This window comes from Falco punctatus (assembly GCF_963210335.1).
Source record: "Falco punctatus genome assembly, chromosome: 4".
Taxonomy (NCBI): Eukaryota; Metazoa; Chordata; class Aves; order Falconiformes; family Falconidae; genus Falco; species Falco punctatus.
The window spans coordinates 47,324,619-47,435,444 of record NC_137583.1 but is presented as its reverse complement, the minus strand read 5'-3'; the positions used below and the strand labels follow the sequence as shown (position 1 = coordinate 47,435,444).

Here is a 110,826-nt window from a genome sequence, read left to right as displayed (position 1 = left end):
CTGTCCCTGCTGCAGGGGACACTGGTTGTGTTCAAGGCTAAGGGGTGGCAGCCCTTGTTGTGGTGTGTGTCCGGTCCCCCCCTCAGCCCCCAGGTCTGCCCTTGTCCCGGGGGTTCTGTGCCACTTTCTGTGTGGGGCCGTGTCCATGGGTCCTGCAGGGACCTGTCTGTCGTAGCTCTCCCCAGAGGGCTGCTTCCCCTGGGGAGGGGGACAGGGGAGTGGTCTTCTGGCAGGGGCTTGGCCCTGTGGGGGGGTGGGGGGGTGGTCTCGATGCCCTTTGGGGCTCCCTGGTTCTGACCTGGGGCTTCTGCACCTCTTGGGTGCCATTTCCCCGTGTTCCCTCCCACACAGGCACGGAGCGGGATGGAGAAACAACATTTAATGGAAAACAATAAGACTTGCCAAAACATCAAACTTGCTAAATCCCCCCCAGTACAGAGCACTCTTTGCTCCCACTCCCCCCAGTACAGAACATTCCTCCCCTGATTCCCCCCCTCCCCATCCCTCATATGGATTTAATCTCCCCAGGTGCTGGCTCTGCCCTTGCTGGGGGGCAGGAGCCAGGTGTTCTGCCTCTTGCCCTGCTGCTATGGCGCTGCAGGTGGGGACGGTGACAGGTCCCAGTCCATGTCCCCCCACAGCTCCTGGGGCTCCATCTCAATGGTGTTGAACACCTCCAGGCTCGCCAGGGTGTCCGTCATCTCGGAGACGCTGTAATCGCCATCGAACAGGTCTTCAGGCAGGGCGAGGGAGCTCAAGTCACAGCAGGGCACAGCTGGGCTGGTGTCCCCAGGGGTGGGGACGCTGCTGGGACCCTCCTGGATGTGCCCTGCCGTGTCCGAGGATAAACCAAAGAGCCTCAGGGCCTCCTGAAGAAGCACCTCTTCGGACACATCATAGCTGTCTTCTAGGTCCCCAACCACTTGGTTGTGGGGGGCAGCAGAGGGGCTGGGGGGGACATGGCTGCCTGGGGGTGCCCCCGCAGGGGTGGCCGTGCTGCAGATGGTCTCTTCGGGCTGGCCCTGGATGAGCTGGGAGCCAGCGATGGACGTTGGCAGCACCAGGGGCGCCGGGGCCACGGCTCCCCCCTTCTGTGCGTCAGGCACAAGGTGTGGCAGTTGGCCCCGGGGGGTCCCGGAGCCCCCCCGGGCACCCCCCAGCAGAGAGGTGCTGCTGTAGTTGGCTATGGCGGTGACTGGTGGAGGCAGGATGCTGCTGGTCCACTGAAGATGGAAGAAGCGGGGATCAAAGTAGCATCCGCACGGAGCCCTCTGCAGCCCTGCGTGGGTGAGCGGGAGCCGTGCTGAGCTGGGGGGACCCTCCAGGGCCACCCCCCCACCCAGCCGGCCCCCATCGCTGACATCCCCCAGCCCTGCACCGGGTGCGTGGGGAGCTCCCCGTGGGGTGAGCAGCTGTGCCGGGGGGACAGGGTCGCAAATTGCGGGTGGGGCGTGAGCCTCGGGGAATTCTCTGGAAATGGGATTTCCTGGGCACACAGCAGCAGGCGAGGGCAGACACACTGGTGCAGGCTGCTGAACCCCCGCCCCGTGCGGAAACTGCCAGGGAAGGGGGGGGGGGTGTGTGTGTGTGCCGAGGGGACAGGGGTGCCAGAGGGGACAGGAGTCTCCGTACCTGCTGGGGGCTCCAGGGGGACCTCGGGTGCCCAGGCTGCAGGGGGGGGCTGCTCCTGCTTGGCCGGCTGGGACGGGCTGGCGGAGCCTGGAAGAGAGACAGGAGCGGTGGCCGGGGGTCGCCTCCACCGGTGCCCCCGGGAGCGTCCCCGGGCTGGGGGGCTGGGTCGGTTCCTACCTTGGGGGCAGAAGGATTTGGGGAGCTCAAAGTTGGGAAGCAGCTGGAGCATCGGGGGGCCCCAGGGGCTGCACCCCGAGAGCTGCAGAGGTGGGAGCTGCAGCGGGGGCCGCACCATGGTCCCTCCGGCCTCGGCTGCCAAGGACTCTCGGCCGTAACCAGGGTGCGATGTTGGGGCGCCCCGTGCTCCAACGGCCGCGGCGGCCCCGCCCCCCGGCAGGGAAGGGGTTAAGGGGCTGCAGGCGGCTCTCGGGGTGGGGGCAGGTGCCTTCGGCTGGAAGCCTCGGTCCCCTCCCCGAGCTGGGACACCCTGGGGATCAGCGGGACGGGGAAGGAGCCCCAGCGGGGGCGCTGGGCCGGCGGGGGGGGCTGTGCGGGGGGCCGTGGGGCGGCAGGTGTTGCACCGGGGGGCGGCGGAGGTTTGAGCTCCAGCCCTCGCAGTGGCTGGGAGCCTCGGGGGGAGGAGGAGGCCGGTGGGGAGCGAGGCGGTTGTGTGTGTCCCGGTGGCAATTCGCAGAAATCCCTGGATGGGGTCGGGAGCCCTTGTCCTGACGGCAGTTTCCACCTGCCGGACACCAGCTGGGAAGAGCCTGTGGCTGTACCGAGCTGGGAAATTCCTAAAACCGGTGGGAGATGGGACCTTCTTGTGGCAAGGACTCAGGGCGCCAACCACAAAAGGTGCCCGCCTGGTCCTGCTCGTTGGCAACGGCTCGTGGGAGGGGGGATGGTCCCGGCCTCCGTGGAGCTGCCCAACAGCAGCCCTCTGCTCAGGGGATGCAGGTAAGGCTTGGAGCATCTCAACACTTGGAGAAACAGGGATCGTCAACAGAAAAACCCTGACAGCTCTTTTCCTTTCCGACTTCTGCCTCTGACAGGCAGAGACAGCAACCGTCCCCTGCTCTTTGGACCACTGATTTGCCTTCTCGCTCAAGTCTAGCGCTCATAAATGCACGGGGAGCTCTGGGTCAGACTGGCAGGAGCAGATCAGGTAGCAGGGGATGAGGCAAGAGACAAGCATCTACTGAAGGAAGCAAAACACGCCGCAGAACATCTTCTTACCTTCTTTTAGACCAAATCAATGGGACAGCCAACATTGATGTCTACAAAGCCACTTCAATTGTCTGGTTCAGGAGCTCTGCACACTTGGTCATCGTGTCTGGGAACGCTCCCTCCAGCTACCAAAGGGTTGCACGGGTTCAAGAAGCAACTTTTCTGCTCGGAAGTGGGTTATCATTTGGTTATCAAGATGATAGCACTCACGTGCACCCCAAAACTCTCTTCGGTACGATGCTGTTTGAGGGGAGCCTGCTCAGAGGACTGGCCCTGGGGCAGGTTTGTACACACAGCCATCGCTTCAGAGGTGCGCTTGCATATCCTTCGAAAAGGAAGGTTACTGCAATGGAAGAAGCAGCAGAGAGATGGTTTGTCAGGAGATTTGCTCTTTCCAAAGGTGGCAACGGCACGTTTTGACAAAAGGATGGAATCATTTAACTCCCATGGCCAGTGGAGCCAAGCAGAGCTTGCCTTGATTTTCCAGGTGGAAAGCAGTAAGGATGGAGGAGCATGTTAGCAGAGCTTAACCAGCAGTGGTTAAGCAGGAGGATATTCCACTCAGCAATTTTATCATTTGCATTTGGTAAAATGCAGTGGGAAAGCCAGGCGTCCTGGATTCATCTGGGATAATGTTAACTATCTTCTAGTAGCTGCTACAGTGCTGTGTTTTGAATGTAGTGGGAAAATAACGTTGATAACACACTGATGGTTTAGTTGCAGCTGAGTTGTGCGTACCCTACATCAAGGACTCTTCAGCTCCCCGTGCTCTGCCAGTGAGCAGGTGCACAAGGAGCCAGGAGGGAGCAGGGCCAGGAGAGCTGACCTGAAGTAGCCAAAGGGATATTCCATCCAAAGGGATATTCCATACCATGGAGCGTCACGGTCAGTATATAACCCAGGGGGAGCTGGCTGGGAGGGGGCGATCGCTGCTCAGGGGCTGGCTGGGCACAGGGTTGAGCAACTGTATTGTGCATCACTTGGTTTTCTTGGGTTTTTTTCCTCTCTTTTTGTTAGCTCCCCTTTCATTACTATTATTAGTAGTAGTATATTTGATTTTTATTTCAATTATTACACTGTTCTTATCTCAGCCCATGGGTTTTACCTTTTCCCCCAATTCTCCTCTGCATCCCACTGCAGGGGGGCACTGAGCGAGGCTGCCTCGGGGGTTAAACCCCACCCCACCCCCAGTCCTTTTTGGTACCCAACGTGGAGCTCAATGGGTTGTGATAACAACAAATCTGACTAGAATGGATCTCTCACAAGTATTTATTATAGAAGTTTAAATAGTCGCTTGTCACAAGGTTGATTTATTGGCTCTCAGAGCTGGTGTGTTTGGCCTTAAAGCCGCGTCATGCATTGCCTTGCTCACAGTGGTTGTCCCCTGTGGTGCTGTTCATCACCCGTGGGAACTGGACTCAGGTTATCACGTTGTTGGACTTCATGATACTGGTTTACGGTACGATAGAATAGCAGATTAATCTGGTGTTGGTGCTGCGCATTGCTGTCACCACCGTGCTTTGGGAGCCATCTCTTGGAAACTATTAATAATTACAGCTTTAACCTCTTCCTTTTGGAGAGGCAGCCCATGGCGGGGGAGACCTCTTCCCCACCCCTGCCAGTAGCGGTTGAGAGTAATGAATATTTGGAATATTCTTGGGATGTTAAAACCAGCGTGGTCCTGTTGCTAGGAACCATCATGTTGCTGAACGTTTTCCAGGTCTTGCTTAGGGTTAAACAGCTCTTCAAGAACATCACCACAGATCTGTGCCTTGCAGGGGTGGCCAGTACACCTGGAATTGGTGTCCCCAGAGGTGGGAACACAGCCCTACTATTTGGCATGGACCGATCAGACTGCCCCAGAACAGGGAGAAGCTCTGGAACACCTGCAATACATGGATGATACCATTGTGTGGGGCAGGAGTTTGTGAGAAAAGGAAGGAAATAATCCAAATCCTTCTAAAATCCAGTTTTGTCATAAAACAAAGTAAGGTCAAGCAGGAGATCCAGTTTTTAGGAATGAGGTGGCAAGCAGAGATTGTCACATCCCATTGGATGTGATCAGCACAATGCCAGCAGCATCTCCACCAGCTAGTAGGGAAGAAGCACAGGCTTGCTTCAGCATTGTGGATTTTTGGAGAATGTACATTGCAAATTACGGTCTGCTTTTAACCCCCTCCTTCAGGTGACCTGGAAGAAGAATGATTTCAAACGGGACCCTGAGCAACAACAACAGGAGAGAGTTCACCCAGGTGGCAGCAGAGCTGAGGACATCATCCCCCATGTCCCCAACTTGACCCCCTACCTCCACCACCTCCCTGACCTCTCCGAGCATGGGGCAGAGGGCATCATTCCTGGTGAGCGAGCGGCTGTGGCAGGTGGGTGCTGTGGACATGACCCCAGATGGGTTTGCAGGCATTGTGTCCTGGGGGGTGTCCAGGTGGGACAAGGGGGGCCCAAGCACCCTGTGCCAGCTGGCACCCCCAGTATAGAAGAGACCCCTCTGCAAGTGGAAGGTAAAATTGTCCCGCCTGCTCCTCCAGCCCCATTAGGGCAAAACTAATTGAGGAGCTGCCAGCCCTTGGGCGGGGGGTTCCCACGACCCATCCCAAGTGCCCAAACCTTTTGGGATAAATAGTAGTGATAATCTTTGCATACTGTGGTAAACGACAGCTGTTCTCTCTCTTCTCACACTGGCACAAGAGCCCAGGTATTGATGATTAAAGCTAGGAATGAAGCTGCGTTAATCCAGAAAGCCTTGAGAAAGGGTCTGTCCATCAGGGATCACTGGGAAAAGCTCAGTTCCCAGTAGCCAGGACAGGGTTGGACTCAATAATCTTTAAAGGTCCCTTCTAATCCAAACCATTCTATGATTCTAGTAAAGCTCGGCAATGGCTCCGGGGCTCTCAGGAGGGCAGCAGGGACCTGCGTCCATCAAATCTGGTTTTTTGGAAGAATGTTTTGGGAGACTGTGCCAAAAGCCTTCCAGAAGCCCAGGTAGGTGATACTTGTAGCTCTTTCCTTGCCCACTGGTGCAGTCACCCCACTGTGGAAGAGCACCAGGTGGGTGAGGGGTGCATTCACCCTCATCGAGGCCATGTTGGCAGCCCCTGATCCCCCCCTGCCCTCTCAGGAGAAGTCTTGTCCCAGTTCCATTTAACCCCTGTTCTGCAGCTCTTGGCTTTGCAAAGGGTGGGTGCACCGAAGAGCAGCCCTCAAGGAGGCTGAGCACCCCCAAAGCTGCTGCAGCATCCCTGGGCTGTTTATCCTTGGTGATAACCTGAAAGGTGCAAGTGCTACACTGGGGTGGGAGTGGTGATGAAGACCCCCCTGGGTGCCTGCCCTCCCACCCCTTCGCCCCCAAAAGCCACAATGAAGGGTGTGCTTTTTAATGTCAGTTATAATAAAATATTTTTACAGAGCCCAAAAAATTCAAAATAGTGCAAAACATCTCACTGTCATGCATCCATGGTAGCCGCCGCTGGCGGTGCCGCACGGGGTGGTACAGACACACAGGCATCGGTGACACGTGTGCTACAGGAGCAGAATTGGTCGGTTCAATCACATGCCAAACAGGACAGTTTGGGGAGGGGGCACAGGGCCAGGGACACCACGGTCGGGGGGTGCAGGGCTGCACCCCAACCTGGCCGGGTGGGAGCAGCGGTTAGAAAAGGGGTGTAAACATTGAACAGAAATGAGAGAGGAAAGCTAAACCCTTTGGTCCCAGACAAGCCCCATAGAAAAAGGACCACGGGGGCCAGTTGGGGTACCCTGTTTTGGGATGGGGAGTGGGCTGAGAGAGCTATATTGACTTGTGGGGTCATCAGGCCTCTGTCTTCCCCAGTACTTAGGGCAAACTGGCCAGCTGGGGTGGCCACCCCTGACACCACACATCCTGGCCTCCTGGACACTTGCACGAGACACGCACACCACTAATCACGCAGAAATGGTGGTTAATGGGAACTCGGGGTGGGGGGAGGTCCTGTGGGCTGGGGGTAGGAAGGGTTTTGCTTGCACCAAGGAGGTCTCACGGGTGCTGCTGCACTGCACAGGGATGGCTGGTCCCCACTGGCCAGAGCAAAGGGAGATGGGTCCCTCCGCTCCAGTGCCCCCAGCCCTTGCCCCCAAGCCCTGGCACCCTGGGGGCAGCAGTGGGGCAGCCCACGGTGGCGGCATGGCAGGGAAGACAGGATAGGGGCCGGGGGCTGCTCCCTGCCGCTCCCGGCCCCAGTGATACTGCTGCCAGCCAGGGAGGGGACACTGCAGGGCAGGTGGGGGCTGCACCCCCCACCCCAACAGCCCCAATAGCCCTTCCGGGTGCAGGACACAGCCTCATCATCCGGCTGCCCCCTGTATGTACAGCTATTTACATATGTACAGGGTGCTCAGCAGGTGGGAGCCTCCCTGTCCCTCAGGGTGCCCGATGATGCTCGAGGGATGGGGACAAGGGGCCATGGTGCCTTCCAGCCACTCACCAACACCCCGGGTGGGATGAGACACTCCCCCAGCCCTTTCTTTATGTCACTCGTGGAGGGTTGGGGCTGGGTAGGACAGGGTGGGGGCAGGGATGGGCCATTGGGGTTCCTCCACCTCAGGCAGGCTGGCAAGGGGCACATCTGCCCCATCGCCCAGGCTGGGGTCCAGCCCTTCCCTGCAGCCCCACCAGCCCCAGCACCTTCCCATGGGGGTGGGACGGGGGCACGGCCGTGCTCTGCCCCACTGTCACCCAGCCAGTTTGGCCAAGGGAGGGACAGGGTGGGTCTGTCACTGGAGCCACATCCCCCCCTCACCCACACCAGGGCTGGGAAGGAGACTCCTCTCGTGGCCGCACTTATGGCTTATACATGGCTGGAGGATGCTGTAGAAAAGGTGCCAGGAGTGGGGGGAGAGGGCTGGGGGGGCGAGAGGGGGTTTAACTGCTGCCCTCCTCAGCTGAGCGCGTGTCCGACTTGAGCTTGACGAACTCCTTGGCCACCTCGTCGTTGTTGCGCTGGGAGAGGATGCGGAGGACGGTGAGGCCGGTGTCATCCATGTGGATGCGGCGGCCCAGGGGCAGCCAGCAGGCACAGCCGGGGCGCTGCAGGATGTCCCGGAGCTGCAGGACAGCGATGCCCACGGTCCGGTCCTCCCGGGCGAAGCAGTAATCCTTCACACACACCTGCAGCTCGTAACACTCGGGGCCTGTCTCCGTCCCCAGCGTGCTGCAGGGGAGAGGCAGTGTTGGCATGGGGAGTCACACTCCCAAGCCCCCTGGCTTTGCAACAGCACCTCACACGGGTGCTGCCTCCCCCTCCCCCTTAAAAAAGCAGGCTTTTTCTGCTTTTTCAATCCCTGCTTTTATCAATTAGAAAATAGCTAAAACATCCCCTGGGGGATGAGCATCACTGGCAGACCCCGGGAGAAGGGGGTCCCCACATCATGGGGACACATCCCCCAGCCCGCTGACACCCCCCCCAGCCCCATGGTGCCACTCACAACTGGAAGCTCTCGTTGTACTTGGGGGCCCAGCTGTTGTTCTTGGATTTGGTGGCAAATTTCCTCTTCTTGTCGCTAAGGTGGGGCCCGATGATGTTGACCTCGATGAAGGGTCGGAAGATGCCCGACGTCTGCCATTTGAGGTCATTCGCAGCCACCACTGCAAGGAGGGGACACGTGAGGCTCCTGGGGCGCTGCCACCTGCCACAGCCTGCACCCCGTCCAGCAGTACCCACCTTTGACGGTGACTTTGTGTTCGCCAGTGCCGGGGTGGGTGAAGAGCTCCACATGGATGGACACCTCCCCGACCGGGTCATCCACACCGGAGCCTGCGTGGCAAAGGTAGGAGACATGAGTGCCCGTTTCCGCGGTGTCCCCAATGTCCCCTGCCCACCACCAACCCCACTGGAGGAGGCAGGTCACCCACCACGAGGCGGGAGGGGGTGGGCAGTAGGAATTGGCCCAATGTGGCCTCTGCCAGGGTTCTGGGGACAGCAGCATGGGTGCAGCAGCTGTCTCGGACCACCGGAGCTGGCACAAGTCTGGGGCACGGCAGGACATTGCCAGCGCCAGGCTGACTCTCTGTCATCCCACCCTATGTTGGCCAGGCCCTGTGAGCCCCCCCTTGCCCAGGGGCTGAGGTGCCCCGGTGGGATGGGGCAGGGGGTGGTGGCCCAGCTCCCCCTGCTACGGGCATGGCGGGGGGGGCACACAGCTGTGAGCGAGGGCACAGCACTGGGCAGGAGGGACCCGACCTGCCCCCTCCTGTATCCCCTCAGGGACCACATCAAGCCCTGGGGTCCCCGAGCCAGGGGAATTTGGGTGACCTGCAACCAACAGCCCGGCCCTCCCCCTCCCCCCCCAAGAGCTGTGCATGCACCCATGGGTGAAGGAGGGGGCGCAAGGCAGAGGAAGGGGCTCTGTGGGTCAGATGGGGCCAAGGAGACCAAACCCAGCTCAGCGGAAAGCTCCCAGGGTGGAAATGGCAGTGTGAAGGAGGACATGTCCCCACGGGTCACTGCACGGCCCCCAGCACGAGGGTGCCAGGAGGCTGGTGATGGCAGCCCCTCTTCTCCATCCACCTCCATCCCCTTCCCCCCGGGCACCCGCCACCCAGGCAGCGCCGCATGCTGAGCCGGAATGGAGGCGATGGCGGGTGAGGAGGGGGTGTCGGGGTACGGGAGGCCAAGCAGGGGGTGCAGTCCTGGCCCCTCGGCGGGGTGCAATGGAGACCAAGCGGGGCCGGTGGAGCTGGGCGCATTCCTTGCACCCTGGGGCAGGTGGACTGAGCTCACCGGAGCAAGGCTAGTAAAGGTCCTTCTGGCAGCAGGGTGGGTGGGAGGGGGCATGGACACGGTCCTGGCCCCCCCCAGGGCCACATGTCCCAAGGGGACCGCTCCCTGGCTTGCAGGGAGGTCGTGGCAGGCGCCCACCCCCCAGCAGCAGCACCAGGGACAACGTGGGGGTGCCCAGAGCCTGCAAGCAAAGGCAGGCACCCCTATCCCCACGGGGCACAGCCCCCCACCCTGGGCTGGGGGGGTGGTCAACACAGCTGAGCACAGTTCCTCCAAATTCAGCCCAAAGCAGCCCTGGGAGCGCGAGTCTGTGGGCAGGGGGCTCCCAGCCCTGCTCACACCGGGGGTCCCCCCAGCCGGCAATGCTGGGATGGGGCTCCTGGCCCCCCGGCCCGCAGTGCCGGGACTGTTACTAGCCCAGGCCGACGGCAGCAGGCAGGCGCAGGGGTGGGCGAGCGGCACACGTACCCTTCTCAGGATAAATTTCTTCACTAAGGGTAAACCTAATACCTTTCCCACCATGAACTAGTGGGAAGGAGAGAGAGAGAGAGACAGAGACACAGCACGGAGCAGACGGAGAGAGGAGGAAGGAGACGACGTGCATGGGGGACGGGAATGGTGAAAGAAAGGGGAGAAAACAGAGAGAGAAAGAGAGATCAGATCTCACAGACAGGACGGCCGAGCATCCGGACAACACTGCAGCGACACGGGAGCACCGGGCATCACCCAGCTCGGAGCCCACCGGGTCCCGGGGCTGGAGAGCACCCAGGGGTGCTGGCACCCCCCAGACCCAACCCCACGCCCCTGACACGGCTGGCACAGGAGGCACAGACAGGACAGATGTCCTTGGCAGGAGACGCACAGACAGCAAATACACGTCCTACCCCCCCAGGACACAGACAAGCCTGGCTGGGGCAATACGCCATGCCCCATGACCGCCACCAAGCATCTCTGTCCCCTCCTTGAGCAGCCAAGGGACAAAATAAAGGTCAGCATTTAGAACCTAGGGGTAGTTCTGCCCTGGACATTGCCCAGCACCCTGCACCGCACCCAGCACCCTGGACTGATCCACATCACGGGGTATGTGGGCACCCAGCACCCAGGACAAGCCCTGGCACAGCATCTGGCTCCAGCCGATCCTGCGGGAGGTCCAAGCCCCCCAGCTGGAAGGCAGTGCTGGACCAGAGGTGTCTGTGCTGGGGGCTGGGCCAGCCAGAGGGGACAAATACTGTGACAGATGGTCAGAGGGTGCCCTTCTCCCCCACCCACGGGCCCCATTTCTATGCCAGCCCAGCCATGCCCTGGAACCGGGGACACGCTCTTCTTGCTGGTGGGGGACTTGGGGGTGCCAGGCTGCCTCTGGGCACCCATGGCCCCTCCTCAACTGCAAACCATGGGAGGAAAAAGCCCTCCCCACCCATCCCTCTCACCCCTCTGCAAGCCTGGCTGGGACCCCCAACCCCACCACGATGGAGGCAGGGTGTGGGGCAGCCGAGCCCATGGTGGGGGATAGGGGGGCCTGGCTGGGGGGCCAGGGCCGTGCAGCCTACCCTGCGAAGCCTGTGTCTGCACGAAGGTTTTGATGAGGAGGTCGGTGGCCTGGGTGTAGAGGGACAGGGCGTAGCGCAGCGACTGCAGGTCGGGGCTCTTCTCCAGGAACGTCTTCTTCAGCCCCACACCACCAGCATGGAAGTATTGCTGGAGGGGGGAAGATGACCACAGGGTCCTCAGCGGCTCTGCTGGACCCACCCCCACCCCGGTGACCCCTCAGGTCTGTGCCTCAATGCCAGAGCCCTTGGGGACACCCCTTTGCACCCCAGCGCGCCCTCACCTTGATGGTGTCCAGCGCCAGCTCCACCACGGCACATTGCTTTGGGGTCAGGCTCTTGGCTTCCTCCCGCACCATGTGGTCCTGCGGGGCACAAATCCTGCTCTCAGCACGGGACCAGGGCCCCGCTCCCCTCGCCCCAGCTGTGCCAGCAAACAAGCACTGGTGCAATCCGTGCAATAGCACCAGTGCCAGCCTGCACCATGCCACCCACCCCAGCACAGAGAGGAGCTCGGACTGCCTGCCCCCCCCCCCCTACAACCCACCCCCCAGCCCTCACCTTCAGCTTGGAGAGCTGCCCCAGCTCCTTGGCTGCGTTGAAAATCATCTGCGTGCCCTGCAGAGAGCAAAGGGACAGGAAGGGCCCCAGTGAGCGGCCGGGATGGGGGTGCCATGGTCAGGCTGGGCACGTGGTGCCAGGAGCTTGCTGCAGCTCCGGGGGCTCCCCCAGCCCCCCCAGGCTCCAGGGGGCCAGAGGGATGCTCCTCAGAGAGCCCCAGGGACCACCAGCCATGCCAGGTATGGTAATGCAAGTGTGGGGCTGGCAGCCCCCCGTCCCAGCCCCTGAATTCTCAGCACAGTTGTGTGGTTGGGGGCTTGGGGACCCCTGGGCAGGACATCAGGGACCTCACAGTCTGCTCAGCACAGGCAGCTTGGCCCAAGGGTCCCATCCTGTTCCCTGTCGTGCCCAAGCACCCGCTTCTGTGCCCAGCAGAGCCTGGCACGGCACATCAGTGGCACCGCATGGACAATCATACGACATTGGGGCAGGGGAGCAGAGACAGAGTGCAGGGGGACAGCGGGCATGAGGAGGATGCGGCGCAGTCCCCCTGTACCCCACGGTGCTGGCAGCCTAGCCAAACACCCTCCTGCCACCCAGACCCCTGCCCAGTCCCAGCCCCAGAGAGGTTTCTGGCCCCTTTGCACCCCAGGATGGGAGCCCCCACTGGCCTTCACCCGTGCCATGCCACCCCGATGGGCAAGGGCCACGAAGCCAGCCCGTGGGACCCACCGGCACGGCTCCTGGGGGCGCAGCCCCATGGCGTGGGCACATCCCGCTCATCTCTCAGGTTTGGCACCCACTTACCAGGCTGAGTGCGAGCTCCCCTTCACAAGCCCTCCAGTGTGCAACATACTAAACTGGGGCCCAGTGGGGCAGAGCCAGCAATTCCCACCTCCCTCCCCACCCCTCCCCCGGCACCAGTAGCTCCAGTCCCTCCCAACAAAGAGAAACCCCAGCATCTAGCCCACTAATCGTTACCTTCTGGCGCCCTGTGCCCTCATTTTGTACCCCCCCACTAACTCTCTCACCTGCCCACCCACCCCCAGTTCTGTCCCATTAATCCTCCCCTTGCTGCCCCTGTCTCCTCCCACCGCTGAACAGGTTGGGAGCTGGGGACACTGGTGTCACCCAAACAGAGCACTACAGGACACTGTACTGAGCTGGGACCCCCCCCACCCCACAGCACACAGGACAAGGGATGGGGAGGAGGCGAGAGGAAGGGGGACCAGAGCCAAGTGGGGAGCAGAAGAGCCGTGTCCTTACTTCAGTGTGACTGGGCAGCTTCACCCTGCTCTGGAAGAGAACAGCAAGGGACAGTTACTGGTGGCCCCAGCAGTGGCCAGTCGCGGGTCCGGGCCCCCCACATCCCCTGGTTGTGCAGCCTCTGGCCCTGTACACTCCTCTGGCTGCACCCAGTTCTCTGCTGGTGCCACTGGTTGGGCACCAGTTCACACCTGCAAAGGTTCAGCCCCGTGCGTTTGCTGCTGAGCCTGCGGCCAGCACGCCGGGGCTCCCCCTGCGCGGGGGCAGGATCGCTCCCACCTCCTCTGGGACTGGGAAAAGAGCAGCAGGCGGCGGAAAGCAGCTCACCCAGCACGCTCCGCAAACTGGGGCAGGACCCAGCGTTCCCTGGGAGAGGAGGGGGGAGCCGCGGGCATTGCCCAGATGGATGCCAGCACTTTCCGAGAGCCAGGTTTTGGCTGGGCCCCCAGCCTGGTGATGGGGAGCCCCCAGATAGAGGGGAGCCCACGTGCCTGGAGAAAGCCCTTTTGGCAAGTTTTGGGGCTCAGTGAGCCTTGCTGAGGCCCCCAAGCATCAGGGGGAAGCGGGCTCAGAGGTCCAGGGGACCTCAGCAGCCCCGTGGCCCAATGCCCTGAGGGTCACCTCTTCCCGAGCCCCCAGCAGCGGGATGGATTTGTGCTGGGGATCTCCCACGCTTGGGCACCCCGTCCCCACGTTGTCCCAGCCCTGGCACCTGGAGGGGTGCCGAGAGCTGCGGGGCAGCATCCCCCCCATCCCTGCCTGGGGGTGAGCAACAACCCCCCCACACCCCCACCCACCCACAGGGGCTACAGGTGACACGACACCCACTCCCTGCCCCGGGGCGACACACAGAAACAGGTGACTGTCCCCATCCTGCCCCCAGACAACACGGCACACCCCAACAGGACACCACGCCACGCAGGCAACGGCACATCCAGACAGCACGACAGAGGCAGCACGGACAAGCCTGGCCCTCCACAGCAGGCGGGTGTGGGGCCACGAGTGTGGCCACGGGGCGATGACACACATGGAGCCCACAGCTATTTACCTTCTCTGTCCCCTTGCCATGTTTTCTCAAGAGCGTGCCCTGTAGAAGCAATGTCAGAGGTTGAGTGGTGGGGTGGGGGCACAGCACGGGATGGGACATGGGGGGGGGGGGGGGCGCAGGGCAAGGGTGGGCACACGGGGTGGCCGCAAGCTGGCGGCAAAGACAGCACAGAGCTCCTAAAGGACAGCCAGGGCCAAAGGGGGACTGGTCCCCACTGGGATACTGGGTTAGTGGGGGACTGGTCCCCACAGGGATGCTGGGTCAGTGGGGGACTGCTGTCTTTGGGATGCTGGGCCAACTGGTCCCCCCTGGAACGCAGGCTATTGCACTGATGGGGAACTGGTTCCCATACTGGGATGTTGGGCTTATGGGTAGCTGGTCCCTGCTGGGATGCAGGGACGCTGAGGCCATGGGGGACTGGTCCCTGCTGGGATACAGGGATGCTGAGGCCATGGGGGACTGGTCCCCACTGGGATACAGGGAGGCGGCAGCCAGCTGGCTCTGCATGTGGGCATCCTCTGGTGCCCCCATATCCCCCCCCAGCTCTGGCAGCTGCTTACAGCGCTGGGGGGGAGCGGGGGCAGCAGCACTTGGGTTTTGCACACAGAGTTCTGGTCCATGCAGTGCCAGGCCCAGTGACAACCCCACTCTGACCCAGGCCCAGCGGTGGCAGAAGAAACAGAGTAAAGTGGGGCAGCAGTACCAAGTGGGGGGGGGGGTCCTAACCAGGCTCGGGGAGCAGGGGGGGGCTGGGGTACGTCTGAATCAGGAGGAGGCAGCAGGGGGGTCAGCTGGCAGGGAAGCCTGCAAGAGGGACAAGCAGCACAATTAGGGCCAAGCGGGGCCACCAGAAGGGTTTCTTGCCCTGGAGGGAAACTGAGGCACGGGGTGAGGGGTGAAAAAGAGGACTCTGTACCCCACAGAGCTGACACACCCCCCCCACACGCCCCCGGTCCCCTGGCAGCCCCCACAAGGCTGGGACACTGGGTCCCCAGGAGGTCTGGGGGGAGGCTCAGCCCGAGTCTCTCCAAACACTGCTGTTGGAAACAAAAGATGTTGGGGGACAGGGGACGGGTGTTTGTCCCTGCAGGAATCAGCACCCAGCACCCACCCACCAGCACCCACACCACTGCTCCTCCTTGCAAAGGCACCTGTGGCCGAAACAGGGGTATGGGCAGGACTGGGGGTGGATGTGGCTCGTCCCTTGCCCCACAGGGCATAAGCCCACGGCCACAGACTGAGCCGAAAAGGACAAAAGGCAATGGCTCAGTCAAAGCCATGCAAGGACCCGGCAGCAACACCGAGAAGGGAACCCAGGAGCCCAGGCTCCCAGGGCCGCATCCTGACCAGGGAAAAAGCCTCACAACTCGTGCCAGCAAGCTGCCCCACTGATGAGCGACCGGGCCAGGGACTGTTGTGTCCCAGCGAGACGCTCCTCTCCGCCGGCAGGGAAAGCCTCTGCCCTCAACCCCCACCATAGCCACACTCCAGCCAGGGCCTCAAGGGGAAACTGAGGCACAAGGGGTCAGGAAGAGCAGCCCTGACTGCCCAGCACACACCGCTCCCCCTGCTCAGGTCTCCAGTGGTGCTCCACATGGAGCAAGAAGATGGGATCAGCCTGGGTTTGGCTGCCCTGGTTACATGGCACTGCTCCACTGCCATCCCCCCCCGCCCCCACTCCATCACCAGCCCTTGCGCCTCCCTGCATCCAGGCACCGCAGACCCGCTCAGGACCTTCCCACCCCCCGAACCCAGGTAGGGCCACGGGCAAACGGCCGCCAGGAGCCAGTGCCAAGCGGGCAGCATGAGGATGGGGACCACAGAGGTGGACCAAGTCGGGAGCCAGAGGAGGGTGTGGGCAGGACACGGGCAGCCACACAAGACAAAAACCGGCGAGGCCAGGACCGACACACAGCGGACAGACAGACAGACAGACAGGGGGCTGCCGTACTTACAATCATCTGCCATTGAGAAGCGAGCAGAGCAATTGGAGAGAACAACCGTGACATGAGTGTCCACCCCCTCCTCCATCCTCCCCAGCCCCAGCTGCCCCAGGCTGGGTCCCAGCCTTGGCCACCCTCCCACCGCCACCAGCCTGGAGGGAGGGCAGAGGCAGGGGTGTCCCCTGTCTGACGTGCCACAGCACTCGGTGTTGCTGCCCTGCCACCGGCACCGCAGGTCTCTACAACCCCAAACTGGCCCCATCCCAGCCTGCCCAGTCCTTCCTCAGCGGCAGGGGGCTCTGCCCCAGAGGGGCTCAGCTCCAGGAAGCCAGCGGACCCCATTCAATGTTTGGCTCCGACACGGAGCCCCACGCTGCCCACCTGGCCCAGCCAGCCCCAGGCTGGAGCCCAGAGCCACCCTGGGCCAGTTGCCCGTGCCACAGGGAGCAGCCCCAGCGCAGCCCCCTCCGAGGGCTGCCCCCACTCGGGAAAACCACCCAACGGACCCACATGCCCATGCCACCTCCTCCACCCTCAGCACAGGGCTTGCTGCCTCCAGAACACGCCACATATGGCTGGGAACGGACAGGGACAGGGAGTGGGATGGAAACTGGGACCCAGTGGCACCAGCTCCCCTGCTAGATTTGGCCACCTTTGGCCAAGGGTGTGCGAGCCTGGCCTGGAGTGATGCAGGGCTGACCTGAGCCAGGCTCTGGGCTGTGACAAGGTGCCAGTGAGGTGGCACCACTGAGGGCTGACCAGTCACCAGTGTCCTGTCCCCTACAGACACAGCATGAGGAGCCCCGCAGCCCCAGAAAGGTGACACAGCAGCCAGCGGCTCCAGAGACTCCAAGTAAGAGCCTGAGCCCAGCTTTGTGACAGTGACAAAAGCCACTAAGAGTGACAGGGACAGATATATGGCTGGCTCAGAGCCCTTGGTGTCACCCTTCCCTGCCTGAGCCCAGGGAACAGCCGCCTTGGAAAGCTTTGGGATGCATGGCTACGCGCGGGGAGGGCAGACACAGCGATGCGATACGGAGCCTCGAGCCTGCAGGCAACCTCCCTCTGAGGAGAGACCATTCCCAGGCTTTGCTCTGCTCCCCCAGAACCTGTTCAGCTCACGAGCAAGGAAGAGTTCAGTCCTGTCCCCCCAGCCCCACAGAGCCAGTCCCCACTCCCCAGCCCCACAGCAAGGCCAACGTGGTGGCTCCCCGCAGACCCCAAGCCTCCTGCTGAGCCTCCTGGTGGGGACCCTGCCCACAGCCGGTGCTGGTGAGCGTGGCATAGGGTGCTGCCCCAGCTCGGAGGGAAGGGTGGAGAGGAAAGGACCAATGCTCCCTCCTGGTGCCACGATGGAGATGCCAGGAAGGTCCTTTGGCAAAGCCAGCCAGGAGGGTGCTGGGCTGCACCGAGCTGCAGTGATGACCTTTCCCTCCTCCATCCCTTCCCTGGCCGTGAGCTGGGGGCAGGTTTGGGGAGGCCGACGAAGTTCCCACCATCTCAGCAGCCATGAGGGCACCTGGCCAGCAATGTCCCACACTGGCCCAAATCAGTCACCTGTGTCTCAGCTCCAGGGTCCCCTGTCCCCGGTCCCCCTCCCCGTCACTCACCGTCTGGTCAGTGAGTGGGGGCAAGACGATAGTCTTCTCCATCGTGTTCATCACCAGCTTCCAGAGCTCCTTCAGCACCCGCTTCAGCACCGTCTTCTCACAGATCTTGGCAAAGAGTGTCAGGCTGCAAAGAGGGGACAGGGCTGAAGGTGCACAGCACCCCTGATGCCACCCCTTGCCCAGCCACCCTGACCCTGCAGGTCCCCCACATTGTCAGGGCGGGCCAGGGCAGGGTGGGGGTCCCCGTTCCCCCACATACTCACTTGCTGTCCAGGAGGTCCATGATGGGCTGCAGGACATTGTCAGCATCCTGTGCGACGCTGCTGCAGGTGCTGGCAGGGACATTGCCAGTGCCCTTCACCTGGCCCAGGATGTCACCCATCTGCTTCACGCATTCCTCAATGTGTGGCTGGAAACTGGGGACCACAACACCCAGGCAGCTCAGCATCCCCCCCAGCCATGCCCAGGACTCACTTGGCCAAGCAGAGCCCCCTGCCTGGCCTCAGCCGCAGCTCCTGGACCCCCAAACCTCTCCTCGGCCCACCGCCCGCACCCTCTCCCCCAGGTGTACCTGGTGGCAAAGACTCGGCTCAGCTCATCCAGGACATTGTTGAGTTTCACCTGCAGTTCCTTGAGGATATCACTGGCTTCTGTGTCCAGCTGGAGGAGGGACAGGTTGGAGAAGCCATCAGGGTCCCTGGCCCAGCCCTGGGAGGGTGTCTCTGCACCCCATAAGCACCCCTGGGCAGGGTGAAGCCCATCCATCACCCAGTGTGGTGGGAGAGCAGGGTGCCATAGGGGGGGACAGCGTGTTCCCGTACAGGAGTGAGGAACTGGGGTCTGCTCCCAGCACTGCGGGGCCAGGGAAGGGGCAGCCTTTGGGGAGAAGGGACTGATCCAGCTCCTCCACAGGCCTCCCTCCTGGAGACCCCCTTGATACACACCTCCTTCCCACCCATGGCTTCAAACATCTTCTCGAGCTGGACACGGAGCTGCTGGATGTTGTTCATCAGGATGCAGGGCTGGAGGGATGGCACGGAGAAGGGGGTCAGGACCACCAAATGTGGCTGGAACAGCTGCCCACCGCCCCAGGTCCCTCCCACCCTGCACTGGGGGGCACAAGGACAGTCCCAGCATGGAGCTCTGCCTGGCAGCAATTCAGGGACTGCCACAGGACAGAGCCCGAGGGCGGGACCCGCGCCATGGGGACCAGCTCTGGAGCTGGGGTGATGGCTGGGGTCACCGCATGGGGACAGTCGTGCCTGGCAGCACGAGGCAGGTTGCAAGCAGAAGGGAGATACGTCACCACTTTCTCTTTCTCCTTGGAGCAGTAGGAGGCGAAATCCTTGGAGATGATCTCAGCGTACTGGAGTAGCACGTTGCTGATGGTCTGCAGCCAACCAAGGGCAGCAACGGACACCCGGGCAGCAGCAGAGGGGAGGAAGGAAGAAGAAGACCATGAGTTGCAGAGCAATGGAACATCCCAACACCTGGGTGCACCCTCAGACCCCTAGGCTCTCTGGCCCCACGGGTGCACCAGCAGCTGCACAGGCACAGCCGCTGGAAGCCAGCTCCGGCACGGCTGGTCTGCACGGGCAGCTCCAGCACAGCTCTGAAGGCATCACCGAGCCTGCCTGCAACTCCCACACTGCAGCAAGGCAGTGGCATTTAATTAATCTAGATTAATCTAACAAGACTAATTAACTAAATAACTCATTAATTAGCTAATCTGCTGTGCTAGCAAAGCCCGGAGACCCACAGGGTCCGTGGTGGCGTGTTTGCTTGAGCGCTGCTGTTCGAGGTGGTGCAATCCGTGCCCTGCGGCTGAGTGGGAGGCAGCAGAGCCCAGAAGCCCTGGTGGGACCAGGGTCCCAGGGGTGCTGCCAGCTCAGCGGCCCCCACCCCAGCAGCTGCCCACCTTGGCAAACCTTCGCATGTAGTGCCCAACAATCTGGGGGTCGGGGCATTCAAGCTTCTTGATGATCTCGAAGCTCTGGTTGAGCTGGGAGAAGACATCCACCACAGAGCAAGAGAAGAGTGCGTGCTCCGACGTCTGCTGGAACTGGGGGAGGAAGAGGCAGCGTCAGCGGGGGCAGGGAGGGAAACTTTGGCCCCAGTTGGGATACGCTGGGCATCGAGGGACAAGCCCCTCGCACACCCCCAGCTCCTGCGCCCGCTGACAGTCCTGCTCATACCCCATCCTTCTTGTCCCGCTCCAGTGCTCCGTGCAGGAAATCCCGCGACACCTCTTCGTTCTCATCCAGCCACTGGATAACGAAGGGCTCAAACCAGCTGGAAGACAGACCCGTTCCCAGTGAGGCCAGCCAGCCCCCGGTGGGGGCAAGCACCCCCTCCCCTGCCCCCCAGGGCTGTACTCACGCCGGGTACTCAGGCACACGGCTCTTGAAGGAGGGCAGCTCAGTGACGTACTCGTTGTAGAGCCACTTCACCTTGAAGTGCAGGTTCATGTAGTCCGCGCTCTTGCACAGGCGGTGCTTGTCGTGCTCTGCACGGGGAAGGTGAGGGCAGGGGGGGTTGCTTCAAGCCCCAAACCTGGGGAGGTGGCTGCCCCGAGGATGCTCCGGGGATGCCAGGGTGATGGGGTAAGGTGGAAGCGCTTATTCGGTGGGATTTAAGCCGGGCGTTGTGTTGATGAGGGGAGAAATGGGTTTACCCAGGGAACAGAGGAGGTGGGAGCAGAGTGCGGCTCCTGCCTGGTTTCCCTGGGGCTACGGGCAGCGCGGTGGGACTCACCCTCCATAGCGTACTTCATGTCTTGAGCGAAGAGGTTCCACATCACCTCGGCGCTGATCTTCCCCACGTTCAGCTCCTGGGGGAACCTGGGGCAAGGGGAAAGCACGGACACGGGGTGGACCAGCCCTCCACTCAGAGATACATCCCCTGCACACCCCCCGCCTGCCTCAGTTTCCCCATCTGTACAATGGACATTACAGCCCAGTTCCAAAGGACTAAAGCTACCAAGGCCACCATGTGAACATCCCCCCGGTGCAAAGCAGGGTCCCCTTTCCCAGCACCTACTCACTGGTTCAGGCAGGGCGTGTAGGAATTCTTGTCCTCCTCGATAATGGAGACTATCAGGGTGATGAGCTTGGACCAGAAGTCCAGGTTTTTGATGCTGGGGCCCTGCTCCTCAGGGGGCACCTCGCCTTTCTTAGTCTGGAGTGATGGGGACACAGCGGAGGCTCCAGTCACCCTACCTGCAGGGCTTGATTTCATGGCAGGGCTAACAAGGTGGCAGGAGGGCTCTGGGAACACCCTGGAGGCCCCCACACAGCCCCCCCTTGTCTGACCCCAGTCTCAACCCTGCAGCAGTGGGGTCAAACCTTGCCCAAAGCTTAGGGCTCATTCTGCACGGGGCTGAGCGCTCCAGAGAGGGAGCAGGAGCATCACACGAAGGAGAAGGGCAGGGGATGGGGAAGGGCAGCGAGGTCCCCCCGCAGCGACTGGCACCCCAGTGCATCCCAGCTCCCCCCGGCCCACGCACCGGGTCCGTCTGGTACTCGCGACTGTACAGCTCGTGACAGTTGTTGAAGATGTACTCGTAGGTGGAGTTGAGGCAGGCTTTCACGCAGTCCTTCACCACCTGGCTGGCTCGAGGGGGGCTCTGCAGCTCCTGGACCTGGGGGTGTGGGGAGGGAGTGGTGGGGGCAGCCCCATCAGCCACCCGGGGGCTACCACCAGGCCAGCACAACCCCAACCATGCAAAGAACCAGGGCTGGCAAGGGTCAGGCCCCCCACCAGAGGGATGGGGCGAGCGGGGCCCCAGTAGTACCTTCATCCGAAAGAAGGTGATGCTGGTCAGTAAATCCACTGTGGACTTGAGATCCTGCAGCCGTTCCGGACTGCTGGCAGGGAAGTTGTTCTGCCAAAGGGGAATAAAAGAGTGGAATTGCACACAAAACTCTCACAGGGGCAAGCAAAGGAGGAGAAAAACAGCCACCTGCTGTTCCAGACCTTATTAGAAAGGTGGGGAAACTGAGGCACAGCAGGGCTCCTTACCCGGTACATGGAGAGGTCGATCCGCAGCGAGTTGTGCAGCTGGTCGAGGAGTTTGACAAACCGTTCCTTCTGTGGAGAAATGCCCCGGAGCCGGGTAAACGGGGGAAAGGCGGCAGGGACCGTCCCCCCTCCCTGCTGCCCCTGGCTCATTCTGTCCCCAGCCCCACCTGCACTGCCCCCGGCTCATCCCCCTCCTTCCTGCTGGCCTGCTGGCCCTCCTGCCCTCCTTCCTCCATCAGAGCCCTGCGGGCAGGCACAGGATGCCCGCGGAGATGGGAGACAAGCGTGTCCTCGCTGGTGGCTGGGGCTCGGTGGCAGCTGTTGACAGCTCCATGGCACATGTGGCTGTGCCGGGTGTGGGACAGGATCAAGAGGCAGCACCGTGGCACGAGTGGCTGTGCCAGGCACGGGACAGGATCGAGAGGCAGCAACACGGCACGAGTGGCTGTGCCAGGCGTGGGACGGGATTGAGAGGCAGCACTGTGGCACGAGTGGCTGTGCCGGGTGTGGGACAGGATCGAGAGGCAGCACCGTGGCACAAGTGGCTGTGCCAGGCGTGGGACAGGATCGAGAGGCAGCACCGTGGCACGAGTGGCTGTGCCAGGCATGGGACAGGATCGAGAGGCAGCAACGCGGCACGAGTGGCTGTGCCAGGCGTGGGACAGGATCGAGAGGCAGCACCGTGGCACGAGTGGCTGTGCCAGGCGTGGGACAGGATCGAGAGGCAGCACCGTGGCACAAGTGGCTGTGCCAGGCGTGGGACAGGATCGAGAGGCAGCACCGTGGCACGAGTGGCTGTGCCAGGCATGGGACAGGATCGAGAGGCAGCAACGCGGCACGAGTGGCTGTGCCAGGCGTGGGACAGGATCGAGAGGCAGCAACGCGGCACGAGTGGCTGTGCCAGGCGTGGGACAGGATCGAGAGGCAGCACCGTGGCACGAGTGGCTGTGCCAGGCGTGGGACAGGATCGAGAGGCAGCACCGTGGCACGAGTGGCTGTGCCAGGTGTGGGACGGGATCGAGAGGCAGCACCGTGTGTCCCCTTTGTGTGCGCACGGCTGGTGCCGCAGGGAGACAGGCTGCCCTCCCTACCTGCCCTGCCTGCTTGGACACCTCCAAGCCTGGGCTCGGGGCAGAAGGAGGGAGAGGGCGCACAGGATCGCGCCCCCTGGATTAAAGCTTTCAAAGAGCTCAGGAAAAAAGGGCAGGCAAAAAGCAGCTGGGCTCTTGCAGCGCTCACCCATCTCTGGGGCTGAGCTGCCTCAGGACAAGGCCAGGATAGACCCCGGGAGCTGGATGCCTCTGCGGGCTCCTCGCTCACTCAGCAGGGCTGCGCAGGGGGATGTGGGCAGGAATCGCCCAGGGTAGAGGGGCTTCACTGGGGCCGAGAGGCTTCAAGTCAGCTCAGCCCAGCTCCCACCTAGGAAGCGCAGGATGCAAATCCCGCGTTGAGCTGTGGATCGGGGGTCAGAGCTGAGGGCAAAGCAACCGACCTGCCCCAAAACGCTGTCGGGAGGCATTTCATTTTGCATCTCTGCTTGGAGGGGGGGTGGTACTTTGGACAACCCCATGGGCTTCCCATGAGGCTGTACCGGGTCAGGGCTGCCCCACAGGGCTCCAGAGAGCCCAGAGCAGCTCCCTGAGTCCTGGGCAGGGAGGACAAGGGGACGGGACGGGGCAGCAAGTCCCATGCCTGCCTGGCCGCGGCTCATGCCAGCCGGCAGCCTGCACTGGCGACCGCAAACCTTCGCCCGCCGGAGACGGCAAAGCCAGGCTCTGGGCCGAGACCGTGTGTCCCCGCCACCAAACGGCTGCAGCACTTTAAAACTGGACACGGCGGGAACTCGGGGATAAAGCGACATGGCCGGGCACTTTAGGACCCGACCTTAGGCTCTCTAAAAAAAGAGAAAGAAACAAGTTTTTAAAACCCTCCACGTTAGAGAAAAGGTGCTTTTTTTTTTTGCTTTTTTGCTTTTTTACAGTTTCCTCCTCTTGCGTGACCCAGAGGCACAGCTCGCTTGGCTCTAGCTGCCCCCTGCAACGGGAACGGGGAGGTGAGCCAAAGCAGCTGCTGCCCGGAGCTGCGCTCAGCCCTGGCTGCATCCCTGGCTACCCACTTGGCCTGACCTGGGGCTGGGCACTGATCCTGGCTCGTCCTGTGCACACCCAGAGCACCCACCTGCTGCCTCTGGGCTGACACGGGGGGAGCCGGGGCGAGAACTCAGCCCCTCCTCACCCACATCCCCCAGGGCGCACCTGGACCCGGCACAAACTCACCCAGCTCACTGCAAGTGAGGGCACCCAGCCGGCACCCATGGGTGCTGGCACAGCCAGGTGAGTTTGCAGCGGTCCCGGGGTGCGCCCAAAGCTCACAGGGCCGTGCAAAACTCCCAGTGAGCTGCCGGGGTGGCTCCTTGCCACCTGCTTGTGATTTTGCCACCAAGGCTTCCCCCTCCTGCCACACCACCACGGAGCATCCCAGCCTGCTCGGACTCCAGTCGCAGTTTTACCATAATAATCTGGGGAGCAAATTTAGACCTTCTCCCAGGAAGGTGGTGGCTCTTTTCCTTCCTGAAAAACGGGAGCAGGATGAATTTTGGTGCAAGCAAGGCCTGACCCCCTGCTGCCCAGCTGCAGTTTGGAGCGGGGTGTTTTGCACAGCCTTTTTTCGCCCTCTGAGCCCCCCACCCCCTCCCAAGACAAGAGAGAGAAGAAGGAAGGAAGGCTTACGCACCATCGGACTTACCCCGAAATTGGAAGCAGCAAAGCGGTCAGAGGCTGAGACGTTGGTGGAAGCCGTGGTGTGGGCATAGTAGGCGTTGATGTTGGCTAGCAGGGTACTCATCACCGCCGGCACCCCCGGGCACATGTATTTGGAGGAAAGGCAGGCAAAATGCCTGCAGAGGGAGGCGGAAGGTGAGGGCGTGGGGCCACGGGAGGGGGTACCTGTAGGAAGGGGCGCGGGGTTTGGGGTGCACGCACGGAGAAGGGGAGGGAGGGGTGCAGGGGTGTGTGGCGAGCTAGGGGAGCACGTCTGCACCCACGGTGGGTGCAAAGGGCGGCAAGGGAGGAAGACACCAACAGCGATGCCCCCAACCCAGGGCTGGCACAGCCCCTTTGAGCGGGGCAGGGGGGAAGGGACTCACGTCATGGCCTGGTAGATGGACTCCACCCCATAGCGCATGGCAAACTCATCCACAATCTCCTGGGCTGTCTCATCGAAGTACACCTTCCAGGCGTCATCCCCCTTGGCGTCGGGGATCTTCACCACCCCGTTGTTTTGCAAATCCGTCACGAAGTGGAAGAGGTTCTGGAGGTACAAATGAGTCCTGTCAGGTCCCCGGGGCCAGCGGTGGCACAGTGGCATGGCTGGGGTGGGGGCCATGCCCCCCTGTGCCTGCCCGGGCTGCTCACCTCGTGCAGGCAGGTGTACTGTACGTGGTAGGGAGCCACCTTCTCCTCGCCTTTGATCTCCACGCTGATGTGCAGCCGGATGGCTCCTGACACGGCCGACTTGTCTGTCCGCTTGTCTGCGGGGATACAGGGAGGGGAACGAGACGTGAGGCTTCCCCGGAGCAGCTCCACTCACTCCTGGCCCAAAAAAGGGGGAGATGGCTCCAGCGTGGAGGGGCTCTCAGGGCTGGGGGGGGGTCACGAGGCATTGCAGAGACGGGTTTGGCCATATCCCCAGGCACTACAGAGACGTGGCCTCTTTGTGCCTCAGTTTCCCCTCTGCAGAGGGCTGGTGGTCCAGACCTCCTGGGCAAAGGGTTTTGAGGATGACCCTGGCAAAGCACTTCCATCCTAGTGGCTTTCAGTATTAGGTGTTCAACAGCAGACCCTATGCTAAGATGCTGAAACAGTTTTCACGCCAGGGCTGGCGGCACACCCCCCAGGCGCAGAGGGCCGGGGGTCCCAGCCCGAGCCGACCGTGCTGGGGCAGCTGGTTACCGAGGTTGTACCAGACGTCCATCTCCCCGCTCAGGGTCCGGACCTCAATGATTGTCTGGCCCAGGAAGTCGTCAGACTCCCTCTTGAAGCGCTGCTTGACACGGGACTTGATATCATCATCTTCGTCCCAGACGCGGACCTTGATGCGGTCGGAGGAGTTATGGCACTCGCTGCAGGGGTGAGAAGGGACAAGCCCTCGCATGAGCAGGGAAACCTTTCCAGCCTCTCCCCAGCTTCTGTTTCCCTAAACAAGAGGGACCACCCCAGCACTGGGCAGGAACTGGGGAAGAGAGCTGATGTGGGGGCCCCAGCCCTCCCCGGCGGGCTCAGCACCATGCTCAGGCAGCTGCAACGCAGCCTGGATCAGCCCCCATCACCGGGAACCAAACCCTCCATGGCACAAATTCGGCACTCCCAGCAGCACCCTTCCACCCTCAACTGGGGCAGGATGAGGCCCCAGCTGCCTCCCTCCCAACTCGCCAGGACACGCTGACAGCCCAGCATGACCACGAGTGGCCAGGAAGGCGCCAGGGGTGAACTTACAAATGGAAATTCTCCTCCCAGACCGGGTTGAGATTGCCGTAGATCGTTTTAGTCCTTTTTTTTGTCTTTCCAACCTGGACAGTGACATATGGGTCACTGGAACCCGTCTTATCCTTTGCTTGCAGACCCTGGGCACAAACAACTGCAGCACGGCCACACACACCCAGCCACGCCAGGCACACGCGTGGCACATGCAGAGGAGAGAACAGAGAGAGAGAGGAGTCAGTGCCACGGTCACAGAGATCCCTGCAACAGGCACCTTGTGTCCCCTGGCAGAGCTTCAGGGGCTGGAGCTGGTTTGCAGGACGAGGGGCAGGAGGGGGGTTGGAGCACGCAGCATCCCTGTGCAAGGGGACAGCCACACGGTCCCCCAGCACACACAGTGCCAGGCGCAGCCAGTGCCTACCCGTGATGCTGATCTTGGCTGACCATTTGGAGGTGCCATCCAGGACACTCTGCTTCACTGCCTTCATCTGCTGCGTGTGCGTGGTCTTGGTGACCCCAAACACCTCCTGGATCAGCTCAAATATCTCCGGCTTGTTGCGCTCCCGGATCTTCATGCGGTCCTTGAGCACCATGATGATATTCTGGGTCCGGTCCTCTGCCCCATGCTTGGAGCTTTTCTCTGCCGCCCCTGGGAGAGGACAGCCATGGGTGAGATGGTGGAGGTGGGGGGGGTGGGCAGCACCTAGGAGACAGCCAAAAGCTCCCCAAGCCCACCACCACATATGAATGAACTCAAACCTGGAGGGGTCTACACCCTGCCCAGGACAGATCTGCCCTCCTCACTGCTTCCTGCATGCCTACAGCAGCTCCCTCCAGGCTGCTCCCTCCTCTCTCTCCAAAGGGATGGGATGAGGGGGGATGAGGCTGCAGGCAAGGGCTCCTTACTCTGCAGGCAGTCAGCATTGAGCAGGTCCTGGCACTTCTCGTGACACTTGACGCCGCACTCGGCACAGCGCATGCCCTGCCGGGCGATGCCCCAGAGCAGCCCCTCACACTCGTAGCAGTAGGTGGGGGTGGTGGCTGTCCACACCTCAAAGTTGTGGGGCGTCGTGCAGGAGATGGGGTACACTAAGGCTTGCAGGGTCTTCTTGTAAACATGGTTTTTCTGTGCAAGGACAGGAGAGAGAGGGGGAGAAAAACTCAGGCACCGCACCGCAGCTGAGCCATGCGGCAGGGTGCAGGGACCCATCCATGGGTGCTGGGCCACGTGCAGCGTCACCGCCGGGCATGGCCGAGCAGGGCAGAGGACAAATACCACCACCCTCAGATGCAGCCGTGAGCATCCTGGCTGCTTTGGCATCGCTGCAGGAGGATGCTGGCGTGGCACAGACCCCGCAGCACCACTGCTGGCATGGCCGGCCGGAGCTCAGCCCCCCTGCCACGACCACCCCGCGCCCAGCCAGCCCCACCACCTACCAGCTCTTCGTTGTTCAAGGTGCTCGAGGCCAGCGCGGACGTGATTCCCGCTTTCCTGGACTGGACCAGGGACTGTGGGAAAGAAAAACGGTTCCCAGATCTGGCAGAGCACTGGGTGTCCCTCCCACACTCTTTTGGGGTCCCAGGGGCCATAAAACATGTGGGATGGATCCCCACCCCAGACAGGGGTGGGTGTGGGCTGCATGGGCTGGCAGCAGGGACAGCCCAGTGCCCAGCGATACCGGTGCTGCAAAGTGCCACCCTGTTGTACAGCGGGACTGGAACCAGTTCAGCAGCCCACAGCGTTCCCAGTTCAGGCTCAATGAGGCAAAGCCTCTCGATGTGTGTCTGAGACCCCGGGGGGAGACTGGGGTGGGGGGCACTTACCATTGCCTACGGGCAGCCAGGGCCGGCGAGGGGGGAATAAAAGGTCGTTAGTGCAAGTCACCCCCCAGCAGGGCAAGTCTGCCCCCCCTCCCCGCCAGAACGAGTAGGAATGGGGACAACACCAGCCCCTCACCCAGCGCTGGGGCCTGGGGGGGTTGCCACCCCAGCCACAGCACTGGCTGCCAAATCCCAGCAGGGAAAGGCAGAGGCACCACCGGACACCCGCCCCCTGCCCACCCCATCACAACCCACCACCCCAAAACCCCGACACTGACACAGCACAGTGCAGAAGCATCAGCAGCTGCCCGAGCGGGCTGGGGGGCACTGGGGTGCAGCAGGATGAGAGAGGGCAGGCAAGTTGGGGACAGCGTGGAGGCACCCTGGGGAGGGCACAAAGTGGAGGCGGTGAGGTGTAAAGAGGGGGACGGAGGTGAAGGGCACCTAATCATGGGTCCAAAGGGTGTCTGGTTTCCATAACCACTGTCTCTTGTCACCAAGGGGGTGACAGCAGAGTATCCCTGGGCAATACAGCCCAGGGCTGGATGGCACCCCAGCATGGGGACGGGGCTGTAGCAGTGCAGTGACCATGGTGGGGACAGAAGCATAGGGTCTGCACAACTCAGGAAAGCCAGCACCACCCCTGCGCTGGTACATGGGTCCATCTGGCCAGCACCAGCGCAGCCGGAGCCGTGGGGAGCCTGTGGCACCTAGGATGGGAAAGGACCGGGGACACAGCACCGGTCAAACGAACGGGAAACCGGCTGCAGCCCCGGGAAGCCTTGGGCTGATGCTTGGTGTAGGGACAGGGCCCTGGAGCTCCATTAAAGAGAAGCACCCCCAGATAGGGAGGGTCCAGCTGTGCCATCCTCCAGGTAGGGAGGGTCCAGCTGTGCCATCCTCACAGCTGCCCACCGGGAGGGCCAGGGCCAGGAGGCCCCCAAAACAGCCTGGGACACCCCCACCCCGTGCTGGTGGGGCTGGAGGAGGCTGGGCAGGGCTGGCCAGCAGCACCCAAGGGTGCTCTCTCTTTAACCCCTCGGACCGCGCTCACCAGATCGCTGACTAGAGGGAGAGATTTGCGTCCAGGCTTAATGTCGGGCATGCTGTTAATGCAGCGCAGAAACCTTACTGCTGCCCCACTGCCATCAGGGACAGGCAAGCCAGGCCGGAAAAAAAAGAAAACAGAAAACACAAGCGATGTTAGAGGCAGCTGGGGAGCCGGGCACCCAAGCACCGGCCGGGACGGGCGGGCGGCACAGTCTAGCGGGGCGCAGCAGGAGCGAAGCTGGCAGCTGTGTGGTGCAAGGCGTTAGGAGGAACCTCACCAAATCGCTAACTAGGGGGATGGGTTTTCGCTTGCGTATGTCCGGCATGCTGTCTATAATGATCAACCCGCCTCCAGGCCTGCAAGAGAGATGAGAGTCAGCGGGGAAGGGGAAACTGAGGCAGGAAGGGACCCCCCTGCTATTGCCCTGTGTTCACTTGGGACTTGGCAGACTGGACTGCAGAGCAACCCCCAGGTGGGCTCAGACCCACTGTGGGACCCCCATCCACACCACTGCCCCAGCCAGGGCAGGGATCACTGGGTTGAAAACAAGCGGGGAAGGGGATTCTGGCAGCAAATTGTGGTTTTCCCCCTGTGAAGGTGTTTTGCTTCAGTGGCGTGAGAGTGAAACGCAAGGGGGAAAACAGCCCCTTTGGCTCAGTTAGCTTTGGCTTTGCAGCATGAAGCGGGAGAGCCGGGGTTTCCCTCCGGGACACCGAAGGTGACCACCAAGCTGTTCTGCTGCAAGAGAAACTGGGGCAGCACGGCTTCCAGCCCTGTCCACAAGAAAAACATGGCACGTTCTGGTGGGTCCTCAAGGAAACCTGCCAGGTTCTGCCTGCAGGGCCGCCTGTGAGGCAGACATGGGGGCGAGAGCCACAGCCCATCCAGGTGAGGGGCTCGGGGTTCCCCGTGGCACCCCTCAAGCCCCAGATTATGGGAGAGAAGTGGGAGCTGCCACCCCAGCTTGGTCCCATCTCAGCCCACTCACCTCCTCACTGTCCCCTTCAGCAGTGGCTCGCAGGGACACGGAGCAGTGGCATCTCTGCTAGCTCCTCCAAAAGCACTAAGTGACCAGCGTTCAGACCAAACATCTGCCCCCCTGCCATGCCCACAGCTCAGCAACGCTTCCCCACACCCATCCCCTGACAAGCTCGTTAATCACATCCTAACGAGGAAGGCAGAGCAGCCTGCGAGACCCCAGGGGGGGCAGAAAGTACCAGCTTCCCCCCATACTCACCCGCCTTTGAACCACAGGGATTTAGCTTCTCCATCACCTTCCCCGCGAGCCTGCAAGACAAGGGGTGACCGTCACGGGCGCAGCACCGAGCCCCCCACACGTGACAGCCCCCCCAGGGCTCGGCGCTGCTGGCAGCACAGCACCCAGCCAGCACCCACAGTGCTGGGCAAGTACGGAAAGGGTTTGGAGGGTGGATGGAGAAAAGCATGTTCCTAAACCGCTGGGGCTCTTCCCAGCGAAGAGCTGGCACCCGGAATAAAGTATCTGCAAGAGGCCGAGTGGGACAAGGGAGGGGCAGGCACCAGCAAAGGGGCTGGGGATGGCAAAGCAGCAGGGATGGCTGCACGGTGCAAAAATTCAGGGCTGGGGGATGGGAGAAGCGTGGTTGGAAGGCTCAGCAGGTCCGCACGGACCCGCAGCCAGTTGGGGAGAAGTGCGGGGGAAAAACCAGAGCAGAGCGGGGAGCGGGGGTGTGCAGGGACCCTCCTGCAGTGCCACACACAGACACACAGACACCCGCACACGATGCCAGGTTGCTCCTGTTGGACATGCTTACCTGCAGGCAGGCTACACCCCTTCCCTGCAGGAAGGGGAGACGCGGGTGCAAGGGCCATGGTGGTGGACAACTGAAAAGAGAAGCGGTGGGGAGGGGGATCGAAGCCCCAGGGGGTGAATCCAGAGCCAAAACAAAAAGAAAAGATGGAGGATGGAGTCTAAAAACAGAACAAAAAATTGTCAACTCAATACAGGGGAGAAGGCGGAGGGGCTCACACCAGCACACCGCATGCAGCACACACCGGGGGAAGGGTCCTCAGCGCTCCCTGCCCCCTGTGGGGTCCCACCTGGCATGAACGGGGGTGTGGGGCCACGACTATTGGGGCCCCCCGGGGTCCCCACTGCCCTCAGGGGGTGGGATGTCCATGGGGTCAGGGAGCAGATGTGTCTAGAAGATGCCCGAGCACGGGAAGGGGCCGTGCCCCCAGCCCAGCAGGCAGCCGGTGCTGGGACCCGGCGGTGGGCGGCCACAGGGTTGCTCACCTCCTGCAGCTGCATGCAGACCTTGTTGAAGGCTCTCAGCCAGTTGGCTTTGGCTCGGGCTTTGGGGTCCTGCACCTCCACTTCTGCCTCCTCCCTGCAAGCACACACACCTTGCTCACCCCCCAGCACAGCACCGGGGAGGGTGGGACTCAGCCCCCCACACCCCAGGCAGGACTGAGGCTGCAATTAGGGATCCTGATGGGCTTTGAGGCAGCGTGGCCACGGCAAAAACACCCTCTGGCTGCCACAAAGGACTCTAAAAAGGCAGCAAGTCTCACTGCGAAGGGCAGCGCAGCCAAGCAGCGTGGCAGGGAGAAGCCAGGAATTCCCTCTCCCTTTGAAGACTCTGCCCTGGGCACCAAGGAGACACGGAGGGATCCCTCCAGGAGCAAGGGTCAGGGGACCACTGGTGACGCAAGCACGTGGATTAAACACCCTTCACCCCTCATCTCCCCAGCAGGACATCCTCTGCTGCTTCCCACAATGCTGGGACATCCTGGGATTAAGAGCTCTGGACACTCCAGTGGCTCCAAGCCCAGGGGAACCTGCCAGCCTGGAAATTGTGAGGGTTTTTCTCCTCTTTTGCAAAATCAAGATACGGAGGAAAAGAAAATAAATCCTCCAAACATACCAGCCTCCTGGAGAGCCTGGTGTGATGTGACACTGGTGATGGGTGCCCACAACCAGGCTGGGACAAGGCCATGGGGAGCTCAGGAGATGAACCTGCCCAAACCAGTCCTATGGGGTCTTGCTTGTGCTAATCTGTGGTCCCCAGCGCTCATCTGGAGTCCTCAGCACTCATCTGGGGTTCCCAGCACGGGACCCCCCAAGTCCCCTGCCCCGAGAACAGGCACCACAAGCAGACATGAACTAAGGCCACTTTCACCAGGGCTCTAGGTAGCACTTGGGGCTAAATATGTATTTTTTGAAAAAAGCTCATTACATATTCTTTTAAATTAGAGACTCCCCTGCTCCGGTCTATAATTTAAACTAACTAGAAGACCGAAAAAGCCCATCACATTTTCCCCTCTGTGCAGAGCAGCAGTGCTCACCGAGCCATGAAAAAACGGATGTGTTCAATAATTAAAGGCAGAGATTGACATATGAATTATTCACATGCTGTACCAGGGACCTGGCCACCAAATTATTCATCTGTATAGCACAGGAGGCCATGGGCGAGCTTTCACCAGTGGTCTAGGGAGAGGATTGACTCCTGTGATGGAAATTTCTTCCTCCGACCATGCCGAGCTCCAGGGAGCCAGCAGCTTGAGCCAGAGGGGAGGAATCGCAGCCCCAAGCCCCCACTTCTGCCACCCCCAGCTTTGTCCCAGGTTATAATATACACACCTGCGCCCTTGGTAGCCCTGGCAGGATCTCAGACACCTTAAGCTCTGCCCCTGCTTAGTGCAGCACTGCTGGCTGGGCCAGGGCAGCGTGCCCGAGGGGTCTGACCCACGCCAGGGTGACACAAGGTGGTCTCCCACCCTAGTGCCCCAGGCACCTGGAAAAGCCCCAGACACTGCAGGTCCCTGGAGCTGCCTCTTGGCACTGCAGCACCAGCACCAGACCTGGCCACCTCCAGCGCACCCTCAGTGTCACCAGGTACAGTGCCATCCCAAGGATGCTACAGGTCAGCATCTCCCTCCTACCTCTCAGCTGGTTTCAGGGGCTCAGGCTCAGGGGCCACCTCTGGCAGGGGAGCTTCATCTGCTCCCCGCTCGGCCTGGGGGGCCTCTGGGGTTTCCTGGGGGGCAGAGGTGTCCTTCTCCTCCTTCCTCTCCTCTTTCCTCTCCTCCTTCCTCTCCTGCTGCTGCGGCTTCAGCTGTGGGACCAGCTGGGGTTGCTGGGGTTGCTGCTGCTGCTGCTGTGGGACCTGTTGCTGCTGCCCCGGGGGTTTCTGCGGTGGAGGGTAGGCATCACGCTCAGGGGTTTCATAGGTGTCCTGCTCCTGCAGGTCCTCCTCCTCCTCCTCCTTGGGGTAGCCTTCCTCGTTCTCGCTGTAGTCCTCATTGAACTCTTCCTCTTCCTCTTCCTCCTCCTCCAAATAGAGATCCTCATCATCCTCCTCCTCCTCTTCCCAGCGGGGCGAGTCCTTGCGGTAGCTGACGGAGCTGTGGCAGGAGTGGTAGGAGTCGCCGTCCCGCTCATCCAGCTCCGAGTCCCGCAGGCTCTCGTTCTCGAAGTCCTCGCTCAGCTGGGAGCTGCCCTGGCTCAGCTCGGCCGACGAGGCGTAGCGGCTGCTCCCCGTGGGGCTGCGGGCACGAGGAGAGACAAGGACAGGGCTCCCGTGGGTCCGTGCCACAGCCCTGCCTGCCCCGTGTCACCCCAGCCAGAGCCCCGTGGTCCCTGCCCAGGTGAGCTCCAGGCTCCTCATCCTGGGAATCCAAGGCACAGACCCAGGAGACTCCGTGGGCTGGGACGAGCCCCCCAGGCTGGGGCACTCGCAGGCGTCCGACGTTCCTGCCTACGCCTGGGCTGAGCGTGGGGACATGGGGGACACGGTGTCTGTCCCCTCGGCTCACCCTTGCCAGGGGTGGGGGCAGGGCACAGCCGGGCAGCACCCCCAGCCAGATCCTGGCCAAAGACCCCATCTTGTCCCCAACCCACAGACCTGCCACCCAGCCTCTACCCTGACATCCCAGCGCTCCCTGCGGACCTCCTGGGCACCCCCTCTCCAAGAACACCCCCTCAACCCCGTCACTCCCATTAACCACATCATCCCTACCTGGGGGTCCCCTCTCTACTTTTCCTGCCAGGCCAGACCCCTTCCCAACCTCCCCATCTGCCCCCTTGGTCCCCGGCCCCTCCAGCATCCCCCTCTCACAGCCGCCTGCACCTGGGGCACCAGCGGCGCAGAGGGGGTCCCTGCGTCCCGGGGGGCTGCCGGGAACGGGCCGGCCGGCCGCGGGGCTCCGTGGGGAGAGGCTCACATAAGCAAACATGCAGACAGGACAGGGACATGCCTAGGAAGAGGCCGACACCACGTCTCCAGCACCGGCAGCCAGGGCTCAGGGTGGGGGCAAGGGGGAAGGGGACAAGGGGACGGGATGGCTCGAGGTGGCCAGGCCAGGTGGTGGGGAGCCAAGGGACAGAGCAGTGAGGAAGGTGCTGGGGGATGCCCAGGCTGGTCCCAGCAGGGAGGGCTACTGGCATCATCCAGGTACCTTGGGAAGGGGGACTGGGGGCACAGGAGACACAGCTCACACCTGGAAACTCCTCACCTCCCCAGCCCAAGCCTGGGCAGAGCTGGGAGAGGGGCCCTTGGCACATCACGAGGGTCCCAAATCACCCTGCAAGGCTTTTGCCCAGCCAGGTGCTCCCTGGGAGGTGACCAGAAACAGAGGGTGGCATCTGAGTCCCCGAGGCCCCAGGTCCCACACCCGCTGGCATGACAAGGAACAGGCAGCAGTGCTGCCAGACAGTCACTGTGCCGGCGAGTGGGAGCGGGATGCTGGGGCATCACCACCGTGAACCGGGATGCAGCAGCAAGAAGGGGACCACCACGGGGCCAAGAGATGCCTGGAGCATCCCAACGCCGCTCCTCTCTGCAAGGCGATCCCGGGGCGGGGAGAGGGGGACCCTGCAGTGGCACGAGGCCACCCTTGCCGGGACTGGTGTTGGCCTCACCACGGCTGCAAGGACCGACCACAGCACTCTGCGACGGCACACGGCACGCGACGAGGTAGCGACCCACCTATCCGATAGGTCTAGGGACCGCCTGCTCTCAAGGGAAGGCTGGCGGCTGGTCCGCCTGCTCGACTCGGAAGCGGACTCAGCGTCGCTGCGTCCGTTTGCGGCAGAGTCTACGCTACCATAGCGTCTGCCGGGGAGGAGAGGAAGATCATCAGCAAGGTTCCAGTGCCACGCCGCCGCCGCCTGTTGCGCCCCAGCATCCCGGGCTGCCGTGGGGATGCCGGCAGGGAGGCTCTGTCCTGCTGGACGGGGCTGGCACCTTGGGCTGGATGCTGGTGAGGAACTGGGTCGTGCTGCGACCGCGGGGACAAAGTGCCGGGCAGGCATCTCTTCCTGCGGCTCTGCCTACAGCCACCTCTGCGTCCCCAGCCAGGCCACAACCCACCAGCTCTGCTCCCAGCAAGGACAGCTGGGGCTTGGGCGTCCCGAAGCCCAGTGAGGACAGAAGAGGGCAGTGACCCAAAAGAGCCTGAAAACTTTCCAGTGAGAAGGAAAGGCTTGGAGCCAGCACCATCCCCCTCTTCCTCACCTCAGCATCCTTCCCCCTGTCACCCACCGCCCTGGGAGCGCCGTCCCTGGCATCGCCCCGGGGACCCACTGGCCTTGGCCACCTGTTGGGGCGGGGATTGAGAGAGCAGGTCCCAGGGGGGAGCTGGCTGCGCCGACACTACCTGATGGGACGCTGGTCTGAGTAGTCCATCTCGTAGCTCTGCATGGAGTCGGTGTAGGAGTCGCGGGAGCTCTGCTGCTGGTGCCTCATGGGGTACTGGTGGACGGAGGCGTTGGGCTGGGAGGTGGTGTAGTACGGTGGCGGGATACTGTTGCTGGTCTCGCTGCGATAATCGCTGTCCCGGTCATCCACTGTGCTGTCAGGGTCATCGTCTGCAAGGGGCCACAGTGAGCAGGACAGGGGACAGCCCCGTGGCTGTTGCAGACAGGGATGCCCCAAATCTGCCCTGTGCCCAGCACAGCCCCGCTACTGCCACCACCGTGTCCCCACCACCGTGGGACCATGCTGGGGAGATGGACCCGGGAAGGGGTGAGGGGCAAGCTGCACGTGCTCCCCTCTGCAGAAGGGGGTTTGGGGGGATGAGGGGAGGGTGGGAGGGGAAAATGGAATATACAGAAGCGGGGGAGAGGAGGACGGAGTGTGGGGACCCTCCCTCTGCTCGGTGATGTCCCACCACAGAGGCAAAGTCTGAGCTGCTCATGGCCACCAGGGCACCCTGAGGGCACCGAGCCTCCTAGTGCCATGTCCCCCCCAGTCTGCGGAGACAGCCCTGTCCGGGACAGGGTGCTCAGTGCCTCTGTCCTCAGCCAGCACAGAGCCACGGTGACAGGCTGGACCTGAGCTCCAGGTCCCCTGCACTCCGGGCCAGGCTACGGCACAGCAAAGGGGGACACGCTGGGGACCGCCAGGCTGGGAGGAGAGGAGAGGACAGGATACTTACTCTGCTGTTCTCCCCAGCCAAAATAATTCCAGTTGCCTACAAAAAAAAAGGGGCAGAGGCAATAAGGGTGGAGGCAGCTCTGGGGCAGCAGCAGGAGCTGGCTGGCAGTTACCAGCGTCTCCCAGCCATGGTGGCACCAACCCAGGCTAGGGACAGTGCTATGGCTACACATGGTGGCACTGAACTGCACAGGGGACAGGTCCCTGGGCTGGGCACAGAGGCACTGAGCTGTGCTTGGGACAGTGCCAGGCTCTGGGTGGCCCTGGCATGATTACAGAAGGAGAAACTGAGGCACAGGTTGGGACAAACCGAGCTGCCACCCCAAATACCCCAGACTCCTCTGCCAGTGCCCACACCAAACAGCTTCGCTGCCCCTTGCCCAGCCTCCCTGGGGGACCGTCCTTACCAGCCCCATTGCCTTGCCCCCCGCAAAGCCCCCCTCCCCTACAACTTAGCCCCACGGGAGGGCTCACACACTGTGGGGCAGGGAGACAGCAAAGAAACACCAGCAGACACAGGAGAAAGGGTGAGAACAGGGACGGGTGAGGGTGTGGGTGAGGTTGAGCCCCACTTGGGTTGGGGTCCCATGCCCCAAGGTGGGCACAGACCCTGCTCCTGCGCATCACTGATGTGGGGAGCTGGGGAGACGGGGCAGTGGGGGGGTCCCGCAGCAGGGCAGGGACAGGGTAGCACTTACAGCACTGGGAGCTGTGAACAGGCAGAGGCTTTTCCTGCTCCTCCTGGAAGGCATACTGGGAAGAGACAGGCCACTGAGGGCTGCCTGCTCGCAGCACCGCTGCTCCCTGGCCAGCCCTCGCCCCAGGTCTGACTGCACTGACTTACATCGTCCTGGTCCCGCATGGCATTGAGCTGCTCCAGTTTCTTGGCCCAATACCTGGCCTCCTCCTCGGGGATATCTGCAAGGGCAAAGACCCCAACTGATACACAGACACATGCACTCATGAACAGCCCCCACACACAGCTTTTGGGGCTACAGGATGAGACCCCCGAAGCCCATGAGCATCGCTGGGGCTCAGGTAAGGAAGGATGCACCTTGGTTCTGGGTGCCCAGAGATGGTACCCACCCAGCGGCAGCTCGAAGCGAGTGTCAAGGAGGATTCGGTGGAAAGTGGGGTCCTTGGTGCCTGAAATCTCATTGTCGGTCATGATGACCTGGGAGTCAAGTGTGAGCCATTCCCCAGGGCCCTCCTGTGGGGGGGGAAAGGGGGGTGAGGAGAGCTGCCAGGGACCCACTTTGATCTGGCCCAAAGCAGGGTCCTCTCCAAGCAGGGATGGGGAAGCTCGGCCCCTGCTGACGGACAGCCGGGGGGGGGCTACATGCCCCTCAGGGTCCAGCGGAGGTGGACGTGCCTGGCTCCCTACCTCATTGGACTGCCGGATGGTCCGGAGGGGGATCCACACTGTCCCCACCATGGTGTCCCAGATGAGCCCCTTGTTCCACACCTCCACCGTCAGGCCCAGGTCGAGCCGGTTGATCTCACTGAGGAGGGGGAAAAGGTGCCAGGTCACCCCCTCCCCAGCAGCCCCCTGGGGCCACCCCAGCCTCTGCCTGCCCCTCAGCCCCAGGACTCCGGTGAGCCCCCCCAGGCTGGGTCCAGGGGAAGCACTGGCAGTAGGGGACCTCCCCCTGATGGGGGGTAGGGGGGAGCAGCAGGGGGGGGACCTCGCGGTGGCCCCTGGACACTCACAACATGAAGTCCTGCTCCCAGGAGGGCAGGTTGCCCCGCACCGCGATGGTTGTGCTCTTGACATTTTGCACCTTCAGTGTTACGTAGGTGTTAAACTTCTCTGTGGGAGCAAGCGGAGGGTGAAGCGGCCCCCGGCATGCCCCCCACCCCAGCTATGCCCCCCCCACACCCTCCCATGGGGTCCCCCCACACTGCCCTCAGCAACCCCCAGCCCCAGTCAGCCAGGCAGGATGGATCCTACCACTGATGGGCTTGGCTGCGAGCCCCCCCGTCCTGCTCAGGGCACCCCCACCTCTGTGTGTGGCCCCCTATCATTGCCAAATGATACCTCCAGAGCTGAGGCCGAGCCTGGGGTCCCCTCACCACCCCCCAGCCCTTCCTCTGACCCTGCTACATCCAACCAGCCCCAGAAGCGAGCCCCAAGCCCCAGCCCCCCCGGGTGGGCAGGCAGGTGGGGGGCCACTTACCTTGGGGCCCGTCGAACTTGGCCTTTTTAACTGCAGGGATAGAGAGGAAGAGATTCAGCCTGAGAACCCCGTGCGGGGGGCTGGGGACCCCCACCAGGGTTCCAAGGGGGTGGCAGGACCCCAGACCTGGCCGCTGCCCCCCCACAGCTGCAAGGTGAGGAAAGGATCCCTCCTGCTGGTGTAAATCAGGGGTCCCCAGTGCCAGGCGCAAGGGAGGGGGATCAGGCATGAGTGGGAGGTGGGCACCAGAGGGTAGCAAAGGTCCCCCCCAAAAAAACCTACCACTTTGGGACAACTTGCAAGCCCAAATGACCAGCCTTCATCTGCTGAGGGAATGTTTAACTCCCCTCACCCCCCGGCTTGGGAATTCAGATCCACTGGGGGAAACAGATGATGTTACAATACGCACCCCAGGGGGAAAGGGGGGGTTCGGGGGACCCTTCCCCCAGCTCCCTGCTGTAGGGCACCAGCCCAGCCGCACCAGGGTTAAGGCTCTCGCCCTCTCCCAAAGTGCTGACCCAGATTTCCTACAGAAAACCGGGGGGGGGGGGGGGGGGGGGATAGGGGGGCTGTAACCCTCTCCTCCCCACCCTCCGGCAGCCCCTGGAGGGTGGAGATGCTCCCCCACCAACTCTGCTGCAGCAACGACCCCCAAACCACTCCCCAGCCCTGTCCCCCTCCCAGGGGCTGCCCATTGAGGACCCTTCCCAACTGGCTGATTGCATGGGGCGGGGGTGGGGGCTGCATCTGGGCCAGATCCTGCTCAGCACCACAGGAACAAACGCCCCCAATTCTGGCTGATCCTCCCAGCTTTGCACCGGTGCTGCGAGCGGGAGGTGCAGGGGGTGGTGGCACCAGGTTTTGCCCACAGTGGGGAGGGGAACGGGCAGAGCCTGGCACCGATGCTGGCACTGCTGGGGGGTGGCAGGGGCAAGGCACGTCCTCGGGGCTCACAGGAGGGGACCAGGCAGGGAGGGAATGACACAGCACCCGGAAAATGGTTAAATGACGCGGGTGCCAGCGGGTGGAAGACCAACGTGACCGAGGAGGGATGAAAATAGCCCTGGCGATATCAAAGGTAATTTGATTTCAGAGATGTGCCACTCGCCAGCCACTTATCACCCGCTGCCAGCGCCAGAGGGGCCGTGGGGCTGCCGCCAGCTCCACGTGCCCGATGGGCTTCGAAGGAGGCAACACGGCACGGGCAGCCCCACCCTAGCCCTGGGGTACCCCTGAGCAAACTGGGGTGGGGGCTCACACTGCTCTCAAAATAACTGGGGACCCTTGGGCTTGGCCGCCGGTCCTGTGCCGCCCCAAGGGTCCCACGTTGGGCATCTTTGTCGCAAGGAAGGCGGCCAGCGGTGGCCCTGCAGCTGTGTTCCCTGTGAATTGCAGGACTCCAGGAGCTGTGGCCTCACTCAGGGATGGGGGGTCGGCGGGGGGTGGTGGGGGGGAGGGGGTGGCGTCACATGTGTGGGGCTGGTTCAAGGCCAGGCATGAGGCTGCAGGATCCCAGAGACCCCCTAGTGTGGCCAGGCTGGGAGCTCAGGGGACTGCGTGGGGACAGCCAGCATCACTGTGTCTTCTAATATTATATATTTTTCCCTATAAGTATGATTTTATAGATTATAGATTATCATTATTATCTTAGATACAGTAATTGGTACCAGGACCTGCCTGTGGGGCATACCCAGAGTGGCACAGGGACCCCTGGCATGGGAGCTCGCTCTCACCCCAGACCCAGACGCACCCACTGGGGCCGCCTGCTCCGCCAGCCGCTGCCTCCAAAACGAACTGGGAGAGCAGGGGAAGGAAAAGCTCCAAAAATACCCGAGCTGACAGGAACAAACAATTACCCAGGGAACACGTGGCTCTCCTGGCTGTCATCTACTGCTGGGGAAAAGTCCTGCTGCCACCATCTGCGGCTGGTGGCCCTGAGAGGGCTCTGCTGCTCTCCTGGCCACTAATGAGTCCCCAAAGCTGCTGCAAGGGTGGCGGGTCCCAGGGTGCCACCCCTGGGCTAAATTCAACCTGAGCTGGGGACAGTGGGACCCCCCTGGGGGCTGGGTGCTCCCACAACAGGCTGGAAGACCCAGAGTGTTCCCCAGGCTGGGTAATCAGCCACTTCTCGGGGGTGTTGGCCACTTGGGGAAACTGAGGCAGGAGGCAGCTGGTGGGGGTTGCACTGGCCACAGCGTAAAAACCAGGCTGGGCTGTAAACAGCCCCCCAGTGTCCTGTCTGCCCACCCACCCTCTGTCCATCCAGCCATCCCTGTCCTTCCACCCATTCACCCGTCTGTCCAACCGCCCATCCCTCTGTCCATCCACCATCTCTCTGCCCACCCATCTTTCGACCACCCACCCACTCACCTGCCTCTCCACCCACCCCGACACCCCCCCGGTCTGTCTGTCCGTCCCTCCACACCCTCCCTCCCTCCTTCCATCCTTCCACCCAGCCCGTCACCCACCCCTCCGTCTACCTGCTCACATCTCCCCACCCCTCCATCCATCTGTCCTTCTGTCTCTCCATCTGTCCCTCCGGATGCCCCTCCACCCGCCCGTCCATCTGTCCGTCTGCCTCCAGACACCCCCGTCCCCCCACGAACCCCTGTCCCCGCTCACCCCACACCTCCCAGGGCCCCTTCAGCCAGGCACACCCCCCCAGCGCGAAGCTCTTGGGGGCTGCACATGGCCCTGCCCCCCCAGGAGGGGCAGGGGAAGGCTGGGGGAGGCGCTGCGGTGGCACCTCCACCCCTGCGACCCCAAAAATAGGGTGACAAAAGCAGCTGTGACTGTGGCAAGCGGTGACGGGGCAGCGGGGGAAGCCCAAACCTGCTGGGAGCCGTTTCTCACCATCCGCCCCCGACTTCACTGAGGGTGTCACCACGTGTGACAATCCCTTAAACTGCAGTAAGGACGTGGCCCTGTCCCTGCCGGGGGGGGGACACCCCAAATCTGGGGCTGGCAGGTGTCTGGCTGGGGGCCACACCAGCTTTGGCACAGCTCCTGGCCCCCCAGCTCCCTGTGTGCGGTTGTGGCACTACCTCGAGAGTGGGGGCTGTGACAGCACCTAAGGGACAAGGACACAGGGGGGAGCGGGAGGGGGCACAGCCCCCCATCTCGCTGAGTTCAGGCAGCAGTGGGGGAGCCCCCATTTTCATCCTGATTTCTCCTGGGAAGGTGACACTGGTAGGGGAATCCCAGACAACCTGTGTCCCACCTTGTCCCCAGCTGCCACTCTGCCACCTCTGCCCTGCCACCCTGGGACCCACAAGTGCCACCCCCTCCCCATCGGGCTGCCACAGGGCCTAAAGAGGGGAAAGGGACCCCCCCAGACTTCTCCGCCCACCCACCCCCCAGACTGAGCACTCAATCCGGAGTAACCCGAGACTGTGGGATTCACCTGGGGTGAGAGGATCCCCTCCTCCCCTCCCTGGGTGGTCCCCCCATCTCCCCCCAGTAGGGGGTGGCCAGCACCCCTGACCCGCACCCAGACCACCATGCTCCCATCCTGCCCCCCCAGCATCCCCATGCTCGAGGTGGGGCAATGCCTGCAGGGACACAGGGGGCTGAGGGGGAGGTGTAATTTGGGGGGTGGGGGGTATTTAGGGCTTTGTAGGGGGGAGTGGGGAAAGACAGAGGGGTCTGGGGGTGTTTGGGCGTTTTTGGGGGGGAGGTGGGATTACGGAGGTGCTTGGGGATAGATGACGCTTGGGGGTGTGTTTGGGGAGGGGGTGCTGGAGGGATGGGAATCGGGGGGGTTGTGTGGGGCGTTGGGGGATGTACGGGGCGTGTTTGGGGTGGGGGGTGTTTGGGAAGTGGGGGGTGCGGCGTCTGCAGGGTGGGGGTGCCGGGAGATGGACTTGGGGGGGCGTGCAGGGTGCTGGGGGTATCTGGGGAGAGATGGGAGGGGGAGGGCGGACGGGTGGGGGGAGTTGGGGGTGGGCACGTGGGGGCCTGCGTTTGGGGGGGGGAGGGGTAGGAGGGAGCTCGGAGGGGGAGCGAAGACGGAGAGGGGGGGCGGGGGGAGCCCCCTCCCTGCCGAGCGCTCCCTACGGCGGCGGGGGGGGTGAGGGGGGGGTTGCCCCTCGGCGGGCGGGTCGCGCCCACCCCACCCCACCCCACCCCGCGCTGCTTCCCCACCCCCACCCCCGAGTCCGGCGCCGCGCGCGCCCCCGCCGGTTCATTCATAAATCCACGCGGCGGTTTTTGTGAATGGAGCCGTTCCCACGACCCCCTCCCCCCGCCCCAACCCCGCCAGCCCCGGTTCCTCCCGCCCCCCCCTCCTCTCACCGCCGCCGCCGGGCAGCCCCTAGCCGCAACCCCCCGCCCGCCCGGTACCTCCGACGCAGAGCAGCGACATGGTCCCGGTGGCGGCGCCGGTGCCGGGGGCGGGGGGGGGGGGGGGGGCGCGGGGGCCGCCGCTGCCGCCGCCGCCCGGGTCCTAGCGGGCGGCCATCTTGCTTCAGCACCGGGGACAGCTCCTGACGTCACCCCGCCGCCCCCGCCTTAAAGGGGCCGCCGGGCACCGCCCCCCCCCCCCGCACCCAGGGCTGGGGGGCGGGTCCCCGCCCCAAGGGGTGCAAAGCCCCCTCCTGTGCACCCCCGAGGGGGGGTGTCTTGAACGGATGGCCCCCACCCCGGGGGGGTCCTGCCCGTGTGGCCCCGGGGGGTGTCTGTCACGCCCGTGGGAAGGGGAGCGGCCCTGCCCCGGGGAGGGGGGGGCTGTCCTACCTACATTGCTCCGAGGCGGGGGGACACACCTGTCCTGCGACATAGTGCCGGGGGGGCTGTATGGCTTGTACAGCCCGGGGGGGCTCTGCCCAAAGCGGGGGGTGGTTTCAGGGTGCAGCGGTTACCCCACACCGGGGGCAGGCAGGGAGGAGGCTGCAGCCCCTGGGGGCAGGAGGCAGCAACGTGCCACACTGGGCTTGTTCTGAAGTGGGTCGAAGCAGCTGGGGGTAAACTGTCATCATCCCTCGCCGAGAGGGTCCCCTCTCCCCTCGCCACCTCCGAATGCCACATCCCAAAGAGATGCTCTGATCTGGGCACAGTGGTCCTGGCTGAGGGGCTGGAGAAGCTGTCATGGTCCCAGGGAGGGACCAGCACCCCGGCTCCAGACGCCTGATCCTCATGGGAGGGGTCCTACATGGGGGTTTAAAGCAGAGCCCCCAACTCCATCACCTGGGAACATGAGCTCAGTCAGGGTTTCATCCTGAGCCTGCCCCCGTCTGCCTCCCTTCTTGCTGTGGAGCCAGTTGATGGACTCAGTCTTCCGTCCTGCTGCTCGCAATGCCTCCGTAGTGTAAGCAAGGGTGGCACTATGCCACCCCCATGGGATTATCACATCTTGCAGGGACCAGCAGAAGGTGGGATCGGGGACACCAGGGGACAAAAAGATACCAAGGGAAACCGAGGCACAGGGCAGTGAGGGCACATGTGCGGAGCTCTGTGGGACCCAAGTGCCCTGGTCTGATCTCGTATGCTGGCCCCTGGTCACTAACGTGTGGCCACAGTGGGGCAGCAGGGACTGGCCCCCCATGAAGTGGTCATGGGCCTGGAGCAGGTCAGCCCCCTACCAGCAGAGGGACTGGGGTCACTGGCGGCAGCAGCAGGAAGCACAAAGGATGGTCATCCTTGTGCACCAGCATGCACACTCGTGGTGCACACCCACCCCAGTGTGTCTGTGGAGCCCAAGCACACACAGGTGTGCCTGCGCACATCCACATGTGCACGCACATCTGCAGCAGCACCCATGTGCACATCCACACCCTCAGCCACGCACACATGCACGTGGACACCCACACCACCACACCACACCACCCCCCCCACGAGGCAGCAGCACAGGCAGGGCCACCCTGGGGGCAGCACAGCTGCCAGCTCCCTCCCTTCTCCCCAAGGACAACACCCCAGGCATGGGCAGGGGGCAGTGGGGGGCGCCCCAGGAGGTGATGTGGCAGGCTGCAGAGCCCTGCCTGCCAGGGGAACCATGGCATGGAGAGCTGGGCTTTGCACCTGCAGATCCCTGGTAAGGCAGAGTAGACGGGATCATCACGGGCAATGGGGAGATGCTGAGGCAGTCCTGCCCCAGAACCCTCTGGCTGGAGCAGCTGGCTCAGCCCATCCCCTTCCCCCCCACCACCGCTCCCCTGGTGGTCTGCTTCCCAGCAGCTCTGCCCCAGGGACAGTGGAACCAGCCCACACCAGGGCGGGTGCCAACACCTGGCATGGCAGTCAGCACTGCAGCTACCGCTCCCTGCCTGCCCTGGGGGTGTCACCCCCCTTCTGTCTCCCACTGGCAGGTGGAAAACATTTCCAGACTGACAGAGTCAGGGCTTCAGCCCATGGTGGCGGAGCAGCTCCGCTAAACCAGGCTGGCCGCATGGTACTCCCTCATCCCTGGCAGCATCCCATTTCCCACGGCGCCCACCCCCATGACCACCACCCTGACAGGGCTACAGTGCCCTGCAGGAGGTGCAGGGTCCCCCCAGATCCTGCCAAGGCCCTTTCCCCCAGCCAGGGACATGCCAGGCCCTTCCCAACTCCACCAAGGTCTCTCCAGCCCCCGATGTATTTTTGGGTGCTGTCTCATATCATCTCCTCCCTGCTTCTGCCAGCGTGGCAGCCCCAGGGCAGGAGAGCCCTGCTTCGAGCAGGACACGTCTCCTCCACTCACAGTCAGTGCATCGCCTGCATGTACCAACACCCCCACAGAAATGCACACAAACACACGGGGGTGCTTGTGCACACGCATACTGGTGCGTGCACACACACGGGCACACACACGTTATCACGTGCCGGCACACGCTGCTTTAAAACCATGCACTTCAAGCAGTCAACAATTCTTAAACAGGAAGCTTTTCCTCACTCAGCGTGGTCTTTCTGCCCTCACCTCCACCGCGGGGTCTGCACCCACTCCTGCCCGATGCCACCCTCCAGCACCCTTGCCCCAAAGCATCTCTCTTCCAGCCCTGGCATCCAATGCCAAGCTGCTCCCATGTCTCACCATTGTCTTTATTTTCTGCCCCAAGACCTCACTGGCACAAAAACAAGTCTCATCAGAAGAAGAAACGTTCATAAAAAGCTCCTGAGTTCTTTCCCCCCCAAAAAAAAGCCTGCCTTTTTGATCAAAAATGAGGATTAAAAAATTGTATAAAAAAAATATCAGAATCTCCAGGCCTTGAAATTACTTATTTCCAGGAGCTGAATTCCTGCAACCTGTCTCTCCCACCGTTTTCCTCCTGGCACAGCCATCTCCCACATCCCTTGGTGCTGTGCCTGCAGCAGTGCCCGAGCCCCCCAGCACCAGCAGGGCCTAGCACTGGCAGACCCCAGCCAGCAGGATACTCCCATCCCCAAAAGTTTCTCATTTAAATCTCCCCAAATGTCATCAAATCTCCAGCTCAGCATAAAACCAGCTTCACCTGTGGGTCCTGGGCCTTGAAAGCCAAAAAAACCCAAAAAAACCCAAACCTCCTCCATCCTCCCGTCAAAACCCTGGGTCTCACCTGCCTGCTACTGGCATCACCAATGGGTCACTGGGTGCCAGGGATGCCCCTGGCAGCTGATGCATCTTTGGTAAAGCCATGGGGAGGAGCTGGGCTCTGCCAGCATGTTGGCTGGCAGGGTTGGTAAAACAGCAGGCAGGAGGGAGGGCAGGGGGCGAGGGGTAGTGGAGGGCACCCAGCAGGGTCTGGAGTTTGTCCCAGTGGGCAGCACCTGGAAGGACCCAGCTGCAGCTGGGGATAATGGAGCCGTAAGCACCAGTTTAACCACATGCAGAGGTGATCAGCCCACAACCCCCAAACGCCCAGTAAAGTTGTAATTACTGGGAGGGTGGATACTAAATCCATCTATATTCATGGTGACATGGACAACTGACAGCCTCCAGTGCTCGCTGGAGGTCGGGGTTCCCTGCAGCAGAGCCCAAAGTCCAGGAAAGCTCATCCCTGGGGGCAGAGCGGGGCTCAGGGAGAAGGGGACAGGCATGACCCCAGCTGGGATCCTTTGGGGATCCCTGAAGCACACGTGGCACCAGTGGGGCCCAAAGGACATCACCCCCAGGAGCCTCTGACATCCTTGGGGCCGGGTCACTCTGGGACCAAGCCAGGGCAGGGAGGCTGGGACCCCCCAGCCAGGAGCTGCCAGTGACCAGGTTCTGCCACCACACTGCAAGCAGAGATCAGCCCCCACAGCTCTGCTGGTGCCCAGACCCCCTGTCCCTCAGATGAGTGTCCCACCCGCTTCATCCCTGAGTTTCGTCAGGTGTGAGAGCCAGAGCACGGCTCCGTGGTGCACGTGTTGGGAGGACACAGGCAGACAGCGGTGAGGGGGTGGCGGGGGGGGTCCGTCAGCCATGCAGGGACATGGTTGTGTACCTCTCTGGTTTCAAGGGTCCCTGGCGCGGGGGCTTGGGGGTTGTAGGTGGCACCTGCAGCAGCCCCTTTGCTGGGAAGCCAAAGCCAAAGCAACGCCCAAAGCCTCGAAGACCCTGCACATCCCTTTGCCTTCCCACCCCCGGGGGTCCCTGCGACCCCCCGGTGCAGGTGCCATCCTGCAGGCGTGCCCGGCTGCTGGCACAGCCTCTGCAGTGCAGTGACCACCCACCAGCCCAACCGAGAGCGGCCAGCCCGCCTCCCTGGGGCAGCGAGAGCGCTCCCAGGCAGGGATGATTCCTCGCCTCCATCCAGCTGCTTCTCTCCAAGTGCCCTCCATGCCTGGAGGCTGCTCTGGGGGCTTTTAGGGGTGGGGGAAAGAGTCTGTGATGGCACCGGGCATGGGGCATGGTGCTGGGGGCCTCCTGGAGTAGCCGGGAGGGGATGGCGGCGCTGGGCACGGCGGCGGCACTGGTGGCCGAGGGCTCGGTGAAGTGGCAGCTGTGCTACGACGTGAGGGCGAAGACGTGGTGGATGGTGAGTGGGGGCGGCTGGGTTGGGGGGTCAGGGTCGGGTCTCGGCCGCTTGGTTTTGGAGGGGGAAGGCCAGCTGCGGGGCAGAAGCAGGACGTCGGGCCAAGGACATGGGGGTTCTGCTGCAGCCCTGGCTGGGACCGAGGCGGGGAGGGCTGGAGCTCAATCCCCCCACCCAGGCTCATCTGGTCGGGGGTTTCCCTGCATCAGGGGTTTCTGCTTCCTCCTGCTGACCTTGGCCTTGCCCCAGGTCCCAGCCAGGCCTGGGGCTGTGCTGGGTTGTCCTCACCAGGGCTTCCCCCAGGTGCTTTTCTCCCATCAGTGTTTTACGGAGAAAAACTCGCTGTGGACAGGGAATATCTCCCTACTGGGCCGTTAAGGTCTCGGCTGGCGCGTGAGCCTCTGGCCTTGGGCTACTGCCCATGGGAGGACCTGGACGTCTGTCTGTCTGTCCCCCAGCACCCACCTTGGCTCAGGGCAGGGGTTGGGGCTCACCTTAAGCCGGACTTAAGGCCGGTTGGGGCACCGGTTTGGGGAAGGAGAGGAATCCCTGCACAGCTTTGCAGGAGGAGGTTGATCCAGGGGCTGTGGGGTCCCCGGGTGTTTGCAGCAGCTCCTCAGCACCCGTCTCGCTTTGCAAGGGAACCTACGGCTCTCCCGGGCTGGTACGCGAGATTTCTGGGAAGCAGATGGGCTGAGCGGATTCCTGCCAGGAAGCACCAGCCGCTGCCACTGCAGCAACTCAGGCTTTCAAGGGAAGCCCAAAAGCCCCGGCTGTGAGCAACACAGGCAGGGACAAACCCAGGGGGGGGACATTTGGGTGTCCCCTGTCCCTGCGCAGGGCTGGCACCTGGCATCATGCCAGCTCCATCAGGGGTCAGGCGGGGGGCTGAGGAGGGGGAACGAGGGCAGATCCTGCCCTGAGCGACCCTGCCGTGGGCGGCTGCAGTTTCCAGGGCAAGAGGCTGGGCCAGTATCAAAGGGCCGTAGGTGGAGGGCACTGGCTTTTTGTCCCCCCCCCGGCAGCCCCCTGTGCTGCAGCAGGAACACGGTGCCCCTTTGCTCGGGAGCACCCACGCTGCCCCGGTGGCCCCGTGGCCCTGCCTGATGCCTCGAACAGAGCCGGGGCTTCAGAGCGAGAAAATTGGGCCTTTGAGGCGGCCCCCGCAGCCCCACGCTGCCTCCGGTCTCGGCCACCGGCGTGGAGGAGGCAGGTCACGCCAGGACACGGGGGTGGCAGCGACACTTGGTGGGCCAGAAAAGGGGCTGGCAGGAGCCCAGGGGCTCTGTGGGGGGCGGTTTTGGGGTGTCCCCACTGCCGGGTTCCCCATGGTGCACCCACACGTGCCAGCTCTCGCACGGGCAGGTTGTGCCGCTCGCCGTGGCGTTTGCAGGGTTTGTGGGAGGGGGGGGTGCCTGGGGAGATGAGCAAACACAAATGGGACCCTAAATCCTGAATAAGGCTGGTCCTTTTAGCTCCCTCAGCCCCCATCTCCCACCAAGGTGTCAAGTACATCAGCCGTCTGCTTTTAACCCCTAAAATGTTTTGGGAACCCACCTTCTGCACCCGCACGCCTGGGAGATGCTGGCAGTCCCCAGGACTGTCTGTCCTCATCCTGGGAGCAGCAGCGCTCAGAAAAAACACTGTTTTGCTGAATCAGGGCTAAGTGGAGATGCTTTCACTAGAGACGAACAATGTGGGATGCTGCAGCCTCTCCCTGGCTCCCATTTCAGGCTCTCTAGCTGGGAAAGTGCCTTGGCAAAGGTTGGAGCATCCCAGGAGCTGGTGCACAGTCAACACCTGCTCCCAGCACCGATTCTGCCCCATGGCCGCTCACCACTGCAGCCGGCTGGGTGGCACCGGCCAGGTGTGAGCCCCTCGAGACAGGCGGGTTGTCTCGCTGCCACGCTGCGCCCCGGCTTGTCGCATTTTGCGTTACCCTCTATAAAACAGGAGCAAAGGTTGGAGCTGACGCAAAGGGATGCACCCAGCGCCCGGGCTTTGCATCAGCCCCTCCCAGCACGCCCCGCTCCCAGCGCGCATCCATCAGGCAGTGAAGGGCGCGTGATGGATTGACCAATGGAGAAAAAAATTAATCAGGCTGGAGGTAGCTATGAATTACGCAGCTAAAAATACCTCTGCGGCATCTCCTGCCAAGACGTCCCTGAGCAAAGCACCAAGGAGCCTGAATCTCTGCTGACACCCCATCGATCACCTCCCCTCTTCGTGGGGCTGGAGCAAGCATCTGCACACGAGTGTTTCACAGGCTTGGCTGGCTTCGGCACAGCCGATTTACTGCCGAGCCCCGGCAGGGATGCAGGGACGCAGGGATGGAAGCAGCGGGCCGATCCGTCAATGCTAGCGCACAAGTCCCTGAGTCAGCAGGTATCGAGCGCAGGGTGAGGCCATCCATCTCGGGGAGGCTCAGCTGCCTCGGCAGAAAGGGAGGAAAGCTGCTCGCCAGCGTTGGGCATGAAAAGGCTCCTTTGGGGGCTGCTGCAGCAGCGGGTTGCAGCCCAGCCCTCCGTCACGACAGTGGGGTGAGATGCACCACGTTGGTGCAGCCGCCCACCCGTGGCACCCATCCCTGGCGGCTCGTCGGCCCCTCTGTGGCCACCAGCCCTCGCAATGACAAAGGGTGCTGGGGTGGTCACCGGTGGGTAAAATCAGGATCCGGCACCCCCCCGCCACAGACGATGCCTTGGGAGACGGGGGTCCTGGGGGGGCAGAGGTGAAGGGGTGTCTGGGTGGCATCGCAGCACCCAGCCTCTCCGAGCCCTTCCCTGGTGGCGTGGGGCTGCAGGGGTCATCGGAGAAAGGGCTTCTGTCCCCCCAGTACTCGCTGCTGCCCCAGGTCCCCCCAGCGCCTCGTGGCCCAGAACGAGGGAGTCGCAGCCCCAGCAGCCCCCACGGCGAGGGCCGAGCTGGCCGGTGGGTGCCCCATGGCCCCCGCAGAACACGGGCTGTGGGGTCCCCGCGGCCGGGGCTCGTCCGTGGGCGACACTAGATGGCAGCAGCAGAGCGCGCACGGCCACGGCCACGGGCAGCCCCGCGCCGGGCGGGGGGCTCCGGGGGGCGGGGGCTGAGCCTAGGGACACCCCGGGCCCCCCCCGCCGCCCAAGTTCTGCCGGGCCCCCCTCCCTCGGTGGGCTGCGGAGGATGGGGGCCTATGGGGCAGGGGGTGTCAAGGTTTGGGGGCGGCTGTGGTCCCGAGGGTGGGGGTGTGGGGGCGTTTGGGGCATTGGGAGGAGAGAGCGGGGTGCGGCGGGACACGGGGACCCTGGCGTGCTGGCACCCAGTGTGTCCTGGCACGCCGTCACCTTTGCTGCGGCAGGGCGAGGGGAGCGGGCTGTGTGTGTGTGCCTCCCACCCCAACACACATGCTTGTGCAGAGGTGTGCACACACGTGCACCACACACAGAGGCACACACGTGTGCTGGCATGCTCCCACCCGTGCAAACACATGTGCAAATACACATGCGTGCACACACATGCTCCCATAAACACACACACCTGTGCGCGCACACCCACAAGCGCATACGTGCATGCACGGAGGCGCACACATGCTTGAAAACATACACATGCATGCGTATGCTCGTGCACAGCCATGCACATATACACATGAACACGCGTGCATGGACACAGGCACACAAACGCAGGCAGGCTCACAATTCCATGCACACACACCCCGACACGCTCAGGCACAGGCAGGCGCCTGCACACACCTGTGTGCCCTCTGGTGTGCACACATACCCATGCACGTGCCCAGAGAGGCACACGCGTGTGCACACGCATCCATGTAGGCACTTACACACGCGCACACATGCGCACAGCCCTTCCCAAGGTTGCTTGTTAAAAAGTACCCGGGTAGGTAAATAGGGGGCAAGGCTGGGTGCCACTGGCCAGGGGGCCAGGGCTGGGGCGGCCACATTGGGGGGGCTCAGCCCAGCTGCTAATGACCCACGGCTGGTGCCAGCTCTCTAATCCGTGCAGAGGTTCAGGACAAACTGTACCAGCGATTATATAAACTGACTCGCCTCTATTTATTTAATTCCCTTTTATTTATTTACCGCTCAGCCAATTGAAGGCAGGGGAGTGGTGCATCCCCCAGCCCCCTCCCAGCCCGCTGCGGTCCTGGCTGCCCGCCAGCCGGCACCAAGGGCTGCCGTGGGCCCTGGCACACGTGTCCCCCTGCCACCGGCCTGCCTGTGCACCCATGTTCCTCAGCATGTGCGTGGTGGTGCCCTGTAGTGTGTGCTGGGGGGACACAGCAACGCACATGTGTGCACACACAGACAAACATGCATGCATGCACACTGACATGTGAGCAGGCATGTGAGTGCACACACATGTGTCACATCCACGTGTGCAAGTGCATCCCTGCACAAACACACCCGTGTTTGCACGCCACGCCAGCACCACGCAGGGGGTGGTTGGCTCTGCCAGCTCCTGTCCCCCAAACCCAGGAGGTGAGACGAGGACATGAGGCCCCAGTCATGTCCCCAAGGGCACAACAGCCCGCTGGGGCCCAGGCTGGGAACGGGGAGGGGGGCAGTTCCTGTGGGGAAGGCACAGGATGTGCTCGGGGTCCCCCACGTCCCCTGGCACATGGTGGCATGCTGGCTCCCACCCTGACACCCTTCTCCCTCGGGGCTGGCATGGGGGGGCTCGGGGAGCAACTGGAGGGGTGCAGGGTGAGGGACACCAGACTCTGCACCCCCCTCACGCTGGCTGCCCCCTCCCCATGGTATCGCCCACCCTTCCCCCGCCGTTACATAAAGGCGCAATTACAGGAAATCAAGGGGCAAAATGTCTCACTCGAATTAATAACTGACTTCCTGCGGTTGCAGATTCACCTTCTGCGCTTGTTCATACCCCCGCCCCCCTGCCCGCTTCGGTTAATGCTCCCCGGCACCGTTTGCCATTAACCAGCTCCAGTACCACAGGGAGGCTGCGACTGGGGCCCAGTTACCCCAGTATACCCTGGGCAGGGATATGGCGGGACCCCTGTCCCCATCCATCCTGGTCCTGCTTGGGCAGGAGTGGAGGACCTTGGGTCCCGTCCGCTCTGCCACCGCCAGCCTGGTGCTGCCCTTGGTTGTGGCACCTCAACCACCTCCTGTGCAGGGGACAGGGCTGGGGACACAGGGAGGGCTCCGAGCCGAGAGCGGTGGGGTACAGCCACAGCTCCCTCCTGCCCTCACATGAGGGACGTGGTCCCCTCCCCACCTCCTGCACCCAACTTGGCACAGCACGGTGACCTCCCCATCACCAGCATCACCCGTTCCTGGATCTGCATCCCCCTCTCCCAGCAGGCTCCCAGTGCTCCCCACGCTCCAGTTTTGTAACTGGGAGCAGGGCCGGGAGCTGGGGCTGGGCGTCGGGGAGCCGGGGCCAAGCCATTGTGCTGTGCCGACGACTCGTGCGGGAGAGCTGGTGCTCCCGGATGAACCCGGCTGGCGCAGCCATTTCCTGGTGCGTTTCTTCTATACTCCCCCCCAAAAAAAAAAAACCAAACAAAATTCTTCTTAAACCAGTTAAGGTTGCTAAGAGACAACAATGTGCTTTACATGGTGCCTTATTGACAAAGCCCAGCTCTTAATAAGCTCAGACAGGAACGGCAAGCGGCTTGGAAAGCCTACACTGCGGGGCCGGGAGCCAGGCGTGGCAGCCTCTTTCCTCCCCACAAAATACCCTTAACCCTGCCCCTGGCACACTCGGGGAATGGCCCCTCTTCCCCCACGGCTGGTACCCCACTATCCCCCCCGCCAGCTCCCCCAGGAGCCACAGGCACCCACGGGGACCAGCCATGTACCGCCAGCACCAGCAGCGTTCCGGAGCCGCCTGCTTGGCACAGGTACAGTGCCGAAAGCCGCCTCCGCGCCTGTCTGCCAAACACCCACCGGCCCAGGCGCAGCCGGAGATGCTGCCGGCTTCCTCGGGTGGGGAAGAGGAGCCGGTAGCGGTGCTGGCTGGGCTCCGTGCTGCCCGGTGGGGTGTTGGGTGCCGTGAGCTACAGGTGATAAATCAGCCATCGTGCAGGAGCGAAGCGTTTCCACACAGGGCAAAACTTGGCGTCTGTGGCACAGACGGCGCGGTTCGGGCAGGGAGGAGGGTCAGGCTGGGCTCCTTGGCGCAGGGTGCGAGGCAGGTGCTGAGCGCGCTGGGGCTTGGGCGAGGGCCCTGCCGGCGGCGTGTGCAGGCAGGAGCGGGCAGGGAGCGGGTGCCAGGCAGGGCTGGCAGCCAGCTGGCAGGGTGCGGTGGCTGCGGGGCTTTGCAAGCGGCGGGCACCACCCTGTAGCTGGGGGGGGGGGGGGGAAGGGGGAAGGGGAGGGGGGGACCAGCCGAGGTCATCCCCTCTGCCACTCGCCCACCGTGCCTGATGCACCATCCCCAGCCTGCCACTGTGCCGGGTGTCCCCAGGGGACAGCAGCTCCTTCCCAGCCGGCAGCATGGCCAGCGGGGACCCCAGTGGGGACAGGCAATGGCCGAGGCCGGGGGACAAGGCACAGGCAGGAGGTGATGAAGGCAGCGAGGCCGGGATGCTGGTGGGGAGGACCCGGCTGGCATGGCACAGCGTGAAGTTTGGGGCACCTTGAGCTGAGGCCGAGCACTCTCAGCACTCCAGTGTCCGGCTCCACTGCCCCTCCTTTGCTGCAGCTCCCACAGGAGCTCAGCACCCTCATTTCTCCCTCCACGGGTGACATGGGCTCTCCAGCCCCCACACTGGGGTGATCTGGACCCCCAGCATCCCCACGACTCCCAGCTCCAGGTGCTGGCTTAGCGCTCGAAACGGTGCCAAACCCAGGCTCAGCCCCACCGTGGCTCCAGCCCCTGGGGAAAGGGGTTGCTGTGGGGCTCCTGGATGCTCCCAAAACAGACCAGGAGGAAAAACCGGTGCAAGAGCACACGTGTGAGGAAGAGGAGGATGGGTGGGGGGATGGGTAGCACCCCACTTGCACAGGCCCCGGGCACTGGGGCGCCCGTCAGCGCACTGAGCCTGGGAACGGCGATGGCTGAGTTGACTTTGGCTGGGGCGCGCGGCTCCCGCTCCTGCCTCGCCCTGCCGACGGCAGCTTCTCCCAGCGCCAGCCCCCGCACCCTGGAGGGGGGCCAGCACCCCCACTGCCCCTCGGCATCCTTGGGCACGGGGAGCGTGGGGGGGTGACAGACGCAGGCGGGGGGATGCCGCCCCCCAGCATCACCCAGAGCCCCCTCCCCAGGAGGGCTGGGGTACCACCTCGCCCAGCGCCAGGGGCCGGTGGGGGCCGGGGGCCAGATCCGCGCCTGCCTTGGCCACGTCCCCAGCTTTTCAGCTTAGCGCTCAAATCAGCTTGCGAGGTGCCGGCTGCTTAGCACCCAAATCCCCAGCCAGGGCTAAAAATAACCCCCCCCGGGCTCGGCGGGTGGCAGCTAGCACGGCTCAGCACTGCCTTGGCACCGCCGCAGCAGCGGGGGCCTGGAAATGTCACTGCCGGGCTGAGGTGGGGGCGAGGACCAGGAGGCAGGAGCTGGCCCCCCGAGTGCCCTCACTCGGGTGCCCTCACTCAGGCACCCTCGGGGGTCTCATCCCCGTGGCGAGGGGAGGTGGCAGAGGGGGACAGTGGCCCAGCAGTGCCACCAGTTGCTCCCACTGGCACCACGGGGAGCAGTGATGGGCGCTGCCAGCCTTGCTGGGATTTCCCCCCCCCCCCCCCCGCAGGGTCTCCACAGTAAACCCAGGGGGTTGTTTCAGGGGGAGAGTTTAACATTCTCATCCTCCCCCTGTGACACCAGTGCTGCTCTCACACCACCCCTGACCACCCCTGTCCCTGCCGGGCCACCCAGATCACGAGCCCAGCCAGCTGCCCATGCCTGTGATGAGTTGGTGCAGCCTCAGCCCCCAGGGTGAGGTGCTGGTGCTGGGACCCCTTGGCCGTGGGGAGGAGCAGGGGGTCACCACAACCACGTTGGTCATGCAAAGCTGAACTCAGGAAGCCTCAGCCCGTGGTCCCTGCAGACACCAGGGCCACCAGCAAGAGGTGCCACCCACCCTGGCGCCTTCACACCTGCGGGGACGGCGATGCCGTGCCCCATGCCCTGCTCTGGCAGCTCCCGGCTGCCTGGGCCGTGCCGCGCCTGCCTGCAGCACGCTCAGAACATCGCCGGAGCCGTCACCAGTTTAAAAATAGCGTCTCAGCAGAGTGCAACCGCGTTCCCTAAAAGCCATGTGGTTCGAGTTAGAGGATTAATTGGAAATGCTTATTTTGATTTGCAAAGTGATTGGATTTTTCCAGGGCATTTTGAAAGGAAAAAAGTCTGAATTTAATTATCACTATTCCAAAAAGCACCATGGGACTGAGTGTTTGAGGCTGTCTCATGTTTGCTTCACACCCCTCTCCAAAATGCAGGCAAGCCGCGGGGGATGCAGCGGGGACGCGGTGGGGATGCCTCGCTGCGCCCCGCGCCCGCTGGCACACCGGTCCCCAGCTCCCGGTGGCAGGCGAGGGGCTGGGGGCCGGGGCTGTGCGTCACCCATCCCGAGGGACCCAGCCCCCCTGCGCCCACCGGCCGGAGAGCTCTCAGGGAGCCATGTCAGGCCCGGGTTTGGAAGGGTTTTCTTTCACCAAGTCGCTTTGTTTTTACCAAAAGGGATTTTCAGCAGTAATTGCTTTTTGCCTTTTCTTTTTTTTTTTTTTTTTTCAGGGAAAACATCATTTTCAATTACATTTCTCTGGGTTTCCATTGAAAAATGAAAAGCAAATGCTCTTGCACGCTGGCAAAACGTGGAAAAATGTCTAGGAATATTTTTGTCCAAATGAAAACAGTTTCAGTTCTTTTTCGAGATCTCTTTTTTTTCCTGAAAAGAAACCACAGTTGCCTTCCCAGTTATTCTAGTCGGACTGGTTTTGAGACCGACTTCCCAGTTCAGAGGCTGGAGCTGGGTTGATGGTGCTCGGGGCAGGCGGTGCGGGGCTCCCCAGCACCCCCCAGCCTGTGCTGTCGTCGCACTTCCCACTGCCAGCGGGAAGACAGATCGGGAGCAGGATGAGACCTGGCCCAGCCCTGCACAGCATGTTGGTGGGTCTGGGGTCGCTGGGCTGGAGCAACCCAGCCCCCACCCAGGGATGCGCCATGCGGGGCACTGGCGGGGTCCTCCCCAGGACTTTGGGGATGTGACCCGAACCCCACATTCATGGGACAGTTTGGGACCCAGGCATTGCACCGCGCCCCCCGAAGCCTAGCTGCCACCTCAGGGTGGGACACGGGGCAGTGGGGGGGGGGGTCCTCTGGCAGCCTCTTCTCGTGCCCAGGCTATCAGGGTGGGGAATCGCCCCCCTCCCAGCCCAGCTTTTTGCAACCAGTTTGATTTCCCTGTGCGTTTGTGCCCTTTGCACAGGAAGCGGCAGCCGGGGGCTGAGGGGGGGTAACGGACTGATGCGGTTTGTCCAGGGGTCTTCTGCAACCGCTGGTGGGGAATGAGCCTGCACGGAGGGCCGGGATGCGGGACACAGCTTCGCACAGTGCCCGGCCACAGAAAAGCACCCACAGGGGCCTGCTCCCAGTCAAAGAACCCCTGACCTCAGGGTGCCTCCATCCCTCCAAAACACCCTTTATCTGGGGGGTCTTTCTGCTTCCAAGCCCCCCCCCCCGCGCCTTGGCAGGTCTGGGCCTCGGAGTCAGGTGGGGATGGAGAGGACACGCGGATGCAGGCTGGTCGGGCAGGGAGGTGGCTGGGGGAGCCGTTGGCTCTGCAGGCACTGAAGTCCTGCCAGGTTGGAGGAAGGGGAATACAAAAATCAACGTTAAACGTTATCACTGGGCTGAGATTTGGCTTGGCTTCCTGGCCCGTGACGCTGCCTTCCCCCTCCTTCCCAGCCCGGGATGCCCAGGCAGGCGGGGAGCACCAGCACGGGCATTTTGGTGAGCAGCCACAGTCTGTCTCCGTTCCATGCCGTGCCTTCCCTGCTTGTCTGCCGGGGCTGGGCACCTTCCCCGCTGCCTTGCCCGTGCTCGACCTCAGCGATGCTCCTGTAATGGTGCTTTGCCCACGCAGCACCCCACAGCCCATGGGCAAAGCGCCGAGCTGGCAGCAGGGTGCGAGACCCCGTGTCTCTGCCACAGCAACAGCCCTCACCCCGAAAGGCACAAAAATGTTGGTTTAACAAGATTCAGGATCCAGCAGGAAAATCCTCCCCCGCAGGTTTGATCTGCTCCTGCTGCCGTCACTGGCTAAAAGCCAGCACAGAGCCGTGCCTCAGTTTCCCCATTCCTAACAAAGGGGGGAGGGGGCTATTTTCCTGTGGCTCACGGGAATGGGACAGCAGGGACAAATTCTGCCTTCAGCCCCAGCTGGGGACCGTAGAGCTCCTTCTCAGCCCCAAAACAGCTGGAGATTTGGGCTCAACCCCAAGGCAGCGCTTGGGGAGCAGCAGCCGGGAGGCTTCGGCCCTGCTCTCGCGGGAGGGAGCCGGGAGCTGCTGGGGAGGGAGAAGGAACGGGCCCAGCACCGACAGCCGGCAGCAGGATGTTTGCCAGCACAGTCACGTGCCTCCCGCCACATATTTACACACCGGAGCAAGCCAGCCCCAGTGACAAACACGGTGCCACTTGGGTAAACACAGCCCCTCTGAGGGGATGCAACCGTGGCCACCATAGGAAAAGACCCAAGAAACAAAAAAAAGGAAAAAAAACAAATGGAAAAAAGCAAAAAAAAAAAAAAAAAGAGAGGGGAAAAAAAAGCAAAAAAAAAGGCAAAAAAAATAGCCAAGCAGTTGCCTTAAAAAAATATTTTTTCCCCTCCCTTGCTGCAAAGAGGGCTGGGAGAAACGCCGGGAGCCGAACGCCCTGTTTTCTGTGCTTCCTATTAAAAAAAAAAAAAAAAAAAAAAAAAAAAGCCAACAACCAGCAGCCCAAAGCGGGGACACAAAGTCCACTTGTCACCCGCCGGTTGCACCCTCCCACCCTGCGGCGGCAGCTGGGTGCCCGCGCGGGGCTGCCGGCACACAATAGCGGCTGTTGTTGCCGGAGCTGGAGCTGGCTGGGTTTCAGGGCCAGGCAGAGCATGTGCTGGCGGCTGAGGGCTGGCGTCGCTGGCATTAACTCTCCAGGCCCTGCTCTGAGCCCCCCGTGCACGAAAATGGGGGGGAACTGGCCGCCGAATCCCCCTTCACCAGCACAGTGCAGATTGGGGAAACTGAGGCACGGGTGCCTTCGCCTGGGCGATGTGTTAGAGGGGATGGGCTCGTCCCCCCGCAGCCTGTGAAGGTGCCGCCTGCAGTCCCTCTTCCTGCAATAATTCCGGGTTTACGAGCCAAGTCTAGACCAGGACCGTGAAATGTCGTCGTCTCCCACCCCGTGCCTCCTTCCCAGGGCGATCCGAGGCTCCCGAGGTCCCCAGTCCCTGGCACCGCTCGCCAACACCACGTGGCCAAATGGCACTGAAACAGCGCGATGGCGCTTGGTCCAGGGCGATGCCCGTGCCTCAGGAGCACCCATGTGCCTCCCAGGTACCACCGCATCCCCCGGAGACCTTCCAGCGGGTAGCACAGCATCCCTCGGTGCTGCTCCACGCGGCCAGGCCAGCTGGCCCCTGGGATGCCGCAGGCTGGGACCCCGCGTCACTGGGTACCCCCAGCCCCCCGCTCATCACCCGGGGCTGCTGCGAAGAGGGTGACCATGGCAAAGCACCGCAGCTGGCCAGGCCGGAGCAATCCCATCTGGATGCTTTGGGTGACGTGCCCCCCACCGAGCCCTGGGGCTGGTGAGTGCAGCTGCCGGCGGGTGCTGCCGCCTCCGCGCCCGGCGAGCGCAGCCCCAGCGCCAGCAGCTCACACAACTGCCGCAACCACAAAAGCCATTTTTTTCCTCCCCGCTCGGCCGAGCAGCCCGGTCCCACTAATAAAAAAAATAATAAGGACATGGAAAATTCTATAATATCCCTTTCCAGCTTCTTGGATTTGGCTTTCGCTAATTCGAAGCAGACCCCGGAGGGGGGTGGGGGGAGGCAAATCAAACCAGAATCACGGCACGGAAAGCCAGTTTTGACAAAAAAAAACAAAACAAAAAACCAAAAAAACAAGGCAGCAACCCCAACATTTGAATGCAGCAGGGAAGAAGAAAAAAAAAAAGTTTAATGTGTGCTTAAAAACAAACGAGGAGTGGTATCATTTTTAATTAGGAGCCTATTTTCAAAGCCCTTATTACTTACAGTACGCTCAGCATCCGAGTAATTTTCCTCTCTCGTAAAATCGTGGCAGGGGAAGGGGGAAAGCGAGCCCTTTGTGCGGCCGGAGAGCTTTGCGAGCCGAATAGTCATGCCAATTTGTCTGCAGTAATTGGTTTAGCTATAGACGTAGGCTGGCAATTGATTAGGTGAGTTGCTAAACTTTTCCCGGCGAAGGGACCCTTCGCCCGCTATTACTTTTGCACATGGCTCCGGTTCGCCTTGCTGCGGGCGCATCCCTGCGCACCGGCACGGCTGGACGCTCGTTCTGGAAAACTCATAGAATTCTTTGCCGTTCCCTTCAAACTTTCTATTTGCAAATTCCAGGCCAGTTTTTCTCCTCTGGCAAACAAACCCATTTCCTACTGCAGCAAACGCCCCATCCAAAAGGCCGCCCGAGGGGCCAGTGCTGGGCTCCGGCTGGGGCGCAGCGGGCACGAAGGCTGTGCTGGGAGTGGTCCCCCAGGCCTGGCACCGGTGTCACACTGGAGCAACTGGGTAACGGTGATTTTCCATCGCAGCTGCCGGGGTGTTTGGCCCCCCGTATTGCTCTGGGTCCCCGATGTCACCGTGCATGGAGGGAACGGGGGCTCGGGGCCGGGCATGGCGCCGCAGCGGCAGGCGGTGAGGCGGAGGTGCTGGAGTGGGCGGCAGGAGCAGGTAGCTCGTTACCTCCCTGCGCTTCTGTTTGCTTTGGCAACTGATTAAAATTCCCCCACCATTCCTCCCCCTCCCACTCCTTCTCCAAAATGCCACCGCCAGCCGCTTTTGTCCTGGCAGCTCCCGAGGACCCAACCCCCAGGGGACAGGGGTGCCAGCTGGGTACCGGGGCGCAGAGCCCCGACGACGCGCTCACCGCACCCACCACCAGCCACTTTCACTTTCTGCTCCCCAAAGCCAGGGTGCAAGGCTTCCCTGCTCCTCCGCCCTCCCCCCCCCCCCCCAGCAAAGCCACGTTTGGGGTGATTTTTCTGGTGTGTGTCCCCTTGGGTGCCGCTCCTGTTGGCACGTGGGTGTTTCGGGGACCCCCCCTGGCATCAGGGCACTGCTGGGTGCAGCGCGGCAGCAGCACCTGCCCGCGGCATGCCGGTGCAGAGCCACGCCGCCACACCGAGGAAGCCACCGGGGTCACGGCACCGGGATGCTCCCGCTCCCCAAGCCGAGCTGTCCCCTGCTGCCCGGCCGAGGGGTGGCCGCGGTGGCTTGGTGGCACCACAGGGACGGTGGCAGGAGCCCCCATCTGCCAGGGCCGTCTGCAGGGAGGGGAAAAAAGCAAATCTGGATGCACTCACACCGAACAAAGAGACAGGGCCACGTTTCTCCCCATTCCTCCCACTCCAGAAATTTCCCCAAATACCCCAACACCAACGTGACAAACCAGCCCCAGGAGAGTGGCCGCACTTGATTTATTTCTTTTTTTTTTTTTTTTTTTTTGGGGGGGGGGAAGGAAGGGAAAAAAAAATCATGTGAGGAAACATTTCCTGGTTGCATTCAGGGTTTGGATGTTGGTTAGGGTTTTTTAACGAGTGAAATTTCAGCGTTCGCATGAGTCCCCGGCGCCTCCGTCCACACGTGGCTGCAAAAACCCTGCTGGGGTGCCCGAGCCCCCCGGGCTAGGGACGCCGGCACCGCGGCCCCACTGGTGGTTTTGAAGCTGTGTTGGCACCAAGTGAGGCCGGCGCACGTGGGGAAAAGGCGAAATCCATTTTGATGTCAAGGAACAAGTTTTTGGGTCAGCTGGGGGGAGCCTGGCCCCCCATGAGGTCAGGCTTCCCGGTGCAGCGTGGCGCAGGAGCAGGGAAAGGGCTGCGAAGGGGGTTTCTTACTGGCTGCGGCTCAGCGAGCACTGGTTTTCACCAAATCCAGGGGGAAGAGGTAATGTTTGAGACAATGGAAAAAATACTGGGGGGGGAAGGGAAATTGGGGGGTTATATATATATATATATTATTTTTTTTTTACATCTACATTACATTTACATTTACCCGCAGCCAAAAAAAAAAAAAAAAGCCACAGCAAAAAATCTGAAAAAACCTTGAAATTCCTGCAGAATAATTCACTGAAATCTGCTAGCAATTTTTAAACTGAACCCCCCCTTGTCAGCAACAATTTCACCAGTTAAAAACCTGCTTTATAAAGAAAGAGAAGAGGAAAAAAAAAAAATCTTTTTTCATTGCACGTTTTGGCTTTGAATTGAGCCGGGCCAGACCTCTGCCTGTTTGGGAGCCAGGCCAAGAGCCATATGCAGGAATAAAGTAAATAAATTCTGGTCAAAACCAGAATATTCTCCTTAAAAGTTACTTTAAAAGCAAAGAAAGGCAGCAACAAAACTGTCCCAACGTGGGTTATTTCCCTTTTTCTCCCTCCTTCCCGGGAGGGATGCAGCTTGGCGGTGTCAGCAGTCCCAAGCGGTGCACCCAGCAGGATAGGACCTTTTTTGCAATGGAAAAACCGTTGCAAAAAATGCAAGAAACGAGCCCAAGCAAGAGGCTAATGAGGCTGGGGGTGTATTTTCCCATGGCGGTGGGGGGGTTATCCAGCCCCACGCTGCTCCATGGGTATCGATACCCCCCTGGGCTGAGCCCCCAAGTTGGCGCTGAGGCGTCTTAGCAGCACAAATCAACCATGAAATGCCCTTTAGAAAGAACCCCCAGGTTTGAGAAGGGGGCGAGCAGGGCTGGCTCAGCGCCACAGCCAGGCAGGGGGCTTGGGCGGTGGGCTGGGGGCAGCAGGCAGGGGGTCTTGCCCATGGGCACCTGGCTGGGTGGGGCAGCCTGAGGGGTTTCACCCTCGTCTTGCAGCAACAGATTTCACTGGAGGGGGGGAAAGGGGTGAATTTCCACTTGTTCCCGGTGCTGGTTTCATGGATGGGTGGTGGGGGGCGGGCAGCCGGGCTGGGATAGAAACCTGAGGAATGGAACAAAGGGCCTGATCCTGCCCCTCTGTCTCTGCGCCAAAATCGGAGTAACTCAGCGTCAACCCCCAGGGCTTCAACCCTTGCAAAAACCCACCAGGAGAAACAGAATCAGGCCCCAACCCTTCCCCCCCCCCCCCCCCCCCCTTATTTTTTCATTTGAGGTAGCAGGGATGACCTGCACGGGAAAATTAAATTGGGTTTGAATTCCACGCCCCCCCCCCCCCCCCCATGCTGTTTACAGGCAGCCTAGGAACAAAACAAAACCAAAAAAAGGGTTGTATTTTTACTGTTTTTCTGCCTGGGGTTTACACTAGGAGTTGGGGTGAGGCTGGGGTGGCAGCAGGGAACTGGGGCTGGCTGGGACGAGCGGGGACGGGTGGGCAGCGGGGTCCGGCGGCAGCTCCCCAGCCCTGCGGCCATCACAGCCTGTGTGCACCCCAGCACCAGTACCCCAGTGCTCATACCCCAGAGCCTGCACCCCAGCGCTTCCACCCCAATGCCTGTACCCCAGTGCATGCACCCCAATGCTTGCCCCAGTGCATGCATGCACCCCCGTGCCAGCACCCCAGCACCTGCACCTCAGCAACTGCACCCCAATGCCTGTACCCCAGTGCCAACACCCCAGCAACTGCACCCCAGCGCCTGCACCCCAGTGCCTGCATCCCAGCGCCTGCATCCCAGTGCATGCACCCCAGCAACTGCACCCCAATGCCTGTACCCCAGTGCCTGCACCCCAGCGCCTGCATCCCAGTGCATGCACCCCAGTGCATGCACCCCAATGCCTGCACCCCAGCGCCTGCACCCCAGTGCCTGCACCCCAGTGCATGCACCCCAGTGCATGCACCCCAATGCCTGTACCCCAGTGCCTGCACCCCAGCGCCTGCATCCCAGTGCATGCACCCCAGTGCATGCACCCCAATGCCTGCACCCCAGCGCCTGCACCCCAGTGCCTGCACCCCAGTGCATGCACCCCAGTGCATGCACCCCAATGCCTGTACCCCAGTGCCTGCACCCCAGCGCCTGCATCCCAGTGCATGCACCCCAGTGCCAGCACCCCAGCAACTGCACCCCAGCGCCTGTCTGCACCCCAGCGCCTACACCCCAGTGCTTGCACCCCAGCTCCTGCACCCCAGTGCCTGCATGCACGCCAGTGCCTGCCTGCACTCCACTGCCTGCCTGCACCCTGGTACCTGCACCCCAGCACCTGCACCCCAGAGCCTGCCCCCCCCAGCACCGAGCAAGCCCCAGCAGCAGCCACGCTGCGTGCCACGGGCCGCAGTGGCACGGTGGCCGCGATGCCGCCTGCGCTGCGGCGGGGCACAGGTGCCACTTGCTGCACTGAGCTGGTTTCAGCCCCGGGTCACGGCTGTTACGGTTCGCACAGGATCAGTCCCGGGGCCCCGTGCTGAGCCAGGAGATACGGGATAAATTCGGGGGGCTGCAGCACGTGCCTGTAGGCCCCTGGAAATCCACTGGGGTGTCTCGGGGACAAGGCCAGCAGCCCTTCAACCCCGGCTTTGAGTCATCCAGGAAATACTTGAACAGCATCACAAAAATAAATAACTACAGCAGAAACCCTCGGCCCCGCCGTCCCGCGTCCCAGGCCCTTGCAGAAGCAAAAATAAACCCCCGACCCTGCTTTTTCACCCCCCACCCCAGCCCCCCAGCCCCCCTTTTTTTCTCTCCTCGCCTGCCTGGTGCTGGGCTCAGCACCACCAGGCCATCGCCCACTGCACCGAGCCCGAAGCCGAGCATCCGCATCCCCTCCGAATCCCAGGAATCGCCGCAGCAAAAGGGAGGGGGGCTGCCAGGCGGGTGGCAGCCCGGGAAACCGAGCAAAATTGGCAAATTCTTCCCCGGGTTTATTTTTGTGCCATATCTCACCCGGTGTCGGGCAGAAAATGAAAATTGTATTCCGTGAGCAAAGTTATCGCCGAGTTTACATTCCCGAAGGCTTATGGAGCTGGGATGAGGCGAGCGAACTGCTCATTTAAAGCCTTTTTTTCAGCTTTAAACCAGGGAAGTGGCTTTTTTTTGGAGTGGGGGGGGAGCAGATGGTGATTTAAAAAAAAAAAAAAAAAAAAAAAGTTCTAGAGCTGGTAAATATAAAGAATTTTTTTTTTTTTTGGATAGAAAACTGGAACAAAATTAGCTCTCATTTCCATAAGGCCGATCGTCGTACTTCAGCGTCTGACAAACAACTTGAACAGCAGTAAAATATACCCGGCAAACACACAAATTACGCCGTGTAACCTCCAACATCTCGGTATGCGCACGGTGGGTTTAGCAGGCAAAGGGGATACGGGGCTGGATAAAATAAACCTCCAGTGGATACGAAATCCCTGTTAAAATCGAGCTGATCCCTTGTAAAAATGAGCAGGGCTCGCCGAGTCCCGTCCCTGTCGTCCCCCCCCCAACAAAAAAAATAAAGAGGGAGAAAATGATGAAATAAAAACTAGGGGGGATGTCAGCGTAGCTTGCTTTAATTTTTATTTTAAAAATATATAATGCATTATTTAGCATCTTATTCATCACACTGAAATCGTTTGAGCACAAGAGACAGAGATTATGTTGCTGTTTGTTCAAGACTACGAAGCGTGCCTAAAAATACCGACGTACAGCACGCGCTTCGCCCCTTAATAAACTGGGGAAAAAAAAAAATATATCTCATTTTTCTTGCCTTCCTATAGAAAAACATGGTTATTTGAAAGGATTAAAAGATTAAAGGATTACTCGATAACAAGGGTTAAAAATACAGGTCCAGACACAAAAGGGGTCGATGGAAAGGCAGGGAAAGGCTCTCCCGGCTCCTCTCCCGGGCCAAGCCCGGATCCCAGGTCGCTCCTAACTTTCCAAGCGGGATCCGGGGTGGGGGGGTGGGGGGGCAAAGCCCCCACAACCCCCAGCCCCCACGCCCCGGGGCTGCACCCGCTGCAAAGTGGACTGTGGCTTTAAGAGAGACCTGGGGGGGGGGGGGGGGGGCTGGGGGGGGAGAAAGGGGGTGCTGGAGGGCACACGGGGAGTTTGGAGGGGGGGGTGATGGTGCTCAGGGGGCACAAGGGGAATGGGGGGACAGGGATGGGGCACCCTGGAGGGGATAGGTGATGCACGGCGTGGGGGTGCTGGAGTCTTGGGGGGAGGTGGGGGGTGACAGGGGAATGTGGATGGGGTGTCCGTGGGGCAGGGATGGGGGTGCCATGGGGCAGGGATGGGGGTGCCGGGGGGCAGGGATGGGGGTGTCTGTAGGGCAGCGATGGGGGAGATCGTGGGGCAGGGATGAAGGTGTCCGTGGAGCAGGGATGGGGGGTGTCCGTGGGGAGGGGGTGCCGTGGGGCAGGGATGGAGGTGACAGAGGATGGGCGGTGGAACGGGTGGGTGTCCGTGGGGAGGGGTTGCCCATGGGGCAGGGATGGGGGTGCCCGGGGATTGGCGGTGGAGCAGGGGGTGTCCATGGGGAGGGGGTGCCCGCGGGCCGGGGCTGGCGGCGGCAGCGGGTGGCGGCGGGGCCGGGGGATGCCCGGGGGCGGGGGCCGCTCGCCGTGGCTCCCGGTGCAGGGGCGGGCAGCCGGGCCCGGCGCTGCCCGCGGCTCCTCCCCGCTCTGCGGTAGCTCCGCACCGGGGCCGCGCCCCCCCCGCTCCCCTCCCCTCCCCTCCTCTCCCTCCCTCCCTCCCCCCCTCCCCCCCCCACCCGCGCCGGGCAGGGCCGGGGGGGCGGCCCCGCGCCTCCCTCCGCAGCCCCCCGCCCCGGGGGGGCCGCGCCGCAGCCCCCGCCACCTACCAGCACCATCCGTGGGCCGCCGCCGCGCTGCCGGGCGAGCGGGGCCGGAGCCTTCCTCCTCCTCCTCCTCCTCCTCCTCCCTCCCCGCCCCCGCACCGGGAGCGTCCCCTCCGCAGCGCCGCCGGTGCCCCGGGCGAGGGGAGGAGGCAGAGGAGGAGGAGGAGGAGGCGGAGGCGGCGCGGCGGGCGGAGGCGGCGGCGATGGGGCCGGGGCGCTGCGGGCTGCGAGGAGGAGCCGTGCCCGGCCGGAGTTGGGCTTCGCTGGGGGGGGCGGGGGGGATGCCAGCCTTGCTTTTCCATAGGCGCAGCCCGGCCCTCCGCCGGCCCGCTCCCCGTTTTTTTTAATTTTTTTTTTAAATTTGAAAAAAAAAAAAAAAGACCCCCCCTAATATTTTTTTTTATTATTCCCCCCCCCTCCTTCGCTTTCCAAAAATAACCACCGCGCCCCCCACCCCCCCCCTCCTCCAGCCCCCCACCCCCCCCCTCCCAGCGCATGAGGTCGGGCTGGGCGCGGGCACCGCCACCATCCGCCGGCCCCGCCGCCACCTCCCGCAGCCGCCCCGGAACTCGCCGCCGCCGGCCCGGCCCGGCCCCTGCCCCGCGGCGCGGAGCGGCCCAGCCCGCAGCATGGCCCCCCGCCGCTGACCGCCCGCCCCGCGCCCGCCGCCCTCGGGGGGGGGCTTCATCCTTCTCGTTTTTTGTTTTTTTTAATTTTTAAATTTTTTATTTCTTGCGGGGGGGCGACGCTCGTTTGGTTGTTTTTTTTTTTTTTTTTAATTTTTATTTTCTCCTCCTTCGGCTCGGTGGAAAACACACGTTTTAGAACAAAATACCAAAAAAGCCCACCCTCTTTGCTTTGCTTTTCGCAGCAACTTGGAAGCCCGTTAATTGCACTTGGCGATGGTAGGTCCCATGACACTTTCATTTTCTCTTCTACTTTCCTCTCCCCCCCCCAACCCCCCCACCCCCTCCCCACCCCCCGTGTGCGTGTGTTTGCGTGTGCACCCACCAGCAGGACTTCGCTGCTGGGGAGGGGGCGGCGGGGCCGGGGCGCTGCCGGCAGCGGAGTTTAATACGGTGCCCGACGGGGGGGGGTGGGGGGGGGTGGGGAGGGGAAGGGGGAAGGGGGGGGGTGCCGGGGTGGCGGAGGGAAGTTGCCGCCGTCTCTCCTCCCCCTGCCCACCCCCTCCCCGCGGTTGGGGGGGGGGGGCGGGGGCGGGAGCCGCCCGGCGGCGAGGTCGTGGCGCGGGGGGAGCTCCGCAGCCCGCCGAGGGCTGGATGGAGCTGAAAATGGCCGCGGAAAAAGGGGCGGAGAGGCTGCCAGCCGCACCGACTTGAACTTGGAAGTGACGCCCGGGAGGGTCGCGCTCAAGTCCGCCCCGGCCGCTTCCCTCCCCGCACCGGGGCGAGGGTGGGCGACCCCCCCAAAAAAAAAACCCAAACCGAAATCACCATCCTCGATGTAAGAATAAAAAAATATTTGTCTCCCCTCCGCCCCGTCCCCGCCGTGCTGGGCTTTGCTTCGCCCCCTGCCAGCCCCCGGGGGGGCAGCGCGACCCCTTCCCACCCCGGGGGTCGCAGGGAGGGGCGGCCCGGGGACCGCGCGCCGCCCGCTGAAGTTTGCGCGCAGCCGGGCTGGTGCCGGCGCATCCCGCGGGAGCGGTGCTGCCTTGGGGGGGGGGGGGACACCCCAAACCCCCGGGCGTAGCCGGGGACCGGCAAAAGTTGCGGGTGAAGATGAGTTGCGGGCGAGGATGAGTTGCGCGAGGGCGCAGCGGGAATGGAAAAGCCTTTTTCCCCCGTCGGAGGGAGCGAGGCAGAGCCGGGGGGTCGCGGGGGGGGGGGGGGGGGGTCGGGGCGGCCGGGCAGCGGTCCTTGCCTGCGCGTCAGGTCACTGCAGGGCGCAATTAAAACAAAATAATAAGAAATCCCCCAGCCCCATCTATGCGTGTGCGCGGAGGGGGGGGGGAATAATCGGGCAGCCCGGGGGGGGCGGCCGCCCGCCCGCCCGCCATCCTGTAGGGCTGAAACTCACTTTCACAATTAGGAGCCGGGGATTCCCTTTGTTTTTCTGTCCGTGGCTCTCGCCCTCGCTCGCTCTCTAATTAGGCTTTATTAAAGCCTGCAGAATTGCTCGGTGGCGGTGGCGTTTCTGGAGTGAGAACTTGCGGTTTGGAGTTTGCCGGGCGCAGGGCTCCGCTTTTTTGCTTTCTTTGTGCGCTGGGGGGGAGCGGGGCTGCCGGGGTGCAGCCCCCCCCCTTCCCTCTCCGGTGGCACCGGGGGAGATGCTGCCGGTCGTTAAATAGGGGGTGTAAGGGGGGGGGGGGGAGGGAGCGTGGGGCGGCCCCCCCCGGCTCCGGGAGCGAGGTACGGGGGGAATCCCCCCCCCCCCCGCCGACGCCGCTGCCCAGAAGTTGCACATGAATCTGCAGGTTTTTTTTGCTCTCCCCGCGCCGTATTGGCTCCGTTTATAAAAAAATAATAATAATAATCATAATTAAAAAAAAAATCAACCCCCCTAAACCAAGCCCGCGCTGGCCGGCCCGGGCGGGGGTACGGGGGGACTCGCTCCCCCCCGCCTCCCCTCGCCCCTGCCCCGCAGCGCTGGGCCCTGCGAGCCAAAGGGGGTTCCTACATCTTTAAATGGGATGTAATATTTTGGGATGGGCTTTTTTCATAACGTCACTTCATTCCTCGCTCCTTTTTTTTTTTTTTTTCTTTCTCTCTCTCTCTTTTTTTTTTTTTTTTTTTCATTTTCTCATTCTTTCTTTCCTCCCTCTCTCCGCTGCCCGTGTCTCGGATGGAGCCGCTTCCCCTCTAACTTCCCCGCTGCCCCTGCCTGCAGGCTGGGCGCGGACCCCCCCCGACCCCCACCCCCCCCGGGCGAAGATGAGCCTTTTCCCTCTTTAAAACGGCCCCCCCCCACCAAACAACAACAACAACAACAAAAAAAGCGCTTTATTTTCCAAGGGGGGGGGAAGATTTTTGCTTTTTAAATTTTTTTTTTCTTTTTTTTTGGGGGGTGGAAGTTGGACCCTTTTTATTTCCTCCTCGGCCCCCCCTCCCGCGGGGCCGCCCCCCCCCTGCCCGGCTGCCCCCCCCCTGGCCCCGCAGAGCCGCTCCGGAGGAGAGAGAGAGAAAAAACGCCCGGACTGCTCCAGCCTCCGAAATGACTCAGTAACTTTTACGCCTCGAGTCTCAGCCCTGCAATTAGCCACTTTCCCAGCACGGCTCGGGATGTATTCGTCTCCTCTCTGCCTGACCCAGGTAACCGAGCCCCCCCCTCCGCGTCCCCCCCCAATTCCCCCCCCCCCCTCCGCCGCAACAGACTTTACAGTTGCAATGAAAAAAAAAAACACCAAAAACCCAACAAAAATGAAAAAACACCCCCCCACCCCACCCCCCTTGATAAAAATAATCATAACAGGGAAAAGGGCGGGTTGGGGCTGCTTGGAGGAGCCGCGTTTCCCTCTTGCTTCCCCCCCCCCCCTCCCCGCGCCTTTTTTAGGGTTTTTTTGGGTGTTTCTGGTGCTTTTTGGGGGTTTTCTGCCCTTCGCTTTCACTTGGGGCACAGGGGAAGGAGAGGGTTGCGTTGTGGTTTGGGTTTTATTTTTTTTTTCTGGTTGTGCCTGGAGATGGGTGGTGCGGGGAAGCCGGCAGCTTCGGGGCTGCAGGGGGGTGCAATGGGGTACAGGGGGTCCCCGGTTGGGTTTGGGGAGGCTGGGGGGGGGCTTGGCGCTGTGGGTTCGGCCTCGGCTGCGTCGCCTCTTGTGTAGCGTGAAACTTCCCCCCCCCCCCCCCCAGTCCGGCTGCACATGGTGGGGTGCAAGGAGGTGTGTGTGGGGGGCACTGGCTTTTTCTTCAAAATCCTCCAAGTTTGGTACAATTTGAAACCAGCTGCACCATGCCACGCTGGCGGGCGAGCAGGCAGTGGGGGTCGTGCATGGCAGGGTGTGGGGGGCACCCCCCCCCAGGGTCTGGGGTGAGGGGCGATGCTGGTCCCCGTCTGTGCGTAGGGGTGTCGAGGGGCAGCCCCGAGCCGTGTGCGTGGGACGCTGGTGTCACTCCAGGCCACGCCGACGTGGCCCGGTGGCGCGCGGTGGGGTGGCCGTGCCAGGGCCTGTGGCACGGGCAAGGGGGGCGTCCCTGAAGTCTCCCTGCAACAGCCAGTATGGCTGCAGGGGGGGAACACTTCGGGGGGACCCCCCCCACCTTTGCCTGCACCGCAACCACTGCGGCTCTGCCTTTGCTCTGTCCTTATTGATCGCTGATATTTATTTAATTATTGAGCAGGCAGCTTCCCCCCCCCGGCTCGTAACCTCTTCCCTCCTGGCAGCTGGTGCCTGCTCCAAACCCGGCCTCGTGCCGCACCCCGCGGGGGCTCAGCTCTGGGGGGGCAGGGGGGCTGCTGCCGGACCCCTGTGTCTGCATCGGGGGGTCCTCCTGCCAGACCCCATCCCCTGGGCCAGAGCGGTGGGCAGGATCCGGCCCCACCTCAGACAGAGCCTTGGACGCAGCTGCCCCGTAGGCGTTTGGGGGGGTCCCCTCGGCAGCGCGGTGGCACCTGTGTTGTGCCGGAGGTGGCGTGGGGTCCGGCCTCGCTGGGTGCAGTGCAGCGGGTGAGGCTGGCGGCGGCATAGGCACGGGTACTGGCACGGGTGGGCAGCACTGGGGCTGCCCGAATGACCCTGGGGATGGTGCTCCCCGTGGTGTGGTTGACTTGGCAGGGGTCACACCTCAGTCTGTCTTTTTTTGGGTTTATTTGCTTATTCTTTTTTCTTCTCAATTTTCTTTTTCTTTTTCTTTCCTCTTACCATTCTTTTCTTTTTTCTTTTTTCTTTTTTCTTTTATCATTCTTTTTCTTTTATCTTTTTATCTTTTTCTTCTATGTTTTTATCTTTCTTTTCTATTCTTTCCTGTTCTTTTCTTTCCTTTTCATTATTATTCTTTCCTATTCTTTTCTTTATTATGCTTTCCTATTCTTTTTCTTTTCTTTCCTATTCTTTTCTTTCCTATTCTTTGCCTATTCTCGCCTATTCTTTTCCTTTCTTTTCTGTCCCTCTCCCACCCCAACTCTGATCGTCCCAGGGGTCCCACCGCCTCCCTACCATCCCACTTGGCAGAGCCTGTTGTTGCCCACTACCAGCACTGGTGGGATGGGGGGAGTGGTGTGTTTGCTGCCCGGGCTGGGGGCTGGCAGGAGCCCCTCTGCCCGCAGCCCCGTGCTCTTCCCAGCGCTTCGCCCAGCCGACGGGGGGGAGTTGGTTTTTCCTCCACGGATCCCAGCCTCCGCCCCGCCGCCTTCGCGCGGGGAAGGCTCCGGTTTCTCCCCCCCCTCCCGCCCCCTGCCTTGCCCTGGCGTAGCCTCAGCTCCAATCCAGCCCAGCTCGGATGGGATCAGACGTCGTCTGCACCTACCGGATCCGACCCCCCCAGTGCTCCCCCCGCCGCCAGCCGAGCCGTTCCCATCCCACCCGCGCAGCAGGGAGGCTCGCCCGGGCTCGGGAGCCGTGGATGGTGATGTGGATACATTGGAACGTGCGCGGGAGCCGCCCTTGCCTCTGCCTTTGCGCATCTCCCCGCCGCTACCACCACCGCCAGCCCTCGAGCCCGGCACGGCCACTCCGACCCCGGCTACCGCGCGGGCAGCCGCCCTTCCCGGCCGGAGCTGGGCCCAGCCGGGGCTTGGCAGCCCCGCGGCACCAAAATAGCCCTGGCAAAGACATCGTCCATGACATATTCCCCACCAGGCCCTCAGCCGAGTCACCCGTCGGGCGAGGAGGGTGACTTTGTGCCCTCCTCAGCTCTCTGTCCCTGCTCGGGGACTTCCTCCTGCTCCCCCTGCTCACCTCTGTCCCCCCTTCAGGGACCGGCTGGGAAGTCATGAGGGAGCTGCCTGGATTAGCAGGGAAGCGGCACCGGCACCGCCGCCACGCATGAGGCCTCACCCTGCCCACGGGGAAGCCGGGGAGGGCTCCGGCTGCTGGCGCTTCAAAATAACCCCGGCCCCGAGCACCCACCGCCGGCCCCGAGCACCCACCGCGAGCCCCGCACGTGTGTCCCTGGGGAGCTGCCGCCGGGGAGCCGACAGGGTTTGCAGAGCCGTAACAGTTATCCCGTCTTCTGGATCTGCTACAAGGCTGGGGGGCAGGTTTGGGATGCTCCCAGGGGGAGACGTGCAAATTTTATGACCGGTGGTGATGCTCTGCAAACCTCTGGCGCATCTCTGGCATCTGGTGGTTGCCCCCCCACCCCCCCGCACCCCGTAGGCTGGGAGCAGGGGGAGATGGAAGCTGGCTTCGGAGGCAGCCGGAGCGGTGGGAGCCAGGTGTCCTGTTGGGGTCCAGCTGGAGACCCTCTCCCCTCTCCCAGCCCCCATGGGTCTGCTGGGGCCTGAAATAGGGGAGAGGGTCTCTGCGCAGACCCCGGTGGGACACCTGGCTCCCGCTGCTTTGCTCAGGTGCATCCTTGGAGAGTGGCTTGGTGCGGAGGTGATGCACTGACCGGGAACCGGTGGCCAGGCGTGACCCCTGCCCATGCTGTAGCCGACGGCACCCGATCCTGGGGCACCGGGGAGCAGCCCAGCCAGGCTGGCCCGGCACAAACCTCTGTCCTGGCAAACGCTGCCAGCACACGAGGAAACAGGCACGCCGCGGTGCCTGGGGGACGAATCCGGGTTGCAGGAGGCATTGTGGCCGTGTGGCCCGGTCGCAGCTGTGTCTCCCGGGTGCTGAGAGGGATCTCGCCTCTCCCGGCCACCACTGGCTCGGGCACGTGGCCGTCCAGGGAGCTGACTGCCGGGCGCATCTCACCAGGATGGCCTTTGGCAAACCTCCTTCCTGAAAGTACCACAGCTCTTTGGTGAGAGAAGGGAGCACCGGTGTGCACCCCCTCCACCAGTAGCTCCGGCAAACTGGTTTCCAGCTGGGAGCTCAGATCGGCTGCCAAAGGATGGGAACAGCAAGCCGGGCACGGCGGGGGGAGAGAGGGAAGGTTGCAACACACTTTCAATTCTCCCATCTGCTGAGTATTGTTTGGGAAAAACAATGAGGCCGTTCTTTAAATGCAACCTTCGGGAGATCCTTGCTTTCCCCGGGAGGCGCCCGCCGTGCCGTGCCCGCCTGCCCCGGCCGGCCCCGCTGCCGAGGATCCTGCTGCTTCTGCCGATCTGATCTCAAACCCTTGCCCGGGAAAAACAGATCCTGCTCTAAGCGCGGTTTCCGAAGCCAGGCCGGAGGGCTGGCGTGGGGTGTGGGCAGGATAAGACCCGCCGCTGGGTGAGAGCTGAGCGGCCGGGTGGCCGGCGCTCGCGCTGCGCCACTCTCCACCGCATCACCTTGAACTTCGCCGAGGCCTCGCACAATAAATCAGCCGCCCTCCTCCAGTGCGCTGAGGCGCCCGCCAATAATTCACCTTCGCGGGCAGCTCTGCCCCTGCCCGCGCTTCCCTCCCTGCCCGCGCTTCCCTCCCTGCCTGCGTTTCTCTCCGTGCTGGGGCAGGGAGCGAAGCCGCCGCGTGCCCAGCGCTGCGAGTGTGCACGTGCTTTTGCAGCTCACTGAACAAAGCCCAGCCGCCAGGGCCCTGGCTATCCTGAAGCGAGCAGGCAATAGCTCCCGTCGGTGCTTTTGTATCCCTCGGAGCCCGGGTGGGCTGGGGATGGATGCTGGGAGCTGGAGCCTGAGCCTGCTTTGACCCGTCGCAGGGGTGGCTGCAGCGTGGCCAGCGTGGCGTGGCGTGGATGGGCCGGTGTCGGCGCAGTGGGCAGGGAGCTGTGCCAAGGGCCAGCTGAGCTGGCCACGCTCCCCTTAGCCCCAAAGGCGGTTCCCCCAGGGGTCCTGGGCAGCCCCAGCACCCAGAGCATGAGCCCCCGGGGGAAAACTGCCACCGTGGTGGCACAAAGGTTGGTCCCAGCCCAGTGCTGTGCGTGGCGGCGAGTGCCTGGAGGTGGGTTTGGCAGCCAGAGGGAAAGCAGGGAGCAGTCTCCCCTGCCTTTGGGGGTGATGGAGGCAGGTCCCCGCGAGGCAGGGCTTTCTGGGCTGGCCAGCGATGGCCCTGGGGACAGGGACAGCTTGCCCTCCCTGCTTGCCAGCTTTCCTTGCCCGGTGCTGCCTGCATCAGCCTTCCCTGTGCCTGGCCCCTGGCAGCCCGAGGGGTGCCCAACGTCCCCCCACCATCACTCCCAGCGTGGTTGCACCTGCCCTAGGGATGGCCGGGGGGGGAGGGAGGGGGACGGTGGGGATTGTCCCCGGGGTCCCTTGCTGGAGGGGAGGCAGGGGGGCTGGAGGGGGAGGTAGAATCTCTCCCTGCCAGGCTGGCTCGCTGCCTGCCGCCCCCGGCCGTGCTGTGGCTCTTCCTGCGTGAGGATGGCGGTGCCGGCACTGAGCACCACTGAGGGGGCTGAGTGCTCACAGGAGGGGGCCAGGCGGGCTTCTGTCCCCCCTCAGCCCCTGCACACGAGCTGGGGGGTGCAAGCAGGGCCTCAGGGTGGCAGGGGCACGATCTGCTCCTCGGGGACCCATGGAGCCGGGATTGCTCTCGTGGCACCTCCAGGGTGGCAAAGGTGATGAGGAGCGGTCGGGGCGTCAATGGGTGCTCAACCTTGCTGGGTCGGGCCGGCACCACGTGGCATCACCAGTGACATCCCCACGGTGTGGCTGGGGGCTGCTGGTGGGGCTGAACCTGAGAGGGGCACAGCCTCACAGGGGACCAGAGGCACCCCAGTGCCAAACCCTCGTGGGTTTTGGGTACCAAAGTGCCTTTGGAGGTTTACCAGATCAGCACAGGCGAGAGCCTGAGCTCAGCCTCCCTCCCTGCCCTGGCCAGCTGGGCACCCCGAGACTGTGTCACCCTTGGGGAGGGGACACGGACCCCTGGGACATGCCCGCTGCAGGGTGGGGATGCACGGGGGCCCTGCAGGCGCCCCGGGGGCCCAGTTCGCACCCAGGCAGGCGGCTGGGCTCACCATCCGTCACGTCGGCCCTGGGCAGGCATCCCCCGTGGCCGCGCCGCGCTGTGCCAGCTTGGCCAGGACCCAACGCCCTGTGCTGGCCGCCAAAGCCCGGCGCTTCCCAAGTCCTGGAGAGGAGCTGGGAAAGGATCCCGCGGCCCAGGTGCGGCAGCGCTCACGCGCCGGGGGACCCGCGGGCCAGCCCCTGCCAAGGATTGATTTCTCGGTTAACTCGCCGCTGCTTTAAAAGCGCATTAATCCTCCCTTCCCCGGCCAGCAGCCAGCTCTAATCAGCATTTTGGGCAAAATCCCCAGGTCTGGGCTTCAGGCTGCCCGCCGTGGGCATCGCCCTCCCAGCCACCGCTGCTGCTCCGGGAGACACCGTGGCACCCTTCAGCAGCGCTGCCTGGTGCAGGAATGCCAGGATCTGGCCATCCTGCTGACCTCTCTTCCCCGGGAGAGTGTTCGAGCCTGTGGCCAGGTGGACTTTTTAAAAAACTGGGGTCTTTATCTTGTTTTTTAAGAAGGCTTTTGCTCTCCTTGCAAAGGGCCCCTGCATTCCCTTCGCGGGGAAACGGTATTTGACCGGCTGTTGTCCAAAAAAAACCCCCAACATGTTTCTGATCACGAAAAACCAAGAAATATTTTTGCTTTCAAAGGAAAAAAAAAAAAAAAAAAGAAATGTTGATTTTCCACCCAGACATTTCCCCTTTCCCCGAACCAGCCCCAAAACGAGAGGCGCCGCTGCTTTCTCCTCACCCCAGGACGCCATCCTGGGGGGGCACGGTCCCACCAGGGACATGGCGGATGCCCCCCAGGACTCATCCAGGCACTGGTGGCAAGGGCGGTGGCAGTGCCAAGCGTGTGCCTCGCTCTCTGCTCAGGCCTCCCCCTTTGCCGGCTGCTCCCAACCTGCGGCAGGCACGGCGGGAAGGATGGAGACACCGGTGACCTGCCAGCTCTTCCCGGGGGAGCCACCCATCACGCCGTTTGCGGCAGAGCTCCCCGCTGCCTGCCCGCCTCGCCCCGGTACAACGGGCGACGGGGCTGCTTCGTCCCACAGTTGCTTGGCGGGAGCTGCCGTGTGCCAGATCCCGGCACCCCCCGCCTGCCGTGCCCTGGCTCTTGCCTGCAGATTCGGGAAAGCGAGACGGCGCGGGCTGTAATGTGACCCCCGCCATGCTGCGCCGCAAAATCTCCTTTAGTAACCTGTGCGCCAGGACAGGCGAGCGGTGCGGCGTGAATACCAATGAAGCGGCGCTGGCGAAAAGTGCAGAGTAAAGGGTTTTTGCTGGAAATGGCATTGCATGAAAAAGAGGGAGCGCAAGCGAGCGCGCACCCGGAGCCTGCGCCTGCCCGCCAGCCGACGCCGCACACGCGTGTGTGCACACGTGTGGCTCGGGAGGTTGGGGGGCTGTGCATGACAGTGCGGTGGGGTGCCAGGGTTGTGCCGCCCGCCAGGTCGGTGGGGTGGTGGGAGGGTAAAGCGGAGGGGGCTGCCAAGCAGCGGTTTGAGGGGGCCAGTGGGCAGAGCTGGGGGTGCCGCTGCAGGCAGCGTGGCTGCAGGGCCGAGGCGCTTCCCGCGGCGCAGCATGGCTCTGGCCGCCGTCTGGCTGCAGGGAACCGCTCCTCGCCGCCGAAGCCCGCCGCTGATCAAAGGCACGGGTGGGGAGGGCACGGGCCTGTGCGAGCAGCGCCCCTGGCCGCGAGCCACCCCACCTTCCCGCTCCGCTCCCCCGGGAGTTTGTTAAACAAATTTCTCTAATTGCACAAGCTGTGGAGTTTGTTGGAGAAAAAAGCCAGGGAAATTCCCCTCCTCTGGGCCACCCCTTCCCCACTTCCCCCAGGGCAGCCAGTGGAGAGCAAGTGGGTCCCATCCCCCCCTGCACCCACCCAGGAGGCTGCGACCCTACCGCCTGCGGGGCGCAGCTGCGGGGTGTCCTCAGGTCACCCCTGCCCCGTGCCCCGCTCGACCTCCTCTGAGCCGGGTCACCCACGTCTCCTCTGGTCCAGCCCCCAGGGTTGGACCCTGTCACCTAAGGTGGTGACACCCAGCAGCACCCTTGCCGGCTGGCGTTCCCCGTCGCTTGGCTGAGCTGCCCCCCCCTGGAAATGGCCTTTGCGAGCCGCCCGTGGGCAGTTCCTGACACCAAATCCCGTCGGATTAGCGAACATATGGGATAAAAGCCTCGGCTTGGCGGCGGCTCTTTACCGGGTGGGGGCTGTGGCGGTGGCCCTGCCAAGAAGGGAGGATGCGCGGCCAGGCGCCTGCCCCGGCTCCCGCTGAGGTCATGGCTATAGATAGCCCGGGAGGGTGCAGGGCCGAGGGCAGGATCTGTGCGTGCCCTCGCCAGCTCCACCGCCAGCCCCATGGGCACCCTCTGCCTGGGGGCCAGGTGCTGCCGGGGCTCCGGGGGGTGCTGGTGCTGGAGGAAGGGGTGGCTGGGTCAGCCACCAGCCATTGCCAGGTGACAAGCTGGTGCTGCGGGGTGTGACCCTGCACCTGCAGGGATGCGCTGCCACCAGTGTGCTGAGCCCCACTGAGCATCACCCGGCACCGCCATCCCCTCTCCATTCCCAGCACTGAGCGGGTTCCCGCAGCGCGGGGCTCCGTGGCCAGCATAGCGACCAGGGGCGGCTTTTGCTGTTGTTCCCTACCAGGTTTCCTTAGCTACTCTTGAGAGAAAGCTGGGCTGGGGCATCCCCGCTGCCGGGGTGCACCCATGGGTGCAAAGCTGCTGGGCTGGGGAGCACAGGGCCAGGGTTTGCCCCTTCCAACCGCCCGGTCTGGGTGCAGCTCAGCTCCCCACAAAGGCAGGCGTGCGCCTGGGGTGCCCCCGCCAGCCCCACGGGGCCCTGGAGCGCCGGGGTGGCTGGGGAAGGCGTTGTTGATGAGGGCACTAAAAATAGAGTGGGACTGGGATCTTAATGGGACTTTGTGGGAAACCTGGAAACATTTTCTCATCCCCGTAAATGAGTCCAGATGCATTAGCGATGACTGCATCGCATCCTGAGGTACCGCCGGAGGGAACCAGGACACGCTCACCAGCCTCCTCGCCTTGTGGTGCTGCAGTGGTTTGAGAGGGGAGCTGCCGGGGCAGAGCCGTGGCCTTGCTGTGTACCATGTGGGGCTGGGGACAGGACGGCCACCGCTGGGATGAGGACCCTGCCTGCTCAGCCCATCCCCCGGGGTTTCTGTGCCCAGCACCCATGGGTGCGCACGTGGGCACTTGCAGCTCTACGTGCGGCGGGGAGCGTGCGAGCCTGCACGGGCTGGTATCGGCACTACGGCCCCCAAGTCTTGGGGCTTTCCAAAGCCCCCCAAGGCCTGGGGCAGGTTGGGGGGGGGGGCAGTGCTGCTGAGGTGATGTAGGAGGACCCCCAGTCCCAGGGCTGCACCCTGGTGCACCCCGTGGTGGCGTTGAGCTGGTGGGACGCAGCCGGACGGGGGGTTTCCTCGTGCTCCGCCGTGGGGCCGGTGGCTGGGGTATTGGCTCCCAGAGCACCCGGCCCTGCTCAGGGACCTTGGACTCTCCCGGGGGATGGCTCGGGGCCAGCCCGGGCAAGTAGCCCAGGGCAGGTGGCTGGTGGACTCCACGTCACGAGGCAGGTTGGCACGGCCGTCTCCATGGTATGGCAGTGTCACTTAGCGGTTACAGCAGCAGCCTGGGCAGCGAGGGCAGTCCTGCCCCGTGCCTCAGTTTACCTCCAGGTGGGGAACAGCAGCCGGCAGGGGAGAGGGGTGCTTACCCCGTGCCCCAACCCCAGGTGCCAACTTGTCACACAGGGGACAGAGGGACCGGCCACAGCCACCAGCCTCTGTGCTGGGCACCGCCGGAGCCCAGCGTCCTGAACAGAGTCCCTTTGTATGGGCCAGCCCCCGCTCCTGCCGCTTGGGAGACATCCAAAACCCTCCCGAAATAGGACCCGGGCAGGCTCAGCCTTTGAATCTCCCCAGGAAGGCTCTGCTGGGCTGCCGAGAGTGGATGAACAACCCCCGTTAAAGCAATCCTGTCCTTCAGCACCCAGGGTGCAGGATCCGGCCACGCTCAGTGCAGAGCTGGCCCTGTGGGGATGCCCTCGTCTCCCTTTGCTCTCCACGAGAGCCTGCCACCGCTCCATGCCTCAGTTTCCTCATCCCTAGGTGGGGAGGGTCCTGTCGGGGTGCCCCCAACCCCAGGGAGCCCGTGAGATGCTGGAGGGGGGGCTGAACTGCTGGCACCTCTGTGGCACGGCAAAGGTGATGGGACTGCGGGGGGGCCATGAACTCTTCACCACCAGGGCCCCGGGGGTGGCTGATCCTCCCACAAGGTCGTCGGCAAAAGGCCGGGGCTATTTTTAGCCGGTGACTTGCTCCAACCCGCCAGGGATTGGATTTGCAGTGGGGTGAGCACCGTGAGCTCGTGGCGGCGCTCCCCATCCCGGAGTGCCGAGACACCCCCCGGTGCCCCCCCGCACCGAGCCGTCCCTCCCTGCTGGCAGGCACCCGCAGGAGGGACCTGGGGACTCCTTGCTGCACCCCCACACCTTTCGTGGTGCGTGATGGCGGGGGGGGGGGGGGGGCGCGGAATTAATCCCCCTTGGAAAGGCCAGGACAGAGCAGGCAGGGCTAAAAATATGTTGGGAGGGAAATAAAACCTCCTGCGTCAGGGGCTAAAGCCGGGCTCAGCGCCCTGGGCTTGGCCCGGGGAGGGCTGGGGGGCCCTGCCTGCTCCTGGCTTCCACGGTGCTGGAGGGGGGATGCTGAGCCTGCTGCTTGTCCTCCCAGGGTGACCATGGTGCTGCCGGCCCTGGGGCATCTCCTGCCTCAGTTTCCCTCTGCGTTCCGGGGCATGCGAGCGGCCACCGTCCCAGCGTCACATCCCAGCAGTTCCCAGGCTGGGACCCCAGGGTCTGCGGTGGGCAAAGCGCTGGGTCTTGGGCACCGCTCCAGCCCTGCCACCCCCGGAGCCGCCGTCCCCACCATGTGCCGGGAGCGGGGCTGGGGGGAGCGGGCCACCCCCGGGGCCCCGCGCTGACGCAGGGCCGGGCGGAGGAGCTGGCAGCGCCGGGGCCTGTTGGCAAAGTTGTTTTTTTTCCCAGTTCCATAAAACATTTCCCTTCCTTGGAGCCCCAGGGGGGTTTCGGCTGGGAAGCCACGTGGCCCTGGCGCTGCTGGTCACAGGATGCTTCCCGGGGTGGGGGGACATCTCCCTGGCCGTGGGCTGGGTCCCCTCCGCACTCCCCCCCGTGCTGCTTGCAGACCCCAGCAGCCACTGTCACAACCTGCCTCTCCTGCGGGCTGGCCTGGAGGATGCTGTGCCTCAGTTTCCCCATCTTTGGAAAGGCAGCACCACACCCTGGGGGCAGGTGGGGTCACCCTGGGGAAGCACCTGAGCCATCGGCTCCTGCACCCCGAGGGGGACAGGCAGAGACGGCACCTGGGGGACCTGAGGCACCTGGGGAAACTGAGGCACCTGGGGGAACTGGGGCACTTGGGGGATCCCAGTGAGGCTCTGGGAGGCAGTGAGTGGCCCCAGGTGCTCCTGCCACCAGGTCTTTCTCCCCAGCACCCTCCTGGCTCCTCCGCCTGCTGGTGCTGGCTGTGCTGGGTACCATCCCCGGGGCATCCTTACCCTTTCCCCGCACCCTGGCCATGCTGCTCCCAGTTTGGGGTTTATTTAGCAAAGCCAGGGACCAGCAACGCCAGTTGTTGCTGGAGGTGAAGGTGTGTGCAGGCAGACCAGAGGTGGGGTGGTGAGTGTACGGTGCTGCCAGAGAAGCCCCCCCGCCCTGCTCCCAGCTTCAGCCCACTTTGTGCACCCCCGGCGGTGCCGCTTCCCCGGGGAGGGCTGTGCCGGTTGGCGTGGGCCCAGGCAGCGCTGGCACCTGAGCCCCGGGCTGCAAAGAGAGCTGCTTTTCTTCCTGCTGTTTTCCAAAGCAACTGGCAGGTTTGTTGCCTGCCACGGCCTCCCGTGACCCGCGGCGGCGGCCTCGGCGCACTCCCCGCGCCCCCGCTCACAGCCGCACCACCTGCGAGGGCGAGCACCGGCATTGCCTCCGCCCCGGCACGTAGGCGCGGGCAGGCGGGCACCGGCCCGGCAGGGGCTGCTTGTGGTGCCCGCAGGGACCTGCCTGCTCCGGGATGGCTCACAGGACCCGCTGGGGCATTTTTTGGGTAGTGCTGGGCATGGGGACCCCAGGGCAGCTCAGCGAGGGGTTGGGGGCCACCGTGGTCCCCGCATGGGGAGCACCGGGTGCTTTATTAGCCCATCCGCCACCTCCCGGTCTAATCCTGAGTGGGGCTGAGCACTGAGGCAGCAAGTGAAGTGTGGGAGCCCCTTTCTGACCTTGCATCCGTCCTGGCTGACCCTCCCAGCAGGGTGGCCGCATCCAGAGCCTGCTGTGGGTACGGTCCAGCCCATACACAGCCCTGAGCTGGGCATGGGTGGCGGCTGGAGGATGCTGTCGGCGCTGGGGGGGGGGTGGAAATAAATCCCCGGGTTGTGGGGAGAGCAGCCGCAGGGAAGTTGCACCATGTCCTGCCTTCGTGTCCACCCGCACCAGGCACCGGGGCTTGGGGACCTGGCGTGGGCTGCAGGAGGGGGTTTGCAAGTGACCCTGGGTTTGCAGCTCGTCTGCTGCTGCGGAGGGCGCGTGGCTGGGACAGCAGGGTCTGCCCCATGGCAGGGCTGTGGGGCTGGGTGTGAGCGGCAAGGCCAGCTCAGCCCATCCCCGGCTGCATCCCCGGCTGCTTTCCCAGGAGTTTCAGCTGCTGCCGCGCTCCCTCCGGCTGCCCCACGCGCGGCGTGCCTCAGTTTCCCCCCAGCATGGTAGCGCCGCTCTCTGGGGCTGGGGAAGCCTCGTTAGGACTTGCCAAGCTGGCCAGGAAGCCTGGCCGCGCCATGCCGTCGAGCAGCAAAAATTATGAATAAGCTCTTGTTAATAAATACTTTATGATGAATCCAAATAGATTTCCTCCTCTGGAGCAATTATTGTAAAATGGGCTCTAATATGGTACAGGGCCAGCCCCGGGAAGGGCTGGGTGCTTTTCAGGGCCTAAGTGCCTCCTTCCATCCCTTCTAATGAGCACTTCCCAATCATTTGCATCTGTCTCGGCAACAGGTCTCATTACCAGGTTAACTTATTACCGAGAGCCGCTTTGGTGAACAGTTAAGAAGCGGCTACCGGAGGTTTTTGCTGGGGCCACACGAGAGCATTTTGTCTGTGCCAAGGGCACCTGCAGGCTCCGGCGAGGGGAAACTGAGGCTGGGGTGAGCAGCAAGTCCCTGCCGTGCCCCTTTCGGGTACCAAGGGTTTGGGATTTTCAGGATTACCGGAATGTCTCGAGCTGCATCCCCCCCTGCTGCCACACCAAGGCTTCCTGTGGGGGCACGGTGCCCAGCGCGGAACTTGCCAGCCCCTGCCTGGGCTCGCACGGCCGCGGGGAGCGGGACCTGGCAGGAGCGTTGGCCATGAGAGCCTGCAGCGGTTTGGAGGTGTGTGGCTGGCTGGCGGGGAGGCTGAGCATCCTTTCATAAAATAAACCCTGTGTGGTCCCTGCAGGGCTGGGATGCAGTGAGGTCGCCCCGCTTTGCTCCCTGCCTGCAGTGGGGATGGCATCTCGCTCCTCCCTGGGGCCATGCTGGTGGGGAGCAAAACCCACTGCCGAGGTGACTAACACCCCCCTGCCCCGCCCCCCCCCCCCCCGCCCCCCCAACCCCCGTGAAAACTGCTCGGGAATTTCCTGAGGAAATGTTCTTTCATTGGAAAATTCAGGCTGTTTCGCCGAGCCCCACCTGTTTGGCCAAGGAGCTCGAGCGGAGGATGCTCAGATGCCCGGCCAGCCCATGCCGTGGTGCCTGGCCGTGGTGCCCATGCCTGGCACTGTGTCCCTGGGTGACACGGAGCATCGCCCACCATCCCCACGGGGGAAGCAGGTGGCCGAGCAGCTGGGGTACGGAGCCCCAGCACCGGCCAAGCCGCTGAGGACAGGCAGGAGTACGGGGGGAAGCAGTGCCTCAGCTGTGACCCCGCCAGCTCCCCGGCGCCGCTAAAGCCCAGGCTGCCGGAGGAGTTAATCCTGGTACGGCGTGCCTGGCTCCACGCACAGCATCGCTTCTTCCCCTCCCCGCTCCACCGCAGGATTGACACCAGGGCAGAGCCGGGCTTGACCCGTGCCTCAGTTTCCCTTCACAGCATCCGGCGTGAAAAGCCAGCGTCTCACCCGTCCGCTGGAAGAGGGACACGAGGGGCCTCTGTGCCGGGGCCGGCAGCACCCCGACGCAGGCGTGCTCCTCCCTGGGTCACGGGGCTTTACAAGCCTGGGCTGGATGAGGCCCAAGCACAGGCTCTGCTGCCAGATTCCCATCCGGAAATGCCCCGGGAGCAGTCTCGTCTGGGGTATTGCAGCACGTCTCTCCTTCCCAGCCCTGCAAAGGAAAAACAGCAGGAGAAGCACTTAACCAGCCCTTTGCCGGCGCTCCTCGCTGCCGGCTGGGGTGAGGGGGCTGGCGGAGGTCGGGGACAGGGACAGATGGGAAGCGCATCCCTGCCTTTGCTTTCTGAAGCAGAGCTGGGCACGAAGCGGGCCAGTGTCAGCCAGGGCCAGTGTGCCCAGCTGAGGGGCTCGCTGCCCGCACGGTGCCGACGGCATGGCAGGGATGCAGGGCACAGGGATGGTCCCCAAGTCCTTTAGCTTGTCCCCTCAGCACCCAGCTGCAGCCATCCCACCAGTTGTCCTGGTGCCCCCCGGCTGCCCTCGCCTGGCCCTGCTAAAGCGGCTTAACTCCGCACGGCATCTCGGAGCGGGATAAGCCAGGCGGGAGGGAAAGTTGGCGAGGGGCTGATTGGCTTTCGGTGCAGCTCCCGACCCGCCATAATCCTTGGGAAGCGGGGCCCGCGGGGGCTTCGGGGGCACTGAGGGCCACAGGGGCTTCTGCGCCCACTGGGGTTTTGAGGGGTCCTCGATGTGGGTCTGAGTGGGATCTGAACATCCTCATCACCGGGGGGAGGGGGGCAAAGCCGGTGCCCCACAGAAACCAGGGCTTGCACTTGCCACCCTCCGGGCACCGAGCATCCCTTGGTCCTCACAGCGAGGGCGAGCAGCACCCGAGGGTGCTGCCACCCCAGCAGGGATGACCTGGGTCTTGCCTGACTTCCCTGCGGCGGTGCCTGGGGTGGCACTGCCCTGCGGGAGGGCAGGGACGGGGACAATGGCGTGGTAGCCCCCAGCCCCAGCCCTGCGGCCAGCCCCGCCGCCGGCTGCCTGGGGAGGGTGGCGGGGCCGGGCAATGGCAGCAATTTGTAGGGCTCGTCTGAATAACTGGCCACCAAGGAAGATCAGCCGCCCACCGCCCCGGCCAAGTATTGTTTTTGGAACTCGCTGCTGCTTTTTTCGGCTCCTGTCTTACTTTTCTTTGACCTTCTTCCCTGATTTAAGACACATGCCCAGCCCTTGCCCAGCTGCACTGAATTAGCGGCTGCTGCTGGGGAGGGAACCAGACCCCTGCGGCCATGCAGGGCTGCAGCCGCCCCAGGAGCAGCCGATGGGGACGGGTCCACCAAGCAGCCCTGGCAGGATGAGTCCCCCAGGCAGGGATGGGTCCCCAGGGCCGGTTTGGGTCTCCACGGGTGGGATGGGTTCCCCAGCAAGGGTCCTGTCCCTTTGTGGGGTGGGGAGGACACCCATGGGGTCACAGCTCTGGTGACACTGGATCCAGAGCAGGGGCTGTCGGCTCTCAGGGGCGGTGGGCTCTGTGCCAGGGTGATGGGTCTGTGCTTGGGGGGGGGGGAGGGGGCGTTAGTGGGGCTGTGCTGGTGGTTGATGCCGGTGGTTGTTGGTGCCGGGGTCTGGGGGCGGGAGGGTCTGTGTTGGAATGGCTGTGCCAGGTCGCAGTGGGGTCTGTCTGGGGATACTGGTGCAGGCGATGGCAGGGGCTGTGCTGAGGGACCCCTGTGGGCTGCCCGGGGGGGTTGTGCCGGGGGAGCTGGTCTGGGTCTCGCAGGGGCTGGTTTGGGGTTAGTGGGGTCTGTGCGGGGCTCGGGGCTGGGTGGGAATTCGTGGGGTCTGTACGGGTTGGTGCCTGCTGCGAGCCTGCTGCGGGGGACACTGTTCCCTCCAAGCAGGGTCACTTTGGGACACAGCTGCTTCGGCCAGGGAATGGCGTCGCTGCCCTGGGATGAGCGAGGCCAGCCGCTGTCTCCAGAGCCACTCGCCCCGTCCCACTGCCAGGGCTTCTTCCTCCTGCAGCTCTTGCCTGCGACTGCCTCCTGGGTCCCCCCCCAGAGCAGCACCCACCCTTGGCACCGTCCCTGCTGGAAGGGTGCCCACCCCCGGGCACGGCCCTGCGAGCCAGGGCTGCAGCGTGGCGCTGGGGGCTGCCACAGCCACCCCCTGCCCGGCCCTGGCAGCCTGCGGTGGGACTGAGCACCGAGCTGGGCTTCCCCCTCCACATCGTCACCTGTCAGGAGGGACCCCACGGGCCAAATCCTGCCCTCGGGGACCAGCTCGCTGCCACCCTGGCCACGCACAGGGATGCCTGGCCCTCTCCCTGCTCTTTTCCAAGCCGTGCCACTCCTTGCTGGGAAGGCTCCTGACACCTCTCTGTGCCACGGGTGGGTTGTGCCCCCCCCCCAGCCAGGAAGCACTGATTTTCCAAACTGGGAAAAAAAAAAAAGGGATGTGGGAAGGAGGGGCCGTGGAGGGGGGATGCATTTTCCTTGTTTTCTTTTGGGGCCAGACTCATCCAGCAGCGTTCACCAAATGGAAAAAGGCAGTCAGAGCACGCCTTGTGCACTGGGCCAGGCGCCAGCTACTGGGCTGGCCACAACTGGGGCAAACTGGGGGAGTTTCCCGCTGGTCCGGAGGGAGCGGAGAGGTCCAAGGCACCCGCAGCCCCTGCGGGAGCAGCCAGCATGCTGGGGGTGTGGGGGACCCGTCCCTTGGGTGCTGCGGTCTGGCAGCGCCTGGCACTGGCACGGCAGCTCTGGCAGGCGCCACGGCAGGTGGGATTCCTGCGCCGGTCGGGAACAGATCCTGGCACACATGGGTGGGATGGGGAGAGGGTCCGGGTGCTGCGGAGGCGGCGTGCCTTGCGCAATGCCTGCCCCTTCGTGGCAGTGCCGGTTGTCCCAGCACCCCACAGCAGGTTATTGCCTGGGAGAATTGCAGTCGGTGGGATTTGTGGGGGGCTGCTGGGAGCGGGGGGATCCCGCGGTGTGGGGAGCAGTTCCCTGCCCCTGGCGAGCACCTGCGTCTGCCACGTCCCTTCCACCTGGTTGCGCTGGGATGCAGCCCAGTGGGGGTGTCCCTGGTGGGTCCTGATGGGGTCCCCAGCCGTGCCGGGGTGGGTTTGCCAGGAGTGACCGCCTGTCCCTCTGCTCCCGCAGGATGAGTTCCACCCCTTCATCGAGGCGCTGCTCCCCCACGTCCGGGCCTTCGCCTACACCTGGTTCAACCTGCAGGCCCGCAAGCGCAAGTACTTCAAGAAGCACGAGAAGAGGATGACGAAGGATGAGGAGAGGGCAGTGAAGGATGAGCTGCTGAGTGAGAAGCCAGAGGTGAAGCAGAAATGGGCCTCGCGCCTCCTGGCCAAGCTGCGCAAGGACATCCGGCCCGAGTGCCGCGAGGACTTCGTGCTCTCCATCACGGGCAAGAAGCCCTCGTGCTGCGTCCTCTCCAACCCCGACCAGAAGGGGAAGATGCGCCGCATCGATTGCCTGCGGCAGGCGGACAAGGTGTGGCGGCTGGACCTGGTCATGGTCATCCTCTTCAAAGGGATCCCGCTGGAGAGCACCGACGGCGAGCGCCTGGTCAAGTCGGGCCAGTGCACCAACCCCATCCTCTGCGTCCAGCCCCACCACATCAGCGTCTCCGTCAAGGAGCTCGACCTCTACCTGGCTTACTTCGTCCGTGAGAGAGGTGGGTGTGCTGCTCGTGCCAGGATACCCCCCCGCCAGAGCCAGCTCCCGGAGCTTTCCCGTCCCCCCATCTCCAATCCCCTCTGCTCCAGTGTCTGTCCCATCCCCGGCTCCGGCTCGGGGACACCACTCGGGGACACAATCCCTGCTGCAGACCTGAGCTGCTGCCCATGCGGGTGCCCCCCACCCTGCCTACGTGGCCCCTCTCCCCCAGCTGGGATGGATCCTGCCTGCCCCGGGAGGCGTGTGCCAGGGAGGCGAGTGGTCCCTGAGGATGCTTCTGGCTGTGGGCATTGCCAGAACGGGCTCTTGGGAGGGTTAACCCCGCACCCCATGCTTGCCCAACGTGGCTGCCTGTGCCAGCAGCCAGGTGAGGAGCGGGTGGGCAGTGTGAGCAGGGAGGGGACAGCCTATTCCCAGCACGTGTGTCCCCAGGGCTGGACCTGGGAGTCATCCAGCAGTGCCAGTTTGCTGTGGGCCGTGGTCCCAGCCCCTTCCCCAGCAGGTGACCGAGATGGGGACAGGAGCAGCTGAGGCTGGCTGGGGAAGGGGCAGTGGTAACACCAGCGGGGGCAAACCCCAGCAGCTCCTGCTGTGCAGTGAGGAGATGCTGCTCCCCTGCCCTTCACCTTCCTGGGGGTCCCATGGACCCACTGGGAGAACCGGACTGGTTTCACTACAGCAGGGGAGGGAGGTCAGACCCACTCTAGAAACCTTGGTGATCAACAGAGGGAAACTGAGGCACAGGGGGCAGGGCAGACGGTGGCTTCCAGGGTCAGAGGATTAGGTCCCTAATCCATTGTCCTCTCCACTGGCTCACGCCACCTCCCCACGTGTCGGGAAGGGGAAGCTCATAGTAACTCGGGTCGGATCTTAACAGGCAGGTTTGCCATCCCCAGCTGGTGACGTGCTGGTGCGAACACCCTCCTGGCAGCTGGGGTCCCCCACAGACCCCAACATCCCCAGGCTGGTGAGGAGCCCAGGGAGATGCTGTGTGGTCCCCGTGGGCGAGGCTGGGGCTGTTTCTCAGGAATGGTGCAGAGCCAGGGGGGTCTGTGACACGCAGCCCCGAAGGGTGGTTGAGGGGTTCACAGCCCCTCCACGGCCAGGCCAGGCTGCCCAGGGATGCCAGGACGAGGGTGTTGGTCCCCTCCTGGCAGCAACCCCCTGCCCACAGCCAGCACTGGGTGATGCCCCCCAGCCCTGCTCTCCAGCCCTGTGAGCCTGTCCGCATGGACACCACGGTGGGGGGAGCGTGGAGCTGGTGGCTGCTTGCCCAGCACTGGCTGGGGCCCAGGGACGGATAGTGACACCACGGAGGGCACCGCGGTGCCGGCAATCCCAACAAAAGGGGTGCCAGCGCCATGACTCATGGTGGGCACAGGCAGCTGGACACAGCTCTGCCTCTGCCTGGCTGCCAGTGGGATACACTGGTTGTCAGTGGGGAAACTGAGGCACTGTGCTCCCCGGCAGGACACCGGGGGGACCACCGAGCCCTCGGGGCTTTGGGGAAAAGCAGGGCACAGCCTCTGCCGGCAGATAGCTGGGGCCGGATCCTGCCCCAGGGCCCAGTTGGGACCCTGGGTGGGTGGGAGGCACAGGCAAAGAGCGGGGGATGTGCACGTGTGCATTCACACACGTGTGTGCAGCCAGGACCTGCCTGCCCAGCCGTGTCTCCTGACATGTGCACACGCGTGGTGCTGGCACGTGGCTTGCCTGCTCAGAGGCAGGATGGGGCCCAATGGTGCCTGGCACCACTGTTTCCCACCGGTGCACTGGGAATGATGGGTGCTGTGCTGGGGACAGGGGGGGCCCAGGCACTGGCTGGGCGGGGGGGGCAGCAGCTGCTGGGCAGGGTAGGGGGTTGTCGTGTACTGGGCTGAGTCTTAGCCATGCTGGGCTGAACTGGGATGGGGTACTGGGCTGATCTGGGGTGCTGCAAGCTGCGCTGAGGGCAGCCTGTACTGGCTGAGATGGGGGTGCTGCGTACTGGTTTGGAGTGGGGGCACCCTGCGCTGGCTTGGCTGGAGGTATAGTGTCACACAGGGCTGGAGGTACTCTGTACTGGGCTGGACTGGGAGCCCTGCAGTGGCCATGGTGACGGCAGGGACCAGGACCCCCACTGCAGCCGTGATGGGGTGCCGCATTGGGGTGCCCGTGCTGGCGGGTTCCCTGGCTGCGCCGCAGCTGGTGGGTGTCCCCAGGGAGGGGGCTGCCCCCTGCCACCCCCCACCAGCGACCTTGACCCCAGCGTCTGGGTCCCCAGCAGCCGCAGTCACCTGACTGTCTAATTGGGAACACAGCGGCTGTAAATACTCTCTGATAAGGCCTGGCAGCCTCTCACTTTCCCTGTTAAGGTCGCTCTGTGCCCCGGTTAAGGGGGACCGGGACGGGCTGGCGGACCACCTGCGCCAGGGGTGGGACCCCGCAGGGTGCTGCAGGATGCTGGGTGCTGCAGCGGGGCAGGCGCTTGCCATTGCCCCAGCCCACTGCGAGCGCTTTCTGTGGGGCTGTGGGTAGCGAGGGGTTATCCAGCCTGCCGTGTCGGTGGGGAAACTGAGGCAGGGAGGGACGCTGGGGCTGACCGCAGCAGTGGGAGCCTGCGCTGGGTGGCCAGGCTGGGTGATGGTGCCACTGGTGATGCGCTGGGCATCCCCACGGCCTCTCGCACGCTGCCTGCTCCCTCCTGCTGCTCGCTCCCGCTCGCTCTGGTGCGCTTTCCCCTTCCACACATCTCGCCCTGCAGCCAGCCCCCCCCCGCCCCAGCAGCCCCAAAGGGTCTGGGGGTGAGCGGGAGCAGGCTGGGGGGGATCTCACCCACGCAGGGCCCCCCTGGCCAGACATCTCCGGCTCCCTGCAGTCCCCGCGGCCCCCCATTATCAGGCCGGAGCACGTGGGCTCCTGCTCCCCCGCCTACGCCTGGCCCGTTTCGCTGGTGTCAGCACAATTTCCCAGCCGCTGCTCTGGCAACGCCGGGGAGGGGGGGTGGCGGAGGAGCCCCCGGCCCTGCTCGCCCCACTGGGGGTCGGGGGCAGCCTAGGGGGGAGGCTGAGCTCCCGGGTCTGCCCCCCCCCAGGACCAATGCCAAGGGCCAGCTCTGCCTCTCGGCTTTTTCTTGGCCCCCGTCCCTCTGCCTGACGAGCCGCCTGGCTTTCCATGCCCCCCGCTGCACGTGGGGAAACTGAGGCAGGAGCGATACCAGGCTGGGAGGAGGCCCCGTCGCAGCCCCGCTGGCCCTGGGGGTCTCCCGTGGGGTGCAGAGGAGTGCTGGGTCCTGGGTCTGCCCCTCAGTGCTCGGCAGCGCAGCACCAACCCCCTGCGCACCCTGCTCCGCACCAGTGGCCCCTGGTACCCCTGTGGGCAGGGTGGGCTGCTGGTCCAGCGCAGGATGGATGCAGGGCTGGGTGGTGGGCTGGGAGCAGGGCTAGGAGCAGGACTGGGTGCTGGATGCGAGCAGGGCTGGGTGCAGGGCTGTGCTGTGCACACCGCAGTGGGGGAGGGGATGGCGCTGCAGCCCTGAGCTGGGTGTGCAGCGGGGGGGGGGGGGGGGGGGGGGGGGGGGGCTGGGGGGGGGAGCTCGGAGGTCGCTGGTGAAAGTCAAAAGCATTGCAGTAAAATGGTAATCAATCTCCCCAGTCGATGGTGCCAGGACCTTCGAAGCATTACAGAGAAATTCCTCCCAGCAGCTCCCAACGGCAGCAGCCAGTCTGGGGGGGGGGATGAGCCCCCCTCCCTGCACCCTCACGTCAGTGCTCCACACCTCCGTGGGTGCCCCTCCCTGCGCCCTCACCCTTGTGTCTCCATCCCTGCATACCCATCCCTCTGCACCCATTCCTGCATCCCACAACCCTGGACCCCCATCCCTGCATCCCCATCCTGCCATCACTCATCTCAGACAAGCTCCAGGAACTGGGGGAGGCAGGATGAGGCCAGTCCTGGCCCCTTGCACCTTTGGGGTGCTCTGGGGCTGGCAGGGACCCCGCAGCTGCTGTGCTCGGTAGGGTGGGGGGGACACGGCTCTGCCCTGCAGTGAGCTTCCCCTGGCAGTGCCTGGCGGCTGAGCCCCCCCTCCAGGGCTGTGGAGGGTGGGAGCAGATGGGTGCCCGGGGCAAGCAGGCGGTGGGCCCCAGGGTGTCATCCTGCTCCCAGCACCCCCGGCACGCTGCCGCGTGCAGCCGACTGTGCCGCTGGCGGTGGACAGCACCCCGGGGGGAGGCAGGGACCTCCACGCCGTGCCAGCATCTGCGTCTCCCACTGCCTGGCAGACCCTTATCTCCCCTCACCAGCCTCGCCGCTGGCTGCGGCGCGAGGCAGATGGCACCAATCTGCCAGGGAGCCCGTGCCAGGGCTCTCGTCCCAAGCGCGCCTGCCGGCCGTGCCAGGCCAGCCATGCCAAACGTCTGCGCGGTCCCTCCAGATGGAGGAGCAGGCATTTCCCCGGGCAGCGCCGCTCCATCGGCCCCCGCACAAATATTTATCGGCGGGGTCGCCTGGAGATTGATGGGGTGCACAATATTTGGGCTCTGCCATTCGCAGAGCTGGGTACCGGGGGGCGGGCAGGCCGGAGAACCCCCCCAGCACACAGATAAACACGTGCAAAACCCCCTCCCGCTCCAGGTATCTCTCTGCTTCCAGCCAAACAGCCGGGGGCGGCGGGCTGGAGGGGGGCGAGATAGGCAGAGCCTGGTGGGTCCAGGAGGAAAGACCCCCACCCTGGGAGAGGGCGCAAGGGTGCGAGACATCAGAGAGTCGACAAGGACCGGGTTCCAGCCCCCGAGAGCGGCGTGCCGCAGAGGTGGGGCGCAGAGGGGCTGACCAGGGTGCGGTGACCCCAGCCATCCCCCTCCCCTGCGGTGGCACTGCCTGGGGGGACCCGCCAGCCCCGTGCCCGGCCCTGGTGCGAGCCCAGCAGTGGCAGCAGCCGCGGTTTCGGCATGCTGGCGCTTTCTAGATCGATGTGCCGGTGACCTTGGGGAGGTCAGGGCTTCCCCGACTCTCCCGCAGTGCGCCGAGCCGGCGGCGTGCCGGAGCAGGCCGGCTTCCCTGCAGTGCCCAGCTGGCAGGGGGCAGCCCCGGCCCCGTGTCACCAGTGAAGCGAGTTGCCCCGTGCTCAGCCCCACGGCCTCGGTGAGCTGTGCCCGCTGGGTGCTGCATCCCTGGTGCCGGGGTGCGGGGGCGAGGGGCCAGAGCAGTTCCCCATGCTCCGATGAATAAAAGATGAGCGAGCTCCGTCTCGCAAGCACCTGCTGTCCCCCGCCTTTGCCACCCGCCGTCCCCCCGTGCTGGCAAGCGCCGTGCCCTCCTTGGGGCCACAGTTGCCACCCTGGCCGGGCGCCCGCCTCCGTGCCGTGCTGGCAAGGGACAGCTGGGGTGGCAGATGCCTGTGGCACTCCCTCCCACCAGTGGCTGCAGGCACGGAGGGGGGAACAGACGCCGCCAAGCCCCCCAGGTGCTACTGTGCTCCTGAGCTGGGCTGGCACCACCAGCTGGGGCCTGGGGTCCCCTGCCACGCTGGCCCCCGTGCCGGGGTCTTGGGTAGCCCTGGGGAGGGCTGGAATGTGCCCTACACCAGCCTTGTGTGGCCTCAGACCTCAGCCCTGGGGCAGGAGGTGCCCGCAGTGTACTGGGAGCTATGCATAGTGTACTGGGAACTATGTACAGTGTACTGGGAGCTATGCATAGTGTACTGGGAGCTATGCCTGTGGCTGGGGGTGGGTGGGGAGGGCCGTGGGACTCTGAGGGGGGGCTGGGCTGTGCCGTAGGGCTGGGCTGTGCCGTGGGGCCGTGTAATGCTGCAGGAGCGTGCCGCGCCGTGGGGCTGTGCTGTGCATGGGGCTGGGGCTGGTGGGGCAGCGAGACGGTGGCAGGTGCCGGCAGCTGCCCAGGGCCAGGCACCTGGGCAGGGCAGGCAGGGGCAGCAGGTCCAGCAGGGCAGGCAGGGGGTCAGGCCTGGGACCCTCTGGCTGCACCTGCAGAGCTGGGGTGCCCCCCCCCCCATCTCCCTTCTCCTTCCTCCTGCCCTTCTGCCCTCCTGCCCCTCTTCCTATCTTCCTCCTGCCTTCCCTCCCTCCACCCTGTCAGCTCTTTCCCTCTACCCTTACTTTTATTTTCTTCCTCCTTTTGTTCTTTTGTTCTCTTTTTACTTTTCCTTTTTCCTTTCGTCCCTTTCCCTTTCTCTCCACTTTTCACGTCTTCTTTCTTTCTTTCTTTCTCCCCCCTTCCTTTCTCTCTGCCACCCGCCTCCCCTCTCCCCATCCCCTCCCAGCAGCTGCACCCCCTGGGTGCCCCCAGCCTGGCACGCAGGGGCTGGGTGCCAGCACCCCGCTGGGGGGGAAGACATCCTGGGGGGGACGCAGGGGGGGGCTCAGCCGTCCCTTTGTCCACCCCGCTCCTGCCCGTCCCTTTGTCCGCTGCCATCTGTCCCCGCTCGCCTCCGCGGGCGCCGGCAGCCCTGGCCGTGGCCCAGGCCTGGCAGGACCGAGCGAGGGGGCGGCCGCGCCGCCTGCCTGGGGGGGTTCCCCCCCTGCTCCCCGCGCCGCCCGGGGTCAGCCGAGGACAAACCCTCTCGCAGGCCGGCCAACACGCTCGCGCCGCCCCAGCCTCCCCCCGGGCCAGCTGGCCACGGGCGGCAAACGTGGCAGCAGCGGGGTGCACCCCCCCACCACCACCTCGGGGGTGCCGCCAGCCAGCACCTCCCCGGGGGTCTGCTTTGTGGGGGGAGGACAAGCTGCCCCCCCCCCCCCGCAGCGTTGGCTGACTGGCAGAGCTGAGACCTGGCAAACTCATCTCACCCCCCGGCAGCAGCGCAGGCAGGGCGCGGGGCGGGGGGGGAGGCTGAAGGGGGAGCAGGGGGTTATAAAGAGTGTGAGGAGGGGTCCGTGCCCCCTGGCACGCCGGCTGAGCCGGGATTTACCTGGCACACACGGCGTTTCTCGGGGTATTATGTAAAGTAGGTTACACAAGCGGGTCTGTTCCGGGTTTTACGTAAGGGCCACCCCAGCGGGACGGGCAGAGCCGCTGGAGGCCAGTGGGGCCATCGTGGGGGGGGGGGGGCTGGGGGCTGTCAGAGAGGGCCCCCCCCAGTCACAGCTTCGCCCACCCCTAGGCCTTGCAGTGTTGCCGCTGCCCCAGAGCACTCAGGCTCGCAGGTCCCCTGGCGTCCCCCGGCCCTGCAGGCTGTTCACTCTGGGCCCTAGTGACGCCTGCGGGGGGGGGGACACCAGCTGGAGGCGCGGGGGGGAGCTGAGTGTTGCTGCTGGGGCTGCGGCACCACCGAGGGAGAGGCAGGGGGCCAGTTCCCCAGGCCCCAGGGGAAACTGAGGCACAGGGCAGGAGCCTGCAGGCAGCGGGGCTAAGCCGTCTGCCATCTCCTGCGCTGTCACTGGGGGAGGAGGAGGGAAGGTGCTACCCTGGCTGGGGGGCCTGGGCCGCGCACGCCGGCCCCAGCAGCTCTGCCAGCCCCCAGCATCCTCCAGCCTCTGCGCCTGCGCCCCACGCTGCTGCCGGTAACACCGTGCCCTGTTACCGTCAGTGCTCAGGCACAGAGCCAGGGCTCTCCCGTAGCTGCGCCAGCCCCAGGAGGGCACCTGACCTGCAGGGACCCCCCCTCCAGGGCCAGCCCTGCTGCCCGGGGGTCGTTCCCACGCGCCGAAGCTGCGGGCAGGGAGTCACCGTGGGGCCGGCGGCACCCTGCCAGCCGTCGGGGCCAGGGTGCCGGGGATCCATAATTCAATGGGTGGCATCGGTCCAGGCTGCCAGCGCGGCCGAGAGCCCAGGCAGCCCTCGCCCCCCCCCAGGCACACACTTTGCTATTTTTAAAAGCAATTGGATCTACCTGTTTGGGCACCGAGTGCTCTCCCTCTCTACACCCAGGGGGGGACCCCAGCACTGAGCCCCCTGCCCCTGGGCTGCCTGCAGCGCGGCAGCAGGGTCCCCCCATCACACCCTGGGGGGTGGGGAGGGCACAGGACACCCCCATTAATGAGGCTGGGGGGCACGGGGTGCTTGTCCAGCTTCTTTTGCCCTCTCAGTGTGGCCAAGCCACTCGTTGGGTGCTGGATTCGGTGCCCCCCCGCCCCGAAAGGTCCCTCGGGGGGAGCGAGGCTGTGGTGGGAGCCCAGTGATCCCTTCGCCATTTTAGTGCGCGCTGGCCGGCCGCAGGCAGCCGTCACATGGCGGTGAGAGCAGAGTTTGGCCCAGCCACGCTGCACCGGAGGAGGCAGCCAGAAATCCGCTGGCGAGCTCACCCGGCCCAGCCACGAGGATCGCCGGCAGCTGGGGGGGTACCGAGCCCGTGGCCCCCCATCCTCACACCCACATGCCTCCATCAGCGGGGACACGAGGGTGCGAGGAGGGCACGGTCCTGCTGCCGCGGTCCTGCTGCCAAACTTCGGAGCTGGGGAAGGTCCCCGGTGCTCCTGGGGGTGCCGTGGCCAGGATCGGGGTGCTCAGGCTGGGGGGGAGACCCCCGGCGTATGCCCCCCTACCCGGAGCAGGGGTGGCATCGGTGGTGCTGGGTCAGGGTGATGCTGGTGGGAGGGTGTGGGGACACTGAGGGGGCTGGGGGGGTACCCAGGGCGGGCACATGGCTCTGCTGGGGGCTCTGGGGGAACAGGCGCCAGGCTGGGGGGCTCTGGGGGGAGCAAAGGGCTGTGCCAGGTGTCCCAGGGGGGAGCAAGGGTCCCATCTGGGGGTGAGGAGGGGTCCGTGCAGGGCATCTCAGGGCGAGCAGGGTCCGCCCAGGGTGCCTCAGGGCGAGCAAGCATGGGAGGTCCCGTGGGCCAAGCCGAGGGCCACACGGGGCACCTTGGTGGCCACCAGCTGGGCGCACAGCCTGGGGGCTTCCCAGTGGCTGGGCACCCCTGGGGCCGTCCTGGAGGCAAGTGGGGGGCCGGGGAGCCCCAAGGCAATGGTGGGGAGGGGGGGAGCCGGGGAATTGGGCCGGCCTCAGGGCTGTAACCGCAAGACACCACCCCGTGCCTTGGCCGGGCTCCATCGCTAACCACTTCCAGAGCCGCTGCGAGATTTGTTGTTTTAAGAGGCAAGGAGGGGCCGTGTCCGGCCGCGCGGTGCCCGCGGGCGCGCAGGGGGTCCCTGCCCCGCTCGCCCCCTCCCCAGCTCGCTCCTGCCCCACTCGCTCCCACCGCCCGCTCCCGCACGCTTGGGCCTGTGACGCCTTTCAAAATGGGGTGGGGGGGTGGGGGTGGGGGGGAAGGAAGAAAAAAGAAAAATGGAGAGAAGGGGGGGAAAAAACCACCCGCGCCCATCGCCGGGGGAATCTCTGCTCCCTAAGATGGCTGCCTGGGGGAAGCCCAGCGCACGGGCAAGTGGGCACGGGGCTGGCTGGCAGCGGGCTCGGCGGTGGGGCGGGATGCCATGGGGCCGCCGGCACCGACGGGCTGCCAGGCCGGCACGGGGAAGGGGTGGGGAGGAACGCCAGCAACTGGGGAGGGAGACAAAATGGCTGCATGCAACATCAACGTCAAGCGGCCCGGCGGGTGGCGCGGGTGGCACGCAGGGGTGGCATGGCAGGGGGTGGCGGGGGTCCGCTGCCCGCCTGGCTCAGCGTGGCCCACCAAGAATAACAGCCCGGGGAGCTGAGCGTGGCTGCGGGGCGGGGGACGGGGGGAGAGAAGGGTGGGAAAAAGGAAAGGAAGGGAAGAAAGCCCCCCGTCGCGGCAGGCGGGCTGGCAGCGGTGGCCGCACTGTTTTGACGGTGGTGTTTGGATTGTCGCGGCCCTTTCCCGGCATCAGCCAAAGCTGCGAAAGAGCCATGCTGTAGGCCACGTGGTGGGAGGAGGAGGATGAGGATGGAGGAGCAGGAGGAAGGACGAGGAAGGGAGGGGGAAGTACGTGGCGAAAGTTTTGGAAGGGGTTTGGGAGCAGCTGGGTGAGGGGCGCGCAGCCGAGCCCACACCGGGGTGAAGGATGCTCCTGAGCATGGCTCAGGCACCTGTGGGGCATGGAGAGCCAAGGGTGCGCTGGCTTTGCCGTGCCGTGCCGTGCTGTGCCACGCTGTGCCATGCTGTGCCATGCCGTGCTGTGCCATGCTGTGCCATGCTGTGCCGTGCCGTGCTGTGCCACGCTGTGCCATGCTGTGCCATGCTGTGCCATGCTGTGCCGTGCCGTGCCATGCTGTGCCACGCTGTGCCATGCTGTGCCATGCCGTGCCGTGCCATGCTGTGCCATGCTGTGCCATGCTGTGCCATGCCGTGCTGTGCCGTGCCGTGCTGTGCTGTGCCGTGCCGTGCCAGGGTGCACTGGTGCTGCTGAGCTCAGCATCCTGGCCCGGTTATTTTTAGCTGAGATGGAGTGGGGGCAGCGGGGGCTTCAAGGATAGGAGCGGGTGCTGCGCGGGGGCCCTGCTGCCCACCCACAGATGGGACGAGGGGCTACGGGGTGACAAGGGCAATGCCTGCCCGTGGTGACCTGCCCAGTGGCGCAGGGATGGGACGCAGCAGGGGCTGGACGGAGGAGAGGAGGCAGGATGCCGGTGTGGGGTTGTCCCTGTTCCTGTCACCAGTGGGGAGGCTGCAGGGAGGAACATTTGGTGGCTCTTCCCCAGCAGCTGGGGACATGCCGGCTCGGTCGTGGTCCTCCTTCGGGGTGGGAGCCTCAGTGTGTGTCCCCAGCAGAGCCCCGAGGGAGGCTGCCGGGACCGTTAACCAGCAGGTGCCCCCCACTTGTACCGGCGGCGGGGGGCTCACCCTCTGGTGTTTTCCTCTTGCAGACGCAGAGCAGAGCAGCAGCCCCCGGACGGGCATCGGCTCAGACCAGGAGGACAGCAAACCCATCACGCTGGGTGAGCAGCAGCGGGCCGGGCTTGGCCAAGGGGTCAAGGGACACCCGAGCCCGTCTCCAGGGTCCCTGCTGCGGAGGCAGCCCCCTCGGCAGGCAGTCATACCTCCTGTACTGGTGCCACCAGCTCTGGTGCCCCCCAGCCCCAGCCATGAGCTGGGCACGGCCTCAGCATCATCCCACGGCTGGCAGAGCCCTGCTGGGACCATGTCGTGTGGCAACAGGAGCTGCCCTGGGGGACCCAGGGTGTGGGTGCAGCCCCCAGCCCTGCTGGCGCTCTCAGCCGCAGGGAAACTGAGGCACAAACAGCCCCAGGGTGTCTGCAGCAGAGGGGACCTGTCAGGGTGGTCCCTTGCTGGAGGAGGGCAGTGGAGCCAAGCTGGCTGAGGTGGGGTGGGTGGCATTACGGGGGATTTGGGGACGTTGGGGTGTCCTCAAGCATAGCCACAAGACAATGCAGGGCAGGAGGGGTGGTCCTTCCCCCCTCTCCAGCACTTTCTCCTCTCTTCTCTGCAGATTCAACAGACTTCCAGGAAAGCTTTGTCACCTCGGGGGTGTTCAGCGTCACCGAGCTCATCCAGGTGTCCCGAAGTGAGTGCCACCATGATGCCACCCCCCTCACCCTGCAGCTGCCTGGGCACAGCAGCATCCCAACAGCTCCCCTGTCCCATCTGTGGGCTGGGGCTCCCCTCCCTGCCAGGCGGGGGCAATGCCGGGCCCCCCCTGATCCCCCTCTCTCCCTGCAGCGCCGGTGGTGACAGGCACGGGGCCAAACTTCTCCCTGGGGGAGCTGCAGGGCCACCTGGCCTATGACCTGAACCCCTCCAGCACCGGCATGAGGAGGACGCTGCCCAGCACCTCATCCAGCGGGTAGGTGCCACCACAGTGATGCTGGGGCAATGCTGGGGCGATGCTGGGGTGATGCCAGGGCGATGCTGGGGTGATGCCGGGGTGATGCCAGGGCGATGCTGGGGTGATGCGGGGGTGATGCTGGGGCGACACTGGGGCCAGCCCAAGCAAGGCCATGGGCTGCTGGCCGTCTTGCCACAGGGGAGGCAGGGGGCAGGCCGGATCCTGACGCGGGCTGGTGCTGATCCCTTCCCTGCTCCCCAGGAGCAAACGGCACAAGTCGGGGTCCATGGAGGATGACATCGACACCAGCCCAGGCGGCGAGTACTACACCTCCTCCAACTCCCCCACCAGCAGCAGCCGCAACTGGACAGAAGACATGGAAGGGGGTAGGTGCCTCCCTATAGGGGCCTCCCTATAGGGGCCCTCCGGCTGCTATAGGGCCCCCGGCCAGCTCACCAGTTCCAGATATCCCCTGTGAAAGCTCAGGCACTCTCTCTGAGCCGTGGGTTTGCTATAGGGCCCTCAGGTCAAAGCACAAGTTAGCTATAGGTGCTGTGGTGTTGCTATAGTGTCCCCAGCCAGTCACTGCTCCTCAGTGGGGGCTGTGGTGTTGCTGTACAGCCCCCCGTCAAGGCACAGGCTCTATAGGTGCTGTGGGTTTGCTACAGAGCTGCCCGTTAAGTCACAGGCTCTCTATAGATGCTGTGGTATTGCTATAGGGCCCCTCTGCTTGGGCACAGGCTCTCTATAGGTGCCATGGTGTTGAAATAGGGCCCCCTGATTGAGGCACAGGCTTCCCATAGGTGTCCAGGTGTCACTGTACCCCCCCTGCATTTAGACACAGGGTCTCTATAGATGCCACAGTGTTGCTACAGGACACACACCCCCCCATTTAGGCCGAGGCTCTCTCTGTAGGTGCTCTCTATAGGGCCAGCCCGGTGCCCCAGCTGCACGCCGGCGTCTCCCAGCCCCATGGTGGCTGCTGGCGCTATGGACAGCTTTCTTTCTCGCTTGGCTTTTTTTCCCTTTCCTGTCTAGACAGCCCCAATTAGCTGTTCATTAAGAAAAGGGGGGGGGGGGCTGGGCTAATTAAAGCGATGCTGCGGGGCTGGCACAGCGGCTCCCACGCCCCGGGGTGCCTTCACAGGGCTGTAGGCGAAGGAGCCGCTGTCTTTCTCCCCCTTTGGCTCTTACCCTGCACCCCAGCAGTGGGGCAGGACCTGGCTCCCCAGCCCTGCCAGAGCCTGGGAGGTGCTGGCTGGGGGGCTGGGGGCACCGATCCTCTCGGAAGGGGACTTGGGGAAATCAGGTCCTGCCCCAGGACGGTGCCCCGTATGTGCTGGGGACTGTGCCCCATCCTGCCCTGTGGGCTGGTACCACAGGGGGCAGGTGGGAGGGTAGGAGGGTCCTGGGGGCAGACCCAGCACCCTCCCCGAAGCGTTGCATGTAGGCATTGAGCCATGCAGGGGTGTCCCTGTCCCCTGCCTGATCCGGGGCAGCGGCAAGGGAGGGCAGCGGGGGGTGCTGAGCCGCGGCGGTGGGGGGTTATGGCAATCCCGTACGGGATGTTCTGGGAAATCCTCCTAACCGCCGGCTGAGAAGGGGCTAAACCCATTACCAGGCCTGGGCCAAATGGCCAGGGCTAAAGCCACGGTGGCGGGGGATTAACGTGCCCGCCACCGCCTCCCACCCCGCGTCTGGGGCTCGCAGGGTGCTGGGGGGCTGCGCGTCAGGTCGCTGAAGGGGTCACCCCCCAAGCCAGCACCTTTCTGCCTCCCTGCGAGCTCCTCGTGCTGGCAGGACGTGGCCCCCAGCCCTGGGGTGCCAGGGGAGGTCTGTGCCCGGTGGGGGCTGCAGGGCGATGGGACCCCCTGGGGGCCCCCACCTCTGCACATAGAGTGGGGTGGGCACACACACAGAGAGCTGCCTGTGCTTGTGTACACGCACCCGTGCACTTGCATGCACAGCTGTGCACACAGACACACACACACGCCTGCACATGTGTGTGCATGTACACACACTCGCACAGGCGCACGCAGTCGTGCTGCTGCATGCACATGGAGGTGTGCACACACTCGTGCACACCTGTATGCTGGTGCACGCACACGTGTGCATGTGCACAGCTGCGGTACCCCCCGGGAGGTGCCCACACACGTGCACACCCTCCTGAACCCACACGCACACAGAGGTGTGCACCCACATGCGCGCTCACACTCACGTGCCCTCCCTGTGCCCAGCCTGTCCCCAGGGTGCCCCTTGTCCCAGGAACGAGTGCCCCAACCCTGGGCCAGGCTGGCAGCAGCCCCGGGACTACGGGGTCCCGCAGCAGGTGCCAGAGCATGACGCTGTCCCCTGTGGGTGCCAGGGTGTGACGCCGTCCCCTGCTTTCCCCAGGCATCTCCCCCACCGTGAAGAAGACGGAGATGGACAAGTCTCCCTTCAACAGCCCATCACCCCAGGACTCCTCGCCCCGGCTGAGCAGCTTCACGCAGCACCACCGTCCCGTCATCGCGGTGCACAGCGGTGAGTGTCCCGGTGGAGAAACCGAGGCACGGTGTGGGCGGGTGAGCATTGTGAGGGACTGGGGCAGCGGCTAGCTGGCAGTGACACCAGTGGGTCCCCCCCTTCCGCTCTCCCCCACAGGTATCGCTCGAAGCCCGCACCCGTCGTCTGCGCTGCATTTCCCCACCACCTCCATCCTCCCCCAGACGGCCTCCACCTACTTCCCCCACACGGCCATTCGGTACCCGCCTCATCTCAACCCGCAGGACCCGCTGAAAGATCTCGTCTCGCTGGCCTGCGACCCGTCCAACCAGCAGCCCGGACCGGTAAGGATCCGGCCCCATCCCTCCATCCCATCACTGACCTCGCCGTGCGGCACCGGGGGCTGCTGCCAGCTGGGCTGCCAGACGGGCATCCCCTGGATCATCTGCCGCCACCGCCGTCACCACCACCACCACCGCCGCCGCATGTGGGGGGTTCGGGGTGCTCCAATGGCACCCATGTGCCAGCACCCAGCCTGGTAGGGGGTTCCTACCGCCGTGGCTGGGGCCGAGCAGCTCCAGCCAGTGCCTTGCGTTGGTTCGGGAGCGCCGCTGCGCCTGGTCAGTGTTGGCACCTCATTTCTCCGGTGATGAAGGTGCCGTCCCTTGGCTTAGCACTGGGTGCCGCCTCATAGGGGAGACAGGGCGGTGGGTGCCAGGGCTGAGCCGTCAGCTGGGGCTGGGGGTGTCTTGTGGGAGCAGGGCATCCAGCAAGGGACGTGTGATCATCGCCAAAGAGCCACCATCCACCAGCGTGCCTGCTGGGCGCTGTGTGCCCTGTCTGCCCACGCAGCCGGCTGGTGACCCATCAGCCCCACCACTGCGTCATGTCCCCAGTGTCCCTACAGGGGTGGCAGGGCCACCCCATGCAGCTGTGTGCCTTCCCTCACCCCAGCACCCCACACACCCAGCACCCCATGCACCCAGCAACCTGTGCACCCCATGCACCCAACACTGCCCCACAGCACCCAGTGCACCAGCACCCCATGGACCCGGCAACCCATGAACCCCATTGCACCCAACACTCCCCCACAGCACCCAGTGCACCCAGCACCCCATGCACCCAGCAACCCATGCACCCCATGCACCCAACGCTCCCCCACAGCACCCAGTGCACCCAGCACCCCATGCACCCAGCACCCCTTGTACCCAGCAACCTGTGCACCCACCACCCCATGCACCCACCACCCACCAACCCATGCACTCAGCACCCTGCGCACCCAGCACCCCACACCCAGCACCCAGTGCTTGCAGCACCCTGCACAAGTCACCCCACGCACCCAGCACCCCCAGGCTCCCTTTGTACCCAAAGCTGGGGGCCAGGGGTGACTGCATTGGTGCTCCTGTGCCCCCACCCCGCTCCCCAGTTGCAGAGGGTCTTGGGGACCCCCTCTGAGCTCTGCTTATCACCCACCTGCTGCCCCTCACTGGCAAGGCCCAATGGCGGGGTGAGGGGCATGGCTGCTCATCCCCTGCGCAGGGCCTCGGTGTGGGGCTGGCAGAGATGGTGTTCGGAGCAGCCCCCTGCCCGGCTGGGCATGGGGGGCTGGTACAGGGACCTTTGAAGGCTGGTGTCGCGCCAGCACCGTGGGGTACTCCCATCCCCGCAGGTGAGCGCTTCCCACCACCGCAGCGAGGGGGGCACAGCGCCCCAGCTCCGGCACGCGCCACCACGGGGTATGCCCCCCCCCCCAGCTCCCCCCCAGCCCCCCCTGCACCGCCGTGATTTCCCTTGTTTGCCAGCGCCGACCGTTCAGGGCTGCTCTGAGACCCACCAAACTCGTGTCAGCGGTGAGGGATGCTGCGCAGCCGTGCCGGGCAGCACCGGGGGCTCACCGGGCCGGCACTGCCGGTGCTGCGGGTGCTTCCTAATGGCTTGTGCTGTTTGTTTTTCTGTCTGTGTTGTGTCCCCAGTTAAATGGAAGTGGTCAAGTGAAAGTGCCCAGCCACTACCTGCCCACGCAGATGCTGGCGCCGCCACCTCCCCCCGGCATGCCCCGCTTGGCCGTCTCTCCTGACACCAAATCCACCACGACAACTACCGAGGGAGGGACGACCTCACCGACATCACCCAGTAAGCACCCCGCGGCGCCCACCCCTCTCCCCGGCTGTCTCACAGCCCCCCCCAGGTCCCCCCGTCTCGGTGCTGCTGGGGGGCTGTTGGCGGAGGTGGCCACCCTGCAGCCGGGGAGAGGGCGGCAGCCGGCACGCAATGAGTTTGCTGGGTCTCAGGCAGGTCAGAGCGGGCAGGGTTTGGGCAGGCAGCTCTTGTGTCCCCCAAGCCAAGGGGTCCCGTGCTGGTCCCAGGGACCAGCCTGAGCCCCGCGACCCTCTGAGACGGCCAGGGGAGCGGGAGCGGAGCCACGGCGGGGCTCCCCCCAGCTGATGGCCTGCCCAAACACCCCCGGCGCGGACAGGGCTTCTGGGGGAGGCTGTCGCCTCTCCATGCCTCAGTTTCCCCGCCAGCTGGCGGGAGCAGTGCTGCCGGTGACACGGGGACCAGCTGGCATGGGTATGGTGCTGGGGCAGCGTGCCTGCCTGTGCCACACGGGGTCCCTGGCGCTGGGGATGCCGATCTGGTCGGGGGCTGTGAAGCGATGCGGGTGCAAGGACTGCGTGCAGGACCCCCGGAGCCCTTGGCAGGAGGTGCCTGGGTGGCCTTCGTTAGCAGCAGTGGCTGACAAGCTCATCACCCTCCACTCCACCTCGGGGGGCTTCAGCGCCTTGGCCAGGAGGATTTTGGGGCGCTGGGCTCCAGGGCTGCAGGCGGGAGACACTGGTGTCATCCCCAGGCTGACATCAGGGCGCGTGCCACATTGGTGGGACACTGTGCCATCGCTGCACTCCACGAAGGGGTTGTCCCTGTCCCTGTCCCGCTGTACCCCCGGGACACCTCCTGGTACGCCAGGAGGCTGCCAGGTCCTCACAGGGTCAAGCCCTGCCCGGGGGCACCGTCCCCGGGGGACAGGCCACGGCTGGGTGCCACCAGCCGGCTGATGGGTGTCAAAGATATGTGGCGTGAAGAAGTCAAAGCTGATCTGGAGGGGAGAGCTTGGGGTGGCATGGCCTGGCCGGTGACAGGGCCACGGCCACAGGGAGGGACTGGACAGTGCCAGTCCCCCCCCAGGCTCAGGGATGGATGCACACCAGGGGGACACTGGCTGTCCCCAAGGGGCGCAGAGGCCATGTGGCAGCTCTGAACCCCCCGTGCCCCCCAGAATCACCCTGCCTCCGAAGGCGCTGAGCCCAGGAGCTCAGTGGGGCCGGGGGTCCCACTGCTGGACCCTCAGCTGCAGGGTAGAGGTGGCAGGGGGTGACACGGCGAAGTGGAGCTGGTGGCTCCCATCGCACTCACCCCACGGCAGCTCCGGTCAGGAAGCTGCAGGGGCTGGCACAGGCAGCCGAGCACCCGTCTGTGCCTGCACCGTGGGGTGTCTCGCCCCCCAGCCTGCCGTCACCCCGAAGCCACCCCTCCAGCAGGACGCAGGCACAGGTGGCACCGCCCCGGGCGCAGCATCCCTGGCCTCCACTCGCCTGCTGCCGGGGCACAGCCAGGGATGTCGCCTGGCCCCGGGTGCCTGGGACGCCCGTCCCAGCAGTGCCAGCCAGCTGGCCGGGTTTGGCCCCGGGGGGGACGATGGCAGTGCCGCCGGCAGCCCCGTTAATGAGCTCTCGTTTGTTCCCCAGCCTACTCTGCACCAGGCACGCCCCCTGCGAACCGTTCCTTCGTGGGATTAGGACCAAGGGATCCTGGGAGTATCTATCAGGCACAGGTGAGAGCGGGGATGCTGCTGGGGGGACCCTCCTGCCCTCGCCCTGGGCACCGCCGCCGTGGCATCGTCGTGGGCATCGCCGCTGTGGGCACGGCTGTTGCGGGTGTCGCCGTCATGGGTATTGCTGCCATGGGAGTCCCCACCATGGCATTGTTGTCGTGGTATCGCCACTGTGGGTATTGCCACCGTGGCTGTGGGATGGCCATCTCCACCGTGGCATCGCTGCCATGGGCATCACCGCCATGGGCATGGCCGTCGTGGACATCACTGCCACAGGCATTGCTGCTGTGGGCATCACCACTGTGGGCATTGCCGCCGTGGCCGTTGGATGGCCATCTCCACCGTGGCATCGCTGCCATGGGCATCACCGCCATGGGCATGGTTGTTGTGGGCATCACTGCCACAGGCATTGCCACTATGGGCATAGCTGCCATGGGCGTTGCTACTGTGGGCATTGCTGTTGTGGGCATTGCCACTGTGGGCATTGCTGTTGTGGGCATTTCTGCCTTGACATCGCTGCTGTGGGCATTGCCGCTGGGGCATCCCCGCCATGGGCATTGCCACCCTGCACCCTGTGCCAGGGCCGTGGGCACTGCTGTTGGCTCGAGGCCACCCAGGGTCTCCCAGGGCAGAGGGAGGTCCCCACTGTGCCCATGCCTGGCACCTTGCCCTCTTCTTGCCACGCTCCAGCTGTGCCCACCTGGCACCGTGGCACAGCAGGGCTGCCCGGGTGCCCGCAGCATCCCCAAGCGAGCGGCACTGGGGCCGTGTGCCCCCTCTCCAGGTGGGCTTGGACACCCTGCTCTCACCTAACTACACCCGCCGGCTGCTCCAGTCGCAGCAGGATGCAGCGTGCACCTTTCCAGGGGCTTTTCATTAGTCCTGGGTATTTTTTAGCTGGTAGTTTGTGAGCCAGTGCCAGCGCCGTGGGCAGTGCCGTGGGACCGGGGTAGGGGTGCCAGCACCTTGCCTCACTTGTGGTGTGAGTTGGCCGGCCTCAGCGGTGCCGGCGGGGGAGCTCTGGAAGGCTGCAGCCCTGCCTGGCCAGTGACACCAGTGCTGGGGCAGCGGGATGGGGGTGTGGATGGCGCCGTGCTGGGGGAACCCCAGGGTGCAGCACCCGCAGGGTCGAGTACTGAGGGCACTGAGCTGTGCCATGGGGCACCCAAGGGTGCTGTGCTGTGCCAGGGTGCAAGCACCCAGGAACCGTGAGCCACTGTGCTGTGGGGCACCCAAGGGTGCTGTGCTGTGGCAGGATGTGAGCACTCAGGCAGTGTGAGCCACTGTGCTGTAGGGCACCCAAGGGTGCTGTGCCGTGCCAGGGTGCGAGTACTCAGGGACTGTGAGCTGTGCTGTGGGGCACCCAAGGGTGCTGTGCTGTGCCAGAGTCCAAGCACCTGGGGACCGTGAGCTGGGACACCCAAGGCTGCTGTGCCATTGAAGGGGGAAAACACGGGGGGCCCAGCTCTGACCGCAGGTGCCCACCCTGCCTCAGTTTCCCCAGTTCTACACGTGGGGTGGGGACCCCAAGGACTTTGGGGGCAGCTCTGGGAGAGCCCCTGGGGAGCAGGGTGCTGGGGCCCCTGCACCCCCTACCCCCTGGGGGTCACGGCCGCTGAAAGCCCCAGGACCTCAGGGTCCCTGTCTCTGTCCCTGTGTGTGAGTAGTTGGTCACACCTGAGGGGGCCTCCCCAGGGCTCAGGGACCTCTGCATAGGGAAACTGAGGCACAGGGGAACCGAAGCGGGGATGGGTAGCTGAGACCTGCTGCTCTCGGGTCATGTGTGGCGGGGCCGGGAAGGGTTAAGGGAAGCGGCGGCCCCGAGCTGTCTCGTTGCCAACGGAAACCAGACATGAGGTAATCGGATATGAACTTGAACTTGGGGCTGGGGGGTGGGAAGACAATGGGAGGGTGGCAGGGGGCCACCCCACAAGGTCCCCGGCCCTGCCACCCCCCTAACCCATCCCCAAGTGGGACCATTCCCTGGGGAGCATCACTTCGGCTGTGGAGGTGCAGAGGGACCGGCCACCAAGGGGAACGCTGGTGGCCCTGGTGCAGAGGACTGGCGAACTCAGCGTAGGGATGGGGACACCAGCCCGGTGCAGGGCAGCAAGGGTGGCAGCGTGGGGACAGCTGTCCTGGTGCAGGGGACACTGTGTGGCACGGGGCACTAACGCCAGCCTCTCTCTTCTCTCCCGGCAGTCCTGGTACCTGGGATAACCACCGCCGTGCCGCCCCTTCGCCTCCCTTCTCCTCTGCTTTAGGCACCCCTGGAGGAACATCCCCGTCCCCGAGCACCAGGCCCAGCCTTGCGGTGACGACGGAGAGCGTGGACTCACAACGATGATGATGATGACGACGACGACGATGACGACGACGACGACGACGACGACAAGCAAAACCCACACCCGAAGGAAAGAGCGAGGGAAAGGAAGAAGGAAAAGGGTCAAACTTTTTTAAAAAGGAAGAAAAAAAAAATACAAACAAAACAACAACCCATCCCAGGAGGACCTTCCCCCAGCCCCACCCCGGCGATGCGCCAGAAAACAAAGAAACAAAAAACCAAGAAAAAAAACACTATTATTTGCCCCGTCAGCCGGCGCCGCGCTGAGACCTGACACAACTCGTGCCAGCAATGCCTCCCGGAGTGGCAGCGGGGCTGCGGCGCCAGAGCCCTGCCGGCTGCTCACCGGAGGGTCGGATATGCAAACGGCTCTTGACTCTCATTCTTGCCTCTATGTGAGTAGAAAAGATCCCCCCTGCCACCCCCCGGCCCCACACAGACTCTCGGGGGGGCCCCAGGGCCGAGGTGGGGCGCAGCGGGGTGGGGGTCACCTCCTGCCACCGGTTCCCCATGCGTGCGGCCGCGCTCGCTGTCGGGGCGAGGCGATGCTCCGTGCCGTGAAAGCGCCTTGGGGATGGGTGATGCTGTGCTGGGGTGACACGGTGACATGCGTGGTGGTGACACCGCATGGTGATGCGGTGACGTGGTGGCACGGTGGCACGGTGGCCAGCTCGGCTTGGCACGAGTGGGTGCCACAGGAGGAGGGGGCTCGGGGCCATGGGGGGTGCATGGGCACGGCCAAAGACGGTGGCAGTGGCACCCCGATTCCCACGGGGACACTGCCACCATGGCCCCAGCAGCGCCCGGGCTGCCACCGTCGGGCCAGGGCACTGGTCACCATCTCTCTGCAATGCCTTCCTTGCCCCCCCAGCCCTGGCCCATGTCCCCACGTGTGTCCCTGTGTCCCCCTGCGTGTCCGTGCGCTGGGGGAGGGTCCGTGGGGCTGTGGAGGGGCGTGCGTCCGTGTGTCTGAGCTATGCATTCCTGTGGACAGGTACCAGGTGGGTGGCGAGGGGAGGGTGCGCTCGTGTTGCACATTTTGTAGGAAATGCACTTTTAAGAGGGAATCGTCAAACAAAAAAGAAAGAAGAAAAGAAAAAAAAAATCACAAAAAAGGAGGAAAGAGGAGGAGGAGGAGGAAGAGGAGAGGAGACAGAGCCCCTGGCACTGGCTTGCCAGGACGGCTGGTTTGGGGTTTTTTGGGTTTTTTTTTTTTTTTTTTAAATACAAAAGGATGGAGAAATGGAGCCTGAGCGAGGGCGAGGGCAGAGCCAGCCCCACAGAGCCCCCGGCCCCGCGTCAAGTGCCTGATCTGCGGTGGGGAGGGGTCTCGGGACCCCCGGAGGAGCCCCCAGCTGGGGCCAGTGCTGGAGGAAGCGTCCGGCCATCCCCGTCCCGCACAATGGCAGCGTGGCCGAGGGGACTTGGGGACGTGGCAGTGCCTTAGAGCAGAGGGACCCATGCAGCGGCCGAGGCGAGGAGGAGGAGGAAGATGATGAAGGCACCCGGCGTCTCCAGCAAGATGGTGGCAGCCGCGGAGGAGACTGGTCCCAGGCGTGTCCCCAAGGGGACCCAGGGAGCCCACGCCCCAGGGGCACCCCACGGGTGATGATGGAGAGAAGCCACCATGGGATGTCCAGGAGCAGGGGATGTCACCAAGGCCACAGCCGCCACCCGTCTGTCCCCCTCCCCTGGCACCCAGAGCCGCCCGTGGACCACCGGCATCGCATCCCCCATCCCAGCGGCCCCCCGCTCCCCCCCGCTTCCCACCCACCCCCCGGGATGGCACAGCGAGGCTGGATCCTGCCTGCCCACGGCACGGCACCGGGGAAAGGGCTGATGCAGGAAATCCCGGGAGACAAAAAAATAATCAAAAAGGACAAGAAAAGGAGAAAACCCACAAAAAAAAAAAGAAAAAAAAAAGGAAACCAACAAAAAAAGCGCTTGGTGGAGAGGGAAACCTGTTGTTTTTTTTTTTTTTTTAAAGATCTGAGAAAAGAAACACATAAAAAAAAAAGAAAAAGACAAAAAAAAAAAAAGACAAATAAACTGCATGGTGCTTTAACAGGATCTGGTGACCTGGCTCAACCCAGCCGCGGATGGCTGATGCTGTGCATGGCAGACTGTATTAACCGGCTCTACCTTCCCCCTTCAGCAAAAGAGAGAAAAAAAAAAAAAAGAAAAAAAAAAAAAAAAGAGGAAAAAACCCACAAAAAAATTCTGTATAAAAGAAAAAAAAAGCCGTAAAAAAAAACAAAACAAAAAAACCACGAGAAAAAAAAAAAATCCATGTTTTCCTAATTTGCACGAAATTTTATACCACATGATGTGCCTTGCCTTCGAAGACTAAGTATTACCGGACCCGATATCAGTGCGAGGGAGTCGCTGCATGCCCGGGGCTCCCGGGGGGCCGGGGGGGCCGGGGGTGGCTGCCCCCCCCTCGCCTCCTGCATGGCTTCTTCTCGGCCGGAAAAGTCCCTTTTCTCTCTATTATTAATTATTATTTTTTAACTAATTTTCCCCCTCGGAAACGTCTTCCAGTTGGTAATACCGATGCATCCTCTGCGCCAACACACCGGAATATGCAATAGCCGCTCGGCTGCGCCGGCGAGGGGGGGTCCGGCCGGGGGGGGGTCCGGTGGGGGGGGTCCGGCCACCCCTTTGCTTTGCCTCTCTTGTTTTGGTTTGTTGGTTTTTTTTTTCTTTCCCTTTTGGGGGTGTTTTCTTTTGTTTTTCTGCTTATAGCAACCAAAGGCAGCGAGGCGGGAGGCAGCAGGGCCCCCCCCTGCGTCAGAGCCCCCCCGCAATGCCGGGGGGAACCCAGGCATCCCGGCGTGACAGGATGGATGAGGATGCAGTCGAGGTCCCCACGGGGAGGACCAGGGATGGAAACCCCCATGGCTGAGCCCTTATGGGGGGCCACAGCATCCCACCCCCCTTGAGGGACACACACCCCTCCCCCCTTTTTAATTGGTTTGCAATGGGGCGCAGGGCCGGGAGGGCTGAGCCCAGCTGCTCTCGTGACAGGAATGGAACCGTGTGAATGTAGCTGTGCCCCCCCTCGAGGGCTGGTGTCGGGGGGGTCGCAGCCCCCCCCCCCCCCCACCTACATCCCCATCGGCTTCATCTCCGGGGGTCCGGCTGGCGCGGTGGGAAACGGGCAAAGTCCCAGCAAGGGTCCCCTCGCCGTCACTCTGCCCGTTCCCTGCTGTGCCAACCGCCGAGCGGGGTCCCGACACCCCCAAAAAATCCAGATTTTGCCTTAAAACCCAAGCGTCCCGCCGGTCGGAGAGA

At 63.7% G+C, this 110,826-nt stretch overlaps 2 protein-coding genes and 1 long non-coding RNA gene across 6 annotated transcripts; 1 reads left to right on the top strand and 2 right to left on the bottom strand.

The window, feature by feature from the left end:
* Nucleotides 1–3,177: 3,177 nt before the first annotated feature.
* On the bottom strand, nt 3,178–63,407 carry UNC13A (unc-13 homolog A). The gene is made up of 44 exons (XM_080382996.1): nt 42,911–63,407; nt 38,570–38,599; nt 38,103–38,202; nt 37,777–37,894; nt 37,479–37,602; nt 37,237–37,310; nt 37,091–37,145; nt 36,394–36,429; nt 35,614–35,824; nt 34,944–35,069; nt 32,899–33,501; nt 31,250–31,343; nt 30,212–30,261; nt 29,252–29,330; nt 27,540–27,611; nt 27,009–27,228; nt 26,524–26,751; nt 26,118–26,259; nt 25,575–25,744; nt 25,038–25,153; nt 24,770–24,933; nt 24,370–24,520; nt 21,625–21,693; nt 21,398–21,487; nt 21,110–21,244; nt 20,648–20,781; nt 20,359–20,444; nt 19,984–20,110; nt 19,800–19,896; nt 19,523–19,666; nt 18,911–18,994; nt 18,549–18,626; nt 18,176–18,264; nt 17,868–18,020; nt 17,605–17,728; nt 14,052–14,090; nt 13,004–13,033; nt 11,738–11,794; nt 11,461–11,541; nt 11,180–11,327; nt 10,098–10,154; nt 8,571–8,663; nt 8,335–8,494; nt 3,178–8,060 (listed from the first exon to the last, which is right to left on the bottom strand). Exons 1-44 carry the CDS (start codon nt 42,930–42,932, stop codon nt 7,772–7,774), a joined length of 5,349 nt encoding a protein of 1,782 aa, XP_080239122.1. The 5' UTR covers nt 42,933–63,407; the 3' UTR covers nt 3,178–7,771.
* A 1,267-nt stretch (nt 63,408–64,674) lies between these two features.
* On the bottom strand, nt 64,675–66,238 carry LOC308062493. Its single transcript, XR_013927607.1, has 2 exons — nt 65,332–66,238; nt 64,675–65,242 (listed from the first exon to the last, which is right to left on the bottom strand). It is a non-coding gene; the product is annotated as an uncharacterized lncRNA (long non-coding RNA).
* Nucleotides 66,239–66,859: 621 nt separating this feature from the next.
* Nucleotides 66,860–109,581, top strand: NFIC (nuclear factor I C). 4 transcript variants are annotated; one of them, XM_080384083.1, is made up of 11 exons: nt 66,860–67,278; nt 86,693–87,224; nt 97,953–98,024; nt 98,537–98,611; nt 98,767–98,890; nt 99,134–99,258; nt 101,267–101,395; nt 101,516–101,700; nt 103,330–103,489; nt 105,103–105,188; nt 107,391–109,581. In XM_080384083.1, the coding sequence occupies exons 1-11, from the start codon at nt 67,276–67,278 to the stop codon at nt 107,406–107,408; spliced, it is 1,509 nt and encodes a 502-aa protein (XP_080240209.1). In that variant the 5' UTR covers nt 66,860–67,275; the 3' UTR covers nt 107,409–109,581. The 4 variants fall into 4 exon arrangements, with proteins under 4 accessions (XP_080240209.1, XP_080240208.1, XP_080240210.1 ...); XM_080384082.1 differs by lacking the exon at nt 66,860–67,278 and adding an exon at nt 69,477–69,642; XM_080384084.1 differs by lacking the exons at nt 66,860–67,278; nt 103,330–103,489 and adding an exon at nt 69,477–69,642.
* Nucleotides 109,582–110,826: the final 1,245 nt, after the last annotated feature.

Excerpts from the sequence above, each read along its gene's own strand:
- NFIC (XM_080384082.1), top strand. The coding sequence starts at position 69,613 with ATGTATTCGTCTCCTCTCTGCCTGACCCAG. Across the intron at positions 98,891-99,133 it reads CCCAGCACCTCATCCAGCGG|GAGCAAACGGCACAAGTCGG; the intron begins GTAGGTGCCACC and ends CCTGCTCCCCAG. Across the intron at positions 103,490-105,102 it reads GACCTCACCGACATCACCCA|CCTACTCTGCACCAGGCACG; the intron begins GTAAGCACCCCG and ends TTTGTTCCCCAG.
- UNC13A (XM_080382996.1), bottom strand. The coding sequence starts at position 42,932 with ATGTCGCTGCTCTGCGTCGGAG. Across the intron at positions 31,344-32,898 it reads CCCCTGAAACCAGCTGAGAG|GGAGGAGGCAGAAGTGGAGG; the intron begins GTAGGAGGGAGA and ends GTGTGCTTGCAG. Across the intron at positions 11,542-11,737 it reads GGCAGCTCTCCAAGCTGAAG|GACCACATGGTGCGGGAGGA; the intron begins GTGAGGGCTGGG and ends TGTGCCCCGCAG.